We start from the raw sequence: 118398 nt of genomic DNA, 5'->3' as shown, positions 1-118398 counted from the left end.
GAGGTCCTAAGGGATCCTGTGAGCCTTAGGAAGATAACTTGATACTTATTCCTCAAGGGGGGAAATTGTAGAGTCCTGTGATATCAGTCACCCCTTAAAGGCCAGACAAGGTAGGAAAGTAGGTTAAAGTGAGATCAACTGCACAGCAGCCAAAAGATTCATGTTTGATATAAGGAGACACACAAAAGGGGAATCGTGGTGATGAATATATCAGTAGAACTACTTGGAAATAGAGAATAGCTCAAATTGCATTGGAGATCAATTACATTTTTCCTTCAAAGAGGCCAGGAAAGACAGATTTTCATTCTCTTGAGTCAGAGAAGAAGAATGTCAACTATTTCTCAGGGAGGTTTGCCTTTTTCTAGATTGGGAGGTAAAAGAAAGCTGGAAAGAGGCATCTTCAGAGAAGGAGCTTCATGGAGGAGAGGTGATTCTTGGCCAGAGAGCACTTGGTGAGTCTCATGTGAAAGGGAGTTGTTTTTTTAAGTGGTTATTATCTTGTAATACTAAAGTTAGCTTGTCTCCAGTGGGTATTGGAATGACACAGAGTATCAACAAATAAATAACCAAATAGTCATTGTGAACTGCAAATGAAACTTATTCATGTGAGCATCAGTTGTCGTTTCATATGAACTAGAACTACAGTTGGTCCTTCTGTTAAGAATACGACACACTGTGTGAGCTTAACTTTTTCACTGTGCAAATAGAATAAAATGTAGACTTTCAGAAAAATCTTATGGTTGGAAAGCTGGTATACTTCCAGAGGTACATGTACTGCATTAATTATATAGGCTAGTCCACTAAAATTTTAGCACACTGAAGGTGAAAATCAAGAGAGACAGAGGAAATATAATTTCCTTTAAGAACAGAAACCTCGTCTTTCATCCATTTTGTATCCTCAGACTTGCACACTTGGGTGTGTGTGTGTGTAAAGGAGAAGAGGGACAGTGTATATAAGCTCAAAGAAACACTGGCTCATAAAGGAATTAACTTTAAAATTAGAGAAACAAAGTTACTGAACGATGTAGTGATTTTTGGTGTTGCCTCTACTTATAAAACAAGTTATCTGGCAGATGAAAAGGTGTTAGCTCAGTTTTCTCAATAACCTTTTTTCCTTTCCATCCTTAGACATGGTACCAAAATGACATTTCTTCTCGTGTGTTTAAAGAGGTATCTTCTATGCCTCTTTCTGACTGAGAATTCCGTCTCTGGAACGCCCAATAGGGTGGAGCCCAGTGGTCATGTCTCCATGATGGGAGTAGAGTGATTAGTCACATTCACAGTGATTGATCTAGGCAGGAGCCAATCAGAGTTCTTCTCTGGCTTTTTTATTTTTTTAACTAGAACTGCGAGAGGTAGGGCTAGTGGTGGAACTGCATATATGAAACTCTAAAGCTGCTAATAGGCGTATTCCTTGGATTATCCAAGCCACTCCACTAACTTTCCAGTAAAGTCCCTGTTTTGCCTAAGGCATCCAGGCCACAATGAGAGAGAGTGAACTTGACTCACACAGAGAAGAGGTGAGTGAGAGGAGAATCCCGGCTGCCAATGCTCACCTGGATCACTGTCCTTCCCGTAATTTTATTATTCATCCGCTCCCTTCCATTATTTAAAATGTTCCAATACCCTTCCAGTAAATTCCCCTTTATTGCCAGATAGTTCTAGTTTGTTTGTCACTAGTGTCTCACAGAGCCCAGAAATAAAGCATCCTACTGGCCAGATGTAGCACCTGGTTAAAAACCTACGTGGGATTTTTCAGGTCCAACCATAGGCAACTGCAAAGATTTGCTGGGTAGGGAAGCTGCTCTCCCACACCAGACAATGTGTACACACACATATCCATTCCATGGGGAAGATGGAACATTTCGGGGGCTGGTGCGTGTTCCTGTTTGGCCTCTTGGCTTATCCTAGAGCAGTGATTAAAGACTTGACTTTCCTTTTGGCGTGTTGTCTTAACTGAGCATCTCAACACCTGGCAACTCCGCTCGTGAAATAAACTCATCAGTGAAGGTGGGGTATCTATTTGCATTACATGATGCAACCACAACTTAGACACTTGAAGACATGCTTGTGATTTGGAAGGCTAAATCAACTGGAATATACACTTCTAGAAGTTTTTAACCTGACTTCTGTGGAAAGATATGAACATTTGCATCATAAAGTCCTAGATTGTTCATGCTACCCAGTCATTACATGCGTAAGTCACCACGGTAGCGACCACAAGTCACCATGACAACGCAATAAACTCTCATTTTGCTGCACTTTAGATGCTCTCCATTCTACAGATAAGAATGAAGGAGCATTCCTAACTTACCCTACTTTCGAATTATACTATTTTCCCATGATAGATAGAGAGAAGGTACATAATCATGAATTGTTTGAATGATAATCAAAATCATTTTCTAACTTGGTTCACAAAACAGTCTCTGCCCTTGATATTAAGGAGTGAGAACAAAGACTCATCAAAGTTAAGATGCAGAAACTGTCTGATTAACAGAGTTTTTAAATTAATTTACTTGTCTCTTAAACCCCGTGTTTGTGTTGATTTTTTTTATTGAAGTATAGTTGATTTACAATGTTGTGTTAGTTTCAGATATACAGCAAAGTGATGCAGATATATATATATATATATATATATACACACACACACACACACACACACATATATTCTTCTTCAGATTCTTTTCCCTTATAGGTTATTACAAAATGTTGAGTACAGTTCCCTGTGTTATACAGTAGGTCCGTGTTGGTTATCTATTTTATATATAGTAGTGTGTATATGTTAATCCTATACTCCTAATTTATCCGTCCCCGCCCTTTCCCCTTTGGTAACCATAAGTTTGGGTCTCTATGTCTGTGGGTCTATTTCTGTTTCATAAATAAGTTCATTTGTATCATAGTTTAGGTTCCACATATAAGTGATGTCATATGATATTTGTCTTTGTCTGGCTTACTTCACTTAGTATGATCATCTCTAGGTCCCTCCATGTTGCTGCAAATGGCATTATTTCATTCTTTTTAATGGCTGAGTAGCATTCCATTGTATACATGTACCACATCTTCTCTATCCATTCCTCTTTTGATGAACGTTTAAGTTGTTTCCATGTTTTGGCTGTTGTGAATAGTGCTGCAGTGAACATTGGGGTGCACGTATCTTTTCAAGTTATGGTTTTCTCTGGATATATGCCCAGGAGTGGGATTGTAGGATCATATGGTAGCTCTATGTTTCATTTTTTGAGGAACCTCCCTACTGGTCTCCATAGCTGCTGCACCAATTTACATTCCCACCAACAGTGTAGGAGAGTTCCTTTTTCTCCTGTGTTGATTTGCTTTTAATTAATTTCAAAAAATCTTCTTCCATTTTTTTCTTAACTAAGCTTCTTTGTTTCTCTTAAGGCCTACATTCAACCTTCTGTACGCCTTGGCAGGTACACCTGTGAATTTGCATAAGGACTGATGTGCTTGTGGCTGACTTTATGGTGATATGTTGCCTTAACACACAACCATATAAGCCAAAAGCACAGGAAGTGAACAGCCAACCAACTCACCTGACCAATCAAAGTGCTAACTGTCAATGTGAATCACAGCTGTCAGTTTAGGAACAGGTGCCGTTTCTGCTGAGACAAAGCCCGGAATGTCTTAACCACAATTCACAGGTAAAATAGATAAGGGCTAAGATGAGAAGGAGGGCCCAGGAGGGTCCAAGAAGGAGGTGAGACTTACGCTCAGTTTAGAACGTTAAGGGAGGAAGTTTTTTTGAGAAAAGAGATGGATGGGGAGGCAACAGAAACCAAGGGTAGGATGTGGTCGGTTCTCCGATTCCCAAGTTGCATTTCTTTGGATGCTTATTCTTTGTGCCTAAGACTCTAGAGAGATGTACCTAGAAGATATAAAGGTGAACTTGCTACCGTGGTAACATCTTGACTTTCTCAGCTGTACCTTAATTATTTATTTTAATTGAATAAAAGAAATTAATCCTGCCACTTGCAACGACACAGATGGACCTGGACATTATGCTAAGTCAGCAAGACAGACACAGGAAAATGCTGCATGGTATCGCTTATATGTGGGATCTAAAAAAAATCAAACTCATAGAAACAGAAGGTAGAAGAGTAGTTGCCAGGGCTTGGGAGGCGGAAGAAACAGGGAGAGTTTGGTAAAAGGGTACAAATTTTCTAAGATGAAAAACCCGGTGACTATAGTTGATAACGCTGTATTGTATAGTAATTGGAATTTGCTAAGAGAGCAAAATGTAAACATTCTCACCAAAGAAAAAGAAAGATAAATATGTGAGGTGATGCATGTGTTAATTAAAAGGTCGGAATCCTTTCACACACAAAAAAAGTGTCTTTAACTTTATCCTTGGAGACATTAGGTGTCAGATGATGGCATCTCTTGTGAATCAGAATTTCTCCGTTTTCAGGAATACCATAGTAACAATGACTTCTTTTTTCATCTGAGAATAACTTTTGGAATAATTAGAAAAATGTCATAGTATGACTCAAAATTTTTTCTCCCTCTGTCCTCTGAGGCTTTTAACGTGGACGCTGCCCTAGGAATTCAGGATTCCAGAAACTCTTGGTGGGTTAAGTCACCACATTCTCAATGAGATTACTCACCAGGATGCTTAACCCCTATCTGCTTCCTTTGATAAAGTCACTCCTGATTGTTTCAATGTGTGGATCTACCGATAAAATCATATCATTGCCCTTCTGTTACGTATCTATTCATACCCTGTGCTTATGACTGAGACAGTAACAGGGTGATGGCTCTATCTGATTCCCTCCTTCCAAGTGTCATCAGCCCCAATATAAAAAGGTTGTGAGATGTTTAAAACGGTTGTGAATAGAAAATTCACATTCTTGCTTCAGGTTGTGGAACTCCTAACCAGTCTACAGAGCCCCAAGCCCTGTAGCCGCAGCATTTGCTTCTGTGGAAGATGGTCCAACTTCTTTACCTGTAAAACTGCTGTCGTCCAAGAGGAGTGGGCTTCTGCCCCTGGAGTGCCGGGCTGTCACCCTTGGTTCTCCTGATACACTTACAATTTTGCTGAGGAAACAAATATACATACTTGAGCCATTAACCATGCAAGTAGACGGGATATAAGACTCTGTGTCTATATATGAAACTCTTCCATTCCGAAGGAAGGTTGAGTTTAGGTTAATTCACACAGAAAAACTAAATGGAAAGAGTAGTATAGGTTTCATGAAGGATTGAAGCCCTGGAGCCCCCAGAAGATCACAAAGAAGTTAATGGATTAAGGGGTACAGTCAGCATGCACCTGTCCGAGATCGTGAAGTTGTGATCAGAGCAAGCGTCTTTGAAAGACAAATTCCGACCGCTGGAGAAAACCATGCCATGGAATTACTGAGAGTGGCACATCAGCTGCTTCTGTGTGGAAGCACAGAGGAGGGATGCCTCTTGCTAAATAATGTTGCAGCCACATGTGGCACAGAGTTCAGAGACCTCGGGGAGGCCAGGAGCAGATTCATCTATAAACTTCAGCCTTCACTCTCTTAAGAATGAGTTAGTATTATAGAAAACAAATGGGAAAGGGAGGCGGGGGAGAGATAAATTAGAATTATGGGATTAAGAGATACAAATTACTATACATAAAATAGATAGGGACTTCCCTGGCAGTCCACTGGTTGAGGCTCCGAGCTTGCACTTCAGGGGGCATGGGTTTGATCCCTGGTGGAGGAACTAAGATCCCGCATGCTGTGCGGCATGGCTAATAAATCAATAAACAAATAAATAAATACATACATAAATAGATAAGCAACAAGGATTTACTGTATAACCCAGGGAACTATACTCAAGATCTTCAAACAATCTCTAATGGAAAATAATCTAAATATATATATATATAAACTAAATCACTTTGCTGCGCATCTGAAACTAACACAATGTTGTAAATCAACTATACATCAATTTTTTAAAAAAAGAGTTAGTGTTGCAAAGAATGCCTTGAATGACTCAGAAAGGGAAAGGACTCTCCCAGAATTTGAAGTGAGTGCAGCAGAGAGTGGGTGTGCAGAACTTACAAAGGAAATGTCTGCAAACTGATCTCACCCTCCTAGCCCACTTATAAAAAGGTCATGAGAGTGGGAGCATCTTGAAGGATTTCTTTAAACAGAACGGTGCTGTGAACTCCAGCCACCTGCCCCCAAGCCCAGGGCCAGACCCTGGGGAGGGGGCATAAACCTGTGAGAGGGAAAAGGCTGGAGTGGCAGGAGGGGCGTAGACCACAGCCCTCCTGTCTGACCGCGTGTTCTCCATCATGGCGGCCCCACCTGGGAAGAAAAGTCCAATGCCAAAACCGGCAGAAGTTTTGATTGTTCGCAGGACTGAGCCTTCTGATTAAGAAATCGAAACTCATTTTTTTCACCGAATGGTCCGTAAGACTGTTGTTCCTTGAGAGTGACCAGAAATGTCATCAATCTGACAGTTTTAATGGATGGACAGACTTGAGTCTGATGTGGTCGAAAAAGCCAAACTCTTTGCTTCAGATCAACAGAGGAAAAGCTTGCAGGAGAGCTGAGCAGGGCTGGAGGGAGTCACGATTCTCCCACTAAACACAGAGACGCTAACCCTGCCGGCACGGATGCTGGAACGCAGTGTAGAAACAGGCAACAGAGGAACCGAGCTCCCCATCCTAAATCATTATTTTGAATTTCTCCAGGGCAGAAGCCCAGACAGACACATGGCCATTAAACTAAGGGCCAGGCATGGACAAAGTACAGCTAAGAGATTGAAGGAGTACGCTAGCCACGCTATCTGGCTTTGGTTACAAGCCCATGAAGTTGACTCTATTCTTGTTATACTTAAGTAGAACTTGTTTCTTTAACTCCAACCTCATGCTATGATGTTGGACATTTCCTGTTCATCATTCTTTTCGTTGGAGCTGGTCCTGGTAAAGAGATAGTTCTCTATGACTCACAATCTCTGACTTCCTACTCCAGTTTGTTTTTTCTTTATTTGGTTGACCCAGGTCATAATGCCTCCATCAATATGAATGGGAAAATGAAAGAACCCAAAGCAAGCTCTCTTAAAAGTGAGCTTAAGTTGGTCTTATTTCCTGTTACCAAACATTTGTAACAGCTAAGGGAGCAGGTAGAGTGTTTTTACTGATACTTATTTTTTTCCCCCAATAATTTCTCTTTCTTCAGTATTCTAAGCAATTGGTTTGTTTTTTGGGTTTTTTATATAAATTTATTTATTTATTTTTGGCTGCATTGGGTCTTCTTTGTTGCACGCGGGGTTTTCTCTAGTTGTGGCGAGCGGGGGCTACTCTTTGTTGTGGTGCATGGGCTTCTCACTGCGGTGGCTTCTCTTGTGGAGCACGGGCTCTAGGCACGCGGGCTTCAGTAGTTGTGGCACGTGGGCTCAGTAGTTGTGGCACGAGGGCTCAGTAGTTGTGGCTCGCAGGCTCTAGAGCGCAGGCTCAGTAGTTGTGGCACACGGGTTAAGTTGCCCCGCGGCATGTGGGATCTTCCCAGACCAGGGCTCGAACCCGCGTCCCCTGCATTGGCAGGTGGATTCTTAACCACTGCGCCAACAGGGAAACCCAGCAATTGGTTTTAAAATTATTCTGAAGTATACTGGGGTTCTTTGAGGTCAGAAGCCAAGACAGAATCTTCCAGTCTTTACTGATTTATATATTAGGGGGCCTCGTGTAATGACTTTTTATAAAATGATTTCAGTTTTTTTTAAAAATAACAGCATTTGAAAAGGATTGTGCTAGGCAGTGGCAACAAGGATTTGTTCTTTGCAGTACTGCTGTTAGGCTTTTTTGTTTTAAGTATCAGAAGGAGAGAAGTACGTAGAAGGAGGCCGTGGAGAATGGCAGCAGGAGTCCGAGGACCGAGGAGGGTACTTCACAGCATGGGGGGCAGGGGCTCTTGTCCAGAAGAAGAAACAAAGTGGGGAGCCTGAATCCACTCGGCATCTTCTGGGGGAGCAGCGAGACCTCTTACGCTGGCTCTCAAGGGATGGCTTAGGGAGTACAGGAGCTGCCAAAATTGGGCCATTTAAGGGATTTTAAAAATTAACCTCACATCTGCCCTCACAGCTATAACTCAGAGGAACCCGGGGGAAAACATGCAGAGAGAGAAGCTCACTGCTTCCAGATCTACTCTGATGGTTTGATGTCATCCCAGAAGGGGGAGCTGAAAGGCCCTCAGAGGTCCCCTGGTCCCGTCTCCTTATTTGCAGATTTAATGGAGGGTTAGATTGAGGCTGGTTTCACTGACCACAGAGAGGCGACCTACAGCTGTGAACGGCAAGAGTGGCCAACCAGCCCAAGGTAAGCCCTCTAAAAATGGACATGCTGCTTTGTAAAGGGAATGATTTGAGGATCTTTAAAGACAGAACATCAGGAACTTGATACAACTGGTGAATTTTTTCACACGCTGTTTGCCCTGCATACGGATTCCCTGACATCATCTACCCAAAGCATTCAACCCTGAAGATATTCCGGGGGGGGGGGGGGTGATAGCTGAAAAATATCTATGCGTAAATTACATGTTGCTATTTTTAACTTGAATTTGCATTAACGATTCCCTGTTCCCTTCTTTATGGGAGAAGGTGGGTGACTTCTCCTGAGCAAAATTTCCTCTTGAATAAGAGTCAGATTTAGTCCATTTGTATCTTTCCAGTTTTTCTAGTGATTCCTCTTGAATTTACTGAGATCCTTAAAGGCTGAAGTAAGAGAGGATAAATTATCTGAAAATAGTGCATGTTGTTTTAGTTCATGCAGGATCATTCAGTATTAAGCAGTTATTTCTCAAGTAGTAAACCAGGCAGTAAGCACTAAACAAAGTTCTGGGGGTACAGATATAAATGTGACAGGGGCTTCCCTGGTGGTGCAGTGGTTGGGAGTCCGCCTGCCAATGCAGGGTACATGGGTTCGAGCCCTGGTCCGGGAAGATCCCACATGCTGCCGAGCAACTAAGCCCGTGCGCCACAACTACTGAGCCTGCACTCTAGAGCCCATGAACCACAACTACTGAGCCCACACGCCACAACTACTGAAGCCCGTGCACCTAGAGCCCGTGCTCTACACCAAAGAGAAGCCACCGCCATGAGAAGCCACTGCAGTGAGAAGCCCACGCACTGCAACGAAGAGTAGCCCTCGCTCGCCACAACTAGAGAAAGCCCGTACACAGCAACAAAGACGCAACGTAGCCAAAAATAAAATTTAAAAAATTTATTAAAAGAAAGAAATGCAACAGGGTTCTGCCCTCAAAGCTCACTCATGCAGCCAGTTAAGCATCCAGCATAACTGATTACTTTTAAAGCTCTGTTTGTGATTATCTCACCTTGTAAGAACCACGAAAGGTGAAACAGTGTTCCTGTGTGTTAGGGCTTCTGTTGTAAATCATTATGGACATGCTGATGTTTAGGGTTCAGAAATGCTTTAAGACATGCCATGGAATGTACTGGTCAGCACAAGAAGTACAGAGAAGTGGATTGAGATCTGGTATGGGTCAGTATCGTACTCGCGTGTAAAAATAAATGGGTCAGTAAGAGATCGGCCATTCCCATCTGCTGTAATGGCCTTAGGGGACAAGGGCCAGTGGGATATGAAGGACCCAAGCTGGGAGAAGAGCTCTGAAGAGCACTGAGTCCCATGCAGGTGCTGCAGCAGTGATATCTTGCTTATTCAGATGATATCTTTTTTATTACTTTGTATTGGAGTATAATTGATTTACAATGTTGTATTAGTTTCTGCTGTACAGCAAAGTGAATCAGTTATACATGTATCCAGTCTTTTTTAGATTCTTTTCTCATATAGGTCATTACAGAGTATTGAGTAGAGTTCCCTGTGCTATACAGTAGGTCCTTGTTGTTTATCTGTTTTATATACAGCAGTGTGTATTTGTTAATCCCAATCTCCCAGTTTATCCCTCCCCCCCGCTTTCCCCCTTGGTAACCATAAGTCTGTTTTCTACATTCAGATGATATCTTAAGAGCCAATTTGGCCCTTCCCAAGCTTCCATAAGAACAAAAAAATTCACTAAAAGTGGAAGCCCAGGGACAGCCACGTCCTGGCTGGAGAAAGTCATCAACGTTATTACATCCTTCTCCCATCAAATATTTCCTAAGGAGAGATGTCCAGCATCGAGAACCTTCTAACTACAGGGTCAGGGTTACGAAATTAGAGTTGGGCCAGTGCTTTCACTTGCAATTTTTATCATTTCCTTTTGTTCATCTCCTCATAAATAGGCTTTTTGTTTTCCAAAAGCCTGGTGTCAAAGAACGCTTCATGGGATTCAGTCACTCGGTGTGTGAGAACTGAAATTGAACGTCTGTAGATTATTCGTGTGAGCCCACAGAAGTCCCCCTGGCCGCATTACGATTCGGAGAAATGCCACCATAGAGGTGTGCGATTGTGCTAGGTGATAGCTCTCACTGTCAGTTATTTAAAAAGAAAATCAGGTGTGATTTGAGCTACGAGTACAACAGGTAATTTAGAAAATTGTGATGAAAGCAAAACTCCTTTCTTCGTCTCTAATTCCCACAGCACAAAGGATTTGTTCTACTCACAGGCAGACGTGCAGAACACTCTACCTTTTAAAAGGAAGAGGATTAGAAAATAAGGTATAGCAGTTCGAGAGCTCAGGAATGCTGGCAGCAAGGCAAGTTGCATCTGCGTGGCCACATCCAATAGCAGATGCACAGAGAGCCGAGGACCCAGCGCTCCCCAGGGACCCAGTTCTGTTTCCCAGCCCCACCCTATCAGAGACCAAGGTTGAGAATCCAGAGCAGCAGGGGGAATAAATCTATGCTAGATGATCAGAAGGGAAGAAGCAGTATCAGGTTCTGAAATCCAGGATCAAAGCCAGACACGGGTAAGCTAAGAAGCAGGCTGTTCAGAGCCAGGAGTGAAATGAACCCGACTTAACAGTCCAGATTCAAGGTGTCAAGTCAGAGCTAGGATCTGGTTAGGAAATGTGATGCTTGGGCAGGAAGCAGGAGGTAAATGGGAGGTAGCATCTTTGCCTACCCTCAGCCACTCCGTATCCTTACTCCTTCTTGTCCAAGAGTAAAGGATGGCTCACCAGAAGTTTGAAAGGCAGCTAGAAATTCAGCTTCCCTGACACCCAAGCCTTCTCTTCCTGTCCCTAACTGCGATGAAAGCAGCTGCAGGATTTGTGGGCACCAGGCTGTTCTTCCTTTGCCGAAAGCTACAGCCATCAGAGGCTCTAGGCCCCAGTAGAGGAGCCCATAGGACAGCCAGACGGAAGCCTGAGCTTCCCCGCGGTCAACTTGACCTTTACTTTCTATTGTAGTATTTCTGCCCTCCGGGGAGGTCCGGTTCCTGAAAAATCTCCAAAAAGTAAAATGACACTTCATTTCTTTTTAGTTTATCCAAAGGGAAATAAAGAAAGAGGGAGAAGGGAGGGTAAGGGCAGAGACTGCCAGGGCAACCGTATGCCGATTTGAATGAGGAAGAAGAATGAAAGAAAATGTTGCGTGTGAAATAATGGGGCTCTAGAACATTCTATCCAAAACTGACTGTTAAACTCAACACTGAAGTGGGATTTAGCTTGACTCTTACCACCTCAATAGCTGTTCTTCTACGCCCCAAATATGCCCAAAGTTGGGGTAATAATACGCATGTAGATGTTGAAAGGATGAATAGAAGAATGAATGGACTGATCGATCCACTAAATATGGAAAGTTGTGTGACGTCGTTCAGAAGGATCATTGTAAAGTAGTGTGACAATTTAAAAGCTGACTTCTCTCAGCGTTATACTATGAAAAAAGTCGCAGACATACACGTCCACAAATAGGAAGGAACGCTCTTAAATACCCACACTTCTTAAAAGCTTCTGGCTTCCTTAAGTTTGTATTGAGAAACTCTACATGTCTCACAGTAATTTTCAAACATCACTGATTCCATGGGTGGACCCTCAGAGGGTGCTGGGGGGACAGATGTGATGACACATTGTAGATAGTGTATGGTGGGAGTGTGGTGCTCTTCAAGCTTGAATTTCTTAACATTTACAGAGCAGGTCATCTTACCACACTATCGGAATATTTTCCCAAGAGTAGGTGTGGTTTTCAATAGTTTTGCTAAGGAGTGGCATGTTACTCTTTCATGTTATTCTATTTCGAAAAATACAGTATTCTCAGCACTGTCTCCTGAAATATATATATGAAAATTCTGAAGTCAGGCTTGGTCTCAGAAAGATACTTCTGTGAGTTCACTTGTCCCAAATAACAAATAATTTTAGAAAAACGAAGTACGAGTTAAAGCATAAAGCATGACTGCAGGTATTATACAATCCAATACCTGGATTGAAAAAAATATGTGAAAAGATATACTTAGTTGTATAAAGAGCTCACTTAAAATTTCACCATGAATATTGGATGCACTTCTAACTTTAAAATGATAGCATCTTCTGCACAACTATATCAACAGTCCATATGACAAAAAAAAACCCCAAACAAACCCTTTTTAAACTATGAAATAATTCCTTCTACTGAGGACAGGATTACATTTTCTAGTAATGTTTAAATGGTTGGTTAAAATGTCAGAGCTCTTGTTCTCAGTGGAAAGTTTACTTTAGACTTGAAGTTGTCACCGTCTCCTTCGGCATCTTCCAGAACTCTCCCCATCTTTGTCCTGCTGTCTGGTCCCTCCCGCCCCGGTTGTTCTGGAACTCTCACCCCGTGTTGCACTTCTGCTCCAGCCCCCACCATGCTGAATCTCAGACCTCCATCTCAGATCTCAGATCCCAAGTTTTCCTGGCTGGGTGCCCTTCCCTCTCCCCCCATCTGTCCTCCAAGGTCCCGAAGCAAACCAGCCTCTTAGGGTCAGCTCGTGTCCCTAAGGGATCTTCTAGAATGCTTTCCGTGTGTCCCAATGGGCCCACTCACCACGGCATGATGCTTCGTAATATAATTTACTTCAGTGGTTTGACCTGCCTCCATAAAAAGGTTAAACTCCTAGAGGGAGAACCATGCCTTTTTCTTCCTTTAACTCCCAGCAGCTGTTCAGCATTTGATTTGGAGGCTAGAAAACCTGTGTTAAAATCCAAGCTCTGTCATTTCATTCATGACTTCCCTGACTAGCATTCATTGGACGCAAGGTATGTCCGGTCTATGCTCCGATGGGGGAGTAAAAGCTTAGTCAGGCGTGGCTACCGCTTTCAAGGCAATATGGACTGAACTGTGTCTCCCCCAAAACTCAGATATTGTAGCCCTAACATCCAGTATGGCTGTAATTGGAGATGGTGGCTCTAAGGAAGTAATTAAGGCTAAATGACGTCATTAAGTGCAGGGCCCTGATCCGATAGGGTAGTGTCCTTATAAGAAGAGACCCCAGAATTTACTCTTGTGCCCTCTCTCTCTGCACACCCACGAAGGAAAGGCTATGTGAGGTCCTCGCGAGAAGCTGACCATCTACAAGCCAGGAAAAGAGCTCGCACCAGAAACCTACCCTGCTGGCACCTTGCCCTTGGACTTCCAGCCTCCAGAATGATGAGAAGATAAATTTCAGTTGTTGACGCCACGTAGTCTATGGTATTTTGTGACAGTACCCCACGCAGACTAGTACGTAAAGAAATGAGGATTTAGGAGAAGAGGCAGATGAGCTGTGTTAGGCAGCTGGTTTGTTAGCAGGACGTGGATCAACTTCCATCAGATTGGTGGGAGCTTCCCACACAGCTACTTGTGACGGTGAAGGAAGCAAGAAACCCAGAAGCGGCCTTTCTGCCAGGCCTCACAGAGATAGCTGGGAACCAGCTGCTGCTCTGGGCCCAGAGGCTGGCAGCAGCTGGGGCACAGGTACAGGGAGCAATTGGGGCGATGAATGACATGGAAGTCTGAAGCTGCTTAAGAATGTGCTGGTCTAATAAATTGTACTGATATTTTTTTGGCTCCGTCTCCTAAAACAAAGGAAATAAAAGCAAAAATAAACAAATGGAACCTAATGAAACTTAAAAGCTTTTGCACAGCAAAGGAAACCATTGACAAAACCAAAAGACAACCTACTGAATGGGAGAAAATATTTGCAAATGATATGACCAGTAAGGGGTTAATATCCAACATACGTAAACAGCTCATACAACTCAACATAGAAAGACAAACAGCCCAGTTAAAATACAGACAGAAGAACTGAATAGACATTTTTCCAAAGAGAAAATGCAGATGGCTAACAGGCACATAAAAAGATGCTCAACGTCACTAATCATCAGGGAGATATAAATCAAACCACGATGAGATATCACCTCACATCTGTCAAAATGGGTATCATCAAAAAGAACACAAATAACAAATGTTGGCAAGGATGTAGAGAAAAAGAAACCCTGTACATTGTTGGTAGGAATGTAAATTGGTGCAGCCACTGTGGAAAACAGTGTGGAGGTTTCTCAAAAAACTAAAAATATAACTACCGTATGATCCAGCAATTCCACTCCTGGGTATATATAAAAAAAAAACCAAATAATTTGAAAAGATACATGTACCCCATAGCAGCATTATTTACAGTTGCCAAGGTATGGAAGCAACCTAATTGTCCATCAACAAATGAATGAATAAAGAAGATGTTTTATATATATATATATATATATATATATATATATATATATCTCCCAGCACTTGTTCAGCATTTGATTTGGAATACAGATATAGAGAACAAACTAGTGGTTACCAGTGGGGAGAGGGAAGGGGGGAGGGGAAAGATACGGGCAGGGGACTAAGAAGCACAAACTATTATGCATAAAATAAGCTACAAGGATATAATGTACAGCACAGGGAATACAGCCAATATTTTATAATAACTATAAATGGAGTATAACCTTTACAAATTGTGAATCACTATAATGTATGTCTGTAACTTATATAATATTGTATAGCAACAACACTTCAATAAAAAAGGAAAACAAGAATGTGCTAGTCTAGTTGGAGGATTTGGCAAGGAAACGGCATGGTCCTGATCGTTGAGAGGAAGGCCTAGGCTGCTCGGAGCTCCCTGGATTCTGTCCTGGGGGTGCACTAGCCTCCACATCCATCAGATCTCAGGGGTTTTCCTAGAACCCATGGCCTTCTGGGAGCCCCTGAAACCAAGGCCTGCTTTCCTAAGCTCTTAGATGCTTAAGGAGCAGACAGCAGAGCCACTTATCTAAACAGTAATCTCAGCCTGGGCTTTCTTAGCCCCCCCTCCCTTCTCAGCCACTTCTCCCCGGAAACTAAAAATGAAATTGAGAAGAGGATCATTAAATCACAGAATTCAGCTGAGGCAGGAGCTGAGGCCTCAGGCCTACATGGAATTGATGAGAATAACTGGTCCACAACAGGATCTCCACCTCTGGTCATCCCATCTTTTGGGCGTCGGGAGTTGACAGACGGTATTCACTGGAGTGCACTTCACTGCCTTGATATGACTAAGCTTTTCTCATAGCCTCTGTTTTGTCTTGTTTCATTTTTGTTCTTATGTCTCCCTCCTCTGTTAAATAAAAAGCCATCTGCCTATATCTCCAGTTCAAATTCCCAAAAGAGAGAATCCAATTTGGTCTTCAGACCCTTTTGGGGAGGATGCTTTCATGCAGGGCCATTTGATGGTCCTGCTGGCCCCAGGCAGGCTGCCTTGTCTCCCTGCAGTGACCTGCTAGCAGGGCCCTCTCCCTCAAAGCGAGTGGCGAGAATCTGGGCATACAGAGGCAAGCCTGGCCTGCCTGTATTGATGGAATGCTCTCAGCTGCAAGTAAGACAATATCCAAATACAAGGAGCCCAAACACTAGGGAGTTATTTTTCTCTCCTAACAAGAGGCATGCAGGTGGTGGTCCTAGAGCTCAGAGGCTCTGTGACCCCCCTGAGGATCAAGCTCTTCACATCTTTCCCTCTGCCAAGCGGCTGGGCAGTAGTTGCAGCTGCTCAATTCCCCTGATGGCCCCCAGGAGGAGTCTTTATGTCTCATGGACAAAACGGGGTCATAGCAGCACCTTGAGCGGCAAGAGAAGCCACCAAAGTGAGTAGCTGGCATTTGCAGTGTCTACAGGGGCAGGTGGATTCTGATGACAGAATAGGGTAACACATCGTGTAGACAAGTGTCTTCTCTAACAAGAAAACAGGAACTTGCCACGCAGAGCTGTAAGTGCTGTAAGAATTTGCTAAGACACTATTTTGGATAAGTTACATAACCTCGTTGAGGCTCAGATGCCTAAATGGAAAATGAGAATAATGCCTACATCACAGAGCTGTTGTAGAGATCAGTAGGAAATAATACAGTACAAAGTCTCTGCTTCAATACCTGACACCACAAATACACAATAAATACTTGTTGACCAAATAAAACAGCGTTCACCTGGAACATGATCCTCTTGGGTATTTTTGGATATTTGTTTTAAAAAAATCAACTTGACATGCAAAATAAAAGTAAACATAAACAAATCCAAAGGCTGGCCTGGTAGGAATTACTTTAAAATGAAATCATGCTTCATCGTATTTACAAGAAAGCTCTGTAACTACACTTAAGTGTCTAACACATTTCCCCTAGATCATGGGAGTATCCATTGTCACCCTCCCTCAGGCGTGGAGCCTCTGAATCACGTCCTGCTCCTTCCTGCAACTGGCTCGTTGCTGAAGTGTTGGGGGGTTTTGGTTGTTGTTTCTTAATTCATGTGTGTTTGGCTGGTTTTTTTCCTCCACTGTAGAGTCTCTGGGACAGTCTGTGATCATTTCTCATCTGAAATAAGTCATATTAACTGGCAGTTTTGCCTCTAGACTCTGTTCCTCACAAGGCATTCAAAACACTAGTGAAATCCATTTCTCCCGCCTGCATCTTTGACAACATAATCGGTGGATGCTTCTGCAGTGGATTCAATTTACTCACATTTGATTTCAGGAGTCTTTATCAAAGTAGCCTAATTATATCACCTCCCTGCTTCACTCACGGGTTCTTTCCCTGCCAGTTATGCAAAAGACATTTGGTTTTCTTCTCACTGCTCCAATTGGTCATCAAAGGATCCTGCTCTCTCTACCCAACATCCAAGAATTCTTTTTATGCAAAATTCATCTCCAAACCCACAACCTCCAGGAAACTCATACCAGCAATGATGTGAAGTCATATCTGTCCCACTAAACAGGACCATTTGAACATTTGGTCTTTAACAGGGCAGAAAAACCAATGGACAGTGAGAAATCATTAGTTTTTTTCACTGGAATTGTAAGTGCTGCCATGCTCTGTGGGAGGCCTGGCCTCATGGTAATTCTATACATCTATGTAGTGCTTGAAAATCTCTGAAATACTTTCTCTTGCACAACTTCCTACTATTTCACTTAATGTAATGCCCTCCAAGTCTATCCATGTTGCTGCAAATGGCAAATTTTAGTTCCTTTTTATGGCTGAGTAGTATTCTGTTGTAGATATAATTTATACCACATCTTCTTTATCCATTCATCTGTTGATGGATACTTAGGTTGCTTCCATAGTGTGGCAATTGTAACTAATGTTACTATGAACATTGGGGTGCATGTATCTTTTCAAATTAGTGTTTTTTTTAATTGAAGTCATTGATTTACAATATTATATTAGTTTCAGGTGTACAACATAGTGATTCAATTTTTTATAGATTATACTCCATTTAAAGTTATTACAAAATAATAGCTCTATTCCCTGTGCTGTACAATATATCCTTGTAGCTTATTTATTTTATACATAGTAGCTTGTATCTCTCAATCCCCTACACCTTTCTCACCCTTTCCCCCCACCTCCTCCCCACTGGTATCCACTAGTTTGTTCTCTGTATCTGTGAGTCTGTTTCTGTTCTTCTGTAAGTTAGGCTATGAGGATTCAACAACTCCAGTATCACGCATTGGCTTCTAGCAAGTGTCGAATTGGTTTCCTCAGTTGATGGTCACACGATGTACTGCCGGTAGGCAAGATTCTGGTTACACTAAAGGGGGGAAATTGAGGCCAGTGAGGATGAGAGAACGTGGTTGGATCTGCACCAACCCATTTCCACCGCAGAGCAAATGACTGAAGTGCCCGTCCTGAGTGGACAAGAAGGAAAACACTAAGAAATCTCTGTGGGTAAATGGTTGTGTCTAATGAAAAAGTATGACTTAAATCACTTTTTACACATTTCTGTAAAAACATTCTCCAATTCAGAAGTTTTACAAATTAAACCAGGCTGTAACCCTCAACACATTTTAACACTGAGGTTTACGCTATGCAAATCTTGTGAATATGTATCTTCCTTGGCCATAAACAGGAATAGGAAGGTACAGGGATCTGAATCTATCTACAGTTTCTTCTTAAAAGGATGGTACCATTTTTGCTCGGAGACACTATTTACAAATAAATAAAATGATACATAGGTGGGGTTTTTTTGGCTTTGTTTTTGTCTTTATAAAATAAAATGGGTGTGGGACTTCCATGGCAGTCCAGTGGTTAGGACTCCATGCTTCCACTGCAGGCGGCCCGGGTTCAATTCGTGGTAGGGGAATTAAGATCCTGCATGCCACGCTGTGCAGCCAAAAAGAAACAAAAAAAACCCCCAAAAAACCATGCTTTCAAATCTCCCTTTCCCCACCCTTAGTGATATCTTGGGCAGATCCCAGAGCTTTCAGTGATGGCAGGTATTAAGAAGTTCACTCCAGTCACATTCTGTTTGAATCTTTTATCTTTTTTCTGTCCAATGCCAAGTCCACCCCACCCTTGGTTCTGGCATTTCCCCGTGGTTCACAGGATCTCTCCACATGCCGGGCTGTGGGGCCTCCAGAGCCCAGGTGGTAGGGAAGAGGGATTAGAGAAAAATGGTGTAACCTGTTTTACCTAATTGGGGCAGCTATAATCTCTTGGTTATCAACACCCACTGGGTGGCCAGTATCCAATCTTCATGTGTGTTCCCAAACTTCCGAGGAAATATAGCTGGCTTTCCCAGGAACTTTCTCACCAAGCTCTGACACAGGAGTGCCAGTGTGAGCCTGTGAGTGTCTGCATCTTAGCAAGCTTGGGCGAGATGTACATCTTCCTTTCTGGCAGATCCACTGAGTGTGCAAGGGAGGCTCCCGGGGAGACTTGGCTTCAGGGGCTGATGTACCAGTGATGGTATTAGATTGTATAAAGACGAAAGGTCCTAGCAATGAGAAAGCATTTTTTCCTCTTTTACTGTTCAAATAGATTCCCTTCCTCTTCTTCCCTCACATATTTTACTTTTGAAAAAGTGGGAACAAGAATCCTGTGCTCACATATGATTCCTGGAAGAAATCTCTGTCCTTAGAGGAAACAAGTTAAACTGTGTCTCTACTTCCCATCTTTAAGTTTTCCTGAAAATCCGTGGTAGGGATTTTACCAGGGATTTTTTCCATGGTAAGAAATTTTGCCTGAATGCCTCTGCAAGTAAACCATCAAAAGGGGATGGGTTTGCATATAGGGAGAAATGAGGTGGAAGAGGCATTCATTCATTCGTTCATTCTGGGCCAGGCACTGTTGGGTAATAGGGCTACTGAGACCAGTAAACGGAGCAGGACTCTTCAGAGCTGACAGTCACATGATGGGATGGTTGCAGGCATAGAAGAAGATTAATTACTGCATTGGTAACAGAGGCATGAGCAGACGGCCTTGGGAGCAGAGGACACTGGGCAACTCTCTGGCGTCTGGGAAGCTTGACAGGGAAGCAACATTTGACCTGTCATCAGTGATGGATGAGACGAGGGGGAAGAGACAAGTGAAATCTAAGTAAAGACCTGGTGCGTTTAGAGACTGGATGGAGTATCCTAGTGGAAACAGTATGCTGGTCATGGGGAGGCTTGAGGAGTGTGAGACCAGAGGCAAGGTGAGGTTAGTTTGTGCGTGGCCTTGAATGCTCACCTAAGGAGCTTTGACTCAGTGCAGAAAGCAATTGGGACTTGCAGAAGTTCTAAGTCAGGGGACTGATCAGATTGCTATAGAAGGATCATTTGAGTAGCACTGTTGAAAAGGATCTAAAGGGAGGTAGAGGCTGGAGGCAGGGAGTCCTCTCATCTGGGAGGCCCTTGTGGCCTTTGGGTTGCTGGCAGCTGATTCCCTACGCCTTTCTTTGCTTCCCTGTACCCCACTAGCGTCCCTTTCTTGATCTGCCCCTCCCCCTTCCACTCCCTTACCTACTCTCCCTACTTCCTTTACTCTTTTCCTTTCTCCTCCACCCTTTCTTCCTGAGAGGACTGGGAAACCCTAATCCTGGACAGGCTAGAATAGATCCTTTTGCCTCCTTTCGTACTTAATACTTCAAGTAAAACTTTCTGATGAGAATGTGCTTCTGGAATAGACAGTTTTTATTCATGAAAGAACTGATAAACTTTGGCACTACACCATCCAGTGATGTGTTGGTGAACAAAGCCTGGCTATATTCACAGGTGGCAACAGGGTGTGGTCGTGAAATGACCTTGTTTACAGACTTAAGGCACCTTCTAGCTCATGCTATGGCATCATCTCTACATCCTCTGGCAGTTTCCTTGGCGTCCCCCTCACACTCTGCTTTGTCCTACGGGGTGCAAGATGGTCGCACCAACAGTGAAGCTGCATAATGCAGCTGGCCTGCTGGTACCACCCTGCTAGTTTGGACAAGTAGGAAAACTTTTCAGCAGGATCATAAGCAATGGGAGGTGAAAATTGCGCTCACACTGACCCTAAGAAGTGCTTGTCAAACACACAATTGCAAAAGGTACAGCGTAGTCATAGTTTCCTCCACAATTAGAAATGGAGTCACTTTTTTTTTTTTTTTAATTACAATCAAGTCAACCTGAGTGTGAAGCAGACCGCCTATCAGGAAGAGTTAACACAATGCAAAAGTAATGGGCATTGTTTTTGTGAGTACAGAGCGGCACGTGCAAACTTTCGACTTGGCAGGAGTCTTTTTCAGACGTACCCTGATACATAGACAGTTATCAAGTTGATAATAAAGGATGTGTCAGTCTTTAAGATTTTCTTTTGGTCTTTGCTTTTCTGTAGTATATCATTTAGTTATTGCTTCATTAAACAAAGCAAAAACAAAAAACACTCCACAACTTAATGGCTTTAAACAATGACCATGGATTATTTCTCACACATCTTGTGGGTCAGCTGGGCAGTTATGCTAAACTCAGTGGGGCTCGCTCACGTGTCCGTGGTCAGTTGGCAGACTGACCAAGAACTGGAGAGCCCAGGAGGTCTGGGCTCACTCCAGGTCCAGCCCACAGGCTAACCTAGGCTTGTGCCTGTGGAGGGGAAGCATTCCGCTGGGTAGAGTAGAGCGTGCAAGCCTCCCTTTGGCCAGAGTTCATTAGTTCTCATATTAACAAATATGATGTATCCTAGATACACACCCTGTATCATCAGAATTTCTTTTTGCTGGAAGTAAAGGGATAGAGGAAGCAAAAGGGTATACTCTATGTGCCAAAACTGCCACACCATCACTTCTGCCAAATTTTGTTGGTCATCCCAGAATCAAGTGGTGGGGACGTTGGTTCCATCTCTTGATGGGAGGAGCTGCCAACGACAGGAGTAGAGATTTGAGGCCATAGTTTTGCAATGAATCTATCAATCTACCTTCTGGACAGTTATTCACATCCTTCTTACATCACATCCATCTTATGTTCACATTTTCCTCTCGCCCACAAGACTCCCCAACATCTCACCCAAATCACAGCATCAGCCTCAAAGTTTAGGATCTTATGATTTACAATAATACAATGTTATTCATACAACAGAATGTTATTCATACAACAGAATATTATTCAGTCTTAGAAAGGAAGAAAATTCTGATGCATGGTACAACACAGATGAACCTTGAGGACATTTTGCTAAGGGAAATAAGCTAGTCACAAAAAGACTGTATGATTCCACTTACACAAGGTACCTAGAGGAGTCAAATTCAGAGGGATAGAAAGTAGTCAGATCCATAGGTGGTTGCCAGGGGCTGGAGAGAGGGGTAAATGGGGAGTTGTTTAACGGTTATAGTTGCAGTTTTGCAAGATGAAAAAGCTCTGGAGGTGGGCTTGCACAACAATGTGAATGTACTTAACACTACTGAACTGTACACTTAGAAATGGTTAAGATGGTAAATTTTATGGTACGTGTAATTTAGCACAATTTTTTTAAAAGCAAAAAGTTACCATAGTTTAAATAAAACAAGACTAATTATACAACTATGATCTTACATCTATAATAAGAGATGAGTCAAGTAGGATAGGAAATTTCCAAGAGCTTCTTTTAACACACTAGTAATCACTGTACAGTACTCTCTTCCCCCAAATAAATGTTGGATCTGAGATTCTAGAAGATACCACCTGCTTCCAGTCCTCCAAACTCTGGGATTAAACCAGAGGAAGAAGCAAAATTTTTTAGAAACATAGTGAGTTTCTATGCATAACAATAGGATTTAAGAATTTTCCAGGGTTGTCGGCAAACTCTGTCCTCCTTCAAATGATTAATGATGACACACGTTTGTATTATGTAATACCTCCATCCAGTACCAAAGAGTCATCTGGGCCAACTTCTTTGCATTCTGGGGAACAGATGTTCCCTATTTATCATTGCTTTCCAGTGTTTAACTGGTTTTTGTTTTGTTTTGTTTCGTTTGCGGTACGCGGGCCTCTCACTGTTGTGGCCTCTCCCGCTGCGGAGCACAGGCTTCGGACGCGCAGGCTCAGCGGCCATGGTTCACGGGCCCAGCCGCTCCGCGGCATGTGGGATCCTCCCGGACCGGGGCATGAACCCGTGTCCCCTGCATCGGCAGGTGGACTCTCAACCACTGCGCCACCAGGGAAGCCCTTAACTGGTTTTTGATACCCTCATTTTAATATTTCTCCAGGATTATTTGTTTTCTTATTCTTTTTGAGAGGTTCTCAGTCAAAATTTCTTGAGAATTCATATAAATAATACGTGTCTGCTGACTCGGCTTTGTATTTTTAAAACATTTTAGAGAACCCTTCCAATAGGCTATAGCAACTGATGGGATGGATTTGCAGCGTCCTGCTGACTACCCAACCAGGTTACCGTTAGCCAACTCTTCCCGTTCACAGGGATGAGCAGCGGGAAATTCACTGATCTATATTTGCCTAAAGTTTGAAGCTAGAGGGCCACATGTGACTTTCTGCCTCAGAAATCATTGCAATTGTGAAAGAAAGCATTGTATTTCCTTCGTGGTTTGGCCCCATTTTGCACTTCTTACAGAACCTTTGCTGGCTCATCCTCAGTCAGTCATAAAAGTCTGGTGAACTTTGAAATAGCTCTGCAATTTTTGTCTCTAGATACTTCTATCTTACCGTATTTTAAGGGCACGGTCTGGCTTGTGGGGAAAAAAAGGAGCCCCAAAATGCTCCCAATGTCTTTTGCAAAAAAAAGGACCCGCACCAAAAATTTCAGGTGGCTTTTAAAAGCCTCTTTTTTCCTCTCTGAGCATTTCTGATAACTATCTTTCCACTGCCTTTGTAAAGCCATGTAGGCTTCCCATGACCCAGTGGGACCTTGAACTCTGCTCATGGAAGGAGAACAAAGGAAGGGACCGGGGTGTACAGACTGCAACAGCAAATAAGAGTTTGGACTTCACCCGCGTTTTATTTGGCAATCCGCGGGGTGCCTCCTTCCCCTCCTGCGTTCACGGGGAGAGAAACGGGACCATCTGAGCCTAGAAGGCCACCCACTTTTGCTCGGAGGTCTAGGTCATAACCTTCACTTGAGGACGCCAGAGTGGCCTCACTCACTGACACTGTCCAAGGCCCCAGCATCATGGACAAGTCCCATTTCCCCAAAGATGGTTGTGGTCTAAGCCGTCCAGCAAAAACAGGGGCAGTTCTACATTTTTCTCTGTCAAGAGTTTTAGGGCTGCGAGTCTCGTTGGAACGGAGAGGCGGGAAGGCTGGAAGCACTCTGTTTTGACTCTGGCTTTGACTTTACAGTATACTGGAAAGACAGAGACATATGAAATGGAACTTTTACAAAGCGTACGTGGTTGGGGATGAGGTGAAGGGCGGGGGTGAGGGTTCTGGAAATCAGTGGTCTTGGCACGCCTACCCCTGACTAAGAATTTCCTGCAAAGAGTTAAAAGTCTTCCTACTACGAAGAGATGTAAAATCGCGTTGCCTGTGCTCCCAAAACGAAGACTCAGGATTCGGGGTCTTCAGGTTGCGCCATTCAGAGGCGAGCGCAGGGTTCAGGCACCGGCCGGGATCCAGGACCACGCTCCTGGGCGCAGCGGGTCGCGACCACCTCTACTACCCTCCGCCCTGCCCGCTCCCTACCCCGGGCTGCGGGGGCGCAAGGACCGCCCGCCACCCAACCCGGACCGCAGGGGGCGGGCCCGGGGGCGGGGCGGAGCCATGCGAGGAGGGGCGGGGCGAGGAGGGGCTGGCACGCCTGCGGCTCCGGCTCTGAGGAGACGGCGGGCGGCGCTAGAGGGAGCTGCTCGCTGCGCCGCCTCCGCCGCGCCGGCCCTCAGCGCCAGCTGCCCGGAGCGCCGCCCCAGCCCGCGCCGCCGCGATGGCGGAGGACAGCGAGTCCGCGGCCAGCCAGCAGAGCCTGGAGCTGGACGACCAGGACACGTGCGGGATCGACGGGGACAATGAGGAGGAGACGGAGCACGCCAAGGGGTAGGTGCGCCCGGGGCTCCTCGCGGGCGCCGGCACCGGGGCGCGGCGGCCGCACCGCTGAGCGGCGGGCGGCCCCCCGCGTGGCTTTCGCGGGGCTCACGGGCGGCGGGAGGTCCGGGGGGCGCGTCTGGCTCGCGGAGCCGCGCGGCGGAGGCGAGGCCCCGGGTGGGCGGGGAGGCGCGGGGACCCGCCACGCCGCTGTCACCTGCCGCGCGGCCCGCCGGCCCTCGCGCGTTCCCATCCCGGCAGGCGTGAGACTCGGTGACACCGAGGGGGGCGCGGCGCCCTTCCCTTTGTGGCGGCCTGGCCGGTGGGAAGTGGTCCTCCTCTCTCCGCTCCTTGTCATCCTCTCCTGAAGTCCTCCCACCCCTCCCCCAGCCGCCACCACCACCGGGAGAAAAGAGTCGCTGATGGCGGGGAGCGGCTTGAGATTCGCCCCTGCCCGTTTCGGCGCCGCTGGCGGGGAGCTGCGGAAAGTTGTGCCTCCCTGGCCGCCCCGCCCCGCGCCGGGCCGGGCCGGGGGCGCCGGGGGTCCCGGCCAGGCTCCTGGGGACGCGCAGGTTCGCCGCCGCCGAGCGGGTCCAATCTCTAGAAGTGGGTCAGCATCTCTAGAAGCGGGTCCGACCTTGATTTCAGCTCAGTCTTGGGGAGCAGCTCCCACCGACCGGACCCGATCCTGCTTGCTGGTTGATGTCCAGAGCCATGCGTTTTAACACCTGATCAGGTTTCTTCCTCCTTTAACTGGCTCATTTTCTCCCTCGCAGACTTGATTTGCTCTCCGGCTGGAGAAAAGATTGCTTCCGGTGGGGGGGGGAGGGTATTGAAGTTCTGTTTTTGTAGGTAGAGGAGGTCATTTTAAATGCTGCCTGGGGTTTACGTTACCCTTTTACCCAGTTGAATGCGAACTATGAGCTGGCACCGAGCACTCATCCCCTTAGAAGTGAGATTTTACAAACCATGGTGACCGGGGAAGAAGTGGGTCAGCTTAAAAACATGATAGGGAGGCCGTAGTCACAGATGGCTTATTTATTCAGTTCATGGAGAGGATTCTTTAAATGATTGATGATTTAAAGTGTAAAGTATTTGCATTCTGTTTAACGTCTGCTTGAAGATTTGTTTAAGAAAGGAACTTTGAGCTTTAATGTGTTATAAAATATTAAAAGATCAAGAAAAAGAAAAGCTGACTAAATGTATCTTTCATTGGCATGAATATTTTTCAGTGGCAGCTGCAAGTACAGAATGTTATCAGTCTGGTCTAGAATGCTTTTTTTTTTAAGAGAGGAAAGGAAATTCTGCAGACATCTGAGCTCGACTTCTGTTTGTGCAGTGATAGAAATTTGTCTGTGATAGATAGCTAAATATAGATATGTTATTGAAACAGTGGCCCTGGTGCCAGCAGTGGGCCCAGATGCAAATATGTTGCATTACCCAAAAAACTTTTTAGCTCCTGTCTTTCTGGCAAAGGCCCTGGACGTCTGCCTTCTCCACTGTAATGTCTATTTGTTGTTCTTCATCCTTCGGAAGGTTTGATTATGTACTTCTTTGCTTATACAGTCAAGAATGTCCATGGTACAGAGAATTACTCATCTGTGTACCCATTGATCAGGACCTGCCCCCGGGAACCTTGCAGGAGGCTGTGCGAAGTTCCCAGATTAGCACCCAGAAGCATCTCCATGCCTTCTTCAGACATTTTCAGTTTTGTACACGGGCACGTTAATTATATGTTAGCACAGTTACTCAAAATTAGAGCTGCTCAGTGGACTGAAAGGTTTTCACCAAGAACAGATAACATGATTTCAGGTTCTAGAAGGAAGAAATGGTTGTAATGGGTTTAGTGTAGTCTATTAAAATGTAAGGAGATTAGTGAAAATCCAAGTTGCTGTGCTAGTTGAACTGCTTTTCTGGATTTGAATTCAGATGCTGTGGCCAAATTTGGGGGAGTAATTGTGTTTTATTTGGCTCGGGTAGTGATGATATGGCTCAGTGGAAACCTAGATTTTTTTCTTAAGTAGCTCAAGTTTGTAAATGTTAAAATTTGAAAGACTCCTCTTTTTGACACCTGGCCTCTTCATTCCACCAGTTTAATCAGGTGACAAATAATGAGACTTTGGAGGAATGGATATGTACACACTTTACCTTTTAAAGGTGAGTTATCACTTTGAGGCCACTAGGTATGGGTCAGTGCACAAAGCAGTCATTTACTAAATAGTACCCTTGTGGCCTATAAGAATTAATTCACCCACGCTATTGAGTATAATGTATTTACTGGCTGTCTTAGACATATTAAAACTGGAGCCTCAGGGAAAAGGAAATTACCAAATTAGACTCTTTTGTCCGCACAATGTAAATACTACTGTGTATGCTTTACTTACATTTTTGTAGAATTTTATTTTATGAATTAAAACAGGTATTTCATTTTGTGGATAATGCCAGAAGTCCATAAATGAAATATGACTTTTGTTCAGTTAAAAGCAATGGCTGACATATTATAAAATACTTGCATCTCACTATCTCTGTATCTTATTTTTTGTGGAAAATGTGCTCTTCGTTTAACTTTTTGGTCCACCCAAGTATGAAAGTGGCACACCACTACCCAGATTTCATGAATTCCAAAAATCATGGGGGAGGGCAGGGATTGTCCATTTTAATTAGCAAGACTGAATTCAAAAAAGTGTAGCTTTATTATCTTCAAACAATATGCAGCAATTAGAAGTAGACCAACAGAGGATTACCGAGAAACATGCTTTAAATATTGCTTGAGCACATGATTTACAGTTAGGGGAAGTGTGTCTTTGTAAAGCGTTTGAGGGAACTTGAAAACTTGAAAGCACATTAAAAGTTCTGAGGTAGGACTGGCGGTCCAGTGGTTAGAATTCTGCACTTCTACTGCAGGAGACACGGGTTCGATCCCTAGTCAGGAAACTAAGGTCCTGACTGCTGCGCAGCGTGCCCCCCCACCCCAAAATGTTCTAAGGTAATCTGTCTACATAGGTAAGAATTACCTTCACCTGTCTTCTTCTCCTTGCCCCGTTGATCTGCGTCTTCTCCGTTTGTAAAATAGAGTGGGTCCTGGTCTTTATCTCTTAGCCTGCCTACCCCGCGTTAAGCATAGTTACTGCCACGTGCCGGAAACGGGAGCACACAGTTGGCCCTACATGAAATTAGCATTCAAGTTGGCAGATCTCTCTCCTTGCTTTACCAACACTGGCTTGCAGAATGCATAGTTCCTGGATGAACTGATGTGTTTCATCTCCTTTTCACGCAGAGAGCCTTGCCCTCATTATTCACTGAGGTGAATAGAGACAGCTACCAAGAGTATTAACATAGGGAATAAAATAAGCATATATGAAGGTGCCTATGTTGGCAGATAAATGACCAAATTATTCCCTGGGGTAGATCTGAAATAGTTTTGGTATTTGAGGGATATTCCCAGACATTTTAAATAAGTTATTTTTCTTAGAAAAATTAAAGATCTGGTATTTGGGAAAGATTAAAATTAAAACTTTGGAATTCTTTGAACAGAGACCCTAACCTCTCTTTTCTTACCCCCAATTTAAAGAGGAAAAATGGAAGTTATTGTGTGTGCACTGTGTTGTTCTGATTTTATCTGTTGTTGAGATGGGCAGTGGGAACTTCTCCTTAGTCAACTGTAGAGTCGGTGGGAAGATGCAAAAAATTACTGTAACTCTCCAGAGATTTTTCTTGTCCTGGAAAACTTAAGGGCTAATTCAGAGCTGCTTCTCTGAAATGTGATCTGTTATCAATAGTATAAAAATCTAAATGGAAGGGTGAGCTAACAGCCTTTGCCCAAGCAACCTCCCAATTTAGGGAATGACATTTAAAAGTATTAAATGTCGGTTCAGGCTTAACATCTGAAAGGGTGACATCACCCTGAGGCCCAGAACAAACTTCTTGCAGAGCTTGGCTAAACTCTAGAAAGTCTCCAAGTATAGGCCACCTACTGTGCCATCTTGAAATTGTTTATTAACCTGAGTGTACACAGTAGATATTTACGAGTTCGAGTTAGTTACTGGGTTAACCCTGGGGTTGGAACCAGGTTCTGTACCAAGTTCAAGAAAGAGGTTGGTTGGTTGGTTTGCAGTTACTCCCATTGAAAATATGTAAATGACTTTTACTCATTGTCCTGTAAAATATGCTTATTAAAAATGCAAACAGGGCTTCCCTGGTGGCTCAGTGGTTGAGAGTCCGCCTGCAGATGCAGGGGACGCGGGTTCGTGCCCCGGTCTGGGAAGATCCCACATGCCGCGGAGCGGCTGGGCCCGTGAGCCATGGCCGCTGAGCCTGCGCGTCCGGAGCCTGTGCTCCGCAACGGGAGAGGCCACAACAGTGAGAGGCCCACATACTGAAAAAAAAAAAAAAAAAAATGCAAACAGTAAAGTATATGGAGAGTAAAAGCCCCCATCATCTCATTTCTAAGAGCTACCACGATTGACAGTGTAATCAAGTCAGACTTATTTATATTCATATACATATATATACACCTACACACATATTTACATAAATAAGGTCGTACTTTATACACAGACGCTTTTGTTATCTATTACTTTCCACTGGCAATTTGCATTTATATGTATCTGTTTATATGTATATATAAATGTATATTTAGCATAAATAGGATCATACTTTACATAGACTCATATTACGTTGTATTTTGCACTGACTGTGAGTGTTGTCTGCTAGACCTTTCTGCGGTGATGGAAATGTCCAATACAGAGGTCAATGGCCACTTGTGACCAGTGTGACTTAGGAGACGACTTTTAAATTTTATTCATTTTTAATTCATTTAAATTTAATAGCCCCATGTGGGTCATGGCCATTGTGTTGGACAGCTCAGATCATATCCTGCCTTTGAATTTTTTAAGCCTTCTCGGTACTCAAAATATTTCCTTATTCTTTTCTTCTGTTTTGCAGAATATGTCAAGTTTCCATTCTTCCTTTTTTTTTTTTCTCCTTCTAGTGGTTTAGGAGCTCTATATCCTATTTTTCTTCTTTTAGGAATTATCATTAAAGTTCAAGCAAGCTTGCTTTTTTTCTGTATTTCTCTATCAATGTCAAAAATTAACCAATGTCCAAAATATTCTGTGTACTACCAAACAAGACAAACCATGTAGGATGTTTGGATTTCTCCTTCCTTTACATGTCCTAGATTTTGTTGAAATAATCTGAAATTTCAATTCCGTGTGCCTTCTTTTACTTTTGCCCTTATGTCATATTAAAGCTTTTTCTTAACTATTAACATTACAGTCACATCCATAGTATCAAAAACTTAAACTTTCCTGACTGCATTACTGTTTTCATTGCTTACCACTATTTCTTATAAACTACACCCCCTCCTTTTCTTCTTTGATTATTTTCTCCCTTAATTTTTTTATTAGAGTAGGTGGATGATATATTTTCTAACTTCTTATATGTCTGAAGATGCCTCTTTTTGCTCTTACGCATGAACCAGAGTCTGGGTGTAAGTGTAATTCTGTGATAATCGTTTTCCTTCAAACTCCAGAAACATTGTTTTATTATCTTCTAGCATTTAGTGGAACAGATGTTTCTCTGCCAGTCTCTTCTCTTTCTTTTATAGGTAGCCGTATTCTTTTTCTTTGTTTTGACTTGTTTTTAGTCTAGAAGCTGGTAGGATTTTTCTTCCAATTTTCCTAAAACTCAAGTGTTTCCACATCCTTTAACCTTCCAGGATCACTTTTTTCTTTAATATCTAACAAAATGGCTCAAGCTCATATGTATTTGTGGCGGTCTCGTGGGGACCGAGGTTTTCGTGGTCCTCCAGCACGTCCGTGTGGCCCCAGCTGCCCCATCACTAGCTCCTAATGCTTTGGGTCCTATAGCATTTCTCCCCAGACCTTTGACCCTGGTGGAATCCAGTCAGCTCTCTTTCATCCCCCTCCCCCGGCAGGAACCACTAATACAGGGCTGTCCTGCACAGCATTTGCTGAAGCTTTAGTGAATCAAGAGTGCAGATATTTGATTATAGCCTAGGGCAGAAAACAACTTCCAGCTCAATGTCAGACATCATTGTTCACCAAAGGGATTTACTGGCGTCCATCCTCCGCTCCCCCCATAGGCCACGGCCTCCCTCAGTGTCCCTCTGAGAGTGGTCTCTTAATCCTCTGACCTCTGCCTCTTCTCCAAGTTCAAGGTCCAGCTCCGGTGTGCTTTCTTTCATGACATCTTCTCTGGTCATTAGAACTGAGGGTGACAACCCCTGGCGAAGGCCCTGGGACCCTTACTGAGTGTATCCTTCACGCGTGCCTTTCCACCAGTCGCTCTGTCTCCCAGCCATCTTCTCAGGCAAACCCTTGTTTTACAGGAAGGAAGCTCTGGCTCCTAGGTAAGTGACTTCTCCAGGGTCACATGGTGTGTTGTAGGTGGGAACAGAGTTTTTGGTGTCTCTCTCTTCTTTTTTTTTTTTTTCCTTTGGCCTCACCACGCAGCCTGTGGGATCTTAGTTCCCCGACCAGGGATTGAGCCCACGCCCTCAGCAGTGAGAGCGCCGAGTCCTAACCACTGGACCGCCAAGGAACTCCTGGTGTCTCTTGTTTAACGTGTATGTGTAACATCTGCACACTGGCTCACATAACAGATTTTATTTTACACGTACAGTAGGTTGTCTTGAAATAAAGCATGGCTGAAATTTATTAGAATTGAGGACCAGCAGGTCAGGAAGGCGGGTCTGTCTGTCTGTCTAGCCTTCCCTCCATCAGTCCGCTACCAGCAGGCTGGGTCCAGGCAGGGGTGGCAGAGGGTGAGCCGGCAGCCGGAGGGGGTTGTCACGTGGTACAACATGGCCATTTAGGGCCAGGTCTTCAGGGAGGTCTGGAATCAAAGTAGTTTTCAGAGAAGGAGATAATAAGCAAGGCTGGCACCTCAAAACATGCCTACAGAACACGAGACATGTGTCTACCTGTCTGCTCACCCCAATCCTTGTAATATCTGGGAATTGCACACATAGGTAGCTTCATAAAGGTCACTTGAGTGGATTCCAGTGGTTCCCCATCTTCACTGACAGGCTAACTTCTAACTTAAAAGATGTTCCCCTGTGTGCATTATGAAGACGTGAAGGATTTCCTTTTCCTAATTCTGCTTTTGAAGGATGTGGACTGTGGCATTCTTAGTTGTGCTCTTTGCTGTATAGGACCCAGCATGGGAAAATGATAGCTCATCTTTTGAACTCCTCCTGCTATGGGCTTCTTTCCTTGTATATACTTTTTTTTTTTTCTCACTGAATCATTATAATAACAGGTGAGGAGACTAAGGCCTCTCCAGGTTTAAATAACTTGCCCAGGCCACATCTTGGATTCAGATTTAGGTCTTGGGGCCTCTTGCTGTCTGACTGTCCGACCCCTGCCTGTTCACAAACTGCATGGTCTAGTGGACTCTCAATACAGAGCAGTTTGTTTGATAATGTTTCAAGTTCATCTCCCCATATGTTGTAGATTACCAGCTTCAGTGCCTCTGGAGCCAAGATTCACCAGCGTAATGGGCATACTATTGGGCTGGCCAAAAAGTTCGTTTGGGTTTTCCGTTAGATGTGATGGAAAAACCCACATGAACTTTTGGGCCAACCTAATAAATGTCAGTGAATTTAAAAGGAAATAAATGCATACATTTCTTTGTTTTAAAAGACATTGCACCTCGATTATAGAAGACCCTTTCGGAGTTTGTCTTTTGGTCTCGTCAAAGGACTGCGTTTAATGATAGCATCAGTAGTTGCAATAAGATCCTTTTTCTTCTATGCTTCTTTTCTGGCTGTCTCTTCTCCTTTCTGGTTCGAGTTCCGTGTAGCCCACAGTAGCCTGTCACACGCCAGCATCCTTTCCCTCCCGCACTGCCGTTGTTCACGCCTCCACCAAGTCAGATTTTTGTAAGAAGCAACGTGGGCTTAGGAATCCGGTTACTGAACATCTCTGGGTGGTAGCACTGCCGGAGGAAGCCACGTCAGCCCCTCAGTACCCGGTACCCCAGCTCCACGGCCCGGCCTGTGGAGCGCCCGCCACGGGTAGCGCTTCTGGGCGACGCTTTGAGTTCCTCTCAGTTGGTGGCCTGTCACGGGAGAGAACCCAGCACACGGTCACCCGGTGCGGGCCCCAAGCTGAGCTGGGATTTACCTTTGCAAATTCTGTTTTGTAAGCACATTGCACTTCTATTGCTGGCTTGAACACACACGCCAGGGGAATATGGGCTCCTCTATTCTGTGTTCACTCCATAGTCAAGTTCATGTGCTGCTTTCCCAGAGAAAGATGGCAACTCAGTTACTATGATACTTTCCCACAATTTCTTCATTTAGTATTTGGCGGTGGGGTAAATACTTGCTCTTTACTGCCCGTGGGTATTTATTAACATTTTAAAGAGACCGCAGAAAGAGCCCCTGAAAGCAGAGTTCCTTTTTTATTTTTCCAGTTGAAGTTTTTAAAAAAAACCTTTTTGCAAAAATGCATCATTTCTAAAATGGAACATTAGAATGTATCACCAAGCAAAAAGACAATGACTTGGCATATTCATTTACACATTTTCCAATTCATATATATTTACAAAAATGCAAATATACTGCTCCTCTGGTACTGGAAATTCCTGTTTGTCACTTGATGTGCCAGGACCATCTTTCCAGGGTGTTACAGCGCCTTCTCCGGAGTCACGGGAACTGGCTGGCTAGTCCATCATATGACTCTGTGGAGATAATAGAATATCCTCGTCTGTTCAGTCTCCTGTTGTTGGGTCCCAGTGGCCGAGGCCGTTAGTGGCCCCTTCTTCCAAAGGAGCAGGGCCAGGGTGTGCTTGTTTGAGATGGTAAGTCTCCATGGACCAGGTGAGCCCGGCACACATCCCAGGGATCCTGGGGATGGCCGAGAGCAGGTGAAGGATCTTCTGGCAGAACTTCCCCACTGAGGGAAGCGAGACTTTCCTGTGAGCGCGACATGGGCTTCTGTGTTCCATGCTGCTGTTATTTTGGGACTCGACCCGCACAGCTCAACCTGTACACTAACTAATAGAACATCTGTATATTACCTTTGATTTTGTAGACACCTTCATTTTTAATTATTATTTTTCAAATAGGTAGTATGAGCATATGGTACAAACTTCAAAAGGCACAAAAAGGCTATCCAGTGAAAAGGAAGTCTCATTCTGCCAGCCCTGAGCTTCCCTCCCTGTGAGCAGCTCCTGATGCCAGTTCTTGGCACGCCCTCCTGGTGGCATTCTATACACGTACAAGGATGCGGGGCAGGTGCATGCGTGCATGGGCGTGCTTACGTGTGCACGGACATTCACCAGCAGTAGGAATGTGACCTTCCATTGCTGCACCTTGATTTTTCACCTAACAGTGTATCTTAGAAATCCTTGCATATATATTATATATCAAAACCCATAGACCACCCTCATTTTTTATTTATTTTTTGGGCCGTGCTGCACAGCTTGTGGGATCTTAGTTCCCTGACCAGGGATTGAACCCAGGCCCTCGGCAGTGAAGGTGTGGAGTCCTAACCACTGGACCACCGGGAATTCCCCCAACCTCATTTTTTAAAAGGCTGCATGCCATTGTTGAATGGATGTCCCATTTCTCATTTAATCTGTCCCCTGTTCATAGATCATGAGATTGTTTCCAATCTTTTGTGCTAACGGACAGCGCTGAAATGAGTATCCTAGGATGTATAGCACTTCTCCAGAATATTTCTTCATAAATATCTTAAAAAGCTTTCCAGATAACAAGTTTTAAGGAGGCGGTGTGGTGTGTGGAAATGAGTATTAAACCAGGAATCAAGAAAGTCCTGTCACTCACCCTCAGTTGGATGTTGGAATACTGGTCAGTGCATCTCTCTGGGTAGGAGGGTCTTGTCGGGAAATTGAAGCATTTGGCTCTCAAACTGTTAGGATCTAACAGGAATTTAACAAGTACACACGTGGTCCTGGGCCTGGTCCCTACCCTCAGGGATAAGGACCACAGACCTTGTGCCATGGGTGCTGTCAGGCCCCAGAGCTCCTTGGATTGACTTTCTGCTTCCATAGCCCAAAGGTCAGGGGGCAAGATAAACGTAGGCAGAAGAGAGATCCCTGTCCTGCCCATCTCCTGGCTTGTCCCACTTTTTAGCTGTACTTCTAGGCACTGCCAGCTGCTCTTTCTCTATTAGACACTTTCTCTGAGCCCTGGGGTGTTTCTGTGCTTTTTACATTTATTTTATTTTATTTTCTTAATTTATCTTAATGAAGTATAGTTGATTTACAGCATTGTTTTAATTTCTGCTGTACGGCAAAGTTATACATATACATATTCTTTTTCATATTCTTTTCCATTGTGGTTTGTCACAGGATATTGAATATAGTTCCCTGTGCTCTACAGTAGGACGTTGTTTTATATCCATTCTGTATATAATAGTTTGCATATGCTTGTGCTTTTAAAAAATGTCCTTGTCTCTTTCCTCTGCCACTGCAAAGTGGACCGTGACCTCTGGCTCCCTTCTGGATCTGGGAGGTCTTGTCCTTTGTGTTTGAGAACTCCAAGTCCACCTTTGTGATTCCTGGAGAAGAGAGACACCTGTGCGACCTCTGCTTGGCCTCTGACCCTTGACTGTCCACTGAAATCATGTTTTCTCTGCATCCCGTTTCTGGCCTTTGTACTTGGTCTCATATCCCAGACTCATCGCTCAGCCCTTCCACTCGAGGTCGAGCTGGTGTTTTCTCTGTTCCGGTGTTTCTACCCCTTCAGAGCCATCAGTCCCTGGAATCCCTCCAGGCTAGATGGGATCTGACCGTCACCTTCTTGCTCTTGGCGCCTCCTGGCCCCTCCTTGCAGATTTAACGGCCTGAGACAGTGATTTGCCCTTCCCGCCGGGCATGTCTTGCCCCTTACTTCTTCACCAGATTTTTCTAGGGGAGAGGGGAAGCCTAATATTTTGCTACGTTCATTTGGAACGTTCATTTAATGAAAGAATTGAGTAGGTCCATGGGCAGCATCGGAATATACAAAAGAGAGAGTAAAAAATGAGTATTGGATTTAGCAAGGGAATTCACAAATAGGAATATCATTTGAAAAGCACTGAATTGTGAACTTTGCTGACACATTAATCTTATTATCTGTAACAGCGCTAATACAATATTGAAATGAATCTCAGCCAGAAAAAAACATTTTTTTTTGACTTGTTAATCGTCTTCCTTCAGTAAACTCTGGAAGGCCCAGAAATGAGAAAAGTCATAGAAGTAGGAGCTAGTGTGAATGGGCTATTCTTCTATCAGAAAAACATTTGTGAGCATGAGTAAGAAAAGGCTGTAGGAAATAGGGTAGTTTTTCACTAATCTAGACTGTCTCGAAGGTTATACTCTGCCAACAAGCTTAACCTTTTTAGAGAACTTGATTTTTCTGCTTGTTTTGTTCACCATTTTATCTTTTGGAACAGTTTTACCTAAGATGCAAGGAAGTAAGCCTTTAAGAAATTTGCTTGTGGAATAGCTGGGCAATTTGAATGTAGTTTTTCAGTTACATGTAGTGATCTTAAAGATATCCAAACAATTTTTAGGAGCATTTTACATATTTCTTCCTTTATTCTGATCTTGGATAATCTGCAAAGACAGGTCTTACTTCACAAACTAAATTTCACGCTAGATGGTTTCTGGCCAATGAGTATTGATAAAATTTTATGATGAGTTAACATTAACTCTTATGATAATTGGTTTTTTATGGGAAGTAGGCCCCAAATGTGTTGAATAATAATGAAATACTTGTGGAAAGAGAAGGCTAATGAGAGAGAACGTATTTTCCCACATTTAGATTATAGTAAGAGGGAAAAGAACTAAAACCTTGGAAACAGCCCAGTATCTAAAAAAGGGGAATTGGTTAGCAAACTCTAGACCAGAAGCTAGGTCCTACTCCAGCTGGGCCCGGATTGCTCAGGGCTTATTGGTCAGCCACTGCCAGGAGCCAGCCACCCTCTGCTGCTGACACCCATGGAAATACTGGAATTGTTGGCTGGTCCTACCGTGACCTCTACCCAATGCTCCAGCCTCAGTAGCTACCGCTGCCTGCCTCCTTGGCTGACCTTTATAATGATAAGGATCATTGTCAGGTTTCCACCCCTCACTGATCATAAACTTCTAGGGCAGCTTTGAGCTCGGAACCCTCCAAGGGCTTCTCTGTGACGTACTGCTTTGACCAGAGATGATGTGGCTTTAAAGAACTTCTGACAGGTGTTTCCTCCATCAGCCCCAGGAGGGGAAGGAAGGTACAGAGCAAGGGATGAAGCTCCCACGTTGAAGAGGTGGCTGAAATCCTGCTGGAGGTCAGGCCGTGACAAAGCCAGGTGATGACAGCGGCAAGGTTAGCTTCTTGCTCTGAACTGTGCATCACGCTTGTGCAGGAAGCGGGTGAAGAAGTCGTGACTGGAGTCGCACACATGAGCCACTGACAAAACAGACTCACTCGTGGGCCTTCAAGAACCTGAACTATAGATAAAATCCATTCTTGAGTTGGGCGGCCGGGTGATCAGCTTGTATCGGATGGGTGCCCCAGTCCAGCATGAGAACAGCCTGTGGCCAGTACCCAGGAGAGTTGGAGTCTGCTGCAGCCACCTGCCCCGCAGCTGTGGCTGTGAGTTCTCTTCCATCACCTGGGCACTGTGATGCTGCTTTGGGTTACCTTTTTCATAAACTGTGCCAAAACTGCCTCATGTATTTTCTCTCCTGGGTAGTGCATTTCCCTCTAAATAAAGTAATTTGGTATCCCAAACAGAACACACATACACACCTACACCTAAACACACACACACACACACACACACACACACACTAAAGATCTGTTACCATTCAATAAAAGACAACTAGGCTAATAAAAAGTGTTCACAGGGGCTTCCCTGGTGGCGCAGTGGTTGAGAGTCCGTCTGCCGATGCAGGAGACACGGGTTCGTGCCCTGGTCCGGGAAGATCCCACATGCCGCGGAGAGGCTGGGCCCGTGAGTCATGGCCGCTGAGCCTGTGCGTCCGGAGCCTGTGCTCCGCAACGGGAGAGGCCACAACAGTGAGAGGCCCGCGTACCGCAAAAAAAAAAAAAAAGTGTTCACAGAAGAAGAGGTCATTCCCCAAAGAAGACCTCAAGATTGCCAATAAATATCTAAACAGATATTCATCCAGTGGAAACGCATAAACAAGAGATGATATATTGTAGTAATTACCTGAATCCTGGAGCCTGACTGGCTGATTTGAGTCCTTGACTCTGCCATTATTTAGCTGTGATTTTCAGCAAGTTACTTAACCCCTATGTCTTGCAGTTTCCTCTTCTATAAAATGGGATTAACTATAATTGTAGGACTTAACCTCACAAGGTTGTTGTGACAATTTACAAGGTTGATATATATAAGGTGCTTACACGGTGAGTGCACTAAAGTGTTAGCTGCTCTGACAATGACCGTGACGATGATGACAATGACAGTGATGATGGTGATGTTGGTGGTAATGATGGTGGGAGTGATGGTGGTGGTGATGTTGATGGTGGTGGTGATGGTGATGATGATAGTGATGATGTGGATGATAGTTATGGTGGGGATGCCAGATTGTTTCCAAATTGCTTGTACCAGCATTATATAAATATTACCTTTCCTCACATTCTTCTGATATTATTAGACTTGAAAACGTTTGGCGAGTCAGTGGATAAAAAGTAGAATCTGAAGTGGGTTTCATTTTCAGTTTCCTTGCTGCTGCTGAGGTTGAGCATCCTTTCATAAGTTTATTGGCTGTTAGGGTTTCCCCTTTTGTGAATCATTTATTCGTATCCTCAGCCCATTCTCTCAGTGTTTTGTCTTCCTATTGATTTTTGCATTGATTTCTCATTCACCCAGCAAATATTTATTTTATACCTCAGACACTGTTTTAGGTGCTAAGAATACAACGGAAAAGGCTGTCTTATGGATCTTATGTTCTAGTCAGAGGAAGACAAATAAATAAATAATACGTTTTTAGCTAGCGATAAGTTATATGAAGAAAAGTAAAGCAGGATAATCATAATAATAGCTAGCATTGACTGAGTGATTTCTCTTTGACAACTATTGATACTAATGTATTAGCTCATTTTATCCTGACAATTTTTGTAACACCATTCATTGAAAGCTTCATCCTTTTGCAGGTATGGAAACTGAAGCACAGAGAGGTTAAGTAAAATATTCCAAGTCACACAGCTAGGAAGTAGTGGAGCCAGGATTCAAAACCAGGTGGTCTGAATCTAGCTAATGCCTGCAGTCTTGACCCGGATATTATGTTGCCGGTCTATACTATGCTGGAGATAAAATGTGAATGGCAAAAGAGCTTTTTATATGTTCTGACTTAATATTTTATCATGTGCTTTATAAATACCTCCCCTACTTCTGTAGTTTTAAAATTTTGTCTATAATCACTTTGCCACAAAATATTTAACTTTGATGTAGTCAAGTTAACCCTTTTTATCTTACGGTTTGTACTTTTGGGTCCTTATTTAAGGAATTCTTTTCTTCACTGATATTATGAAGTTATTGTCATTCTTCTGCTTATTCATTCAACAGATATTTATTTGACCATATATGCCAGACGCTGTACTAGGCATGGATAGATGTTAGCGAAACCAACAAAAAGCACTGCCTTTCGTCTTAATCATTGCCTTAATCACCGCCTTTGGTTTTGTTTTCCACGTTTGGGTATTTAACTTATTTGGAATTTGTTTTTGTGATTCTTGGGTAGTAGCAAACTAATTTAATTTTTTCTGTATAGAAAGTCAGTTTTTCTGATACTATTTATTTACAACTTTATGCTTTCACTACTGATTCATGATGTAATCATTATCATATATCAAGTTCTTGTATGCCGTGAGTTGTAACTGGTCTGTCTACTCCATTTCTTTGATCTGTTTATCTGTTCTTGAGCTCTGTTGTATCTTGATAATGTTTTAGTTGCAGAGGCATTGTGGTTTTTATAGACAACTTAGAAAATGCATGAAAATACAGCAGTGATTAAAATCACCTATAATCCCACCATTTTCTATGCAGCAAGTTGGAAATCAAGGGGGAAAATTTTGTAAAATGATTATAATATCAAACTACTAATGGTCCTTGTGGGGAGGAGCTAAGTGATCTCTCTGGTGGAATCCTGTGAAATCTAAATTTTTCCTTATCTTTGGGGTTTGCATACCGTGAATCGAGCTCTTAAAATTAATGTATTAGTTACGACAGGCTAAGCTGCTGTAACCCTGTGGTGGACCCTATGGTGTCACTGCTCAACATGATGGAAGTTCTCTCCTTTTTTTTTTTTTTTTTTTTTTTTTTTTTGGCCACGCCATGCGGCACGTGGGATCTTAGTTCCCCGACCAGGGATGGAACCCACACCCCCTGCAGTGGAAGCACGGAGTCTTAACCACTGGACCACCAGGGAAGTCCCAGTTTTTTTCCGTATTGATGGGACAGTCCCAGACAGGTGTTCAAGTGGATGGCGAGGGAACTTCCCTTTATCCTGTCCATCAGAGGCTGCCTCCTCCTGTCACGTAGTTCTGCCGTCCTCTACTGTCTCATCCTATACCTGCCTTCAGTCGGCCCAGGGGAGGGGGAGCCTGGAGGAGCAGCCCCGGAGCCTGTCTGGGCCAGCAGGAAGCAGCAGGCTCACGTCCACTCCCATCCCGCTGGCTGGGACTCAGCCACATGGCCGCACCTGACTGCCAGCTGTGGGGAAGTGTGGTCTCGCTGACACACTGTGAGCTCCCGGACGAAGGGGGGATGGATCTTTGTGGGCAGCTGGCGGTCTCTCTCTCACTCGTTTCTCCTGGGGCAACTGTAAAACGTTTACAGTTTCCTGTAAAATGTGTTACTTTGCTCATTCCATTAAGTCCTGTCTGCAGAATCCCTGTATATATCTTTGAAGAGATTTCCTGGATGTGCTTATTAAATTTAGTTTGACATTTCCGTGGCTGACAAGGAGTTTGTTGGTTTGCACTTGGGGTTTGAATGTGCCAAAGATTCTCTTTAGGCACAGACGGAAGTATCTTTCCTTCCTGGGGTAGCAAAACGGAGAGGCTTTTCCTTATGGATTTTTTGTACGAATTCTTGGGGAGGTGGGAAATGGAACTTCTGTTCTTAAAGAGGCAAGAGATCTTTGTAAAAGGGCTGCATGATTTCCATGGTTAAACGTCTGGGACTCAGTAATCAGCCTCAGGCACTTAAGAGTCCGAATCTTTTTCTTCATCAGATTTCGAAGAAGGATCTTCTTGAGCTGGGATTTTCCTCTGTTATCCTGAGCCCTTTGCAGCATCTTATCACCCCCCTGAGGACAGGAATTTCCACCTGCCACTTTTTCAACAGCTTTGATGAGATGTAGTCCACATACCCTGTGATTCTCCCATTTAAAGTGTACAATCCAGTGGCTTTCAGTATATTCACAGAGTTGTACAACTATCACCGCAATCAATTTTAGAACATTTTCGTCACCCCAGACTGAAACTCCGCATCCCTCCTTTGTGACTGGCTTCTTTCATTTGGTGTAATGTTTTCACAGCTCATCTGTGTTGTTGCATGTATCAATACTTTTTTTAATTTACAATTTTTTATTGCTGAATTAATATTTATTATATGGATATACCACATTTTCTTTATTCATTTATCAGTTGATGGATATTTGGGTGGTTTATACTTTTTGGCAGTTATGAAGAATGTTGCTATGAACATCAGTATACAAGTGACTGTGTGCACAAATATTTTCATTTCTCTTAGTTGTAGACCTAGGAGTGGAACTGCTAAGTCATGTGGTAAATCTTTGTTTAGCGTTTTGAGGAACTGCCAGGCTGTTTCCAAAGCACCTGCACCATTTTCCATTCCCACCAGCAGTGTGTGAGGGTTCCAGTTTCTCCACATCCTTGCCAACACTTGTTATTATCTTTTTTGGTTGCAGTTGTCGTAGTGAGGGACTAGTGGTATGCCTGTCAGCTCTGATTCCCAAATTCTAGTCTCTTTGAGGCTAGACCCCTTCCACCCTTCCCCTGCACCCAACACAGTGCTGAGCACATACTAGATGGCTCAGTAAATACACGATAATAGGCTGCAATCAACTTTACCATGCAGGTAGGGAGAATTGTAGCTTTCAGAGATGTTCTCCTTCCTGGCAGTGTGTGATTGGAGCTACCCCAAGGATTATTCATTCATTCAACAAACATTTGTTATAAAAATCTACTAGTGTCAGGCATTAAATCATTAGCGACCTTAGGGATGCACACAGGAATAGTTTTCTTCTGTACCCTGCACACACTGACACGAATGTGCACACAAATCATAAGCGCAGCACAGCAAGTTCACCACTTTATGAGGTGCCAACCCTGGGAACACTGAGGGAGGAAAACCCGAAATAGTCAGACTCCCGAATCAGAGAATGTACAAAACCATACTATCCATGGCATATTTCTAGCTCTGGTATCTGGCTGTGATATGTTTGTTTAAGCCCAATTGCTAGTCAGATATTTATGGAAGTCCTTAACTACTAGATGATTTTAAACATAAACATCACAATACATAGTACAGATTTGATTCTACTGATGGAAACAAACTGCTCATTTGGGGGTGGGAATGCATTACTGTTTTTAGACCACGAGGGTGCCACTTGGCGGGGTCTTCTCGTATCTCCAAAAATGAACACTAGTTTCTATTCCAGGATTAGGGAGAAGAGGGAAACACGAATCTATAGCTCATGCGCTTGTCTTTTAAACACTTTTTCTCACTATTGAACATGGCTTTCATGCTTTGAGTCTACAGAGGAATGAATTACTTTAACTCAGAAAGTTTTCTGATTTTAACACATGAATAACTGCCTGTCTGTCTGTGACGTAGATTGTGGGTGATGAGGCTGGCCCTTGGGATCCTCTGAGTGGTAAAGACCAAGCCCACAATTCTGTCACGTTAAGTCAGCAAAACTTGGTCTCCCCCGGCACTACACGCAGCACGTGGGGACCTCTACTCCTCGGAGGCCTCTTGGGCCTCAGCTGAAGGAGGCCCATCCCCTCCCGACGTGTCATCTTTACAAGGCCCTGGGGCTCGCTGGGAGGGGAAGTCAGCAAAGAAGAAGGTGTGGCGGCCGTCACATGCTCTCACCTGGCAGCAGCACCTGTTCCATCCTCAACTTCCATTGGCTCAGCCTGCTTGGGCCTACTTTTCTCACTTGGGGGGTGAAGTGGGATGCGGAGTGTATGCGTCATCCTCTGGAATGTCCACAGGAGGGGAATTCAGAAATATCGGTGAGCACAGATAGTGTTCACCTGAGTAGGAAAACCCCAGTTCTCCTTCTGTGTTCTCCTGACTCTCACTGCTGTCACCCTCAGCGCTTCGGACACCAGGCGTCGGCGCCTCCCCACACCGAGCATTCCTGCAGCGCTAGCATGGGCTGGGGTCCTACCATATAACTCGATTCTGACACTTTCTGCCTGGAGGCGGCGTCAGATCCCACAGGTTGAGGGCTCAGTCCTGCCAGACTGCCCTCTCCCCACTTCAGATGCCAATGCTAAGTCCAGGTTGTCACCTGTGCTTCTGACCGATCAGCTACAAATTGGAGTTTCCTAAGATCCCCTCCTCGGATTCGATTAATTTGAATCCACAGAACTCAGGAAAACACTTTCTACTGTTCACCAGTTGATTGTGAAAGAACGTGGTAAAGGATGGAGATGAACACCCAGATGGGCGAGGTGTGCGGGGGACGGGTGTCCATGCCCTGTCCGGGCACCACCCTCCCGACACCTCCACGTGATCACCAACCTGGAAGCTCTCTGAACCCTGCGCTTCTGGGGACTTCTGTGAAGGCTTACGATCGATCATTAACTCCATTTCCAGCCCCTCTCCCCTCTCTGGAGAACTGGGGACGGAGCTGAAAATGTCAGGCTTCTGATCATGGCTTGGTCTTTGTGGTGACCATCCAGGAGCCCACGCAGAGGCACCGCACTGGAACCAAAGACACTGCTCGCTCCCAGGAAATTCCCAGCGTTTTAGGAGCTCTGTGCCAGGGACTGGGGTCAAAGACCAATAGATATTTTCTCTATTATTTCACACATTTTTTAAAGAAATGGGAGACCTTCTGTTCTTAGGCAGCTTACACTCTAGTGGGGAAAGAGGTAAGAGCACTGGGTTTTGAGCGTGCCTAAATCTTTTTTTTTTGAAGTGTAGTTAATTTACAACGTTGTGTGAATTTCTGCTATACAACAAAGTGATTCAGTTATACATATATACATATACATTCTTTTTTTTTCTTTTCCATTATAGTTTATCACAGGATATTGAATACAGTTCTCTGTGCTGTACAGTAGGACCTTGTTGTTTATCCATTCTATATATAACAGTTTACATCTGCTGACCCCAACCTCCCACCCCAGCCCTCCCCCAACCCCCTCCCCCTTGGCAACCACGTGTCTGTTCTCTATGTCCATGATTCTGTTTCTGTTTCATAGGTAGGTTCATTTGTGTCATATTTGAGATTACACATATAAGTGATATCATATGGTATTTGTCTTTCTCTTTCTGACTTACTGCACTTAGTATGATAATCTCTAGGTCCATTCATGTTGCTGCAAATGGCTTTATTTAATTCTTTTTATGGCTGAGTAGTACTCCATTGTATATATGGAATACCACATCTTCTTTATTCATCTGTCAATGGACATTTAGGTTGTTTCCACATATTGGCTATTGTGAATAGTGCTGCTATGAACGTAGGGGTGCGTGTATCTTTTTTGAATTATAGTGTTGTCTGGATAGATGCCCAGGAGTGGGATTGCTGGATCATATGGCAACTCTATTTTTATTTTTCTGAGGAACCTCCATACTGTTTTCCACAGTGGCTACACCAGCTTACATTCCCACCAACAGTGTAGGAGGGTTCCCTTTTCTCCACACCCTCCCCAGCAATTATTGTTTGTAGATTTTGTGATGATGGCTATTCTGACCGGTGTTAGGTGATACCTCATTGTAGTTTTGATTTGCATTTCTCTAATGATTAGCAGTGTGGAGCATCCTTTGATGTGTCTATTGTCTTGGCCTAAATCTTGAACGAAAAGCAATCTGCCAGGAAATGAAGGAGAGAAGGGTGTCCTGGCAGAGGAAACAACATGCCTAAATGTGTGATGAGAACAGTACCTATCAGTTATTGATTGGCTTACTCCATGCCAGACGCTAAGCTACACACTGTGCAGGCTCCGCCTCCTTTAATTTCCCATAAGCCTCCCATCTGTGTGTTGTCTGTTGCCTTAAGAATATATGCTCCATAGGGCAGGACGTTGCTTTGTTCATTGCTGTATCTTGATGTTCCAGTAGCTTGCTGTTTAATAAGCCAGCAACCATTTTATTAGGCTCACAGATTCTGTGGGTTAGGAATTTGGAAAGGGCATGGCTGGAGGGAGTTCTGGCTGGGGATCTCATGGGGTCACAGTCAGATTTCAGCTCAGGCTTCAGTCAGCTGAAGGCTCCCCTGCAGTGGACGCCCGGGGGGGCTCACTCACATGACTGTCCGTCCATGCTGGCTGTTGACTAGAGCCCACCCATGTGGCCTCACCAGCATGCACACCTCTAGAAGTGGGTGGGAGCTTCTCACCTAGACTGGGAAGTCATATATTGACACATTTGTTGTGAATGATTGGTTGTGAGTCACAAGCCCATCCACATTCAAGGGGAGGGGAGCTAGATTCCATCGTTCATTGGGAGGAGTCTCTAAAAAATTTGAGGATGTATTGAAAACTACCACAGTCCATCTTCTGGCCATTAAAAGTATGCACATTCTCCCCCAAGTAGAATACATTTACCCTCCCTGAGGCTCTCCTGCAAATCATATCGCGTTTTGGCTTACATATGAGGCTCAGGCTTGAAGTGCAGGATCTCATCATCTAAACCAAGTCTAGGTGGATGAGGGCCCTCAGAGTCCATCTCAATACCTGTAAAATGAGCAGGTATGTTGTCTGCTCCCCACATGCCCATTGTGGAAGGGTGGACAGGTATAGGGGGGCCATGGTGGTGGTTCCATTCAAAAAGGGGGAAGTAGCACAGCACAGCCAGTGGTCCATAGCAGTTCTGAAATCCAGCCAGGAACCTGTCGCCAGTCCCTTGGTTTGAGTTCAGTCCTAATCTTCAGGAGCTGCTCTCCATGGCTCTGGCCTCTGTCCCTTGGGCTGTGGGTTCTGCCCTTTAAATCCTCCTTCCAAAAGAAAAGATGACTTTGCATCTGAGTGAGTGACCTTCTCTGTCTGATTCCTGCCTGTAAAAGGCTGAGGGTCCAAAGGCCTCTTTGCATTTTGTCCTGTTCTGTCTCTTTCAAGCTGGTGTAATTCTTTAAAAAATGTACTGGACTTCCTGTTTCAATGTATAATCCAGCTGTCCCCAACCTTTTTGGCACCATGGACCAGTTTCATGGAAGACAGTTTTTCCACGGACGGGGAGGTGTGGGGGGATGCGTCAGGCGGTAATGCAAGCAATGGGGAGTGGCAGATGAAGCTTCGCTCTCTCACCTGCTGTTCACCTCTAATAGTGTGGCCCAGTTCCCAACAGGCTGCAGACGGGTACCAGTCTGCAGCCCGGGGGTTGGGGACCACTGTACTGCGCAAAAGCCACACCCACCAACCTCTTCTTCAAGATAAACTTTTCTCTACCTTGGTCTTTATGTGAGGCTGAATGTCCAGAAGATTTAGAAGCTGTACTGTTTAGAGACAGAATAGAAGAGGCACATCCTTCAGAAACCGAGAGGGTGTTTTGTCTGTTTGAAATGGTCTATGGAACACCACCTTGAAGATTTTCTGAGGTCCTGACCACAGCTGCATTCCAGGTTTGACTTTCTGTCCTGAGACCATTTCTTAATATGTACAGCCTTTGCCTTCTGGGGATGCTGGGGATGAGGGACAGTTTAATTTTGAGTCTAGCAAGCCCTGCCTGGGCTCGTGTATTCTCTAACTTCCTCTCAACTGCCGAGAAGCTCATTCTTGAGTTAATGTCTCTCTGCTCTCATTTTCTTATACACAGCTGGGAGAAGCCAGCATGATTTCAGCCTTCTGCCCAGAAATCGTTTTAGATTTTCATGCTCATTACGTCCATTCTCTATTTCCCACGTTATCTCTGGCGGCAGTTTTATAAACATTCCTCTACTACATAACGGGGGTCCCCTTCCGTCGATCTTCCCATATCACTTCCTTTATTTTCCCAGGCCCTCACCACCAGCCTCCTTGAGACCGTCAGGCTTCTGCTTACAGTCGCCGCAGGCTCTTTCCATCTGGTCTGAAAGCCAGGGCCGCGTGTTTCGGGTTTTAGTTACAGCAGCCCTCCACTTTCACACCCCACGTATCTGGCTGAGTTTTTATTGCTGCATGCAGCACCATTACAGGCCTGGTGACACAAAACAATGTTGCTTTATCAGGCTTGCAGATCCGGTGGGTGAGGAGGCTGGGAAAGGCAGTTCCTCATCCAGGGTCTCTTGTGCGCTTACAGACGGATGTTGCCTTGGGCTGGAGTCTTCTGCAGACTTGACCACGCTGGGCATTCATGAGGGTTCCCTCCTGTGGCTTCAGCGGGTGGTCTCAGGGCAGTCAGACCTCTTACGTGGCTCCTGGCTTCCCCCAGACTTGAGCATCCCAAGGGAGCCATGTGGAAAGTGCGTGGTCTTTTGTGACCTAGTCTCAGAAGTCATGTAGTGTCACTTACACTGCATTACGAGCAAGTGACGAGCCTGCCCAGACTCAAGAGGAGGGAAAGAGACCCCCACCTCTCGATGGGAGAAGCATCAAAGAATTGACAGACGTATTTCGAAACCGCTTGCACCCGGAGCAGTGTCTGGCAGCAAGGCCTTGCCATGCAATCGTATCCAACGAGTAGGCACTTCCGCCTCTCTTTTTATATCTGCTTGTTAGTCTTTGGGCGCTCAGTGTGGCCCCTGTAATAACAAGCTGTGTTATAAAGGGGCTTTCTTGTATTTGAAACGTACTTTTGGAAAGTAGGAATACAGGACTTCACATTCTGCACACTTTATTCCAAATGAATTAGAAAGCTAAATATTTTTCCCCAAAAGTCATAAAGCTAAAAGAGAAAAAGTTACAGAAGGATACTTATGTAATTTTGGAATTGGGAAGACTTTCTAAGCAAGATTTGAAAGCCGAAAAACCACAAGGGAAAAATTTTAAGTATTAGACCCCATAAAATTTTTAATTGTCTGTACAGGAAAAAATACCATAAATTAAGTGGAATGCTAAAAACTAAACTGTGTATTTACAGTCTAAACAATGGACAACAAACTAGGTGATGGAATATAAGCAGAGGGTAGTATCTCTCATAGGCCTGTTGTGAGGATTAAATGAGATTAAAGTGCCCAAAGTAAAAATTCTTAATAAATGACAGGTTCTATCCGTGCTTTTATAAAGGACACCTACAAATCATTGTTTTTTAAGATGGCTAATGGAAAAAGAATATGAATGAGCTATTCGTGGAAAAATATAAATGCTCTGTAAACATATAAAAAGATATGTAGGGCTTCCCTGGTGGCACAGTGGTTGAGAATCCGCCTGCCAATGCAGGGGACACGGGTTCAATCCCTGGTCCGGAAAGATCCCACATGCCGTGGAGCAACTAAGCCCGTTCACCACAACTGCTGAGCCTGCGCTCTAGAGCCCGCGAGCCACGACTACTGAGCCCACGTGCCACAACTACTGAACCCATGTGCCACAACTACTGAAGCCCGCGCGCCTAGAGCCTGTGCTCCGCAACAAGAGAAGCCACTGCAATGAGAAGCCCTCACACTGCAGTGAAGAGTAGCCCTGGCTCATGCAACTAGAGAAGGCCCACGCATAGCAACAAAGACCCAACGCAGCCAAAAATAAATAAATAAAATAAATAAATTTATTTAAAAAAAAGATATGTAGCCTCACCCCTGGTTAACTAAAGGAACATTAAATCTACAGTGAAATTTTTTCTACCTATCAGATTGTCAGGTATGAAAAAGAATGGTTATATTTCAGTGCTGGCAAAGACATAGGGAAATTGCTGTTCTCATTTACTGTTTGGTCCTTTGTTCTTCTACAGGTAAGGTAATTTTTCCTCTCCGGCTCTTTTCATCTTTGATTTTCTGTAGTTTGAGAATGATTTGCCAAGATGCCATTTTAGGGGCATTTATCCTGTTTGGTGTTCTCTGAGCTTCTTGGACCTGTGGGTTAGCACCTGCTTTTGACTTGGGGAAATCCTCAGTCATTATTGTTTCAAGTATTTCTTCCATTTCTTCCTCTCTTCTCCTTCTGGTTCTCCCATTACACATATGTTATACTCTCTGTAGTTTTCCCACAGTCCTCGGATGTTCTGTTCTGTTTTTTCCATCTTTGTTCTCTTTGCTTTTCAGGTTTAGGGGGGTCTCTGAGGTTTCCACTGCTGTATCCTCAAGCTCAGAGATTCTTTCCTCAGCCACGTCCAGTCTACCAATAAGCCCATCAAAGACATTCTTCATTTCTGTTGCAGCGCTTTTGATTATTCTCGGTTCTTTCTTAGGATTTCCATCTCTGCTTACATCACCCGTCTGTTCGCACGTGCTGTCTGCTTTGTCCATTTGAGCCCTTAGCATATTAATTAGAGTTGTTTCGAATCCCATGCCTGATCATTCCACCGTCGCTGCCACATCTGGCTCTGATGCTTGCTGTATCTTTTCCAAGCGCGTTTTTGGCCTTTTGGAATGCCTTGTAGTTTTTTCCGGATAGCCAGACATGATGTCCTGGGTGAAAGGAACTGCTGTAAGTAGGCCTTTGGTCATGCGGTGGTGAGGCGTGTGGGGCGGGAGGCATTGTGGGGTCCTGTGATCCGGCCTCAGTCTTTCAGTGATCCTGCGCCTCTGGACCGTGAGCTCACAAATGTGAACAGGATGGCTAACGGGGGCTGGAGTCAGTCATTTCTTTTCCCCAGATTAGTTAAGCTCTGACCGTAGCCCAGCTGCTTAGGCTCTGGTTGACTAGTTTCTGCTGAGGACAGACCTTGTTAAGCACAGAACGTCTGACATTTTTCAGAAATGATTCCTCTTCCCCTCCTTCTACCAGAAGCACGAGGGGATTTTTCTCTGCTCTCTACTGTGGGAACCTGACTGCGCTCCTGAGGATAAAACTCAAAAGGGGGGAGACCCCTGTGACTGGGCTCCTAACTCTGGGTCTTGTTCACATGTAGCCTCCAGGGCTTTGTGAATTGCGGTCCAGGGGTTCCTGCCTGAGCGCTGGCTCCCATGGGGGTTTCCACGCGTGAGTCTCTGCTCCCAGAAGCTGTCTCTCCAATCTTGGGGGCAGCAGTTTGTCCTGTGTCCCTGCCTCCCACCCTTAGGGATCTCAGAAGAACTGTTGACTTTTCAGGCTGCTGGGATGGAGTGGTGACTTCCAAGCTCCTTGTATTCAGAACCAGAAACTGATTTACTGTTGGTATAGTGGAAACTGGAAGAGTATTTAGTAAAGCAAGCTTAACTATCCGCTAAAGCTAAAAATGTGCATGCCCTTTGACCTCACATTTCCATCTTTGGACAAACTAGCATGAATGCACAAAGATGTAAGTACCAGAATATTTTTTTGCAGCAGCATATTTTATGTAGGAATGGTTACATAAAATATGATATACTGACACAATGGAATGCTACCCAGTTGCTAAAAAGAAATGAGGTAGCTCAGTATATCCTGACATGGAAAGAAAGAAATCCCAGACACATTTGTTAAGTGGAAGGAGAAAAGGAGCCAAGTTTCAAAATAGTGTGTTTAAGATTCAATTTTTGTTGAAAACTTACTCGTAGTAAAAACGAAGGCATGCTTAGAGAAGAAAGGCTATTTTAGAAGAATTTATACCAGAAGAACTATTGGCTGCCTTTGAGGGACCCTGTTATAAGGCTGTTAATCAATGACATTTGTGTCTTATATAATGAATATGTATTTGATAATTAGGCAAAAATTCAAGAAAGAAAATAGGAACAGATAGAGCTAATTAAGAACAATAGAACAGAATTGCTTATTTCCATCACTTTTCCCTGCATCAGGGGATAATGCAATAATAATCTCTGACTCAAAATTTGAATTTACCTTCTGGGAATACTGTGGGAGAGTAGGCCCAAAGAAAGGGAAATTTTAAATCTCCTTGTGTCTCTTTTTCTCTTTCAGAAGATTATAGCTCTAATATGACAAGGGTTCCAAACAGAAATGTTTTGCCAGTGAACTTTTTTTTTCCTGTAGAGTTTTTTTATTGTTAATCCTTCTAATAAAAATCTTTATCAGGAAAAATGCCACCCCCTGCAGAGATGCCCTTTCTTTGGTTCTCTTGTGTCAAGATTAGTGGTTTGTTGTGCCCAAGAGATGTTTATAATGGAATATTTTATGACATGTATCTCTCCCTGAAAAGGCTGATTTAAAAGTAAGTTAGTGGAGCAGTGATACCTGTGAAAGCTATTTGACTTTGGCGATAAAATAGAGTTTATTGCTACAGTTTTCCTGCTTAAATGACATCTAAGAACCCTGCAGGATGACTGAGCGTAGACTAATATTCTTCTGGGTTCCTGGACCCAGTTCCAGTGGGGAGGTAGGGGTGGAGGGTTCCCACATAGCACCAAGCAATTCTCAGACGCCAGCTGGGTGTCCTGAAATTCATCTCAGTTCTGACACCGTCTATGCAGAGACAGCATCAGATCCCACAGGTTAGGGGCTCAGTCCCACGAGACTATCCCCCCCGACCCCTCACCCAGGTTGTCACATGTGCTTCTGACCAGGCTACAGATTGGAGGTTCCTAAGACCCCCCTCCTTAGATTCGGTCAATTTGTTAGAGCAGCTCACAGAACTCAGAGAAACATTTACTTTCTAGATCACCTGTTTATTATAAAAGGATGTAACTCAGGAACAGTCAGATGGAAGAGGTGCCCAGGGCAAGGTGTGGGGAAGGGACACAGAGCTTCCGTGTCCTCTCCAGGCGCCACTGTCCCCAAACCTCCACTTGGAGAGAAATCACCAACCTGGAAGCTCTCTGAACCCCCATCCTTTTGGGTTTTTATGGAGGCTTCCTTACATAGGCATGATTGGTTACATCATTGGCCATTGGTGTTTGATTCAACCTCCAGCCCCTCTCCCCTCCCGGAGGTCAGGGAGGTGGGATTGAAAATTCCAGCCCTCTAATCAGGGTTGGCTCCCCTGGCGACCTGCCCCCATCCTTAGGTGCTTCGAGAAGTGACCTTCTTAACATGACATAAGGGACACCTACCTTAAAGTTCTAATCTTTTAGGAAACTCCAAGGGGTTTGGAAGCTGTGACCCAGGAACCATGGATCAAGACCAAATATAGATGAAAAATATATATTTTGGTCATCTGCAAATATATGTATATTTTTATCTATCAGAATATTGCACATCCTAACGTAGTTTTTCCCTCCTGTGTATAACATGTGTTTTTCCTAAATGATTAATTTCATGCAATTCAGATTTTACATAATGACCTGTTGTTGTTTTTACAAACCCTGTGAATTTCCTAACAGGAGTCCCGGAGGTGATTTGGGTGCCAAAAAGAAAAAGAAGAAACAGAAGAGAAAAAAGGAGAAACCGAATTCCGGAGGCACCAAGTCAGACTCGGCATCTGATTCCCAGGAGATTAAAATTCAGCCGCCTTCAAAAGTGAGAACCATGTTTTCTTTTAACCTCCGTGGTGTCCCATGTGTGTGAAAGCGGGTCCGGGCAGCTTAGGCGAGTGACCTGTTGGCTCAGAGGTGTAGTTAGGGTGTTGCCGTGACTGTGTACTGTGTGGTCACAGCAGGGTATTTACAGCCTTCCCAGGACTGACATTGGCACCCAGAAAACTAAGAGGTCCGTGCTGGGCTTCTATGTGTGTGTGTGTTCTGCCCACATCCCCCCTTTCTCAGTGAATTAGTACATAGGTTGTAGTCATAGAAGAAAGTCTCACGGTGACCTTGTTAGATTTTTGTTTCTGGTTTTTGGGGGGTTTTTTTTGTAGTTACGCTTAATATTTGATTCCCTTTTGTTCAGAAGATATTCACATTTTCATTTTTCTGGGTGTCTAATTACCTGAATAGCACAGCACCATCTGGCAGCAGGTTTCAGCAGGAGCAACCATGGGTAAGTCTCACGTTGACTTTGCCTTGGACCAGTCTGCAGTGGCCATTCTTAATTCTATTGCCAAGGGTAGGAAGTAACCCATTTTGGACCAAACCAGAAGTGGTCCTGCTGGGCCCTGCGTCTCTGTATGCTTCTGGAGATGCCGATGCCAGGCGCCACTTCCCTGGGGCCACCCATCATCCTGGCTGTGAACAGAGACCTCGTGTGCTGGGCCCAAGGAAACAGAGCCCTCGATGCCAGAAACTCACAGCGAAAAGGGGTAGAGTTAGAAGCATAACAAAGCAGAGGTCATCTGATTGTTGTAGCTCCAAGTAAGTTGGGCAGTGCGTGGTGTCATGGCAGGAGCTCGGTCCTGCCCCAAAGCTCTCAAGCTGTGAGCCTTTGCCAGGCTCTGCCCCTCCTTAAGCTCATTTCATCTGCAGCTTGGGGACATGCCTCCTCCCCAGCTCATAGGCTGTTAATGAGGTCACAATCAGACCATCTTTATAATGTGGTTTTTATACCATGTAAAGCAGCAGTCCCCAGCCTTTTCGGCACCAGGGACCAGTTTCGTGGAAGACAGTTTTTCCACGGACCAGGGCCAGGGGGATGGTTTTGGGATGATTCAAGCGCATTACATTTATTGTGCACTTAATTTCTATTATTATTACATTGTAATATATAATAAAATAATTATACAATTCACCATAATTCTGACGGGAGGCGGAGCTCAGGCGGTAACACGAGCGATGGGGAGCGGCTGTAAATACAGATGAAGCTTCGCTCACTCGCCCGCCACTCGCCTCCTGCTGTGCAGCCTGATTCCTAACAGGCCACGGGCCGGTACCAGTCCGTGGCCTGGGGGGTGGGACCTCTGCTGCGGAGCACTGTGTATACATGGCAGTTGTTACCATTACGCCAGTTTTGTGGGGTCTCAGGTTTTTTTCTTGCGCAAACTTTACATCTTACGACGTTGAGTGAGTCTTGCAGGTAGTTTTGTTTTCGTTGTTACCTGTTTTACACATAAGGACCAGGAATCACTGGGAAGGAAAATTCCTTGCCCCAATTTTTCCCTGATTGCCTTTGTGGGGTGAGAAGAAAGTGCAGTTTCCCTCACTAGCTTTTCAACTTGCTTCTCTGGTAATAAATAGTCTATCCACAGACATAAGTTCCAAGGTAACTCATATAAGGTGCACCGTAAGCTGGCAAGATATCTTGTCCATTTCTCATCGTTGCTTCATCAGACAAATGTGGTGTTATTTACATGCAGTTGTGACCATCTCCTTATTCTTTCTGTCATCACCATCAGCTGCTGCCCAGCCCTGTACCCCTGGTGATTTAGGGCCCTTCCCCTGCCTCTGGTCACTTATAAGAAACTACAGAATGGGAATTGGGGATTAGCAGAGGCAAACTAGTATGTGTAGGATGGATAAACAACAAAGTCCTACTGTATAGCGCAGGAAACTATATTCAATATCCTGTGACAAACCACAATGGAAAAGAATATGAAAAAAAATACATATATGTATAACTGAGTCACGTTGCTGTACAGCAGGAATTAACACAGCATTGTAAATCAACTATACTTCAATAAATTTTTAAAAAATAAAAAATAAAATGAGTGGGTGGTTGGAATTTAAAAAAAAAAAGAAGAAAAAGAAACTACAGCCAAGCAAGGCAGGAGGAACTGTTACCGTGGTATGGTAGAGAAATTCTTTTCTTTTTTCATGAAGACTAAGTCAAAATTGTTTTAATGTGGGCTTTTCACTGCATTTTAAAAACTGCGGCTCCTTTCCCTGAAACTGATGTCAGCTCTACATAACACCGTCATTTACAGTGACCTTTAGAGATTCTTCAGTTTAGAGAATGTTGCAGTCTACGCTCAAGAACCAAAATAAAATATTTGGGTTCTTGTACACTTCTTAGTGATGAAGGACTTGAACATTTTTTCCAAGGTATTAAATTGGAAAATAATGGGCAAAGAGTACAGTTGGTGTTTAGTATTTCCCAAGGAACAGATATGGAGGAAAAGAGGCATGTCTGACTCTTACACCAGAATATGATAGTGGGAGGCTAATGCGGGGTCAGCACACATTCTCACCTTTCCAAACGCCCCGTGTGGTGCTGCTCTGGTAGGTGATTGGATAGGTTTAAGAATTTATCATAGCTGAGTTTTCCTTACTGCTCTGTCGCTATGGATTTGAAAGTTGTACTTACTTGAATCTACTTTGAGTGTCATCTATAAAAATATTGACTCACGGGGCTTCCCTGGTGGTGCAATGGTTGAGAGTCCACCTGCCGATGCAGGGGACACGGGTTCGTGCGCCAGTCCGGGAAGATCCCACATGCCACGGAGCGGCTGGACCTGTGAGCCATGGCCCCGCTGAGCCTGCGTGTCTGGAGCCTGTGCTCCACAATGGGAGAGGCCACAGCAGTGAGAGGCCCGCATACGGCAAAAAAAAAAAAAATTGACTCACTATATTGTACACCTGAAGCTAATATAATATTGTGAATCAACCTAACTTCAGTAAAAAACGAAAGCATTTAATAGTGAGCATTGGAATGTGACTATTTCATGAATGGTGATTTCATGTAAAGACTGCTGGTCAACCTGCTAAGGCAGAAACCACTCTGAAGGCTTCTTCGTGCAGACGGGGTACCATCATTGGCTCCTTTGGAACAAAGATGCTGATGCATGTTTGTTACAAAAGGGTTGGAGTTTGGTATAGCCCTGTTAGAGGATTTAACTCAAATAGCAGGAAAGAAGGGTTACCATGGCAAATTCGGTGCAGATACTGTAGGTATATTTTCGTAAGACTGGGTTCTACGTGGCCTATTTTAAGATAAAGGGGTGCATGTTCAAGCATTACTAGCTGAAATAACGCTGTGCTCTCACCCTATGTAAGTTGCAGATCTCCTAGTTGATTGCACTGTTGGGAGTTCAAGTGAATGTAAATTTCATTTTGCTAGAAATCAGTTACTTTTGTGTGGGAGGTTCAAAAGAGGCCCAAACAAGAGAAATATAAAAATACAGTAAATTAGAACAGCAAAACTATTTTGTTAAATTAGTATGTGTAACTGATATATATGAACCTGATGATTCAGACCTCAATCAAAATATAAGATGAATGGCTTACAGAATTTGTGGCAGTCCTGGGTGAGGCTGTTAGACTTCCAAGAGGAGACATTAAGACTTTAACCTACCTCTGGTTAGACTCCAGCACTTTGTTTCTTGGAATCATTTTAGGGGCAAGAATCTTAAGGGAACCCAGTGAGTAAAGCCACCACAGGATGGTCTGTGTTAAATAAACCCTGTTTTGTACTGGGTCAAACAAGCAGGCTTCCCAGAGTCAAAGATTTGCTCCAGACCACAGACTTCAGAGTCAAAACGGAACAGAAGTCCAGAGCTGCTGTTAATAAACCATTGAGGATCGATGGTACCTTTCCTTGGTGCCCATGGTGTTGACATACAGGGAAACCGAAGACTCTGAGACTCCTTCTAACAAATTATGAGCCCACAGTGAAGAGCATTCTTTGTATGGCATCAGAATTCTAAAATGAATCAATAATTTCACATGTTGAAAAAACCTCACTGATTTCCATATTCAGTCCTACATGCCACTTGCTCATTTCAGTTATAGTCTCATTTTCCATGAGGGATTTCTGCCCCCCCCCCAAGAAAAGAGCTGCGGGATCTTCAGAGATGACAGGAATATTGGCTTTGAGGAAGGAACTTTAGTATTTAAAGGCATTGTCAATTTTATAGACTGAGGATACGTATTACTTAAAAGGGAGGTTGTTTCCACCACTTGGGTTGGGGGGAAAAGGCTTTTATGGTTGCAGAAGATCTGAATCCATAGAGGAAACTGCTCATCCTCGTGGCCTCTGGAGGGGCCGTCAGGATTGGCAGAGGGCGGGGTGTGGTCCAGGAGGAGGCATCCTTAGAGAGTCCTTTCTTGATGCACTTCCTTCCCAGCCCGGCACTAAGTTCAGATTTCTTTCTTTTTTTTTTTTTTTTTTTTTGTGTTACGCGGGCCTCTCCCGTTGCGGAGCACAGGCTCCGTAGGCGCAGGCTCAGCGGCCATGGCTCACAGGCCCAGCCGCTCCGCGGCACGTGGGATCTTCCCGGACCGGGGCACGAACCCGCGTCCCCTGCATCGTCAGGCGGACTCTCAACCACTGCACCACCAGGGAAGCCCCCTCTTTCTTTCTTTTTATGAACTAAAATGTCCCTCGTCTGCCTGGTTTCCGTTCTAGAAGTTATTTCCTTTGTCCCCACGTTGCTCCTCCCGAGCATTAACCCCATCAGTGAAGCCGAGGCTGGAGTCTGACTGGCTGCTGTATGATAGTAGCATTTGCACTGCAGGGCACTCCTCTCTGCTGCTCCGCCCACACGAGTAATTAATGGTGAGGACCGAGGACCCTTTGCAGATGGGTGGGAAACTGAAGCAGAGAGTGGTTCGGTTTACTTGAGAGTTCCCAGACTGTCAGAGCCCCATTGAAGCTATAGGACTGTTGTTGCCTTCAACCTAATACGTTTGCTTATATTTTAATACGTTAGCATCCTTGAGCCCAAGGGCCAGACTTAGAGGAGGATTGTGCGTTTCTCCAGCGAACGCCGTGTAGTCTCCAGTGCAGGTGCACGTGGACCTGCCCAGGTTTGGGAGCAGCGGCAGCTTCCTCATATTCTGTGTCTGTGTGTCTTTGCTGTTGTAGAATCCCACCATTCCAATGCAGAAGTTGCAGGATATCCAGAGGGCAATGGAGCTGTTATCCGCATGCCAGGGCCCCGCCAGGAACATTGATGAGGCTGCCAAACACAGATACCAGTTTTGGGACACACAGCCGGTACCCAAACTAAGTAAGCTTTTCTGCCTTTTCCCCCAAAAAACAAAGCTGGGTTAACAACAAACAAAAAACACAAAAGAGACTTGACTTCACTTATATGATTTGTTTTAGACCACAGATTCGAAATTTATACAAAAGTCATATTTTTCTTCTTAAAATAAGTGTTGGGTGGCGACATTGGCTTTCAGTAACAACAATTTTAATCTAACTCCTGTCCCTATAAAGAAATCTAATTTCCCCACACTTTAAACATTAGTGTATTAAATATATGTATATAAGAGGGGTCTCACCCACCCCCAGTTTTTTGGTTCTGATCTTCATGGAGTGGTTTTTCTTCTGCATAAATTTTTAGCAATCTCACACCTCAGTTATCCCAAAAGACACAGAAAATTTGCCCTATTAAATCTTACTGAAATGGAAAATTTTGCTCTGTTTAACAATAGGATTCTGAACACTCACCCATGTTGTTAATTATTACCAATGTGATAACATTCCAGTATAATAAGCGAATTGGGACACCCCGTGAAGGCCTTCATAAGTGCTCTGGGTCATGTAGAAATCTGTAATAGGCCTCTTTCCCTCAGTGCCCGGCTTGCTCCATCACATTTCACTTAAACTTTTACCACTTAAGGTTCTGTAAACTTAATAATTTAATAATTATTAAATTAATAATTAATAAACTTAATAATTTCATTGTTACTCTTTCACATTATGCCAGAAAAAAGATGATATAAATGTATAAAAATGTTTTTCAATGTATTACAAGCTAAACCTGCTGCTTTGTCGTATGTTTATATGAAGATACATATTTCCATATATTATTTCCATACTTTTCTTCCTTGATAGTTCCAGTTCAAAATCTGTATAATAGAAGGTATTCGTTGCCATCCCAAACTCTTATTAGCCCAGTTATGTACACATAATCAGTTTTAACAAATAAAAGCAAGGAACAATCCTTGTCTGTGCCTTCAAATAATGGGTTTCAAACTTTTTAAAAATGACCTTTCGTTTTCCACCCATGCCCACGCCAAGCAGCTTCAAAATCGTGAGCTTCAGAGCATGAAAGAAAGAAGAAAGCAATTATCTTTGCTTGATTTTTTTTCTTTCAGGCTCTAGAAATTATTTGGTAGTGGAGGAAGACCTTCTAGAATGAATTTGCTGGATTTTAAATGACATTGAGTTGAGTGACCATTAGCTACAGGGGTGTAGATTTATTGATCTGAATGTATTGGGTTGGGCTAAATTTTGCTGGGGGCTTTTGGGTTAGTGCCCAGGGGAGAAAATTCTCTTCCAGCTGGCGCCTCACCCCAGCGCACCTCTTTGGGAAGACTTCCCCGCCGCTCACCTCGTTTCGGCCCCTCCCCTAAATCCCTGCAGTGTTCTCGGGTTCCTAGAATGTTCTTTGCATACCTCAATTAAGGCAACACCAGGTTAATGGTGGAAGAGGGAGCCTGAGGTCGGGGAGAACGTTTGAAAGTCAGGGAGACTCTGCCTTTTCGTTTCTCTCCAGAGCCACATCCCAGTTCAGTCAAACACACCCAGCTGCTTGGAGCTGCTTGCGTGGGGTGGGCCCCTGGTGTTGTTATGTGGATCAGACAAGCCCTGAGCAACTCCCAAGGAACCCCAGGGGAACAGCTGGGAATCTGGCTTCTAGGGCTGACCCTGGAGCCTGAGGTATTCACTTGCGGATGAGCTGGTGGAGTGGAGATAAGATGAACGTGCAGAGTTAGGGATTAGGAAATAGAGAAGAAGAAACCCCTTGGGGCTGGTACAAACCCTGTGACTTCCCCCCTGTGAAAAGGTCTGTGATGGTAATAACTGTACCTGAAGCTCATTTATTCAGCAGATGTTTATTGAGTGTCTCCCACTAAATGCCAGGCACTGGGGCGCAGACCCGGGAAACAGTGGTAGGAAAGTAGGATAAACGGTGGGCGGGCGGTGAGGACATACTCCACGTAGGAAGAAGCTTTAGTCGGGGAGGATGCTGTGAGGACGTTACGTGTAAGGCTATAGCTGAAAAAATGCCAGCGGCCAGCCGTGTGAAAGACCGGGGATGGGCCTTCTGGGCAGAGGCCCAGTCCGAGGGAGGGCAGTGGGCCCGAAGCCCTGAGGGCAGGGCTGGGTAGATGTGCCAACGGTGGCCAGGCAAGCAGTGGCCCCGGTCAAGGGCTTGGATTTTATCCCAACCTCACTGGGAAGCTCCGGAGGAAGAAGTGGGAAAGGGTGCCTTTGTGGAGATCGCTGGAGACACTGATGGCTTGAACTGTGCTGCCGGCAGCCCAGACAGAAGTAAACAGTCCTGAAATTAATTTTGAACTTTGCTGGGAGGGGTCAGGTCACTGCAGCCCTTGCCCCCCATTGGTTGAAAAAGCAGTTAAACAGAAAACATCTCTAAGGCGGTCATATCAAGCCTGTGTCGCCGGCAGTTGTGCTGAATGATTAATCTGTAATCTAGGAGTTCAGACTGAGAAGTCACCATTGTTTGGTAATGTCCAGTTTGCCAGTGGATGACAGAGGATTTCTCCCGTATCTGGTCCCCTAGCAGTTACCCTCCACCTTGCGTAACCACCCTGCTTCGCACTGGCAGCAGCTGAAACGATACAGTACTTTTAAGGATTATGTGGAACTCAAGAGCCCTAAGCACGCTTTTGTTTCCTGTAACTGACCATTTTGGATCGTCAGGACACTCTGTAATTGAATCGTCTCTCTTTTTGTTTTTGTTTTTCCCCTCCTCCCCGTCCCAGATGAAGTAATAACATCTCATGGCGCAATTGAAGCTGATAAAGAAAACGTGCGTCAAGAGCCGTATTCCCTGCCGCAGGGTTTTATGTGGGACACTTTAGATTTGGGTAACGCCGAAGTGGTGAGTAAAACCTTCGACCTCGTTCCCCGACTTGGCGTGGGTTGCTTCTGCACTGGTCCCAAGCATCACAGGCAGGACGCTTCTTTGGTCTCGTAGCTCAGGGAGCTGTACACGCTGCTGAATGAGAATTACGTGGAGGATGACGACAACATGTTCCGCTTTGACTACTCGCCCGAGTTCCTGCTGTGGTGAGTCTCGCCGGTCACGTGTGCTTGCTGGGGACAGGGCGAGGGGGGGTCGGCCTGTCTCTGTCTGTCCCTGTGTTCCTGGACACTCACCGCATCTCTTTTCCTTGCCTGCACTGATTTCAGGGCTCTGCGTCCCCCAGGCTGGCTCCTCCAGTGGCACTGTGGAGTCAGGGTATCTTCGAACAAAAAGCTAGTGGGGTTCATCAGCGCCATTCCCGCGAACATTCGGATCTACGACAGGTACATAGTGAAGCTTGTCAGTTTTGATACATTGCTTCTCCAAGAGTTGTGGTTAGAATAGGCTTTTTTTTGGTTTTGGCCGTGCCGCGCGGCTTGTGGGATCTTAGCTCCCCAACCAGGGATGGAACCCGCGCCCCCTGCAGTGGAAGCGCGGAGTCCTAACCACTGGACCGCCAGGGAAGCCCCTAGAATAGGCTTTTTGAAATGACTGAATGCAGGCTGCTGATGTTGAGGGAGGTTGTGTGCGTGGGGAGGGCAGAGGTGTATGGAAACTGTACTTGCTGCTCTGTTTTGCTGGGAACCTAAAAGTGCTCTAAAAAATAAAGTTAAAAATAATGCATAAAAAACAGGTTGTGAACAGTGACCAAAAAAAAAAGAGCTGTATTTTTCTCTATCTCTTTTTCTGTCTCTGCTTCGCAGTCTCATACATGCACACACAGGTATGTATATATGTCCGTAGCAGAAAAAACAAAACTGTAAATAGGTATTTCAGATTTGTTTCTGGGGAAAAAAATACTCGAGGGATTCTTTTTAAGTCTTTCTGTCCACAGATATGTCTGTTCCATTTTTGCTCTGGGTCTTCAGCCCAGAAAGTCAAAGATACAGTTATGAAACGCGAAGATCTGATGCGTAATAGGTCTCTTCACCTTTCAATGTACTGGGTGAGCTTATTTACTGCTAAAAAGCATTTGATCTCAAAGAATATTTTGTGCCAAATGAAATGCCTCCGTATCTGGAACCAGAGCAGAGGATGGGCTTTGGAGCTCTAGAAGGTTTATGGTCGCTCAGAAAAGCACCAGCTCTGGCCTGGTCGAGGCACTTCCCAGAGATCCTGGGTATTGCATTATGCTCCAAAGCAACGTCCTATTAGATTCTGCATCTGGGTGACCCAGTTATTGTCGTAACTGTATACATTACAGGAAAAACAGATATAGAAACTTTGAGGCACAGCTGATCCAGTTTCTACACTGAAAATTCAGAAGAGACCAAAGTTCTCAAATTTATTTAGAACAAGAGGGTTTGCTTCTCCACAGCCTGGAGTTTTGATCATTTTGGTGGGGGAGTATGGAAAATAGATAAATCTGTGAAATATCTAAAAGATAGAATATTTTTCTTAAATATTGTGTTAAAGGAGGGCTTTCAGTTTCTCATTCTTTGAAATGTTATAGATGTTGTCTTGCTTTTTGAAAATGTTTTCCTCTTAACGGTGGCTCTAATTTGCAACACCTTTATTTCTTAGCGTGAAGAAGATGGTCGAAATCAACTTCCTTTGTGTTCATAAGAAATTGAGATCCAAACGGGTAGCCCCAGTGTTGATTCGAGAAATAACCAGAAGAGTGAACCTGGAAGGGATTTTCCAGGCCGTTTATACTGCTGGAGTGGTTCTTCCCAAGCCAGTGGCCACATGCAGGTAATAGCGTCCCACCTTTATCTTGCACGTCACCTGTACCTAACGCTTTGAGCCTCCCTGCCATGTTGCTACAAGTATTATTCTCCACCCACGTAACCCAGAGGGACTTTGGCTGACCCGTGATGATGTGGTTGGTGGGTAGCAGAGATGGAGATAGAACCAAGAACCACTAGCCCAGTACTCTCGCAGTAAACCCCACAGTCACGTGTGTACTAATGGTGCTACATCTCCATTTCTGTGTCTCTTCCATTTGAAAGCATAGTCTCTGCCTTGGGAAACCCAGGGCATCAGTTATCTCGGGATGCCCTGTAGTACGATTTTCTTTCCTTCTCTAACACTCACTGTCACACCAGTGCTATCAGGAACTACTCCGAAAGCTTGATAAACATCAGCTGAAAAACCCGCTAAAGCTGTTTTTATTTCTTCATCTGCTCTTATCAAGCTTTCAAAGGTTAATCTAGTAAGAAAATTGTTTATCAGATTGTCACTTGAATAACCTGTTCCTAGAGCCTCAGAAAGAGTTTATCTCCCTCTGTTATTTTTATTGACTCAAATAAGATGAAACTTCAGGAAAACAGAGTATAAAAGACAAAACTGTAAAATGACTCTCTCCTATTAACTTATTCATAAATAAACAGAATAAATAAGACTTCACAGGTGTTATTTTAATATAATCATTCATCCGAGTACCTAAACTAGAAACACTTAAGAAATTCAAGCTTGTTTTTCAAAAAGTTGTCTTCTTTGGTGTGCGTTATATAAATGTGAAGGCTACTAAACTTAAGGAGAGTTTTTTCATGTTTTTAAACTTTTTGGTTTGCTATCTTAGAATCTGTGATGCTCATTCAATGCTTACAGACTGAGCATTATCAATATTCCTTCTGCAATTCTAAGATTTCTCTTTATTGAAAGAGATGGACGGTTACAAACAACAAAGGAACATAACTGGGACATCATTTAGAGGTCAAAACTGACAGATAAAATAATTGCATAGGAAGAGGGCCAGCACCCAGCACTGCACTGGGCCCAACATAAGTGTTCATTCACTGCTTCTATAACAGCTGAGCTTAGACAAAGGTGAAAAACTTGGAGAGTTAGAAATCAGTTAGATCTTAAAATCTGTATTGTATTCCAGATACTGGCATCGATCACTAAACCCCAGAAAATTGGTAGAAGTGAAATTTTCTCACTTGAGTAGAAATATGACTTTGCAGAGAACAATGAAGCTGTACAGACTTCCAGATGTAAGTAAGAATGATTTGCAGTTTTTCAAAGCTGTTAATAACTGAAACTTTTAATGTAGAAAAGAATTATTTGCAGGAAGCTAAAAACTGGCTCATGGGTCTGAGGATGTGAATATGCAGCTAAAAAGACTGCATAGAACTCTGGGGCCAGAAAAAAGGAGGTGGGTATTTTTTTTTAAGGCTTTTTAAAGTTCTTCAGCTTGGGGTTGGAAGGGCTTGAATTCCAGACATGTAAGTTTTGAAATTTTGAGTATTTATATTCTGTTTAGGAAGAGGAAAGAAAAGTTCAGGTTTCTGATGATATCTTAACACATGGAACTAAGGAATAAGGTTTAAAGAAGAAACCCGGGGAGAGGAAATAATGTCTCATTAAATTCGCATATTTTTAAACTAGTAAATTCCCAGTGTGAAAAATTGTCTCTTAATAAGTGGAAATTTAAACGTGCTTATCAGTCTTAGCTTTATTCAGGGCTCAGATGGTGAATGAATTATCTATCGCTACATAACAAATTACCACAAATGTAGAAGTTCAGACCAACACATGTGCTTTCTCTTGGGTTCTGTGGGTCAGGAATCAAGGCACTGCTTAGCTGAGGCCTTTGCTTCAGAGTTTCTCATGAAGCTGTCATTAAGGTGTCAGCCAGGGTCAGGGCCTCCTCTGAAAACTTGACCGGGGATGGATCCACTTCCAAGCTCACATGACTGTTGGCAGCCTTGAATTCTCTGTGGGCAGTTGGCCTGGGGTCCTCAGTTCCTTGCCGGCCGTCGGCCTGAGGCTGCCTCAGCTCCTGGTCGGCTGGGGTTCTCTGTAGCTTAGCTTACAGCACAGCGGCTTGCTTCATCGAACCCAGCGAGGAGAGTCTACAGAGAGCATCTGCTAGCAAGATGGAAGTTAGACCCCTGCATAGTCAATTAAAGTGGAATCACTGGTGCTGTATGTCATTGGTTAGAAGCAAGTCACAGGCCCCACCCACACTCGAGACAAGTGGATGGCGGGGACATGAACTCCAGGAGGGCAGGCATCACTGGGGCCATTGTGGAATCTGTCCGCCAAAGATGGGATCTTTTGTGTAAAGTTTTGATTTCGTCAGAGCTATTCTTTCTTTTGGGTTGTAGTAGATATTTTAACTCGATTGAGGGATTCTTGTGCAATATAGCCATGTTCCTCCCAAAGAAGGAGAGGACTTCACCTGTGGAAGGTGCAGCCAACTCTAGTGCCTTTTGTCTTGGGCCGGTTGTGTGTTTACCAAATGCATGTGATCAGCGGCTGCAGGAATTGATGTCTTTTTTCTGATGACTGACCAGAATCAACTAATTGCTGACTCAGGCAGAATTTCATAAGGAGAAAAGTGGAGGTGAAGGAAACCAGGTGTTGGACATGTCAGGGTCGTCATTCTGGGGCTCCACCACCTGGTAGAGGGCCTGGAAGGCACTGTCTCCCTTCTGCCTAAGCTGTAGTTGCAGACAGTGGGGCTTGAACTAATGAACTCACTGCCTATCTGTGAGGTCAAGGACAGAGGGGGGAACGTAGATCAGAACAGAGATAAATAAAAAGCACAGGTGACAAAATGAAGGAGGGTCCACGTGTCCTGAGGAAGAAGGATCAGGCCCCCTCAAGTTGGGGTGACAGAATTGAAGGTAAGTGTATGGAGACATGTGCACTGAAATGGAGATGCAGGAAACTGCTCTGAGGGGTCACACCATGATCATGACCATCATAATTTACTGATCAGCTAGAAATAATTTCTGCTAGTGGCCGAGACCCAGAGCCACTGAGTGGGGCAGAGTCATGTAGAGGCACAAGTGGCCATGAGAAATAAAGAGGAACAAGGGAGGCACAGTGCACAGCTAAGACAGGACACCATTGATTCTCAGCATCCTCCTTGCAAATTGTCAAATACTTTGCCGTATGTGAGTTGAAATAAGAACTGGAGGCGTGCCTACTTTTTTCACTAGGGGCGAATGCTGTTCTACTTTGGTCTCCCCAGATTTAAGTTTCTTGAGCCTAAACCTGTCTAGTTGTGGGTAAGGAAAGTGCCCCCTTACACATAGTTGCCTAACGTAGACTGAAGAATAAGGAATTTTAGTAGCTGGCGTTGGTTTATTCAGGATGATTAGAATTAGAGGTACTGAAAGTTAGTTTTGACTTGACTTTTTCCATCAGCCTCCATATTTTTGTACAAGCATCCATCAACTCATAGGTAACAAAGTTTTGACAAGTTGGTGATAAATTGCTGGTGGGGCGGGCATTGGTGTGAAACCAGACCTTGGCATCTTGGTTGTGGTTAACCTGGTTTCCTTGGTGGAGCAGTCCTCTTCTGGCCATGTTGCTATGGTGATTGCCTTTTTTCTTCCCTAATAAGTTGAAGTTTATAAAGTGCTGTCACGTATATTGTTCAGTATATTCTTCCAACCACCTTTTGAAGTCAGTATTCTTATCCCCATCGTACAGATGCAAAGACCGAGGCTTGTGAAGTTTGATGCTTAGACCAGGGCCTGTCACTAATAAGTGGAGGACTTGGAAGGCAGGCCCTAGACGTCCGTGTTTCTCCTGTGAGGTCCCTTTGCCTCCACCCTCACCTCTAACACAACTGCCTTGGGGGCACCAAGGCCCAGTCCAACCAGACGTCTCACTGTGCCGTCATTAGAGACCAGGTTGAGGCAGGAAGGGATGAGTGTCAAGGTCCAAACACCTCTCATTGGTGTGTTCCAGCCTCCCTTCCTCCTTTTAAGTCATAGGGAAGGAAAGAAAACTAAAGAGTAAATTTAAAAAAAAAGAGAGAGAGAGAGAGAAGATAGAAGAGATGCAAGTAGAGACACTGGAAAATTGGAAGGTGCTTCCAGCAGCCACCATGGTGTCAGCTCCTGAGTTAGAAGCTGGACGAGGCAGCATACACCAGACCGCCTCCTTCTCTCCCGAGGGCCCAGGCGGATGATGCCCCCTCTGGCAACTGCATCATTTAAGAACATTTTTGTACCGTGAAGCGTAAAGACAAGAACCTTACTGAATACAGCTTTTGCTCTTTGATTCTATCTCGTTTTCTGATTTGCCAGGCCCGTTTCTGCTTACCGTGCCAGCTTTACATCTTTGCTGTGGACATCTGACTATAAAAGTCAACATTGATTGCAGCCAGCATTATGCCAGACAGTTAACATCCATTATCTCATTTATTATCTACACCAATCAGAGAGGGCGGGTGACTGTCCCCAATCACAGAAGAGGACATTGAGACACCAGATTGATTTGCCCAGAGTCTTCCAATCAGGACAGAACCATCCCCGGGGCCCATGCCATTAGCTACTGTTACCTGCGAGACTAAGGTTTTCCCAAGAGGAACACAGTTTCCTACCCTTTCAGTGTTGGTTTGTTTTTAATTTGGTGTTGAGAATTTCCAAACCACGTTGGGGTTTTTTTTTTTTTTTTTTAGTCGGTGCTCTTCAAGGTGAAGGAATTTGAAGCAGATAAAAAGTGGGAGTCAGGTTAATCTCCCAGTGTCTTTACATTGTGTTGCAAGAACTTTACGCCTGGGAAGACATGCTAAGACTCAGGTGTTCTCGATTTAGTAACTGTTGATTTTTTTTAGTGTTTAATGTCCTACTGCTCCTTCTTAAATCAAATAAATAATCATAATCATTGCCGACATCTCTACTGTGGAATCTTAGCTCCAAATCAGTTCACACCACATAGTTTGACAGAGAACGGCACTGCTTCTGTTTTTCAATAGGGCTCTGAGCTTTGTTTCCTTATGTACTTACAAGCAGATTTTACGCAGATTTCAGTGCATATAGAGTCCAACAAGTAATGCATATTAGTTGGATGGTGGGAAAGTATCTGATTCAGAAATAGAGTTTGTTTATGTAAGTTAAGATTTTCTCAGTTACTGGAAGTTTTTTCTGCTTTTTATTGAAGTCTCAGAAAACATTGCCACTTGATTCTTTCAGATTATGCCAAAGCTGAGATTTTTGTCTAGGTATAGCATTTCCCCCACCTCTTCCTGAAGACAACAGCTATTATATAAAATATGATTCTTTTTTTGTTTTTGGCGGCACTGGGCAGCTTGCAGGATCTCAATTCCCTGACCAGGGATCGAACCTGGGCCACAGTAGTGAAAGCCCGGAATCCTAACCACTAGGCCACCAGGGAACTCCCTAAAATATAATTTTATATTTTAAAATTTATTTCGTGCTTCTGTAGATTTCTTGGAGAGGATGTGACTTTCTGATGTTAGAAAGAAACAAGTTTAGGCTCTGAGACACATAAGCCATTGTTAATCAGCAAAAGTAAATATTCTTCCCCTGTTTCTAGGACCTTATATGTTTTTATAGCTGGATATAGTCTGATGTTCTCTCCTGCTTTAATGCTCCTGTAAAAACTTGTTTGAAGTGCTTGGAAATTACCAAGTTTATGTGTTTTCTCCCTGCCGGTTTGCCAAACAATACTGTTTTCACTGAGTCTTCCTTATCTAAATTCTATTACCCATTTTTCTGACCTTCAGAGACCTGAGGTAGCAGTTCTCAAAGTGTGGTCCAGGGATCCCTTGAAGTTCCCAGAAACCTCTGGGGGGCCTGTGAAGTCAGTTTTTTATAAAACACAAAAGTATAATTTGCATCTTTCATTTCATTGTCTTACAAGTGCACTGTGCAGTCTTCCAGAGGCTATATGGAATGTGAGCTTATATATTCTTTTTTTTTAAATTTCTAATTTAGTTTCTAATATGATAAATGCGGATAAATATAACCCACGTAGGCAAAGCTCTTTGGGAGTACTGAATAATTCTTAAGAGCATAACAAAGTCCCAGAACAAAATATTTGAGAACTGCCGCTTTAAGGGTATCTTCTGGGCAGAAAGGATGTTGATTTAGTGATTACACAGTATGAAAATTCAGTGAATAAGAACTGTGCTGCAGAAGCATATTTTGCTCCAAAAAGGAGTTGGCCAGCTTCAGTCTTCATTTCTGAATGTTCTCTATGAACAGAGAAGATGTATCCTGTTGCTTTCATTAGTTAATCTCATTGCTTGATATTATTGATTCTTACTGAACCAGTAACAAAAGAAAGAACAATCTGATGTTGAGAAAGGCTGTTTAAAATGTATCAAGGTCATCCTCATAGTAAAAAATAATCTTTTCAAATGACTGCAGTATACATTTGGTATGGCTTTGGCCTTCCTACCAGCATTTAGAAATGTATATTTATTTCATGTAACATCATTTAGCAATCACATAGGTTTCCTCTTCCCATGAATTGCAGTGTAGAAATGCTCCGAATGACTAAAATTGGCTTAGGGAAACAAAAGAAAAATACAGTTTCACTCCTGGCTTGTACTTAAATGCCAGGCTGTAGAAATATCATCTCTTCAGAGCTGACAGTGACTTTTTTCCGTGTCTGCAGCCTTCACCTCACCTTATTGGGTAAATGATTGTGCTAAAAACCTAGGAATTCATTCATTCATTCAACACCTATTCAGGCCATTATTAACCAAGGGTTAAGCCTTGGGTGGAACCTGGGGCCTGGAGATTTCGGGTCCTTTGGCTTTGAGATCCACAGAAATACTAAAAGTATGAGTTCTCTATTAAATGTCAAGGACTTAAAATTCTCTCAGTTTAGAATATTAAACTATTTTAGCTGCATTACTGCATCTTTGTAGATTCCATAAATCATAACTGAGTGGCACATAGTAAATACTCAGCTAAGGACTGCTGGGTCTGTAAACACAAAGCCCCTCTCCTCCCAAAGTGAATCAGTAAGCAATCAGCGGTTCTTGGCACAGAACGTTAGAAACCTCAGCACAACTACTAACATCCATCAGAGCCGACACTCAAGATGAAAACCCGTTTTCCACCTTGGTCTTCTCCCCTACCAGTAGTCTGGGGGCATGCAGGAATTGTGATGATCTAATTTTAAAGGCAGTTTTTAATTTTAAAGTACTTAATAAACAACAAGGTCCTAATGTACAGCACAGGGAACTATATTCAATATCCTGTGATTAAACCATAATGGAAAAGAATATAAAAAAAGAATGTATATGTATGTATAACTGAGTCACTTTGCTGTACAACAGAGATTGGCACATTATAAATCAACTATATTTCAATTAAAAAAAATTCTAAAAGTACTTAGTGGTAATTTAGGACAGAAAAGATAGAATAGCACTATTTATATACAAGTTATTTGTCACTTAAAATTTATCCAATATTTCTTCAAGAAAAAAAAATATCGAGTTAACTGGGAAAATGCAGTTTTATTTGTATTAAGTTTTTCTTTGTACAAACAAGCAAATGTAGTGACCTTTCTCACTTCTGTTGTCAAGTATCCTGGTGTCTGTACACTTCCTATAGTTGCTGTCTGGAGCTCTTTTAAGGATAAGACTTGAACAAATCCAAATGGGGACTTGTCCTGACCTTGAGGGTTTGTTATTCCCATGGCCTAATGTAAAAATTTTGATGTTCTGGAATGATGGATTCAGATGCCTATTCTGATCACCTTTTAATCAAAAGATGGCATAAGAGATCAGGGCCACTACTTGGCAACTAGCCATTCATTCTTGGCAATTAAAATGCTTCCCTTCCCATACTGACCGATATGATTTTTACTTCTCTTGCATTTTTATTGCTCACGAGAACAGAAGAGCTACATTTTTTCCACGGGCTATTGGACTAAAAGTTTCTCAGCCATTTTCAACTGTGTTTTCAAAATGTCAGACGTGGCAGTCTTAAAAGTGTGATCCTCCAGAACACATGCTGAGATTGTTCTGCCCTATCGTGTAGGCTGTTAAAGTTCTTGGCATGGGGATATAGATGAACTTGTAGTGTTCCCGTTGGTTTTGTCTGGGTAATGGACAATACTGACCAAAGACCTGGTACACAGAGATAGGATAGAACATGTCGTGTAGCTTATGTTCTAAACTAGTGGTTCTCAAGCTTTATGTGTATACGAATCACCAGGGGATCTTGTGAAACTGCACATCCTGACTTGGTAGGTCTGCGGTGGGCCCACGATTCTGCAGTTCTGACAAGCTCCCATGGGATGCTAATATTGCTGGTCTGGGGATCATGCTTTGGCGCCAAGTTTGTTTACTGCTCTTATTTAAACCTCCCAACTTTTTTTGTTTTAATAAATTTATTTATTTTATTTTACTTTTTTGGCTGTGTTGGGTCTTCATTGCTGCAAGCGGGCTTTCTCTAGTGGCAGCGAGCAAGGGCTACTCTTCGTTGCTGTGCGCGGGCTTCTCATTGTGGTGGCTTCTCTTGTTGCGGAGCACAGGCTGTAGGCACGTGGACTTAAGTAGTTGCAGCGCACAGGCTCAGTAGTTGTGTCTCACGGGCTCTAGAGCGCAGGCTCAGTAGTTGTGGCGTACGGGCTTAGTTGCTCTGCAGCATGTGGGATATTCCTGGACCAGGGCTCGAACCCGTGTCACCTGCATTGGCAGGTGGATTCTTAACCATTGTGCCACCAGGGAAGCCCGTCCCAACTGGTTTTGTTTTCACTCTAACAGGTTACAAAAACTTCAGGCTTGAGGCCAATGGAACCAAGAGATATCAAAGCTGTTCAAGAACTAACCAACAGTTACCTGAAGCAGTTTCATCTAGCCCCGGTGATGGATGAAGAGGAAGTAGCCCACTGGTTCCTCCCCCAGGAGCACATCATTGACACTTTTGTAGTGGAGGTAAAGAGAAGGTGATAAGATAGTACAGAGAAGTATGAGAACACTGTGCAACTGAGTCCATTTTCCAGAAGGATCATAGAGTGTCCATTCCCTTCCTGCCCACATGACTCAGTGCTTCTGAACCAGCTTCCTGCTCACCCTTTCAGAACCAGCTGTTCTTACAGCTTCCATTCCTGGCAGAAGAGCACACTTTTACTACTTAATCATGGGGAATCAGGGTTCTGATCTGCTCTGTTGTTGTCTGTGTGACTAATTGCTTTTCTTAGTTTTGAAAAGGCCAGTTTGGATGATCTCATCTGAGAAGGATGTGTCCCAAAGTTTAATATTGTTTTGCTTTTGCAAAACTGGTTGGAACTGAACTGCCTTTGTTCAAGATGGCATAATTCAACCACTTCACTCAACCCTTGTCTTCTTGATTTGTAAAAGGTTTTTTTTGGTTTTTTGTTTTTTGGCCATGCTGTGCAGCTTGCAGGATCTTAGTTCCCCAACCAGGGATAGAACCTGGGTCCCTGGAAGTGAGAGCACCAGGTCTTAAACACTGGACCACCAGGGAATTCCCTGTCAAAGTTTTATATAGCCTGAATACTGATACTTTGTATTGTGGTCCATTTCTGGGTTCTCTATTCTGTTCCATTGATCTCTGTGTCTGTTTCCTCACCAGTACCACATTGTCTTAATTACTGTAATTGTATAGTAAGCCTTGATACCAGGTAGAGTGATTCCTCCCACTTTATTCTTCTTTGTCAAGATTATTTTAGCTAATCTAGTTCCTTTGCCTTTGCATATAAATTTTAGAATAAGCTTGTCGTTATCTACAAAAGACCTTGCTGGGATTTTGATAAGAATTACATTAACTCTGTAGATTAATTTAGGGAGAATTAACAAGTCTTCCAATCCATGAACATGGTATGTCTCCATTTATTTAGGTCTTCTAAAATTTATTTTGTCAGCATTCTGTAATTTTCAGCATCCAGATCCTGTATATATTTTTTAAAGTGTTTACCTAAATACTTCATTTCCTTGGAGTGATTATAAATGGTATTATGTTTTTAATTTTGGTTTCCACATGTTTATTTTTAGTATGTAGAAATGTAATTGGTTTTTCTTTGTTGCTCTTGTATCCTGCAGGCTTGCTGAAATCACTTATTAGTTCCAGGAATTTACTTGGAGATTTCTTGGGATTTCCACATAGACAATTGTGTCATCTACAAATAGGGTCAGTTTTATTTCTTCCCTTCCCATGTGTATGCCTTTTCTTCCTTTCTCTTGCCTTATTGCAGGGGCTAGATATTCCAGTACTTTATTGAATAAGAGTGGTAAAGATCAACATCCTTGCCTTGTTCCTGTTATTAGGGGAAAAGCATTCAGTCTTACCCCATGAATCTTACTCCATGATGTTAGCTGTAGGTTTTTCATGGAAGCTCCTTACTGATTTGAGAAAATTCCCAACTTGTTGAGAGTTCTTATTATAAATGGGTGTTGGATTTTGTCCAGTGCCTTTTCTGCTTCAATTCATACAATCATGATTTTTCTTCTTCATTTATTGATTTTCATTTATTGATTTTCAAATGTTTGACCACCCTTGCATACCTAGAAAAATTATCCACTTGGTTATGGTATATAATTTTTATACATTGTTGGATTTGGAGTGCTGATATTTTGTTGAGTATTTACTGAGTTCATGAGAGATATTGGTCTGCAGTTTCTTTTTTTGTACTGTCTTTGTTTGGTTTTGATATCAAGATACTACTGGCCTCATAAGATGAGTTGGGAAGTATGACCTCGTCTTCTGTTTTCTAGAATAAATTATATAGAATTGGTGTTAATTCCTTAAATGTTTGCTAGAATTCTCCAGTTGAAACCATCTGACCTTAGAGAATTCTTTTGTGTTGAAATAATGAATTCACTTTCTTTTATGATTATAGGACTGTTCATCTTGTTTGAGTTTTAATACAGTTTAGAAGAATTGGTCTGCTTCTAAATTGTCAAATTTGTAAGAATAAAGTTGTTCATAGTATTCCCTTTTAATGGCTACAGAATCTGTAGTCATAGCTCTTATTTAATTCTGGTAGTTCTGTCAGTTAATGAGAGCGGTGTGGAAGTCCCCAACTATAACTCTGGATTTGTCTTTTTCCCCTTCAGTTCTGTCAGTTTTTCTTGATGTCTCTGGAGGGTCTTGTTTGGTACTTATACATGTTGGACCTGCATGAGTTTCTAGTGGATTGATCATTTTATCATCATGTAATACCCCTCTTTGTCTTCAGTAGTTCTCTTTGCTCTGAAGTCTACTTCCTTGTATATTAATACAGGCAGACCTCGTTTTATTGCACGTCGCTTTATTGTACTAAGCAGATACTGCATTTTTTATAAATCGAAAGTTTGTGGTAACCCTGTGTCCAGCAAGTCTGTTGGTGCCATTTTTTCCAACAGCGTTTGCTCACTTTGTTTCTCTGTGTCACATTTTGGTAATTCTTGTAATATTTCAAACTTTTTCATTATGGTTAAATTTGTTATGGTGATCTTTGATGTTACTACTTCTACTCGCTGAAAGTTCAAATGACGGTTAGCATTTTTTAGCAATAAAGTGTTTTTAAATTAAGGTATGTACATTGTTTTCTAGGCATAATGCTATTGCATACTTAACAGACTACAGTATAGTGTGAACAAAAGTTTCATATAAACTGGGAAAACAAAAAAATTCATGTGACTCGCTTTATTGCCATGTTCGCTTTATTGAGGGGTCTGGAACCAAACCCACAGTATCTCTGAGGTATATGTGTATAGCCACTCCTACTTTTTTAAAATTCATGTTTGCATGGTATATCTGTTTCAGTCCTTTTACTTTCAACCCATCTATGTCATTGAATTTGAAGTGAATTTCTTGTAAACAGTATATATTTGGGCCATTTTTCCTTATCCACTCTGCCAGAATCTTTTGATTGGTGTTTTTTGGCCATTTACATTTGATGATTATTGATATGTTAGAGCTTAAGTCTTCTATATTATAATACATGTTTTCTGTTTGTTTCTTCTGGTTTCTGTCCCTCTGTTTCTGTTTCCTTGCCTTCCTGTTCCTTGAACATTTTTGGATGTCTTGATTTATTTATAGTGCATTTGAGTATATCTGTGTAGGTCTCATGATGGTTGCTCTGGGTATTACAGTATACAGATGTGACTTATCACAGTCTTCTGGTATCCATGTTGTACCACTTCCAAGTGACTTTACTTCTCTTTACTTTTTCATCATTTTTTTTCACATCTTTATTAGAGTAAAATTGCTTTACAGTGTTGTGTTAGTTTCTGCTGTACAGTCTCATTGTTTAAATATCACTGTCTTGAGTATCAGATGGTGTCATAATTTTTGTTTCAATCATCGTGTCATTTATAAAACTCATGAGAAGAAGCATAGCTCAAAGTATGTACCCAGATTTCTGTTCCTTCTTCCTTCCTTCCTTTCTGATGCTCCATGATGCTTTCTTTTATGATTTCCTTTCTATTTGAAGAATGTACTTCATCCAGTCTTAAAGGTATGTATGCTAGCAGCAAATTCTTTTAGTTTTCATTTGTCTGAGAATGTCCTTATTTCCTCTTCTTTCCTGAAGAAAGTTTTGCCAGATACAGAATTCATGGTGGACGGTTCTTTTCTTTCAGCTCTTATGCCACTTGCTTCTGGCCTCTGTGGTTTCAGGTGAGCAGTCTGCTGTCATTTGAATTAGTATTTCCCCATAGGTAATGTGTTGTTTCTCTGTGGCTACTTTCAAGATCTCTCTCTGTCTTTAGTTTTTGGAAATTTCATTATGATGTGTCTTGGTGTGGATTTCTTTGGGTTTATCCTGTTAGAGTTCACATGGCTTCTTGAATCTACTATGTCCGTTTTGCCAAATTTGGGAAGTTTTCAGCCATTGTCTCTTTCAGCCCCACATTTTCTTCTTTCCCTCTGGGACTCCAGTGATATGAATGGTGAATCTTTTGTTACTGCCCCACAGATCCCTGAGGCTTAATTCTTTTTTTTTTTTTTTTCATTCTGTTTTCTCTCTTGTTTCAGATTGGGTAAATTCAAGTTCAGTGATTCTATCCTCTGTCATCTCCACTCTACTGTTGAGCCCATCCAGTGATTTTTTTTTTTCTCTAATTTCTGCTGTGGTGTTTTTCAAGTTGAAAATCCTTAATAAAGCTGAAAATTTAGGTCTTTAAGTCATCTCTCACTTTTGCTTAACATCTTTAATTTCATAATGTCTGAAAAAAAGGTTTAATGAATCAGAAGCACTCAAAAACCAGATAATACATCCTCTGGAATTTTCTGCTAAAACAAATATTAGCAATGGCATATGTGGTCTAGCCTCCGCAGCTGTATACTTCAAATATATCATGGTTTGAATTATATGCAGACTTGCATAGGTCACTGCAGGTAATAGAAACAATGCAAACAATATTGGCTAATTTCTTGTATTGAAAGTGTACCAGTGATGACAAAACAAACACCATCTTTTGCATCCCTTTTGATTTTTGATAGCTTCAGATTTTCTCATTCACACACATATATTTTGGTGCAGTACCAGTGCCTTTTTACAAGCTTCTAAAAAACTAGCTTCCAAATCCTATCCAACTTCACTTTAAGCTGATACAATTCCTGCCTTGTGCCAAGAAGATTATTTTACAGTATCCTTTAGTTGGAAAAGGTAGCCTTCTAATCCTTGGTGCTCTTATTCCTGCAAAAACAATGAATTTACTTTTATCACTGTCCCATAAGTCTAGAGAGACTCATTAGTCAACCAGAGAGCGTTCCTTTTAGAACATTCTGCTTCTTAAGAACTTGATGCCAGTTGCTGACGAGCACTTAGGCTGAGGCACAGCTCCACGCTCTTCCTTGGCCTCTGCCCAGCATATGGTAAGGGACTCCACATCAGACCTGGAGAGCGGAGCATGAGCTGTTGCTTTTCATTCTAACGGAAAGCTGTGGTGCAAGTCAGAGATCAAGACGTGAGCTGAGATGCCTGGATGAAACTTGTTCAAGGAGATGTTTACCTGACATTGCCTTTGTTCTTTAGAACTCCAGTGGTAAACTAACTGACTTCCTGAGCTTCTACACGCTCCCCTCCACAGTCATGCATCACCCCGCCCACAAGAGCCTCAAAGCCGCCTACTCCTTCTACAATATCCACACAGAGACGCCGCTGCTGGACCTCATGAATGACGCGCTCATCATCGCCAAGCTGGTATGCAACTCACTCCTTGTCATCCCATGTGTGTCTCCAAATACGTATATTGGAATATATAAAACATCTTGTATTTTCTTCCACACGGTGGGGGGATTTGTTTGAGATACTTCTTACTGTTGACAGTCAAAGGAAGAATTTTGATAAGAGGTTTTTTTTTTAATTTAACGGCTATTTTCATCATTAATTCTGTTGTAACTTAACCAAAAAGACATTTTGTACAAATTAGAAACTTGTAACCCTTATATAAAGATACGCGAAATTCATAATATAAGGAATATAAGAAAACTAACGTGATCCCATGATACAGGCATACCTTGGAGATATTGTGGGTTTGGTTCCAGATGGTTCCAGATCACTGCAGTAAAGCAAGCGTCGCAATAAAGCGAGAGCCACACGAGTGTTTTGGCTCCCAGTGCATATAAAAGTTATCTTTACACTATAGTGTAGTCTGTTAAGTGTGCACTAGCATATTTAAACAATATACAGACCTTAATTTAAAATACTTTATTGCTAAAAAATAATGCTAACCATCATCTGAGCCTTCAGCGAGTTGTAGTCATATCAGAGATCACAGATCACCATAACAAATGTAATAATGAAAAAGTTTGAAATATTACAAGAATTACCAAAGTGGAACACAGAGACACGAAGTGAGCAAATGCTATTGGAAAAATGACTCTGATAGACTTGCTCGATGGAGGGTTGCCATAGACCTTCAATTTGTAAAAAACCCAGAATCTGTGAAACTCAATAAAACAAGGTCTGTCTGTATGGGGAAAATATGAGTGTATTGCAGTGAATAATTGGCAACAGTAGGTTTTTTGATTCAAATAAATAGTCTCTGAATTTTAAAATTAAAGAAATTTAATTTTAACTATTGGAATTATTATTATTAAAAGGATTTGAAATGAAAAGAATTAAATTCAAAATGTTCCTTACTATATTTGCATTATTTTTCTATTTCCTCAGTGTGGTAGTAAGGATGATTGTTAAATTCTTGCTACAAATAAACATTTTTCTTTAAAAAGAAATTGAAATCAGCTGATGGGGACATTTTGATGTAATTGCTGAGTGAGAACATAAATATTGTTCACGAGAAATTGGGAGCAACCCTTCAAAAGTGTCTTCCTTGTAGTCTTCTAGTATTTGATCATTGGAAACATTTTTTTTAATCTATTATAAGTGGATCCCCAAATCAGCATTCTTCTTTGCTTCTTTGATCTTGTAGCTCATTTTCAACTACCTCCCCAAAAAGGCCAGTAATAAGTTATTTAAGGTAAAACCCCTGAGAAATAGAAATGTAGGTGCTTCATCTATATCACATTTTGCATAGTATTATCTAAGCTTTTTTTTAAATTCTGTTTTTACTATTGAAATGTTACTAAATTTATTTCCCATTATCAGCCCAAGACAGATACACGATTTAAAGTCTTTACAGCTTTGATTTCTTGGCGTAGGTTCAGGTAAGTCAGAATGTAGAAAGGCCAGTAACTAACAGTTCTGGTGATAGAGCCATCTAGGCAGCTGTTTGCTTCAAAAACAGGGACAAGGGCTTCCCTGGTGGCGCAGTGGTTGAGAGTCCGCCTGCCGATGCGGGGGACACGGGTTCGTGCCCGGGTCCGGGAAGATCCCACATGCCGTGGAGCGGCTGTGCCCGTGAGCCATGGCTGCTGAGCCTGCGCGTCCGGAGCCTGTGCTCCGCAATGGGAGAGGCCACAACAGTGAGAGGCCCACATACCACAAAAAAAAAAAAAGAGTAGCCCCCACTTGACCCAACTAGAGTAAAGCCTGCACACAGCAATGAAGACCCAATGCAGCCAAAAATAAAATAAATAAATAAAATAAATTTAAAAAAAAACAGGGACAAAGTATTTCCTGAAATTTTAATAGATTCTTTTTTGTCAGCCATCAGACTGCACTTTTCGATTCAGCATTTCTGGATAATCTTGCTGACTCCATCAGATTCACTGCTTGCTAGTTTAATAAGACAGTTTTGAACTGATTCCTAACCCATACTATATATTGCAGACATTAAACCTTATTATAAATGCATTATCAATTCAAGCTATTAGTAGGGGAATGAAATGTTATACTGAAATACATAATATACAAAACACTCTAATCCTTTGAAACTTTAAAATTAAATTTTTTTTACATTGACAGAAAGGATTTGATGTATTCAATGCACTAGATTTGATGGAAAATAAGACATTCTTGGAAAAACTCAAGTTTGGCATAGGCGATGGCAATTTACAGTATTACTTGTACAACTGGAGGTGTCCAGGGACAGAGTCCGAAAAGGTAAGTGAAGTTGATAAACCTTTGTAAACTTGATAAATTTACCTAGAAAATCCCATATTTGCTTCTCTTCGGATTGTTGAGAGGTTTTTTCTTGAGTAGCTTTTTAAAAATATAGATCTATTGTACTACGTTATAATTTTTCTTGCTCACTTGTTTTTGCTATTCCATTTCTTCCCTCCCTTTAGGTTGGACTCGTATTACAGTAGATGGATATTTCTATTTCTAGAACTCTGATGTCATCATTTGTTAATATCCTAGTTAATGATTCCTGGAACTGCCATTCCAAAGAATAAAAGCACAACCTAAGTGACATTGAAGTGTCAGTAACAGAAAAGATGGAAAAACATCGATTGGTGACCAATAGAACACATTTCTAGCTAGAATGTTAACATTCATCCTTTTTTTCGCTGTTGACCCATTTGTAGGAGGGATGGAAGGAGGATACAAAGAGCACATTCCTCTAATTTTCAACCTTCTGACTGTCTCTCAATGAAGAGAAGGTATTTGTCCCTCTCTAGAAAAATGGACGGCTTTTCTATGGATTGAACAGAAATCACAGAATCGTGTAGGAAAATCTTTGCCATTGTGTGGAGATAAACTGCTGCCTTTCTGTTTATTGAGGGTCTGTGGGTCCATGTAGCAGAATGAGGGAGCCATTTGGAAAGGGTTTACTTATGTCACTGCACATGATCTCATCGGGAACACCTATGGAGCCAGCATTTCTGTAACGCAGTGATGAGCGGTAGGTGTTAAAGTGAAGAGTGAGATAAAAATGTACTGGTTGACTATTTCTCTAGAAGCAAAGTTGCCAAATCAATAAACAAACAAATGGGTACTTTGATCTTCAGCAGGTTCGTGGCTTGGTTCCAAAGCAAGGTTTGGGGCAAACATTGTGTTCTCTGAAGAGCACACAACCCTGACAAACTAGACGGTTCTGCTCCTGCAGAGACTCTCTTCTTCTCAGCAACAGCCAGGATACGTGAGGAAAAGAAGAATCAAAGCCCTCAAGTCAGAAGACATGCCCAGTGGTGTTCATGAGTGCCATCAGGACACTGATAATTTGAATGTTTTTTATTACTTATGCAGAATTGCACATATTTCTTTATCCTGACTCTAATTTATCATGAAAGCTGTCATGCTCTAGGAAGATGTCTTAATTGTAAATAAGTCTTGTGGTTTTGTTACTGATGGTGTTTTTATCTAGGATTTGAAAATCCAAGTTTCTCGGTGTACATAGATAATGTATATATCACCAGTAGCCCAAGGGGAAAAAGATGCTGGACAAGGCCACCTAAAACGGCCTCGACTCAAATACCACAAAGTAGATACTTCTTCCTGCCTTCATGTACCAGTGCCTAGGCCGTTCAGTCCAGAAAAATCTAATTACCTTCGACAACAGGATGCCCTTCCTTCATGTTACAAGTAGTCAAAGGACACAATCGTACCTTATAAAAACCAGGCAGGGGCTAGCACACTGTGGCCCATGAGCTAAACTCAGCACAGCGCCTGTTTTTGTACAGCCCACGAGCTAAGAATGGTGTTTACATTTTTGAATGGTTGAGGAGGAAAAAAAAAAAGTTTTGTGACACATAAAAATTACAGGAAATTCAGATTTCAGCATCCATAAATAAAGTTTTATGGGAACAAGGCCTCATTCATTCATGTGTTGCCTGTACGTGGCAGGCAGGGTTGAGTTGTTCCGACAGAGACTGTGGACCCAAAGGCCTAAACCTGGCCCTTTAGGGAAAAAGTTCTGTTGCCTCTGATTTCCTCTAAAAATCAGAAAACCTCTTTCTGCAGCTTCGCGTCATCCTGAAGGCCACCCCACAGCTGTGGCACCCTGGGACCTCCACTAGGGGGCATGCGTGGGCTCCGAAGTCGTCCTTAATTTAGGACACCAGTTTTCCTTCTTGAAGACGCGAGGGAAGACTTCTCCTATAGGATGATTCAAACCCAATTGCGTTACCTTTTTTTCCCTAACGTGAGGAGGATGCCTGCAGAAGCAAAAGTGAACCAATTCACTGAAACACCAGAATTAAGTAAACAAGATTTTTAACATAATCCAGAGTCGAGGCTCCAGTTGGGAATTACGTTCCACTCATTTTTATGGCAATCTTAACATGAAGTAGGTTTTCGAATAATTGCAGGATTGTCCCTCAGAAATTGTGTCACGGGCTCACCCCATGACAAAACTGTGGCATTGTTCCTCTATTCACTTACATAATTGCAGTTAATAGAGTTCATGTTCTTTTACTCAGTAATTTTTAAATACAGTAATTTATAAATTATTAGCACGTTTGCCGCTTTATAACGCCTCTTTATAATTTACGCATGTTACCAATGAGCATTTTAAAGTAGAAAATCAGTACAGCTGCTTGTGTTTATAAAGTGGCCGTTAGAACTAAATTTCAGTGCAATACACAGTGTCTTACAGATTCACAAACCCACACCGCCCCGTGTCCTTTGTCAGTAATGGAAATGCTCTGGTCCATGACGCACCCTTGCCCACACACCCCACCATTTTTTGGTCAAGATGGCATTCAGTAAATTTAAACGGAGGTGGCATAATCCACAGATCAACCAGAATTTAGGCTGAAAATAAACCTTGGCAAGCCAGTACCTTTCCCGTAAATTACAGAAAGCACCTTTTCCAAACACATGCTGGAAACAGCGGATGCTTTAACACAGAGCACCGATCCTGTTCATATACTAACACGAGCGACCCCTGTCATGGCAGACCCACCTCTGAGCATCCAAGCTCCTCCACTTATTTTTTTATTCTCTTCCTGCTTTATTTCACCTAATTACCATCATACTTTGGATACATGCTAAAGTCCCAAGGAGGTAAGTTAACCGTGTAAAGGAGTGAATTCTTACCTAGTCAGAATACCTTATCTGGCAATTTTGATAGATGTTTAGCCTTTCTCCCAAGCCCACGCTTAGGCCTGCCTACAAAGAAAGGCAAACTGACAGTAAAAAATAATAATGTATTGTTTCTGAGGACAGTGTATTGCTTGGCATTTACCATCTTTCCTTTACAACTGATGGTGCACCTGCCATCCAGCTTCATCTCCCCCGCCAACTAGAACCGTGTCTGTGTGGCCTATTTGCCAAGTTCGGACAGAAAGATGTCCAGTGTTGCAGGATACAGATGTCCTTGCTCACAAGCATCGTGCCAGCCTTTTAAAAAGGGAATTTATACAAGCATGGACATTAGTTTCAATAAACTTTTGTTTTGATACTCATACTGCTGAACATTCTCTGCACTTAGTGTCCCTAAGCTTCAGCCTATCTGTGTTCTCCAGTCAAGAGAATCTTACACATGTGAAAGGAATGATACTAAACAGTGTCCCAAGAATATATGTAAAAGTCATTTTATTCGCGGCTTCTCTACGAGGTGGCGTTTTACAACTGTATGAAGTGACAGATTTATACAAGGTTACTTTGAAGCCGTTTTTTTACTTTTGGGTGGCTTCCTTATCTTATTGGGGTTTGGAATCAGTTTCTTTATTTTCAGGGGTTGTAACACTGCAGCCTGCTGACCCTCAGCAAGCTTTCTCTTGGATTTAGGGAGGTCTTCGAAGGAAGTGTCCAAAATCTCTTTGTCTTGGCTTTCCAAAGACTCCATCTCTGGGTTCTCCCCGGGGTCTTCAAGTGTGTCTCGGAGCCACGGCACGTCCAGACGGGGGACTCTGGGGATGATGGCCCTCACTTCCTCCGCAAAGGCAGCGGTGTTTCTTTTGAACCCCAAGGCCAGGACGCACGTCAAGCCCATGGCGGGTGCGAGCCTCTCGCTGAGCCGGGGCACCTGGCAGGCAGGGACACCTCTGCTGGCGCTCAGTGGCACCAGGTGCGCGGTGACGATGGCCGGCTTGGCCGACTTGCACGCCAAGACCAAGAGCAGCTCGTTCCTCTCCAAGGCTCTGGTGACCTCATTGATGCCGATGGCAAGCTGCTTTCTGACGTCGGCAGGGGTCCACCCTGATGCCTGGGGCTCACCTTCTGGCTTTTCCTCCTTCAGACCCTCACCAGTGTCCACATCCATGCTGCACGTGTCTCCGCTTTGTGTTTTCAAAGCGGGCTGCTTTCTCTTTCTCTTCCTGTCCTCAGTCTTCTGAAGCCCGAGAGATTTAATCCTGTCCTCCAGGGTCTGTAGTATGAAGTGCATATCCTCCCTGTCCAGGGCACCCCAGCGGATGGTATATGGGTTGTTCAATGATGTCTTCACAGGTAAAGGTCTGGTCTTCCGCACAGAGCCCCTCCCTGGTGCCTGGGGGGCTGCGGCCATTCTGAAGACCCTTCACAGGAACAAAACGACAAAGGAAAACACGTGTTAACTAGACATGCACGCCTTAAGGATATCTTGGCTGTGCCCTTTCTGATTTTGGAAAGGCTAAAGCAAGCCTACTTATATAGGACATATATACACGTACATATATATATGTGACCATACATCTAACTTCTCTTTTAAGTTTTCCCCATTTTTTCCTGTGATTCGGTCTTCATTCATATACATGCAATTTATGAATGTTTTGCGTTACTGTGATCATACTGAAATCTATTTATTTCCTTTAAAATGTTCCATGTTGCTACTTGTTCATAATTATTTATCCTCTTCAGGACCTCTGGTATTAGTCTGATAGATTTGTTACCATTTTCTGTATTGCCCTCTACTTAGGCTTCCGTCCATCCATTCAGCAAATATTCACTGAGCACCTCCAACTCTTGAGTCACGGGTACCGGGTTTCAGCCTTGAACAAGTTCCCACCACCACCTCTGTGAGTCCTCGAGTCCGCCTGCCTCAGCACACAGTCTCTAAGGGCCCTGGAAGCCTCTGCCATTCATAATTAACCAGCTGTGGTTTTTTTTAAGAACTGGGACCATAATGTATGCACATGACTAAAAATCCAAATGATACTTTCATTCTGTGCCCTTTGGTAAGTCTCCTTCCCTCCCTGGACCCTAAGTTTCTTGTCTGTCTTTCCTAAAACACGATACACAGATTCCCCCTTCCCCTGATAAGTCCAAGCTGGCCGTTCCTCTGGCTGACAATGTGATGAAATCTAGGGAAATATCGTAATGAACTTTAAAGATATTAATCCATTAAGGCAAAATAGTAACAGGGATCCTTGCTGGGGAAATGTTATAAACCACTGTTCAGAGGAGCATGTCCTGTTTGTCCTGCCCAGAGGCAACTGCATATTCCTCTTTCTTCCCTCAGTTTTCTTCCTGGGCTCAGCCGGGAACCACAGGGACCCAAGGTGCAGAATTGAAGGAAGTTAAACAAGGCAGCTCTGGAGAAGTCTGGTTTTGGAACTGTTCCTGTTTTCAGGTAACCAGATTTTCTCATTCCAGGTCATTCATCCCACGCACACCTGCTCCCCGCTCCCCCAAGCACCCCTGGCAGGATGAAAAAAAATGAAATCTCCTCCAATCAAACACCCTCCTAAGAGCCCCGCTGCTGCTGCTGAGGAGCGGGTGTCCCGTGGAGTGTGTCATAAGGCACGTTCTCCAAGAATTATTTGGTTCTCACCCGATTCCTGCGTGATGGCCCTGTGTGTGGAGGAGGAAACAGGCTCAGGTTAAGTACCATGCCAGAGTCACAGCTGGTTTCCCAAATCCAAATTTTATGCTCTTTCAATCCTGGCTGCACCTAAAAAATAACCTGTGACTTTACAAAAGACAGAGATGGTTGGTCCGTACCCCAGGTCTGCTGAATCAGAATCCTGGGGAATACAGCAGGGCACCTGTACTTGTCAAAAGGCTGCCCAGCTTAATGTGATACAGAACCGGAATTGGGCACCATTGGTGTAGGACAGGGGGCCTTTCCACAGTGGAAAGGCCTGAGACAGGGTCTCCTGACGTCCACCGGCCTCAGACGTTCCTCCTACATCACCTTCTCACGGAAAACCAAAACTCAGCTCCCTGGGGTGTGAGCTCAGACCTCGTTCGTGTCAGCGTTGCCCACTGCTAGAGACTCGGCGTCTGCCCCCTAAGCTGCTTCCTTCCGGTGCAGCCCCCCCCCCCATCCCCATCATCCCCGTGCGAAGCAGGAGGCAGCTCATCCAAATCCAAGGAAGTGACTGGCAGAGGCTGGCACCAGGTTGAAGATGGTCAGGAAAAGGGAAATAAACGACCAAGGAGCAAATATGAGGCTCTATCGGAGATCTGCCAGACCACAAACTGCAGTTCATGTGCCTCAGCATTCAAACAGGGAGTGAGTACTTACAGTCACGTGCTGCTCTGGGCATCAGCTCCTCCTGTCTTCAGAATCTAGGCGAGGGAGACAAGAGCCAAGTGGTTCAGATAAGTAGAGTCTCATGGGACATAATCCAAACCGAAGTGGAACAAGTAACCGCTTTGGAGGAGAAAATTGGGAAGGCCTTGCTGAGGTGCCTTTGGAGGCCGCTGCTGCCCATGAGGTCAAGTGCACACTCACTGGAGTGACATCCAAGGGCCCCCATGTCACCATCAGCCTACCTCCTTACACCCCATCATGGAACCACATACTGTTTAATGAGGTCACCAGTTCCTCCCCTCCATGGCTTTACGCACATTCCCTCTGCCTGGGGAACTATTCCCACCCTCAGCCCTACCACCACCTTTCTTACTTGAACAAGTATTTGTGGGTTATCCACAATGCACCAAGCCAGAAAGATGATGAATTAAAGCAAAAACAGCCACTGAACTCATTGGGCTTAGAATCTATGTGGGAGACTTACCCACAAGTAAAATATAAGATGTGATGCACATTAAGGTCAGGGACCTACAGGATCCTGAGCAGAGGCCTGATTCAGTTGAGGGGGTCAGGAAGGGCCTCCCGGAGGAAGTGACCCTTTTAACCCACATGTGACACCAAAGGGAGTACCTATTCGGAAGAGCATCCCAGGGAACTGCATTAAAGGAAATGATGTCAGTGTCGCCGGGGCAGAGATGCTAGAGAGAGCGGAGAGAGCGGGAAAGGCGAGGAAGGACCAGACGGTGAATACACTTGCAAACCCTACAGTGGGAAGCGGTTGTAACGTTCAAAGCGGAGGAGTGGCGTGGCTGGAAAGGCGTCACAGAAAGATCTTTGGGGATTCAGCAGCAAAGAGGCTCCAGAGTAGTCCTGGTAAATGACGGTGGCCTTAGCTAGAGTCGCCGCAGAGGGGATGGACGGAAATGCATGCTACTTGAAACAGTTAAGAGGTGCAATCCGCCCGACTCAGTGATGAACTCGGGGTAAAGCAGAAGAAGGACTCAGGGAGGACTCCGAGTTTCTGGATCTGGTAGCCGACCCCCGAGTTACTCTCTTCCTGTGGTCTGCCGCCTCTCTATCGAGTGCCTACTTACTTCACTACTTAACACACGCGACTGGAGTCATTTTCTGGTCCGCCTCCACTTCTAGACCGCGGAGTACAGAAGGGCCAGGGTGGGGCTTTACCTATTTCTCGTACCCGACAGACGCTCAACTCCAGGCAGAGAGCGGAGCGTGAGCCGAGGCCGGGACGCAGGAAAACACGCCGGTACGGGCGGGGGCGGCCCCAGGGACGGGGAGCCTGGGAGACCTTGCGCGCACCCGGCCCAGTCCCAGGCTCGATCCCCACCAGCGGCCCCTCCGGATCTCAGACCCCAGCGCAGACCCCCACTCACGGTCGTCCCTGCGCCGGTTCCACGTGGGCCGCGCTGCGCGTACGCAGAGCCCACGCCTTCCCGGGCCCCGCCTTCCTACGCGGTGGGGCGGGGGAAGGGGAGGAGGAACGGCTCAGAGAACACGTTTCATTCTTCTGCATCGGGCCATTTCCAAACGGGAAAGTCGGCCCAGTGCGTCGCGACAGAGCGACGGAAGGTTTCTCTAAAAACCCTGAGTTTAGGAGCGGGTCGGAGGCTCTGAATAAGGCCCTCCAGCGGCAGTGCGCAGGCGCATTGTGTGTCTCGCGAGACTTCAGGTTGCCTGGTAACCGGCCACCTGCTCTCCCGGTTGCCCTGTCTGGGGAGCATTGTACCGCGGTTAGACTCCGGAACATAGCGGTGCCGCCTGACGCCGCTCTCTTCTAACCCAATTTCTACCTTTCAGTGCCTGGCAGTCTGAGCCCCTCACTTTTCTGCTTTTGGCTTGCCTAAGGGACGCAAAATTCTGACCCAGTTCCCCCATCACCGAGCCTCTGCCTAATCCCCGGCACCGTGGAAATCAAGATAAATGGGGAATGGGGAGGTGGATTGAGGAAACCACGTGTTTACAGGCACCAATGTAGGAGATCTTGAGCCCCGGAAAGAGGAGAATAAAGGTTATCTTGAGTTGCGACAGCGGTTCAGAAAACTCCACCAGATGTCTGCTGTGGCTACTCCAGCCAATGGAGACTTTAATGGTTACGAATGGAGTCGCTGGGAAGTCATGGGCAATTGTAAGTCAGCTGAAGAACACTTTCAAGGTCAGGGGTCTGAATCTGTTGATTTACCCTTGTCGAGAACCAAGACCGAAACCTTAGGTTGCTTCTGACCCAGTGAGCTTCCTCCCTCCCTACCCCCTTTCTTTTCCCTTTCCAGTCTAACTTAGCACTTTTATTCCTCTTCTAAATATCTTCCTCCTTTTCTCAGTCTCTTCTTCACTGCTCGTTTTGTTTCCCATTCTTTGGTCTAGTTTCTGTGTTTTCAGTTTTCATCACAGACATAGTACCCGACTGGCCGTAAACAAAACGGAAAGCTATGTGTGTGGTCAGAGTATTACAGGTTAGACGGGGTAAAGAGCAATTTTTTTTAAATCACCATTAGAAAAATTAAAAAGAATGAATTTACGAGTTTGAGTGTAACAACAGGCTTTTGTTTCATAAAATGAATAGTGAGAAATCGTCATGATGAGTTGCAAACATGCAGTTCTAAACTAGTCTCAGATCACAAACAGTTTTGGGCAGCCCGACCTCGTTGCCCAACAGAATTCCTCTGTTCTTGAAATGTCACTGACTGTCCTGATTCATCTCTGCCCTGTTTCTATCATGTCTGTCACCTTATTCATTAGAAACAAGATGGCATTTTAGGCATTGGAAGGCAAGAAACTCGTGTCTTGTGATTTTTTAATAAATACTTAAAATTTGGGGGCTTCCTTTGTGGCACAGTGGTTAAGAATCTGCCTGCCAATGCAGGGGACATGGGTTCGAGCCCTGGTCTGGGAATATCCCACGTGCCATGGAGCAACTAAGCCCGTGTGCCACAACTACTGAGCCTGCACTCTAGAGCCCGCGAGCCACAACTACTGAGCCCGCATGCTGCAATTACTGAAGCTTGCATGGCTAGGGCCCGTAGTCTGCAACAAGAGAAGCTACCGCAATGAGAAGCCCGCGCACCGCAACAAAGAGTAGTCCCCACTCATTGCAATTAGAGAAAGCCCACGTGCAGCAACGAAGACCCAACACAGCCAAAAAATAAAAATAAATAAAATAAATTTATTTTTAAAAATACTTAAAATTTTTGGTGGGGACTAGCCTTTATACTACCACTGATAAAGGCTGTGACCCTAGATCCTAAGGCAGATCAAGTGAAAAAAAGGTCTATTTATAAAGCTTCAGACAGTAGGTCCAACCACAGTGTTACCTGTGTTAGGTAATAACTTAGACTTCATAAATCACTCAACCCTTGAAACTATTAAACTCTTGAAAGAGCTTCAGCACCCCCAGAATAATGTTTTAACTTTTAAGGCTAATTACTCCCAAATCGATACAGTTTTGAAAGTAATAACTCTGGCTTTTGTTGTGGTAAATTGCTAATTATGGTTATCTTTGTTAGATTTAAATTGAATTAGATTAACCTTGGACCCAGTAATTCTTTGGCTTCTTATGTGGTCAGTGCAAACAGTTATACTTAATGGTGGCAAAGCTGAGATTAAAATGTTAAATGTAAGAGTCAACTGCAAAGTCATTATTTATTTTCAAAGTAATGAAAACATAGTACTTCATCTACTGTAAAATTATAGGCTAATGACTTAGTCCTACAGAGTGCCTCTCAAACATTCAATGAACCCATGCTGATTTAAGAAATGATAAAGTATCATTTCAAAGATAAATAATGAACGTAAATCACATTTTAAGTAATGCCACCAAATATAAGGTTTTAAAGCTCAGTAGAAATTTTTGGATAAAAAGATGAGAAATTATTCAATCAAAGTGGAAGGTAACTATAATTTTAAAAGAATGAACTATTTGTGAATCTTATGTTTTAAAAGTAATCTGATAAGTATTTTAAAATCTAAAAAAATAATAAAATAAAAATAAAGTCTTCTCAGATCTAGCTTTTAAGCTGTAAGACAAATAGAAACACGTGTCTGATTGAAATGCTAGAGTAATGGGAAAAAAATATGTCTACGTTTTTGTACCCCTAAGGTTTCAGACTTGCAGCCTGAGCATCTTCTCTGCTTATATTTGCTCTATGAAAATTCGCAGCCACTACACCCATGGCTCTGGAGCAAGACCAGCTAAGGTCGAGGTTTTAAGTTCATCACTAACTAGTCACATGACCCTAAAGCAAACTAATTAACCCTGTCTATGAAGTGATAAAAATAGTACCTGTTGTGAGGATTAGAAGAAATAATCTACTCAAAATGCTTAGTACAGTGCCTGGCACATACAAACTGCTTAGTAAATGGAATTGATTAATCTAGTGACAATCTGAATTAGGAATTAGGTTAATAAAAATTAAGCCTCGGGCTTCCCTGGTGGCGCAGTGGTTGAGCGTCCGCCTGTCGATGCAGGGGACGCGGGTTCGTGTCCCGGTCCGGGAAGATCCCACATGCCACAGAGCGGCTGGGCCCGTGAGCCATGGCCGCTGAGCCTGTGCGTCCGGAGCCTGTGCTCCACCACGGGAGAGACCACGACAGTGAGAGGGCCGCGTACCGAAAAAAAAAAAAATTGAGCCTCTATGATTTTAGTGCTTCTGTTCTATTTTAAGACTAATCAATATAATTTCCACAAAAAAATTCTAAAATGAATGACTACATTTCAAAGGTGATTTCTCTCCCATTTGTATCACACAAACATTGCAACAAAAAAGTAAAAAGAAAAATAATTGTCCCATGACCCAATTACTTCAAAACACATTTCCTTTCAGTGTTTCCTTATAATTTGTTTCACATTTAAATGTGCACTTACATTGTTAAATAATATAGATTAAATTTTGTGTTCTCATTTTCTTTCCATGTAACATTTTTTCCCCATATTTCCCAAGCATAGTCTTCAAGTTATCACTTTAACTCATATTTGGTATCCTATTCTAATCAGTTTACTTTTTAATAGTAGCTGTTACCATTATTTTACCGTGTAGAACCTCAACTTGATCTTTGAATATAAAACATTATTTTTATATTCATTCTAGAATTGGACTGTGGTTAGATTTATATGCTTGCCATGATGTAAGAATGATTTAAGAGACTTGGTGATAAGTTATGTCATTAGCCACAATGTTTTGATGAAAGAAAGTTAGCAACAAGAAAGTTTGTCAATAGAAGAATATAAGAGAATTGAGCACCAGATTCTTCTTTCCCTCTGTGGCATCCTAATCTTTGCTCTGTGTGTGTGTATTAGAGTTCTCCAGAGAAGCAGAACCAGTAGGAGATAACAGACGTGAATTATGGAGCCTGAGATGTGCCACAATCTGCTGTCTGCCAGCTGGGAACCCAGGAAAGCTGGTGATGTCGTTCCAGTTTAAACCCAATGGCCTGACAATCAGGGGAGCTGATGGTGTGAATCCCAGTCCAAGGGCAGGAGAAGGTGAGATGGGATGTCCCAGCTCAATCAGGGAAGCAAGAAGCAAGGGGGGAAATTCCTCCTTCCTCTGACTTTTGTTCTATTCAGGTCCTCAGTGGATAGGATGATGCCCACCTGCATTGGGGAGGGGGATCTACTTTACTGAGTCCACTGATTCAACTGCTAATCGCATCCAGAAACACCCCCAGAGACACACAAAGGAATAATGAAATAATGTTTAATCGGGCCAGTCAAGTTGACATATAAAATTAACCATCACAGTGTGATGGTTACTATATCATACATAACAATTGTTATACAAACAATAATCTGTTATTTTTAAATCAGTGACTAGAAGAACTTTAGTGATGAGCTGCAAAATCAATGACCTTTTCAGTCTGCAGGTAACAAAGCATCCTCCTGAAAGTTGTTATTCAATAGTTACTATCTGTCGTTAAAGTCCAGATCTTTTCCATGATTGGCTCATTTGCCTATACAGCATCTCAGCAAAATCCCAAGGGCTTTCTGTACTTGCCCTTTGCCATCCTCTGAATTCTGGCACTGGCCCTCAAGCTTGTCCTCTGAAGCTCACGGTTTAGTGGTGGCCTAACTGTGCCAAGGTCAAGGGCTCCACGGCCTCTGCACCCCTCCACACCCCAGTCTCCCTGACAAAGCCACGCCTGCATGGGGATCCAAGCAGTGCAGCTCACCGAGGCCTCAGGGCTGTGCCCCACAGAGGGAAGCTGGGATGTGTCCCCAGCCCAGCACAGACTCCCAAGTGCGTCCCTTTGGCCACTTCTTCCACCCACACATCGGAAGTAGTGGCAGAGCCACAGAAAGAACCAATTTGCCCCAGGCTGTGTCCAAAGGAAACTCCATCCACTGGGCAACCTCCGAAGGATAAGCCAGCCCAGCCTTTCCTCCGAAGGACCAGCAGGGGGCTTCGTCACCAGCTTCAAGTTCAAGTTCATCCTGAAACAGCCGTGTTTCAGGTTTGTCAGAAGGAACCTGAAGCAGAGGCCGATGGCAGGCACTCACACCTCGTGGAGCGAGAACAGGGGCAGGGAAAAAGGAAACACGTGGGGAGACCAGGCCGCGCTCACTACACTTGAAGATCATGAGCGTCACGGAGCCCAGTGAGAAGGTGCAGAAGATCGACCAGGTGCTGGAAGGAAACAGCGGCCAGTGAGGGCTGAACAGGAAACCTGCGCTGCTCCGGATGCAGGGCAGCCCGGCCGAGAGGACCTGGCGCAGGGGTCCAGCCGGTCACAGCCATCGCTCAGCGCAGTCCCGTTTCAGTGGACAGCCACACGTCCGCGGGCTTGGAAAGCACTCCCTCCAAAACTCACTGCAGCTTCACCTTCAAAAGGTGGCCGGGAGGCTCCAGGGAGACGCGAGCCTCCAGGAGCCCCGTTTGCGTCGGGGCCGCCTCCCTCTGCTGCTAGTCCTTCGCCTGCTCTTCTCCCGTGCTTGTGGGTGAGGGGAGCCAGTGCGGCGAGATGGCAGTGTGGCACCGTATCAGAGCCCTGAAGGGGTTCTTCCCGGGAAAATCTCATAGGTGAGCTTTACCGAGGGCCTGACGAGCATTAGAGCCACCTGTATGACACAAAGAGTTTGGGGTTTATCATAAGAGAGCTGGGAGGTCCCTGAAACATGCAGGCAGCAGGGGTGCAGGATGCCCTTTGGATGACAGGACACTAACTCTGGCTGCAGGGTGGAGAAGCCATGGGATAAGCGGCCAAGTTTCCTTGTGTTTCGAAAGTGGGCTTTTACCCCAGGGATTGGAAGTGAGGGAGACAGCAAGAAAAAAGTCAGCTCAAATGTCACTGGCTGCTTGGTGACCTCTCCTTCGTAATTTTTTGCATTCTACGTGATTAATTCCAGAATACAAAAATGGGAGCATGCTTTGCCAAGTTGTTTTCTGTGCTAGAGTTTCAGTGCAATGCCGAGAAAAATTCCAGAACTTTCTTCTATGGAACCTGACTCATGGATGTTAAAATTTCTATAGAAGGGCAAAGTGCCAAAGACAATCCTTTCTGAAGAACAAAAGTGAGAGGCTTTAATGATTAAGACAGTGTGATGGGGGCTTCCCTGGTGGCGCAGTGGTTAAGAATCCGCCTACCAGAACACCCTATGACAAAATCACAGCAAGATCCTTTCTGACCCCCCTCCTAGAGAAATGGAAATAAAACCAAAAATAAACAAAGGGGACCTAATGAAACTCAAAAGCTTTTGCACAGCAAAGGAAACCATAAACAACCCTCAGAATGGGAGAAAATATTTGCAAATGAAGCAACTGACAAAGGATTAATCTCCAAAATTTACAAGCAGCTCATGCAGCTCAATATCAAAAAAACAAACAACCCAATCCAAAAATGGGCAGAAGACTTAAATAGACATTTCTCCAAAGAAGACATACAGATTGCCAACAAACACATGAAAGGATGCTCAACATCATTAATCATTAGTGAAATGCAAATCAAAACTACAATGAGGTACCACCTCACACTGGTCAGAATGGCCATCATCAAAAAATCTACAAAGAATAAATGCTGGAGAGGGTGTGGAGAAAAGGGAACCCTCTTGCACTGTTGATGGGAATGTAAATTGATAACAGCCACTATGGAGAACAGTATGGAGGTTCCTCAAAAAAACTAAAAATAGAACTACCATACGACCCAGCAATCCCACTACTGGGCATCTACCCTGAGAAAACCATAATTCAAAAAGAGTCATGTACCACGATGTTCATTGCAGCTCTATTTACAATAGCCAGGACATGGAAGCAACCTAAGTGTCCATCGACAGATGAATGGATAAAGAAGATGTGGCACATATGTACAATGGAACATTACTCAGCCATAAAAGGAAACGAAATTGAGTTATTTGTAGTGAGGTGGATGGACCTAGAGTCTGTCATACAGAGTGAAGTAAGTCAGAAAGAGAAAAACAAATACCATATGTGAACACATATATATGGAATCTAAAAAAAAAAAAAAAAAGGGTTCTGAAGAACCTAGGGGCAGGACAGGAATAAAGATGCAGACGTAGAGAATGGACATGAGGACACGGGGAGGGGAAGTGTAAGCTGAGACGAAGTGAGAGAGAGGCATGGACATATACACACTACCAAACGTAAAATAGATAGCTAGTGGGAAGCAGCAGCATAGCACAGGGAGATCAGCTCAGTGCTTTGTGACCACCTAGAGGAGTGAGATAGGGAGGGTGGGAGGGAGACGCAAGAGGGAGGGGATATGAGGATATATGTATATGTATAGCTGATTCACTTTGTTATACAGCAGAAACTAACACAGCATTGTAAAGCAATTATACTCCAATAAAGGTGTTAAAAAAAAAAAAAAGGAATCCGCCTGCCAATTCAGGGGGACACCAGGTTCAGTCCCTGGTCTGGGAAGATCCCACGTGCACCACAACTACTGAAGCCCGCTCACCTAGAGCCTATGCTCCGCAACAAGAGAAGCCACCGCAATGAGAAGTCCGTGCACCGCAACGAAGAGTAGCACCCACTCGCCACAACTAGAGAAAGCCCGTGTGGCAGAAACAAAGACACAACACACCCCCACACCCCCAAAAAGAAGACAGTGTGGTGTAGGTGGAGGGATAAACAAATGCAGAGGCCAAAAAACGATTCTAACTATTCTATGTTGCCCCTCATGTTTGCTCCTAAACCCACTCTAATCAGGCTTGCCCCCCTCCCACGATGACTGCATCACAACGTCCCTTTAGGTCATCAGTGATCTTGACAATGACCTAAATCCCGTTGTTAATTCTCAGTCCTCATCTAGCCTAACACACTTTCTCACTCCTTAAGCTTTCTCAACACCGCATTCTCTTGGTTTTTCTCTTACTTGAGTGATCACTTCTCTGCCTCCTTTGCTCCTTCTTCCTCTTCTCCCCAAACATTTGGTGTTGGGATTTCCCATGGCTCACTCCTCAGTTCTCTCTCCTTTTCTCCTCTATACACATTTCTTTTCTAGGGCCATCCTGTCTCCAGGTTCTAAACACCATCTCTATGACCATGAGTCCCAGATTTATATACCCAGCCCAGTCGAGACTTGAATATCTACCTGCCTATTCGGCGTCTCCACTTGGATGTCTGATATCTCAAACGCAGCATGTCCAAAACTCCACTTCTGATCTTTGCCACCCCACCAAGCCTACTCCACCTATGGTCCTTCCGGTTACTCAGGGCAAGCATCTTGGAGTTATCCTGACGCCTCTCTTTCTCACATTGCACGTAGAATCTCTCAGGGACTCCTGTTGACTCTACCTTCAAAATACATCCAGAATCTGAACGACTTCTCACTACCTCTGCTGCTACGACCTGAGTTGGAGACCCCCATAAGTTCTCCCCTGGATTATTATTACAGTAAGAATCTTGCTTCCAACCGTGTTCTTTGTAGTCATAGCAACAGGAGTGATCCTTTAAAAAAGTAAGTCAGACCATGTCAGTCCTCACTCAAAACCATTCAGTGGTTCTGTTTCACTCCCGCTTGAAGCCAGATGCCTTTGTGCAAGGTCTCATATGATCTGGTCTCCGTCTCTTTCGCTCTCACCTCCTCTCTTGCTCCTCTGCTCTGGCCACACCGGCCCCTCGCTGTTCCTCACATCTGCCAGGAAGCTCATTCCTTAGGGACTTTGTACTGGACGCTGCTTTTACAAGGGAAACACTTCCCCAGGGATCTTCCAGGTCCGCTCCCTCATCTCCTTCAGTTTTTACTCAAATGTCATCTTCCCAAGAGGCATACCCTGATCACCGTATTTACAGTTGCAAGTCATCTCCTCACTCCACATACAAAAGATCCTCCATCCCTTTGCTCTGCTCTTTTTAAAAATAACACCTATCACCTAACATCTTTTAATAGACTATATAATTTGCTTATTATATGTGTTTATTATCTGTCATCCCCTACCAGGATGTGACACAGGGATAGGGATCCTTGTTTGTTTTGCTGACTGATGATTCTCAGAAACCTAGAATGGTGCCTGGCTCATGGTGGCACTCAGTAACTATTTGAATGAATGAATAAGGCAGATAGGATGGATTGGAAAGAGGAGAGTCACAAAGGTAAAGGGAATGTTCTGTTTCTTAAACTGGCGGTATGTTCATACATGTGCCCTTTATTTTTAAAATTTTACTTATGTATGTATGCATACTGGTTTATAATCAATATTTAATTACATAGTAAACAAAAAAAAAAGAACTTGATTGTCCAACTTGACTGACTCCCTAAGGGTTCCACAAAGCTGAGTTTTCACTATACCTAGTATGTTATTATCGCTGAATAGAGGACACCAGTGTTTCCATTGTCTCTTTCTTTTTGCTCCTTGAGACAGGCCATCAATGGCTCTGGCATCCAGTCGGAGGATGGTAACTCAAGAGAAGAACATGTTTTGAAAAGAGTTCTTAAAAGAACCTTCTAGACTTAGAGGATAAAATGGAGCACAGTATATCTTTTCTCTCCTCTTCTTCCGATTTCTTATAATGACTATAATGCCAAATTATCTCGGCTGCAAATGCACACCTATATTGGACCTCACTGCAGTATTTCCCTGCTGACACACTGATAAACAGGGCTCTCCCCAGCAGACAAGAGCGCTCGCTGTTCTTAAGCTGCTGTTTCCTGCGCCTTTGTGTTTCTCATAGTCGGGAAATTAGAAAGAAAAAAAAAATCCTGCCCAGTACATTTTTCTTTCTCTTCTTTTCTTTCTTTTCTTTTTTTTTTGGCCACGCCACAAGGCTTGTGGGATCTTAGTTCCCCAACCAGGGATCACCAGGGATCGAATGTGGCCCTCAGCAGTGAAAGTGCAGAGTCCTAACCACTGGACTGCCAGGGAATTCCCCCCAGTATATTTTTCTAAAATTTGTTTTTGTTTTTTATTTGGAAACTCATTGATTTCACCATGAAAATATTTTCGAGGAGAAAATAAAAAATCAAGGGATTTACATGAAAAAATAGCAAATAATTTTTAAATGTAATTTTATGCAAAAACAAGCTACGGTGTTTCGGGGCCTCGAATTGCTATACGTTGTTGCATTGTTAGACATTTCAAATCAGTAACTTTCTTAAGACTAAGTTTGCCGTTTCTTCCAGTCACTTTGCCCCACTAAGGCTTCTGTGTAAATATAGAGTCCGAAGTGAACTCCTCGGAAGACCAGAAAATGCAGTTCCAGTTCTTTGAAAATTTAATCAAATGTGAATCAAAACCCCATTCTGTGTCTGCAGACTGGGAGTGACACTGGGTTTGTTCCCCTGGAGAATGGGGTCAACTTGAAGAGTCCTGTGCTTTTACCCTAATTCGGGGTGTTTGCAGCGCGTATTCAGAATCTAAGTGGCCTAACGAGGAGAAAGGAGACAAACTACCACCAGCCTTTTTCATTCCTGACGGGCTGTGCGTAGAGACCGGTGGGGAGACCAGAGAGGTCTGAAGAAACACCTGCCTGCCTTCCAGGTTTTTAGGAATCATGCAGAGGACAGAGATACATATCAAAAGAAATCCCAAGTGAGGTCCGTGCCCCAGGGAGACAGACCTCTCTGGATTTCCTGCAAACAACCCCTTGAGAAAGAATAGGGCAGTGAGTCAGAGGCGGAGTAGAACTCATTTGAATTCCTGTCCCTTAGCTTTGCCCAGCCAGGCGCCGCGGGCAGGGCGGGCGCCGCTCACCGCCCAGCCCCGCCCTCCAAGGGCAGCGACCAATGGGAGACGGCCGGGCCCGAGAGCACGGCCAATGGGAACCGGCGGGCGGAGGCGCGCTGCCCTTTAAGGAGCGGAGGGGCGCAGCGTCGGGGAGCCCAGCGCCTGGGGTGGCGCAGCGTTCGGGCGTCGCGCAACCGTGTCCCCGCAGGTGAGCTGGGGGTGCGCCGGCCGCGGGGGGTGGGGAGAGGCGTGCTTCCTGCAGGGAAGCGCTCGAGTGGGGCGTGGGGCCGGCGTGATACCCCCCGGATGGCACGGCGCTTCGGGCAGCCCAGGGTTCTCGCCCCCGCAAGCCGTCTGCGGGGACCCCGAGACACGCCCACCCCATTGCGACCGCCCCGTGGTTGCCGGTAGCCAGCGGCGGTGCCAGCTGTTGACGGCGAACCTAGCTCCCTATGGCAACTCTTGTGAGCCCCGGGGATTGGTTAGACGCAAAATAGGCATGGGCCGAGGGGGAGGGCGGGCGCCGAGTTGCTCCGGGAAGACCCAGCGGGCCCTGATCCTCCGGCTCTTCCCATCCTGGAGAAGAAGGTGTGGGCGCCTGCGGTCTCACCCGCGCCCCTTGTTCCTTGGTGTGTCCAGGGGCTCTCCCAGGCAAGTGCAGTCTGGAAAACCACGATCTAAAAATACTGTTTTTATGATCTTTGGGAAAAGAATGTTCAGTGTGGAAATTTGCGGGAAAGCACAAATATAAGGTAAAACCATCAGGTATTCCTTCACCCAAGTGATAACCACGTTAACTGTCTATGTGCGCATGTGCATATATATGTGCGTGTTTATACACATACCGATTTTGCTATTTATATAGTTTTGCTCTTTTTTTTGTATTATGAGCGTTTTGTCAAAACTAAATATTCTTTAAAATGTTTTAAATGTCTTCATTGGGTGCATGGCAGGATGCACCCGATGTGAGTGTCGGTGGTGACACGGGGGTCACTGCTACATTAGGGGCGGGTTCGGGGGCCTTGTGAAACCTGAAAACATGAACAGAAGGTCTGAGGAGAGGCCTTCAGGCAGTTGTTTTGAAGAGCCTCGAGTACAGATGCGGGGGAAATGAAGTGCACGCACATTCAGCCGGGATGCTGAGGACCCAGCTCCAGGAGAGTCAGCTCAGCGGAGGCTGAAATTGCTCACCAAAAGCACTGAGCCCAGCTCTACAGCAGCGCGGGAACATGAAACTTTCCCTTTGGCCCAGAATGCTTGGAATCGAATGTAAGCAGCTGTACGTCTAAAGCTGTGGCTCACCTATGGTAACTCTCAGGCCCTCCTAATAGCCACTCACGCATCATGCATTCCTTCAACAAGGAGGCGCAGGGCTCAGATGGGTTCCTACCACCTGCCGAGGCTCTTGCTACCAAGATGAATGTTTGTGCCTGTCCTCTAGCATGGTTGCGTGGGGGAACAAATAAATACATTTCCAGCAGACTTTGTGCCGGGTCCTAATAAATGCTGTCCGGGGCTGCCTGCAACCCTTCCCTGCCTCTGTCCATCCCCCAGGCGCTGACCCCCCAGGCTCAGCTAAGCACCATCTCCTCTGCGAAGCTTCTTCCACACCCGCTGCTGCTCCTTCCTCTGTGGTCCCAGAGCACCCACTGCTCCTCCGTTAGAGCAGGTATCCCAGGTCACTGTGACCTGCTCATCTCCCGCTAGATGCCTAGATCTGTGAGAGCCGGCTGCCTTGCTCACCCCTGTGTGCTCCGCCAAGGCCTGGCCCATCAGGGGTGTTCGATGCGTGGCGAATAGTACGATACAAGTGATGAGCTCTGGGTGGGCAGAGTTAACAGAATGAAATCAAGACTATCTACGTTATTAATCTTGTTTAATCCTCACACTTCCCTGCTGAGGTTGATGTTATCCTTTTTTTGGCCGAAGCTGAATCTCAGAGGAACTTCATTGCTTGTGCAGAGTCCCGTGGCAGTGTGTCTCAAAGCTAGATTCAAATCCAGGTTCCTGACGCAAGGCCGATGTTTTTCCCACGGCAGCTCGTCGTGGTTGGACTGGGGGAACTGTACATTGGAACTACCACGTACAGCAGGAGTGTATCAAGTCGGGACGCTAGGGAAGGGCATGCTGGAGAGGAAGAGCGGTCCTGGGCCCTGCTCTGGAATGGGCTTCTCTCTACCTGGGGAGGGAGGAGGGAGGGGACCCCTGAAATTGCCTGGGAAACTGTCAGGGGCTGCATTCTTGTGTGGAGCGGGTCCGAGACATTCATGGGATCACCAAATGGTTCCCTACCCTCAAAACGTGAAGCACAATTTTCCAGAAACTCCTTCCTGGAAGGCAGGGACTTAGCATGGTTTTTAAGAAGCCTTAGAATTCTAATCGAGTCTTAGCTTGCCAAAAGGAACTGAGTTGCTGTCATTGGAAAATGGCATGAGACTTGACAGCAAACAACACCTGAGATGCCTGCCAACCCTGCAGGGGAGGATCCCTATGCCTCTGGACAGCCTAGCCCTGCTCTGCCCTTAGGAAGCTGAAGGCAGTAATGTAGCATTTTAACTTTGTCCTTGTTATAGACATGATATGTGCACATTATAGGAAATTTAGAGAGTACAGACAGTAAACAAACAAACAGGAAACTTACCAATAATCAGAGGCAATTAGTATTGACACGTTTTAGTATATATTTTCTATTCATTGTTTTCTAAAAGCTGAGTGTATACTAACAATGCTGTATCCTTTGTTAAATCATAAAAAGCACTTTTCACATCTTGTTTCATTGCAAGTACTTTTTGCATTTTATTCTAGAACTTTTTTTTTCAAAAAGCCTTATAATAAAAATTGTAGCAGCTGTACTTTATTGAACACTCATTATGTGCCAGGCACTACTTAAAATATTTTGCGTGTGTTGTTGTCACCTTATATCCTCATAAATAAGTTTTACAAGTGGGTGGGTGGTGGTATTGTAACATATTGTCCCATATTTCAGATGAAGAAACAGACCCACAGAGGTTAAGTAACCTGCCCAAGACCACCACCCACCCAGCTCTTAAGTGCTGAAGCTGAGAGTCAAACCAAGGCAGTCTAGGTCCAGGGCTTGTGTTCTTAACCATGATATTATCTATAAAGCAGCTGACAATTTCCTAGAAAAAAACTCAGATGAGGCAGGGGGTCTGTGCTTCATCCTAGTCACATGTACCCACACTTCTCAGATCTCCATAAAGATCGATTAGGTGGCTGGGCTATTTTCAAGGATATTTAGGGTAGAGACCCTGGTCTCTGGCTTACAAGTGATTTTTGTTCATCGCAATTACAACTATTCTAGTTGTGCTACTGTCCTGTCTTTGGAGCTTGATGGAAGTTTTACCCAGCAACTCTGCTGAGATCACAGGGATTCTGATGTCACAGTGGTCTCTCCACTTTCTCTACCAGGTCTTTGGATCAAAAGGGGGCTCTGGCTTCAGAGAAGGAAAGTAGTGGGTAGGGGTAGAATGCTTCTTTGAACCTCTCTTGTTTCATACCCAGGCTGCTGACAATTCCCGCTTACTCCTGACTTCAAACAAATAACACAAGAATGGAAAAAAGAAAAGAATGGGAAAAACGGAGAAAAAAAGAATGGAACAATTCCATTGTTCAAAGTAATCAGCAAAGCCTGTGTATATAAACTAAGAGGTTAAAAGGAGAAAGGAATAAATCTGCTAGGAGCACCTTATCCCTATGTGGAACAGTACAGGGGAAGGGGATGGCTGCTGGCCGAGCCCCGGGCTGAGAACGCTGGGCCAATCCTAGCGCCTTGGGAACTAGGCAGGTCAGGGTTTTCAGAGGTAAGTCATGAACGGGGAGGACAGGTTTATTATTCAGTATATTTATATACAGAATTTCCGGGAAGTCAGCTTCTTTTTACTAATCAGCTAAGTTGACTGAACAACTTCTCTTTTCTGGAAATCAATTGAAATAAGTCTTAGAAGTTTTGGTCTCAATTTTTAAAGGAATCTATACAGGCAACTCAGCGCAATCGGAAGTACTGCCCTCAGAAACTAGCTAGCCCACTCAATAGGTATAAATAAAACTGCTGTTGAAGCATGTGGGCAGAGAGGCGCTGGGAGATGAATGCCCCGGACAAAGATATTCATTGGCAGCAAAGCTATTGCATACAGCAAAGTGTAGATTTTGGAAGAAGAGGAGGACGTGCTCATGAGGGTGATCAAGAAAGTGAAGGTAATGCCATCTAAAAAATTAATAGAAACTTGTATTTATACACTTCTAACTTACGAGAAAAACTTCGCGTTGGAATTTCTCAGATATAATTTTTTTGCATGTTTTTCTTTTACCTTTTCACCATCTTCAACCATTCTTCCCCCCACCTCTGGCAACTACCGATTTGCTCTCTGTTTCTATTTGTTTCTTTTTATTTTTAGATTCCACGTATAAGTGAGATCATACAGTATTTATCTTTCTGCGTCTGACTTATTTCACTTAGCATAATGTCTTCCTAGTCCATACATATTGTTGCAAATGTCGATAGCTCCTTCTTTTTTTGTGTGTGTGGTACGTGGGCCTCTCACTGTTGTGGCCTCTCCCGTTGCGGAGCACAGGCTCAGTGGCCATGGCTCACGGGCCCAGCCGCTCCGCGGCATGTGGGATCTTCCCGGGCCAGGGCACGAACCCGCGTCCCCTGCATCGGCAGGCGGACTCCCAACCACTGCACCACCAGGGAAGCCCAATAGCTCCTTCTTTTTCATGGTTGATTAATATTCTGTTATATCTATATAATGGAATATTATATATATATATATACATATATATATACATACATATATATATATATATATATATATATATATAAAATGTTCTTTATCCATTCATCCATCAATGGATACTTAGGTTGCTTCCACGTCTTGGCTATTGTAAATACAGCTGCAGTGTACACAGTGGGTGCAGATATCCCTTTGAGATAGTGATTTCATTTCCTTTGGATAAATACCCGGAAGTGGGATTGCTGGATCGTATGGTAGTTATTTTTTAAATTTTTTGAGGGAACTTCATACTGTTTTCCACAGTGCCTGCACCAATTTACAGTCCCACCAACAGCGTATAGGGTTTCCTTTTCTCCACACCCTCCTCAACGTTTGTTATTTCTTGTCTCTTAGATGATAGCCATTCTGACGGGTATGACGTGATATCTCACTGTTGTTTTGATTTACATTTCCCTGTTGGTTAATGATGTGGCCACCTGTATGTCTTCTGTGGAAAAAGCTCCTGGCTATTTTTAAATCAAATTGTTTTCTTTTGCTTTTTTTTTTTTTTTTTTTGCTTTTGAGTCATATGAGTTCTTTATATATTTTGAATATATATATTCAAAGGCCCCTTAGACATATGATTTGCAAATATTTTGTCCCACTCAGCCTTTTCATTTTGTTTATGGTTTCCTTTGCTGTGCAGAAGCTTTTTTTGTTCGATGTAGTCCCTTTTGTTTATTTTTGCTTTAGCTAGTTTTACTCTCGGTGTCAAATCCAAAATAAATCATTAAGATTGATGTCAAGGAGCTTATTCTCTGTCTTTTTCTAGTTGTTTTACAGTTTTAAGCCTTACGTTCAAATTTTTAATTCGTTTTGAGTTGATTTTTGTATATGGTGTAAGGTGGGGTCCAGTTTCATTTTTTTTGCATGTTCTCTTCAGTTTTCTCAGCACCGTTAATTGAAGACACTGTCCTTTCCCCATTGTATATTCTTGGCTCCTTTGTCATAAATTACAAAGGGTTTATTTCTGGGCTCTTGATTCTGTTTCATTGATCTATGTGTCTGTTTTTATGCCAATACCATAGTACCATACCATACTATAGCTTGTAATATTGTTTGAAATCAGGAATTATGATGCCTCCAACTTTGTTCTTCTTTCTCAAGATTGCTTTGGCTTTTATGGCTCCATACACATTTTAGGATTGCTTTTTCTATTTCTGTGAAAAATGCCATTGGAATTTTGATAGGGATTGAGTTGAATTTGTATTGATAGATGACTTTGGGTAGGATGAACATTTTACTACTATTAATTCTTCCTATCCATGCACATGGAATATCTTTCCATTTATTCATGTCTTCTTCAGTTTTTAAACATAGATAAATTAAACATTTTAAATATTAACTCATTGCTGACCAGGAGATTTTTGCAGAAACTGACGCCTGTGGCCAGCGATTTGTTATGTAAATGAATATTGAAATGTCTCTGGTCAATAACATTCGGGTAACGAAAGATGTGTTAATACGTCTGTGGTCAGTAATGTGTTAAGAATTTTATTTAGTTCTCCGTATCTAATACGTGGGTACATTGTCTATGTAGCAGGTAAGGACCAGGGGAAGTGTCCACAAATTAAACTAGGTTAGGATAATTCTGGTGGAACCAGAGCAGTAATAGTTCATTTCTGTTTGAAAGCTCCCTCCTCCTCTTTACGTTTCCCCAAAGCAAATGGACCTGCCGAAAGTTAGCAAATGCACACTTTGTGCCTTTTTGCTTTAGGCTGATTTTGAAAAGGCGGCCAAAGACATGAGGAAGCTGAAAACCAGGCCAGATGGTGAGGAACTAAAAGAACCCTATGGGCTCTACAAACAATCTGTAATTGGAGATGTAGATACTGGTACTGGGTTGTCATTAAAAAAATAACAATACGTTTCACTGAACAGTATTTCTAGAAGCATAGAGTAAAAAGTAACCCTGAAAATATATCTGTCCTCCTTTTGGCAGAGTGTCCAGGACTGTTAAATCTAAAAGGCAAGGCTAAGTGGGAAGCTTGGAACCTCAACAAGGTGGTTAATTTTTAAATAAGTGAAACAAACCTTCTTAATTTCCCAATAACATCGGTCAGTGAGTCAATCTGTTTGTATCTTTCTAGGATTATCAAAGGCAGATGCCATGAGTGCCTGTATTTCTAAAGCAAAAGAGCTAATAGAAAAATATGGAATATAGAATTCAGTATGTGAGAAAATTTTCCTTTTGAAGACTTCATAATGGTACCATGACCTAATATTTTGGGGAGAAATGCACGGTTAACTCTTTATGTATCATCCATGTTTTTGCTAGTAACGTGAATTGTAATTCCTATTTAGAGGTATGCTGAAACTACATAGTTAATGAAATTTTTAAATTTTCAGGTGATTTTTTTTTTTTTTTACGGTACGCGGACCTCTCACTACTGTGGCCTCTCCCGTTGCCGAGCACAGGCTCCAGACGCGCAGGCTCAGCGGCTATGGCTCACGGGCCCAGCTGCTCCGCGGCATGTGGGATCTTCCCGGACCAGGGCACGAACCCGTGTCCCCTGCATCGGCAGGCGGACTCTCAACCACTGCGCCACCAGGGAAGCCCTTTCAGGTGATTTTTAAAAGTTCTTCTTAAAAAAGTGTTGCTCTGGTGGTACGTTGTTGGACTTATGACCAAATTGGACTTACGGACGCACTGTCAGAATGGAACTCGTTCGTATGTAGGGGACTTAACTTACTAAGTTTTGCCTAAAGACATTAACAGCTGTTCTTTTGGCTTCTGTTTTTTCTGCAGTGAGGTGGTCTTACTGGTATAATCAGAACAGTTTATTAAGAACTAATCACAAGACTCTTTGTTTCACTGTGTAGCACTGGGGTTCACACTTACACAGGGCTTTGGCAGTCACAGGCACACCTGGTTCCAGTCCCCGTTCGGTGACTTATTTACTAGGTAACCTGAGGCAAGTTACCGAAGCTTGCTAAGCTCATCTGTGGAGTAGGGGGAAAATGTCAGTCTCACAGGGGTGTAAGAACTGAATGAGGTAACTGTAGTTACCCTACGTCTATCTTAAAGCATATACTGTATAAAAGCTGACAGTAATGGTCTTCATGACAATTTTTTTTGTTTTGTTTTTTAGATTCCATATATATGTGTTAGCATACGGTATTTGTTTTTCTCTTTCTGACTTACTTCACTCTGTATAACAGACTCTAGGTCCATTCACCTCACTACAAATAACTCAATTTCGTTTCTTTTCATGGCTGAGTAATATTCCATTGTATATATGTGCCACATCTTCTTTATCCATTCATCTGTCGATGGACACTTAGGTTGCTTCCATGTCCTGGCTATTGTAAATAGAGCTGCAATGAACATTGTGGTACATGACTCTTTTTGAATTATGGTTTTCTCAGGGTATATGCACAGTAGTGGGATTGCTGGGTCATATGGTAGTTCTATTTTTAGTTTTTTTGAGGAACCTCCATACTGTTCTCCATAGTGGCTGTATCAATTTACATTCCCACCAACAGTACAAGAGTGTTTCCTTTTCTCCGCACCCTCTCCAGCATTTATTGTTTCTAGATTTTTTAATGATGGCCATTCTGACCAGTGTGAGGTGATACCTCACTGTAGTTTTGATTTGCATTTCACTAATGATTAGTGATGTTGAGCATTCTTTCATATGTTTGTTGGCAATCTGTGTATCTTCTTTGGAGAAATTTAGGTCTATTTAGGTCTTCTGCCCATTTTTGGATTGGGTTGTTTGTTTTTTTGATATTGAGCTTCATGAGCTGCTTGTAAATTTTGGAGATTAATCCTTTGTCAGTTGCTTCATTTGCAAATATTTTCTCCCATTCTGAGCGTTGTCTTTTCGTCTTGTTTATGGTTTCCTTTGCTGCGCAAAAGCTTTTGAGTTTCATTAGGTCCCATTTGTTTATTTTTGTTTTTATTTCCATTTCTCTAGGAGGTGGGTCAAAAAGGATCTTGCTGTGATTTACATCATAGAGTGTTCTACCTGTGTTTTCCTCTAAGAGTTTGATAGTCTCTGGCCTTACATTTAGGTCTTTAATCCATTTTGAGTTTATTTTTGTGTATGCTGTTGGGGAGTGTTCTAATTTCATTCTTTTACATGTAGCTGTCCAGTTTTCCTAGCACCACTTATTAAAGAGGCTCTCTTTTCTCCACTGTATATTCTTGCCTCCTTTATCAAAGATAAGGTGACCACATGTGTGTGGGTTTATCTCTGGGCTTTCTATCCTGTTCCATTGATCTCTCTTTCTGTTTTTGTGCCGGTACCATACTGTCTTGATGACTGTAGCTTTGTAGTATAGTCTGAAGTCAGGGAGCCTGATTCCTCCAGCTCCGTTTTTCTTTCTCAAGATTGCTTTGCCTATTCGGGGTCTTTTGTGTTTCCATACAAATTGTGAAATTTTTTGTTCTAGTTCTGTGAAAAATGCCAGTGGTAGTTTGATAGGGATTGCATTGAATCTGTAGATTGCTTTGGGTAGTAGAGTCATTTTCACAATGTTGATTCTTCCAATCCAAGAACATGGTATATCTCTCCATCTATTTGTATCTTTAATTTCTTTCATCGGTGTCTTATAGTTTTCTGCATACAGGTCTTTTGTCTCCTTAGGTAGGTTTATTCCTAGATATTTTATTCTTTTTGTTGCAATGGTAAATGGGAGTGTTTTCTTAATTTCACTTTCAGATTCTTCATCATTAGTGTATAGGAATGCAAGAGATTTCTGTGCATTAACTTTGTATCCTGCTACTTTCCCAAATTCATTGATTAACTCTAGTAGTTTTCTGGTAGCATCTTTAGGATTCTCTATAGTATAGTGTCATGTCATCTGCAAACAGTGACAGCTTTACTTCTTCTTTTCTGATTTGGATTCCTTTTATTTCTTTTTCTTCTCTGATTGCTGTAGCTAAAACTTCCAAAACTATGTTGAATAAGAGTGGTGAGAGTGGGCAACCTTGTCTTGTTCCTGATCTTAGTGGAAATGGTTTCAGTTTTTCACCATTGCGGACGATGTTGGCCGTGTTTGTCATATATGGCCTTTATTCTGTTGCGGTAAGTTCCCTCTATGCCTACTCTCTGGAGAGCTTTTATCATAAATGGGTGTTGAATGTTGTCAAAAGCTTTTTCTGCATCTATTGAGATGATCATATGGTTTTTATTCTTCAGGTTGTTAATATGGTGTATCACATTGATTGTTTTGCATATATTGAAGAATCCTTGCATTCCTGGAATAAACCCCACTTGGTCATGGTGTATAATCCTTTTAATGTGCTGTTGGATTCTGTTTGCTAGTATTTTGTTGAGGATTTTTGCATCTATGTTCATCAGAGATATTGGCTTGTAGTTTTCTTTCTTTGTGACATCTTTGTCTGGTTTTGGTATCAGGATGATGGTGGCCTCATAGAATGAGTTTGGGAGTGTTCCTCGCTCTGCTATATTTTGGAAGAGTTTGAGAAGGATAGGTGTTAGCTCTTCTCTAAATGTTTGATGGAATTCGCCTGTGAAGCCATCTGGTCCTGGGCTTTTGTTTGTTGGGAGACTTTAAATCACAGTTTCAATTTCAGTGCTTGTGATTGGTCTGTTCGTATTTTCTATTTCTTCCTGGTTCAGTCTCAGAAGGTTGTGCATTTCTAAGAATTTGGCCATTTCTTCTAGTTTGTCCATTTTATTGGCATATAGTTGCTTGTAGTAATCTCGCTTGAGGTTATTTTTAGCTCAAATTTATTACATGAATTCTAACTCAAAACCCAAAACTGCCCCCATAATGAAATTTATATTATTTGCACTTGGTTAGAAAGGAATGATACATTCTAAAAAATACCTCCTGTGTGCACTTTAATCTTATGTACTAAGACTCTCTATATACTATTTTTAAATCATAACAAAAACATGAACCCATATTATGTGATCCTAAATATATCCATGCTTTAAAAGGTGACATTTTAGTGTATAATGCTGTGTCAAGCAGTTTAAGCCATAAGGAAGAGACATCGGTTGCATGAAGTAGGGGGGTTTATTGCGAAGATCAGTGGGAGATAACAAATCAAGATACCGATTGAACAGCCGGGATTCCAAGAGACAAACACGGTTTGGGAATTGCTAGAGATCGCAGGATCCATGCAGCTCTGGGTATATGGTGCCTCTTCATTCCCTGTGAATCCTGTCTGTAGTGTTCTGCCATTGCTCCGTCTCAGATAATTTTCTGTATTTCCCTTTTTATTCTTTTCTGTTTCCAACTGTTGCGCTTTCTCCCTACATCTGAGGCAGCCTGTTGGGTGTGCTTGACCCTGTGTACGCCAAGGGCTGTCCATGGTAGGCTCGCCCTGGGTCCCCATCTGTCACTGCCAGAGCAACAGCAGGACCACACAGAGACAACGGGCAGTCCAGGTCGGAGGAACCCCTTAGAGGAGAACCAGGGCTATGGGCATTCCGAGGACTTGCCATCACAGGCAGCAATGATTAGTCGGGACTGTCTTATTTTTTTTTAAATTTTTTTTGTGTGTGGTATGCGGGCCTCTCACTGTTGTGGCCTCTCCCGTTGTGGAGCACAGGCTCCAGATGCGCAGGCTCAGCGGCCATGGCTCACGGGCCCAGCCGCTCCACGGCATGTGGGATCTTCCCAGACCGGGGCACGAACCGTATCCCCTGCATCGGCAGGTGCACTCTCAACCACTGCGCCACCAGGGAAGCCCGGGACTGTCTTATTTTAACAAAGCAGTAGGCTGCTTTTCCTCATTGAATGGGATGACCCTGTATTTCAAAAGATGAGATCAGGCTTTGAGCCACAGTGTGTTAATGAAACAATCATTTCATTTCAAGCACTTCCCCTGTCTACCATTTTCACTGTCAAAATACCTGAAGGGAAGAAATGGATCCCTGACCAAGCAGGAACTTCATTGACAGAGCTTCCACAGATGAGACTCAAATGAGATTCTAATATGAAGAAGAAAGACCCTCCCAGAAGTATTCTCGACTGGTTTGTCTTTCATCCCCCAGATACTTAAATGCTCTGTGGGGAAATACATTTGTAGGTAACAAATCACCCTGACGGTAGCAAATGTATCTTTTTCCAATCTCTGAATCAAACTCATAAGCTACTCTGAAAACTGAAGAGGAGTATCAGATAATCATTTGGACTATTTTAAGACCTAGAGGGAAAATATCCAACAACAGTGAAGCATTGATACTTCTAGAGACTTGGTTATGTAATTCTTGATGAAGATCTCGTTGGAAGGTTCCAAAAGATAAAAGTGGCGTCCTGGAAGCGCACGAATATCAAAACTTCCACTGGTTACATCTTCCCAGGCTAAAAAGAAACAGAATTATATTCAATAACAAATGACACCACCACCAACAGAAGATTAACTTCCAGATGTTACATTTCTAAGAGCTGCCACCAGTGATAGAGTTACTTCCAAGGTCTCAGGTTCCATATATCCTGTATTTTTTTTTTTTTTTTTTTGTGGTAGGCGGGCCTCTCACTGTTGTGGCCTCTCCCCTTGCGGAGCACAGGCTCCGGACGCGCAGGCTCAGCGGCCATGGCTCACGGGCCCAGCCGCTCCGTGGCATGTGGGATCTTCCCGGACCGGGGCACGAACCCGTGTCCCCTGCATCGGCAGGCGGACTCTCAACCACTGCGCCACCAGGGAAGCCCTATCCTGTATTTTTAATTTCTTAGAGACCTATCGGTATACAGCAGTATTACCTGCCTTCTCTCATTTCATACACAACCAACATCTCTCCATTTACACTAAATAAATCTTGGGCCAATTTTCTACTCCATGTAAACGCTAGTTGACATTAGCTGAAAAATCATCAGATATCTCAATAAAATACCTCAAACCATCAAAATAATTTCAGCTTCCAAATCCGCTGGTGTATCTTCAGATACAGTAAAGCACGTTGAGCCATGTTAACTCACAAGAAAGAACAGCCTCAGAGGGTGTATCAACGCTGCAAACATAGAAGAGCTGGGTGGGAACTTTTCACAATAGACATGCCCAGAATCTTTTCCTATTAATAACTTCATTTATTTATTTATTTATTAAAAAATTTATTTATTTATATTTTTGGCTGCGTTGGGTCTTAGTGGCGGTGCACGGGCTTCTCACTGCGGTGACTTCTCTTGCTGCGGAGCACGGGCTCTAGGCACACGGTCTTCAGTAGTTGTGGAATGAGAGCTCAGTAGTTGTGGCACCCTGGCTTAGTTGTTCCATGGCATGTGGGATCTTCCCGGACCAGGGCTCAAACCCGTGTCCCCTGCATCGGCAGGCGGACTCTCAACCAGTGCGCCACCAGGGAAGCCCTAATAACTTCATTTAAATCAAACATGGCGTGTCCTCACCTCTTTCCCTTTTGCTATTTACAGCAATACAAACATTTTTTTATCCATGGTTCTTACCTGTCAGCACCTGTCTGAGAGTCACTGTGGTCCAGGCTATTTTCCAAGATCATCTGGCTTCTAGAACAATGCCAGTGGCAGCAGGATGGCACCTGGGCACCCAGTCCAGCTCAGGGTGAGGCTGGTTATATAGTATCTTTAAGTGTCATTCCCCCAAAATGACCACCTCTCTATTCCCCAGCCCTCCATTGTCCGGCAGAGGGTTGCTGTGTACAGAACAGAAGCAGGTTTATGGAAGCAGGGCCCCTGAGTTGGTTCCACCAATTCTCAGTTTAATCACAACAGCAGGAAATATTGACTGAGCTCGGTGCTGGGTGCTGTGTTAGCCCCTAGGGACACTCGAATAAATAAGCACAGTCCCTTTCCTCCTGCAGTTTAGAGACTGGCTGGGGAGACAGACATTAATTAAATCATCGGACGACTGGAGAGATGTGTCACCAAGTTCAGGGTCATCTGTGAACACTTGACAGGTGGGGGTAGGGTGTCATCAAGCAGGGACTCCCTGGGAAATGGACCTGAGATCTGAATAAATAGGAAAAACTTGGCAAAGGGGAGAGAGGCAGCAGGGGAAGAGGGAACAGATGAGCACAAACCAATGGCTATTGTTCCAAGAGCGAATGGGGAATTGGGACAAACTGAGGTAGAAAAAGCAAGCAAGGGCCACGTGTAGGCCTCATGAAGGACTTTGGTCATAAGACAGCCAGGAAGCCCCCAAGAGGATTTAAGGGAAGGCAAATCATGACCAAACTTGACTGTTATCCCTCTGGGTATAATGTGAGAGACACATTATAATGTGGGACTGAAAGGGGCAAAGGGTTGTTTCAATTGTCCAGGCAAGGATTCCCACTTCTGCTCAGAATGTAGAAAACTAGGAACATGACTCGTAGCCTAAGGAGGAACAAAAGCCCCACAGACTGCAACATCATAACTTCTCTTGAGCCCATCAGAGAGCTGAGTTTGCAAGGCAAACTAGAAACCGAACTCCAGGGAAGGTCAGGTCCCTCTAAGCAGAGGTGGTACATGTGGACTGGCTCACATGGGCAAAGCATGGAGGAAGGGGTGCCTGCTGTCCATGTGGGTAAAAAGAAATCCGCTAAAATGTGCAAGTGCTGGAGACCAAGCGTGGGGTGGTGTGTCAGATGCAGTTCACACTGACTCACAGGCTCCCGTCCATGGGCCCCCACTAGGGGTGTCACGAGAAAGACTGGGAACAAGGCGAGAGGCCAGAAAGAGCCTTCTCTGCGGGGCAGGTGGGCAGCAGGAAAGTGGATGTGACCATGAGCTGGGCACTAACCCTGCCCCCTGCCCAAGTCCTCCCCTCCTACTAAGCAGGCCTCAGCTGCTGGAGTCGGGGCATCAAACACTTCCACCCCCAGGCGCAGGAGGAGACCCACAGATGTAGAGGATAGAAGCATTAACCCTCTACCCTTGGGGAAGGAGTGGGAAAGGGTCTTGGGGCCACAATTCTTTTTCTTTGTTTAAATAAAGGTGACAGATCATGAGTCATTTTTATTGGATATGCTTGAGAAACACAACTACACATCTAATTCCCTTTAAATACCAGTTTCCCATAGAAGTTCTCTCTTGCTCCATTTTCTTTTTTTTCTTTTTGCTCTCTCTTCTTTTTTTTTTTCAGGCATGCCATGTGGCACGTGGGATCTTAGTTCCCCGACCAGGGATCAAACCTGTGCCCCTTGCATTGAAAGCACAGAGTCTTAACCACTGGACTGCCAGGAAGTCCCCGGGGCCACAGTTGTATACAAAAACCAAGAAAACTGGCTAGGATGTCCAAGAACTCCCCATGTTACCCCAGAGGCTAGCACCTCACATAGGGTACCAAGCAACAGCTGTCTGTCAGTGGCGCGAGCCTGGGGAGAGACTGTGCTATGAGGCATAGAGAAGACAGGAAAATTGAGAAAAATTCTCCAGCAGCCGAGACTCCACAGTACGCACACAGTAACTTGGGAGCAGTGTTGTCCTGGAGTAACCATAGTAACAACAAAATCCAAACACAGCTCATCTCCAGTCTGGGTTGACCCAACTCCCCACATTAATGGCCTGACAGAAGAGGGGATGTGCTCAAATCCAAGTGTAAAAAATACTTATGTCAGTTTCATGCATGATATCTAGCTTTCAATCCAAAAAATTGATCAGACACAAAAGAAGGCAAAAAATAATTCCATTGTCAAGTGCCAAAGCAATCCAAAGAATCAGACTCAGATACAACCCAGATGTCAGAACTATCAGACACAGGCTTTACACGACCTATGGTTCAGATGTCAAAGCATTTCATGGAAAAGGTAGGCATGCATGAACAAACGGGGAAGTTCATTAGAGAGATGAAGGCTGTGAGAGCCCAAAAGAAATTCCAGAAAGAAGCAGCAACAGCAAGGAGGCATTCCTTTGTGAAGCTCATCAGGAGACCTGACACAGCTGAGGAAAGAATCAGTGAACCTGAAGATGGTTAATAGCAATTACCCAAACTGAAACATACAGGGAAAGAGTTAAAAAAAGAGAACATCTGAGAGCCCTGGGACAATATCAGGCAGCCTGACATGTGGTGTCGTCAGGGTCCCAGACGGAGAAGAGAGCAGCACCTTAGGCCAGGTAGGGCAGGAGGACAGCTTAAGTGAGGTGGGAGCTGACCAAGCTTTCCCACCTGTCACAGATTTGCATTTTGGCCAGCAGGCTCTGAGCCTTGGGGTTGGGTGATGGGAAAGAGCTGAGAGACATTCTGATTTCATTTCTATTGGAGAAACCTGAGAGCTACAGAGAGGCAGAGAGAGGAGAACAGACTGAGCAAGGGGAAGGGGCAGGAGTGAAAAGAGAAGACTGCAATGAGCAGGCCTGGGGAGAACGTTCGGGATTTGGAGAGAGGACGCGAAGAGTTGTGAGTAGCTACTGTGATTTGATTCTCTGGGGAGAGGGGGAGAACGTTACAGAGTTTTTGTTGTTTTTTTTGTTCTCTGAGTGGAATATCCCTGTGAGTGATTTGTCTTATTTTTGGTTTGGAGGAGGTTTCTTTTGAGAGCTCTTGAGAGTTTAGCAGAAGTACTTTATAATACTGCTGCCTCGGCATCCACGCTGCGTGGCCAAGTGGCCTGTGGGAGCTTTGCAAGACACTAGCCCTTCCTGTGGGCACTCGTAGAGTCACAAATAAGGGTGAGATCCTGGGAATTGCCTGGCGGTCCAGTGACTAGGACTCTGCGCTCTCGGTGCCGAGGGCCCGAGTTCGATCTCTGGTTGGGGAACTGAGATCCCACAAGCCGTGCAGCTTGGCAAAAAAAAAAAAAATAAAAGTGAGTTCCTCATAGGACCCTCCCAACAGCTTTTGTGATAGGTTTCTTCTGGCTTCCCAGAGCCTTCCCTCGTGTGCCTCTTAGAAAACTCTCCCGTGAACTTTACCAAAACCCGCTCTTTGGGGTTTGAATTGACCAGTTTGGCCTATAGCCCGGGAACCCCAAAGCCCTCCACCCATGCATAAAGCACCCCCTAATAAGGGCACGTCCTTCAGGTCCTGCCACCTCTCTGCCTGCAGCCCGCCTTGACCTCCCTGTGTGGCCCCTCCAGTCGTGCCGTGGACATCCTCCAGGACCTGAGTTGTGAGCTTCTCTATTTCACTTTCTCTTGGGGTCTGTTATTGAACTTCTGCTCCCTTTCCAACACCCAGGTTTCTTCTTAACAAATGTTAATTCAACAAAGTCACAAGAGCCTTTGGTAGTGAAGTGTTTTGTTGTGTTTGGTTTTTAAAATTGCATGAGGTTTGTTAGGTGCCGTGCTGTCTCCTAAACATGGTCCCCTTGAATCCCCACCACCACACCTGGAGAGAGTTACTCTCATCAGATGAGACCCTTGCTGTGAATCTCACAGCTACTAAGTGAAGGGTTTGGATCCTGGGAAGCAGACTCTACGGACGGCATGCTTGTGCGAGGCTTAATTATTAAAAAGCAGCTTTTGCCTACGGTATCACTTCAGTGAATGCCCACGGGGGTTTGGATTTTGCCTTCGTTACCAGCGGGAGCTGGAGGAGGAGATCAAGGAATTCTGAGAACTTCTGCAAAGCACAAGGGTAGCAAGGATGGCTTCAGCACCTTCCAGATGCAGTGCCCTTCACAGGCATGTGGCTTTGTACATAGCCTCGGGCCTCACTGGCTTTATTGGTCTTCAGGTGGTGGCTCAGCTGTCCAGCTGTACGGTGGGACTGCTGTTAAGAGCACTTCTCACCCGGGGATACATCAGGTACTCTGGTCAGTATCGTGAGCTGGGCGGTTGTATTGATTCTGGTACAGCATATGCGTTAGAGCAGGCCACTTCTCACACTGGTAATTCCACTCGGGCTGCTGTGAGGGATGCAGCTGTTGGGAGACCATCCTTGGATAAAAACGCTCAGTAGCATCTTAACAAGAGGATCCAGCAAGACCCTGGCCTGCCCCTTCTGATTTCTGGGCTTCTGCCACGGTCACAGGTCCGTGGCCGGACGGGTGTTTCTTGGATTCTGACTCTGTGCTAAGCCAGGAACACAGACAGCTCAGCCCCGTGAGGACCACGTTTGCTTAGATGGGGTAGAAATGGAGAGAGATGGTCAGACTTGGGGCAGCTGGGAGACGGATGGTGGACCTAGTGATAGAGTAGAGGTGGGCATTAGGGTGAATGCGGGGACGTGATGAACGCGATTGTCTCTGTTCTCAAGGTGCTTCAAATCTGCTCCACTTTTTTTTTTTTTTAAAGCTATTTGTGTAAACTTCTAGTCACAGGCAGTGCCCAAGGTGGCGCTAGGCCCAGTTCCAGGCTTTTTTGGTGGAAATAAACACAGGCCCAAGCATCTACCTCCTCCACAGAGGAGACAAAGCCCAGACAAACTAGAAGAACTGCATGACGGTAGATAACGGTGACCAAGGGCCGCATGCTGGCCCCATAGTGCCTGCCATGGGGAAGTTAGAGTAGGAAGAACCGTTTGTAGGTTCCGATTATTGGGGCCAGCATCTGGAATGTTAGGACGTCAGTCCTGTTAGAAGAGTCAAGTGTCAATGAGACATCTCAGGAGACAGAGGAATGGTCATGTGCCATGGAGCCAATTGAGCTCTGGAACAAAATTCCCAGAAAAGCAAACCACTCCCCGGTCCTGGGTCACCTCCACACTTAATAAGTGGGGATCCCCTTTTGCTGACCCCCTAAGATGAGAATCCTTTGGCATTAATAATTTATTCAACAAATATTTGTTATGTGATAAAACATACATGTTGAACCATATTTTTTTTGAAGAAAAAGATGCTCTATTCATCCTTGATTGATGTAATTTCCAGGCCCAGCTCCATTCTAAGGCAGCAAAAATATACAGGTGGGCTTCAAAGGGAAGGAAGTCAAACTGCCTTCCTGGATAAGCAGCCCCAGAGAACCGCCAACCTGCATCTTCCATAGATAATTATATATCAGAAAAATACTTGTCTCGATTACTTACATGGAATTACTAACAATGGGACTATCTGTCACCAGTTTGGGAAATGGTTGTAAAAATGCCTTGTCATCAACAAAATCCACAGGAGTGCCTCCCAAATCCTTTAGGAGACAGGTAATTTGTTCTTCTGACAGATCTTCGGAAAAACAAAGCCTGGCCTTTGATTTAAAACATTAAGAACATTAGTCTGATGTTTCATGTAACACACCTGTTCAGACACCAAAAGCTATCCCACTCTCCCTTTTGGTGATTTCAAGAATTCTCTGATCCAGTTAGTTTGCTGAAAGTTAAGTTCTCATCTGCCTCAGAATGAAAGAAAATACACTTAGAGTCAATATTAGCTTGGAGATGCTAGGGCCAGTGCAGGCACTGACCAGAAACAGTTAAAGTGCATTTCAGAGGAAAGGAGAGAAGATACTGAAAGAGATTTGTGGGTGTTTCATTAACCAATAGTATCGTTCATTAATCGTTCATTACGCTGGATCAAAATTCACCAGATAGGAAAATAACAACTTGATTTCCGCCCCCTCACATTTCCCTCCTTTCCACCACCCTCCCTCAGGAAAACGAAATTACTTACATGAGGAGCACTATACCTGACACAAATAAATGCACCGGTTCTAGCTTATATTTTTCTTTTAGATGTAGCACAGGCATAAAAGTAACATAAGATCCGATAACATTTAGGGAAGAAAAACATGATAATAACTGTTCAACCAAACTCTTGATAATCCATCGGGACTCCACAAGAACAAGCATCATACGCACGGCAATGGTCATGAAATAGTTCAAAGAAAAGCATACCTTAGTTGATAACTAACTTATTTGTAAAAGGTATATTTTCAATGATTTATAGCAGCATGAGAAGTGTTTCAAGACATCCTAGGTAATTCAAACTAAGATCTGGTACTGATTTCCACAATGTCTTAAAATTAATTTCAATTTCCTTTTCTCTATGAAAGATAGATATATTACTATGTCTTTAATAATATTTATCAGCAGTTCTCAAAGTACAGTCTGGGGACTTCCAGGGATTCCTGAGACGTTCTCACGTGGTCTATGAGGTTTTATCAGGTGGCCTATGAGGTTAAAACTAGTTTAGGATAATACTAAAATATCGTTTGCCTTTAAAACTCTCATTTTTTTCATGAGAGCGTTGTTGAATTTTCCATACCACATTTGTGATATGGGGTATTGCCGCAGTTGGAATGCAGAGGCAGAAGGGAGAATCTAGCTGCCTTCTAATAAGCCAGATGTTAAAGATATGCCAAAGTGTAAAATGGTGCTACTCTTCTCACTATGTTTTTTGGAAAAATATATTCTTTTACATAAAATATATATTCTTTATGTCAGCATATAAGGGATTTATTAATGTTAAGTCAAGTATTTTTCTAAATTTATTTATTTATTTTTTGGCTGTGTTGGGTCTTTGTTGCTGCGTGTGGGCTTTCTCTAGTTGCGGCGAGTGGGAGCTACTCTTTGTTGAGGTGCGCGGGCTTCTCATTGCGGTGGCTTCTCTTGTTGCAGAGCACAGGCTCTAGGCATGTGGGCTTCAGTAGTTGTGGCACGCAGGCTCAGTAGTTGTGGCTCGTGGGCTCTAGAGCGCAGGCTCAGTAGTTGTGGTGCACGGGCTTAGTTGCTCTGTGGCATGTGGGATCTTCCTGGACCAGGGCTTGAACCTGTATCCCCTGCATTGGCAGGTGGATTCTTTTTTTTTTTTTTTTTTTGCGGTATGCGGGCCTCTCACTGTTGTGGCCTCTCCCGTTGTGGAGCACAGGCTCCGGACACGCAGGCCCAGCGGCTGTGGCTCAGGGGCCCAGCCGCTCCGTGGCATGTGGGATCTTCCCGGACGGGGGCACAACCCCGTGTCCCCTGCATTGGCAGGCGGACTCTCAACCACTGCGCCACCAGGGAAGCCCGGCAGGTGGATCCTTAACCACTGAGCTACCAGGGAAGGCTCAAGTGTTTTTAAAGTTTCATAGTTTTAATTTCTAATATGGTAAATATTGACAGATATATCACACATAAAACCTCATTGAGGTCCTCAATGTTTTTTAGAAGTATTAAAATAGTGCTGGGACCAAAAAGTTTATGGACTGCTGTGGACATTATGTAGTTATATTTTGTAGACAATATTGCCAGAGGTAATTTTTTGTAACTATATTTGGAGGATGAAGAAAGGGAAACTCAGTCCCATGTTCACTGCTGATGGAGTGTAAATTGCAGGTAATTTGGAAATATATATCAAGAGCTTTATCAATGTCATATCAATAACCTAAATTCTGGAGATATGTCCTTAGGAAATTTATAAGAGGTGTATACTAAATTTTCTACAAAAGTGTTAATTGAAGTGCTTTCATAACAGAAAACACTTTTCTCTCCACAAAAGGGGATTGATAAAGTCATGAAGCAGTGTAATCTGACAGCAGTAAAAGGTCTCCACAGCAATAGTAAGTGGGGAAAAAATCAGGAAAAAATATAAAATGGGATCTCATTATGCAAAAATACTATGAAGCCACATCACAATTCTGAAGGCTTATCTAGGATACTGGATACTTTTTATTTTTCATTTTTTGCTTGAAAATATCTATAAATATTGGGTTAGCCAATAAGTTTGTTCATTTTTTCCCATAAGATGGCTCTAGCAGCACTTGGTTGTCTTTAACTTCATTAAAAACAATCTTGTTAGATTGCATGTGACAGCTGTCATATCAGTGTGCATTTAAAAAAGACATCAAAATTGGTGAATTTTTGTCTAACCATTTTAATATTGAAGGTGGAAGAAAAAAGC

The 118398-nt window shown here is 43.7% G+C and overlaps 3 protein-coding genes across 10 annotated transcripts; 2 read left to right on the top strand and 1 right to left on the bottom strand.

Annotated features, from left to right (window-relative positions):
• The first annotated feature begins 311 nt into the window (after positions 1-311).
• NMT2 (N-myristoyltransferase 2) lies at positions 312-80894 on the top strand. 3 transcript variants are annotated; one of them, XM_067703984.1, is made up of 12 exons: positions 312-452; positions 52052-52187; positions 57342-57486; positions 60218-60336; positions 60433-60524; positions 60648-60764; positions 62005-62175; positions 63311-63419; positions 70916-71086; positions 76135-76302; positions 78469-78606; positions 78792-80894. In XM_067703984.1, exons 1-12 carry the CDS (start codon positions 328-330, stop codon positions 78810-78812), a joined length of 1512 nt encoding a protein of 503 aa, XP_067560085.1. In that variant the 5' UTR covers positions 312-327; the 3' UTR covers positions 78813-80894. The 3 variants fall into 3 exon arrangements, with proteins under 3 accessions (XP_067560085.1, XP_067560104.1, XP_067560095.1); XM_067703994.1 differs by lacking the exon at positions 312-452 and adding an exon at positions 24392-24562; XM_067704003.1 differs by lacking the exons at positions 312-452; positions 78792-80894 and adding an exon at positions 24387-24562 and having other exon boundaries at positions 76190-76302.
• A 1070-nt stretch (positions 80895-81964) lies between these two features.
• On the bottom strand, positions 81965-86519 carry RPP38 (ribonuclease P/MRP subunit p38). Of its 6 annotated transcripts, none has more exons than XM_067704043.1 (3): positions 86239-86519; positions 84836-84879; positions 81965-82904 (listed from the first exon to the last, which is right to left on the bottom strand). In XM_067704043.1, the coding sequence occupies exon 3, from the start codon at positions 82892-82894 to the stop codon at positions 82046-82048; it is 849 nt and encodes a 282-aa protein (XP_067560144.1). In that variant the 5' UTR covers positions 82895-82904; positions 84836-84879; positions 86239-86519; the 3' UTR covers positions 81965-82045. The 6 variants fall into 6 exon arrangements, with proteins under 6 accessions (XP_067560144.1, XP_067560145.1, XP_067560155.1 ...); XM_067704044.1 differs by lacking the exon at positions 86239-86519 and adding an exon at positions 86030-86232; XM_067704054.1 differs by lacking the exon at positions 86239-86519 and adding an exon at positions 86043-86232.
• A 14649-nt stretch (positions 86520-101168) lies between these two features.
• ACBD7 (acyl-CoA binding domain containing 7) lies at positions 101169-103934 on the top strand. Its single transcript, XM_067706514.1, has 4 exons — positions 101169-101192; positions 103488-103605; positions 103713-103773; positions 103859-103934. The coding sequence occupies exons 1-4, from the start codon at positions 101169-101171 to the stop codon at positions 103932-103934; spliced, it is 279 nt and encodes a 92-aa protein (XP_067562615.1).
• Positions 103935-118398: the final 14464 nt, after the last annotated feature.

The sequence above is a fragment of the Pseudorca crassidens genome, chromosome 1, assembly GCF_039906515.1.
Source record: "Pseudorca crassidens isolate mPseCra1 chromosome 1, mPseCra1.hap1, whole genome shotgun sequence".
Classification (NCBI taxonomy): domain Eukaryota; kingdom Metazoa; phylum Chordata; class Mammalia; order Artiodactyla; family Delphinidae; genus Pseudorca; species Pseudorca crassidens.
The sequence above is the reverse complement of the archived record's forward strand: the minus strand, read 5'-3'. Positions and strand labels throughout refer to the sequence as shown.

What these genes read in the sequence shown, in the direction of transcription:
- RPP38 (XM_067704043.1), bottom strand. Translation starts at nt 82,894, where the DNA reads ATGGCCGCAGCCCCCCAGGCACCAGGGAGGGGCTCTGTGCGGAAGACC.
- ACBD7 (XM_067706514.1), top strand. Translation starts at nt 101,169, where the DNA reads ATGAGGGTGATCAAGAAAGTGAAG. An exon ending in GGGTGATCAAGAAAGTGAAG is followed by an intron (nt 101,193 to 103,487) that starts GTAATGCCATCT and finishes TTTTTGCTTTAG; the next exon opens with GCTGATTTTGAAAAGGCGGC. An exon ending in GAAGCTTGGAACCTCAACAA is followed by an intron (nt 103,774 to 103,858) that starts GGTGGTTAATTT and finishes TTGTATCTTTCT; the next exon opens with AGGATTATCAAAGGCAGATG.
- NMT2 (XM_067703984.1), top strand. Translation starts at nt 328, where the DNA reads ATGTCAACTATTTCTCAGGGAGGTTTGCCTTTTTCTAGATTGGGAGGT. An exon ending in AAATTCAGCCGCCTTCAAAA is followed by an intron (nt 52,188 to 57,341) that starts GTGAGAACCATG and finishes TTGCTGTTGTAG; the next exon opens with AATCCCACCATTCCAATGCA. An exon ending in TTGACACTTTTGTAGTGGAG is followed by an intron (nt 71,087 to 76,134) that starts GTAAAGAGAAGG and finishes TTTGTTCTTTAG; the next exon opens with AACTCCAGTGGTAAACTAAC.